The following is a 121,896-nucleotide window of genomic DNA, read 5'->3' as shown; positions in this document are numbered from 1 at the left end:
CGAGTCTGTTTTGCCTGTGATGGTAATTGCTGAGTGCTCTCCCTGTCCTTATCTTGACCCGTGAGCCTTTCGTTATATTTTCTCTCCCCTGTCCAGCTGAGGAGGGGAGTGATAGAGTGGCTTTGGTGGGCACCTGGTGTCCAGCCAGGGTCAACCCACCACAGGGGAATTCTTGAAAATGTGGGAAAAGCATTGAAGTCGTGTGACAGAGGTTGCATCTGGTTCTAGGGCAGAATTTTCCTTCTGTGAGGGGTCATTGCCATGGCGCTAATTCTGTTTTGCTGATCTTCCACGGCCAACCAAGATGAAGCTGAAATCTGGGTGTTTTCTGCAGCATCTGCGTTTAGATGGAATATACTGCTTGTTGTCAGTAAGCAATGCTGCGACACTGGCAGAGTATTTCCAGCTCCTGGATGTTCATCGGAAGAATTATGTGAACAGTAAGTACTTCTAAAAATGAAATTGGCATTAATGCTCTAAAATGACAGGCCCTGTGTAATGTTTTGAAAAGAGATACACAGAATGCTACATTGCTTAGGATTTAAAACCAGAGATCACTGACATTACAAATATTGCACTTCAGATGTTACAACAAATGCAGCACTTTGTTATACTAATTAACTAGCAGCGTGGTTAATACAAGTGCTTGGCAATACCCCAGAAAGCTTTCAGATACAGCATATATCACCATGTCCTCCCTGCTCTATCATGCCCTGGCTGCTCTGGAAGGTTACATGGCCTGGCTACTCCTGCATCAGCTTCTGAAATATGTACGGCTCAGGGGACCACGCAGAGCCACTGAGATGCATTTTCAGCTCTCATTGAAGATACTTCTTTCCCCTTCCCCCTTCCATTGCTTCCTTCCCTGTTTGTGAGACAGAAAAAGGTCCAAGAGCCTACAAAACCTGTTTGATTTTATGGTATTATTGTCCTCGGCATCCCAGCAGCATGTGAAGCCCCCAGGTCAGGCTGGCTAGTATTGTACAAACATGATAACCAGGTCCTGGCACAACGAGCAGATAATCGACATAGGAAAAACCCAGGCCAGCCATAAAGGAGATCTTTACAGCTGCGCAAGCGAGATGCCAGAACACAGGACAAGAAGGGATTTCTGGCTCACTGAAGCTAATTCCTTAGTACTGCAGCAACTTCATCATGTAATCCTTTCCATAAACTGATCGTGCTCCGTGTTAGAAAGCAGATGGGTTTCTTGCCAATACTGTCCTCCACATGAGGCTGTTTGCAACCCCCCATCCGCTGGTTCACAGCTTCCCCACCTCCCGCCTGCAGGTCTTGAGGCTATTGCCATGTCTTTGCAAACCCCCGTGGTGCTCCAGCTCGAATGACACCTCTTCCCATGGATTTACCCCACTGGCAGAGTTCTAAGGGTAGCGGAATCAGACCAGGCTGCAGATTTTTTTAGCGGGGCCCGTTTGTCCTCTGTGTTCACCCTTGGGGAAGTTTGAGGGAAATGCTGGATCTGGAGGTTTGGCTCTTCCTCTGCAGTGGAGAAGATTAAATAGGACTAAAAATAATTGCTAGTGGATCATGAGTTAAAAGTGACACCTCCAAAAGAAAAATGTTTTTTTTTCCCCATGTTTCTGGTTTGTTGGAAAAGTCCTTTTTTCCTCCAGGGGTGGGATGGAAGAGAAGACAGACAGAAAATTATGAGCAGTTTAACATTGCCTTCAGTGCAGAAATCACATATGCCTCTTTCATAAATCAGGCCATCTTATTTATACTGTCTATGAATTCTGAACGGTATCTCTTGTCTGCTACTATGTTTTAATTGCCTGTGCAACCTGTCTGGGAACAGTGGCATTTAAAATAAAATAAATCCTGCTAATTATTGCTCAGCTTTGTGCAGAGGATGCCTGAGAGCTCACTGTTTTCCAGATCTGTGCTTTTATTGCTTTCTCCGTTAGGTGACCGACCTGAATAAGGACCAGATCATGCTGCTGTTTGACTTGCTGGACCGACATGCGAGGGGGAGGATTTGCTTTAATGAGTTCCACATGGTGGCGTGCATCCTCCTGTCCCACAAGGTGTGTACCTTGCGGGTCCTAGAGTCAGTACAGGGACATCTGCACCGTCCAACACCCCCTGAAAGGGAATCAGCTCACTGGAGCTCGTCTTTACTCATGGCATACAAGGGATGGAGAGGGTCTTTAGGTCTATGCTGCTGCACAGAAGAGGAAAGCAGGGAAATGAGCAGTCCCCCTGTTAAAACCAACCTTGCTTCTCTGGGATAAATCCACCCCTGAACCTTTTGCAAGGTAGGAACCACCTAAACACTCTTCCTAGCTCAGGTTGTCCATCTTAGTTCTCCAAAAAACAAGCCCTCAGCTGTGTCTGCCTGTGGGGAAAAGAGCAGAGCATCCATTTTCACCCATCGGTTCTTGCTAGCTTGTAGGTGCAGCACGTGCTGATGCCCTTCTTCAGCCTCCCTGGCATCACCTACAGCCCAGGCTGGAGGGAGACCGGTGCCTTTTCAGGGAAAAGCAGTGAGGACAGCAGGCTGCGGTGAGGGAGAGGGGTGGTAAAGCCAGGGCTACCCCCAGAGCTCAACCTTGCTGTTGGAGATGTCCTGCAGCTCCACTCTGGACCAGACACGCGGCTGAAGGCCAGCGCTTGGGGCTGCTGCCTGCAGGACTCGGGGAGGAAGGAGAGGAGCCAGCCGCGGGACGTAGCCCTGCAGGTCATTCGGCACACGGGAGGGATGGGAAAGGACCTCACAAAGCAGCCTTGGAGCTGGGCTGGCTGTCGGTAGCTCTCCCCGGCACAGCCCGAACCCAGCCGGCAGCAGCCGCCTGCTCCCGCCTGGCTCCGCAGCAGGAAGCACCAGGATTTTGGTATTTCCTGCGGGTGCGACTAGCAGGAGGTCACCTTTATTCTCTGGATGCGAGCACCAGTTGGTATTCCACGTATTCTTTCCAAGCAGGAAATCAGTGCTTATCATCTGTTTCTAAACCTTTCTGCCCTGAAACAGAACCATCTTGAAAAGCAGTTCATCCACCGGCACGCGGGGCCTGCCTTTCAACTGCTGGATGTAGACGGGGATAATATGATTGATTTTAACAAGTTTGAAGCCAAAAGGTTTCTCTTCAGCATCCAGAAAGAAGAACTTAAGAAGATATTCAAGGACTTTGGTATTTCTGGAGATGAGGTAAAATTAGAGAAATTACAGTCAAAAGAGAGGCCATGAAAATGCCCCTAAATTCAAAATTAATCCTTGGGATTAATTTGGCACTGCAGCCCGCAGACGCTTCTCACTCAAGCCTGAGTTTTCTTCCTATTGACTTCAGGAGCAGGTCTTTGATGACTTACCGCACAGCCTGAATTGAAAATGTTTTAACAGTAAGATAGCTACAGGAAGAAATAATTGTTGGGGAGTAAACCGGGCATATCCTCTGTCTGAGGAGACTCTTAATGGGAGGAGGTGGGCAGAACTGGCAGAAGTGCCTTTATTTAAGCCATTTTCTTCTGAGTTCGCTTGTGGCTTCTCATTATTTTCCAAGCTTTCTGCAGTCCATTCTCAGAGCTGCTGGCCAGGGGGTACCTCGGTGGGGTACACTCGGACTTGAAACTCCTCCTAGAAACATTACGAGTGCCGTACCTTGGCTTATGCCTGTGCCATGGAGATGCCGATGCCAGGTAAGAGCCCCAGGGGAAGCTCTTTCTCTTCTCTGATGGATCACTCATTTTGACCTTAAACCAGATCCAGGTTCTAAGGAGAGGCTATAGAGATCTCGCCCATCCCTGCCCCATGGCAGGGAACAGCTCCCTGCAACCAGAAAGGGAACAAAGCTGGTAACAGCACCTCCCCTCCAGCTCTGCATTGACACAGTCCTCCTTACAGAGGTGCACACACACGTCCTTTGCCAATTTGATTTTGCCACCAGCTCACTGTCTGGTCACTGGTGCTCTTTCACATCCCTCCCTGGTCTGAATTACTCTCTGATTAATGACCACCTGCAGCTACACTGGTAGGGAGTCAGTCATTAATAGACTGTAGACATCTCTTATCTCCATCATAGCTTCACACCATCCTCATGACTTCAGAGTCTCAGCATGCTCCAGGAGCACATTTAGCAAGACAGCCATTAGTAACCGAGGGAGATCCCTTCTCTTTCTACTCCTTTCCGCTGCTAGGTTCCTGGGTTATTGTTTTTATTGATAATTCTCCTCCTCTATGTTCCACCACCAGTATCCTCTTCAATTATTTGTTACAGACAGTTGTTGCATCCCTCCTGTAAGCCCTGCAGGGCTTGCAGCCTGGTTCCTGTGTGTTTTAGCGGTGCAGCGAGGTATCAAAGCCTCCGTCCTGCTCGGGGCCTGCAGATAGTTCTCTGATGCCCTCGGAGTAGTTTCCCGGACTAAGCTGTTTCAGCCCCAAGTTGCACCGATCCTGTCCTTTCATCTCGAGGCTGCCTGATTAAAAGGCCGCTTTAAGCAGGAGCAGCAGGGCTGTGACACAGCTGCAAAGGCGCCCCGCTCCCCCCATCCACACCGTAACCCCAGCTGTTATGAATCTCTCCAACATCTGCAAGTCATTACAAATGGTAGAGAAACAGCCAAGTGCCAGGGAGGTGCCCTGCGAGCCTGTAACATGTTCGAGATGAGCTGGAGGCAATCAGTTGAAACCCATTTCTCCCGAGTCAGTTGGGAAACTGGAGCACGTTGGAGAAGGGGACAAGAGCCCGGACTCAGGGTCTTTCTCCGAAATAACTGTTTACATTGGGCAAGGCTGCCTTGCTAAGCTAGGGATCTATCTCCTCTCCAAAACTAGCAACTGAACTACAGGGAATTCAAGATGTTTGCAGTCTTCTGTGTTGACAAACAACAACAAAAAGAGGAAGGGGATGGTGAATGGCCTCCCAGCAGGACCAGCGAGCTCCTAACAGACTAACAAGAACCCTTGATCCAGCTGGGAATAACACAGCCTCGCTTCCCCGTCCCCCTGGGCTCAGCTTACAACCGCCACATAGACATACCAAACTTGTAGAAAGTGAATAAATCAAAGTGCTGCAGTAAAGCAATTGCCTGTTCTGTTTTCTCCATTGCACATCGCCACTGCTCTGCCAAGGTGAGCACCAGAGACTGGTGTCCGAGGAGGAGGAAGGACTGATGCAACTTGGACTTCAGCCTCGTGCCTCACAACTCTCTCCAGGACTAAGCTTGATGTTAGCATTATCTTCCCCCGCGTACTGCAATAGGTGTGTCTTGGTATTTTAGAGACAACCTCTTCCTGTCCCCTATGTTACACGCTGGTTTAGCGAGAGCCTTCCTCCCCAGCGCTGCCGTTTTGCCACGTTCAAATGCACACAAAGCAAGGCTGGTTTGAAATGGGGCAGACTGGTCTCTTGAGGCTGGAGCCACTCATGCTGGTGGCTTTCTGCTCTGCCTCTCCTGCCTGCGCACTCGGGGCTTGGGCAGCTGCCTGCATCTGTGCTGCCGCCCTCGTGAGGAACAGCCCAATGACAGGAAACGCTGTTTGCTTTGTTAATGAAACCACCTAATTAAGTCCATGTGGAGAGAAAGCAAGAGAGGCAGTTTAGTTTCTCTTGCTAAATATTGACTGTTTACCCTTTGGGCACAGCAAGCCAGTGAATTTATTTCCCCCCTCTCACCTTACACACAGGGCATCACACCACCTCCTCCAAACTCGCTGCCATTAGAGAGCTTCCCTAACGAAGCAGCATGGCTGCAGTGCAAGGGACTAATTAGAATAGAAAATTCCAGTCTCCAAGCACTGCCACTGAACTGCCATGAAACGAGGTTTCAGCATGCCTGTAAGGCAGCATCCCACCTCTCTGACCTTTGCAACTGCTCCGAGTCCAGAGAAAATAAACTGCGTGGCTGAAATCGCAGCTTTCCAGGATTATTCAGAGAGAGAACACAACAAACCACTCTCTGCAGAGCTGAGCTGAGAGCTCAGTGCCTTTTCCGTAAGTTACCTTGATATTTTTAGCCTAGATTCGGAAGGACCAGCCACCCCGAGCTTTCAGCCAGATGCTTCCTACAGCGTCCAGAGTGACTCTGGAGTTCTGCACTGACCGGGGCAGTTGTCCCAGCATAAGCAGCAGCAAAACCAGGTCACAGTTAAAGACTGTTTCCCTTAGTGCTGTCTCTGGAGCCCAGCGCCAGGTATTAACACAGCACTGGTCCGCAGGAACACAGACTGAGCGGGACGGGTGCGTTGCCCAAACTGGGACGCAGCTTTAGCCAGCAGAAAGCAGTTAGAGTTTGGCACGGGGCCAGGAGCAAGGGCGCAACATCCACCATGGGGCAGAAACCCCACGCTACTCGCGGCATGTTATGCAATGTCATATAGCGAGATATAGATCAATGAAATACGAATGTAGGTGCAATACAAACATTAAGTATGTATATGTTAACTAGGAATAGAAACATCATAATCTATATAACGTAGCTCTATAAATCATACAGTCTTCTCCCCTGAGCTCGTATGCTGTAGGGTGTGAAGCAGCACTTGATTTCACTGCTTGCAGCAGCGACTGAGAAAATTTCAACTCTTGTTCACTTTTGACCTAGAATCCACATCCTTTTGGGGTTTTGCTTCGATCAACAGTCAGCCCGGAGTTCCCCCGCCCACTGCATACACCAAAATGTGCTACAGCTGCACGCTAGGGACAGCGCGCTGTGGGGTGGGTATGCATGCACACATGCAACACCACGAGAGGGACATCCCTCTTACTACCTGCCAAGCGACCACTCTTTGCTCAGCTAGGAGATGGGTCAAGAAAGCTCACACGTAGTTTTATAATCCTGGTGTTTGAGGAGATCAGCTCCGAGAACTTCTCTGTCCATGCTGGTGGAGGTGCAAGCAGGGTTGTCTCATGGGTCAGAACAAATGGCTACAAACAAGCCTTTGCACCTGTCACTTTACACATGTATGTTAAAAAAAGGGAATATGTATATACAAAGGAGATTATATATACACACACACATATAAAAGACATTAAAAAAATATAACAAATATTTATATATAAAAGGGAAAAAGTTCCAGGAAAATCATGCTTGCTTGTTTGTAACTCACATCACAAATTCTACTGTGAAATTATCGTAAGATAAAAAAAAAATTGAAATGTTTAGCTGTGATAACATTAGACCAAAGTGGCCTACAAAAAATTATTCCTCTGATACCTCAGGTAGTTAATCAAGACTATAAAAGTGGTGACCTGAATTAAGACAACATGTCAGTTAATGTAATTATAGGACAATTACACAGATCCATTATTTTGCACTGTTCACCAAGGAGCCAGAGGCACATCTGCAGCCAGCAGGAGCCAGGCACGGAGGAGGTTCATGCTGGATGTCTGAGCACATCTCCAGGCCCTGCATTCTCCATGGACGGCACACCTTATTTGCAGATAAAACGTTGTCACACACCAAAATTATTACCAAAACCTGTCTCTAGGGTATCAGACAGGTAATGAAAAAGTTGTAGAGCTCCAGCTCAGAATTAAAAGCCCTACTGAAGAAATTTAAAAACAACACTGAGTTTATTTCTTAAGGCATGGCATTTCCAGGATTACTTTTATTCTTTAAATGCAGGGGGGGAAGAAAAAAAAAAAAAAATCTCATTTTAGATACAGGAAATTTTGTACAGCATTTCCGATAGAAGTTCATGATGGTTTGCTCTCAATGGTAAAAGATCTTCCCTACGTTAAAAAACAAAAAAATCCACATAATTTAACAGTCAAAAGACAACTTGCTTGTGCTCTGCAGTTGATTAAAAATATGTGCACACACTACTGCGATATGTCAACCAAGAAACAGAGGTACAACATAAAAATACATAAAGCATTTTAAAAGTTACCTGATGTTCACAGCATCTTTATATTGGCCTAGAATTCTTCATTGACTGAAGGAGCCGGGGAGGGGAGAAAAAGTTACAAAGCATGTTTTACATAACTAGTATATTTGATTCTAAAAGACTTTATAAAAGTTACAGGGGAAAAAAATGGTCACGTCACTGGAATTCCCTCGTCCTTGTTTCACTGCGTGTTGGAGCTGCGTATTTTCTGTGTCAGTAACAAATCTAGCACCGTATCCTATGTAATATGAATGTTTGTTACATGGCACACACAAACAAACTGCATACAAAAAGTTTTACCATAAAAATGAAGATATTTATTCAAGAAGTACAAATTTGATGGTACCAGCCATCTTTGAAAGCCATTACCATGAGGCAGAGAGGACACAAACCAAAGTCTCTTGCTCAGAGCATATGAAAGCAAGTGTCTTACAAATTGCCAACTAATGCAGTCATTTCAATCATTGCTCAAAAGCCACCTCTACTTTTTAAACATTCCCTGGACTTCAGAGAGGCACAAATAGGGTTTTTAATACAAGACCAGTTAGTTATTTTAATAAAGCCATCAGCTAAAATTTATTTTGTTTTAAATTTCCTTAAATTGTCTCCAGCCTTTGACTGGATTCAAATTTCCTAAAGAACAAAGGGACCTGGGAACGAGCAGGTGTACAATTTTTGGAGCTCAAGATGAACCAAAAGTTTTAAGGCAGGAGTCAGGATTTTAAGTTCTCTATTTGCCCCATGGCTCTGATTGAATGGTCTTCATCTGTAAAATATACAAATACAGAGTTCTACTGGATAAATACCCAACAAGTGGTCCTGCTCTAAGGGCAGGAACATACTTTTCCACGGAGAGTCCAGTGAACACATTTATTAAAAGGCTCAAAGTCCACGGTAAGAAGCCTGTTGGTTAAAACAACTCATCTTCCAACTATTTGACTTTTGTAGGCTCAGTGGCATGTATCTACCTTGGAAGGAGAGCTATAGCTCCATCTCCTATGAACAAGAGCAACACACATGCGGCTACGGAGTATCTAAGCGGATGAAATATGGAAGACGAGAGCCATTTGTAGAACAGAGCAATCAAAAACACTTTATGAAAAGCAGGCAGACTTGTATATACAGTCATTAACCAACAGAAGTGTTTGTAGCTGCAGATATAATAGCAGGACATTCATCTTCTTTGGGAGAAGACAGAAGCACGGTTGCTGGAAAGTTTAACTCCAAGGCTTCCTAGATCAGTTAACTTGCAAGGCAGGCCACCAACATCTAGTGGGTTTGAAGCAGGTTTTTTTCTTTTTTCCAGGAAAGTTGCAGAGCATACGAAGCTCAACCCAAAGCAAGTTTTCAAAAACGCCTTTCTCAAATACCTCTACATCCTATTCCAGGAGAGCACAAGCTGTCCAAGAGCTGCCAGCCATCATCCAGGAGGGAGTCAGAATTACAGGGGAAGTGGTGAAGGGCACAGGAAAAAAAGCCCCTTTTTCTAACAGAGACTGCTTTCATTTCAACATAACAGGATCTGAGCAGTGCAGTGAAAAAGCCAACAAAAATCTTTTTTTTTTTTTTTTAAATGTAAACATTCTCTGCATAAGGTGCAGGGTCCTGGATGTATGTACAGTGACATAGAAAAGAGTTTGTAAAATATAGACCAAGAGTCAGAAATGTAGCTACCACTTACGCTTCTGAAGAAGACAGAAATGGAGAAACGTACAGCATTCAATTCGTCAACACTTACACAGCAAAAATGCTTTCAAAACTCCATGGCTAAAAGCATCTCACCATTGTAACAAAGATTATTTTTTTTAATAGTTTTTAAAAAGTTTTTACATTATTTACTAACAACGGATATATATGCAGAAGCATGTCATACTATAGCAATATTTTATCAATGGGCCATTTGCTTTACCAAAGGTTATGCACATTGCCATGTGTTGCCTTGTTGCTCCAACGAACCCCTCTCTTTCCTCTCCTCCCCAAAGCAACTTAGGAACTTTCTGTGAAAGGCAAAGAGGAGCTGGCTTTTGTTTGGTTGCTCCTGGGGTGAGGTTTTTTGTTGTTACTACTACTTTTAGCATTAGGGTGTCTATTAAAAAAACCCACCTTATTACACTGCTGACTCGCATAATTTAGTTTTCCAAAATATTTCCCAGATCCAGAGAAGCAAAGGCTTTCAGAAAACTATAAAAAAGTTCTTGCAATGCAGCTATTCCAAGCTCTGTTTTCTGCAGAGGACACCAATAAACTGTCATGCACAAAGAGCCAAGGTAGTCAATGAAACTTTTGGGAGCTGGATGCTCTGAAGGAGCAGCTGTCATGTGGTTGTGGAAGACGACCCGGAGCATCCTTCTGCAGCGTACCTACAGCATCTGCGGCTTTTCTGGAGCTCCCTCGCCCCAGCAGACTACGTGTGTTCATGCCTCTCTGCCCTTCAAGCTGTTCAGGAGTGTGGACTTTCACTAGGCTATTACTTCTGGGGCAGACAGAAGCAACAATGAAGAGTATAAAAATCTGAATCACATCAAACAGACCTGTCGCTAACGCGGTAAAAAATGTTATCTACTGGCATCAGTTCATAGCCAGAGCTGATCAGGAATGACACAAAGGGCCGATGGGTCTAACGAATAAAAAAACAAAAACCAACCTATTACTCCTCACTTGTCTGTACTTGGCATTGCAGTTCATGGCTGTGTGTGTTAAAAAACCTGTTGCATTGCTTCAATTATACCCAAGACACCACACGGTTGCAGGGCAGCACACCAACTGACATGCCAAAACCCAGGCCAGGCCATGCTGCCAGCAGTGTTGAGCTGCAAGCTCAACACACACTCATGCTGCAAAATAAAGATGGACACACCAGCGTGCTTCTATCCATCCTCCCTGTAAGCAGCCACTGGTGTCCACCATGCAGACCTGCACCAGTCCTTCTCACTGGGGCTGCCAGCTAAACAGCAGTTTAGTACTTGGTTAGTCTCACTTCAGCCATGCCTACTCTGCTCGGCGATTCAACAAGCCTTCCCTCCCTCCCTCCCTCCTGCAGGCACGCGGGGAGCCCCGCTCTGCCCCAGGAACCCGCACGAGTCCCACGGGAGCCCCAGCCCGGGCCCCTGCGCTGGCATTTGCACTGAAGACCATCTCGTAGGACAAAGACAAGGCGTATCAGAGACAGAAATGACTGTTCTCTCAATGTATGTTGCAACCTCTAGTTACATACATGGGATATGTTAGTCAACATGCTGTATACCTGTATGCCTTCATTACTGATTTTTTTTTTATATATATGTATTTTGAAACTTGGAATTCTTTCCTAGTACAAATCTTGTAAAATTTATTTCCAGCAGGGTATGTGCTTAGTACATCTGTCATTTTAAACAGAAGAGGTTGAACAGTCTTCGCTTTCACCTATAAAAGCATTTTACCGTTGAATTTTTTCAGTTTTAGATATGCGCTTAAGGGACAGGAGAGGGGGAGAGGCTGTTAGAGAAAAGAGTATTTTCATGAACCAATTCTCTGTTCTACTCAAAGCCCACTCATGACATGGCCTTCAGATCATCACCTTGCTCCCCGACATAAAAGCAATTAATATAAAACATGGTCATCTATTACGGCATAATAAAACTGAACCTTTTCCAATTAAGAGGGGGGAGAGAGAAAGAAGGAGCTCTCCCAGACCCTACACGCTGTAATTTCAGAAACAGTACATGGTGACAATTGCCTGAATGAAAACAGAAAAAGAAAAAAAAAAAACCCCAAACCAACAAAATGTATCCCACAAAAAAAAAAAAGTAGTGTTTTAGTGTTCACAGTTACAGAACTGTCACCCTGGTTTGCTCCTCCTTAATCTATCACGATTTCCCCCCTTCCAGAAGGGACCACAAGGAAATGCCATCGTAAAGACCATTTATACAGAGATGTAACTTATGCCTTATGAGACAAGTAGTGTCTTCCTGGCATGAAACCATCCTTTGCCCAGCGAAATCCAGAAGATTTTTGAGTTGTTTATATACCAAATATTTTTTTTCCCCTCTGGAATGCAAAAGATTTGGCTTCAAAAACCCAGTACAGTAAATCATATTAATCTTAAAAAACCCTCCACAATAGAAAACTTTTGTTATAGATTAGTATTTATCCACTTGGATTTCATCTTTAAAAAGAAAAAAAGAAAGAAGAAAACCAAGTCACTTTGGTGTTTATGAGAAGAGGGAACTAATCTTCCTTTACACAGCTCTGCTACTGCACTTCAGTCACCCTGTACCAAATCAGGGCTAAGGGAGCTGTCAGAAAACCATAGGCTTAATACAACACAGGGACCAAAAAGAAAGCTATATTTATTTGGGGTAGGGTGGGAAATGCATATAAAATGTGGATCTGTTTTCCAACCACCAGTGTAAATTCTGCACCTGCTTCCACCTGCTGGGAAAGACTTGTGATATTGTACAAGCGACCTCTGCTCGTTCTGGCTCTATGCTGATGCTCACGGAGCAAGAACTCCCTTCGAGTCTGAGAAACTGAGTTCTATGGAAGTAATGAAAGAGCAAAAGTAACAAGTTTAAAATTGTCAATGTAACCCATCAGTTTCATTAGCAGACAAGAAAGAGCTGGGACAACTGTAGCTTTAGACCATTGATTCAGAGAGGGAAGACAGAAACCAATAAAAATATGCTATTCATACCTGAATAGCACATTCGACTTTGGAAGAAGTGAAGTCATTTCAGTGATGGCTGAAAAAACAAGCAAACTAGAAATCATATTTAAAAGGAACAGGGCATTTGATCTCAACCAAAGGCATTACCAGACAGGGGTGCGGAGCAGCCAAAGGAACACAGAGAGCATCTCTAACTGAGGGAACAAGCAATTAGATTCCTTCCCCCAAAATATGCTCTGATTCAGATTTTTGAGACTACAAAAGGATTTGTCATTTGCCAAAGGGGCTCCTCTTACATTCTGAAGAGAAAACACTGGCTGTGAAACGCCACTGTCACTCTCTGGGCTGCGGGTGCGTGTCAGTGAGGATACCTCCAGTTGTCCTGGCTGGAGAGCCACCAAAGCTAGAAGACTGGCTGCTGCTTCAAATGACACTCACACGAAAAGCTGAAAACCGTGTGCTGTCGTGTCCTCCTTACCATCTTCCATGCTTTGTGCCCTCTAGGAACTGAGCAGGGGAAGCTGCGATCCATTGCATCTGGGTGTAACTGCAGTTTAACCTGGACCTATTACACCAGTGCCATTTGACAAAGGTGATGCACCTAATGCTTAAGCACAGACCAGTGCATCACTCACCTTAGCTAGCCTGATCAAAGCTTGTTTTAATGATCTGAGTGATATACAGTAATTCAGCAGGCACGTACTCAGGTGCCGGTCAGCCAGTAAACTTCAAGCTAAGTCAGTCTTGTAGCAGATAAGTTTACAGTACAGTACGTGAGAGTATACATTGACTCAGTTATTGCCTAAGGCTCTGGCGGGCTGCGTTCCCAGCTCAGGAGCCAGCAACGGCACAGGACTGCGTTGCCATCTTGGAATGTACAATTGCTTGGTCTGAGCATCACCAGGAGCCGCCCGCATGGGACAGAGACCGAGCCCCCAGCCCAGCTCCGCTGCCCAGGGCCGGCTGTGCCTCGGCGAAGCACGCGAGTTAGGTCAAACCAGAAAGTATCCCCATGAACAGGCAGCACGGGACCTACCCAGAGCAGCTGCGGTTCTTGCATGAACTGTATGTGGTGCTGATATGAAATTTTATAAATTGTTTAGGTTTTAATTTTTATTTTTATTTTTTTTTAAATAAAAGTGCTCTCTGTTGCTCTGGCTCCATGGATCAGGACACCACCTACAGTTTTAAGAATCATTACATATTTGTATTGTTTAAGTGAATGACAAACTCTTCCCTCCCTCTTTGTACCTCCTCTCTTTTCCCTTCCCACTCCTTCCTTTGCCCTTGCCCTGTGCTGCTTGCTGTTGTGTTAAATATGAGATCAGGCAAACCCCAAAGGCCAGTTTACATTTTTATGTTTTGTTTTTGCAGATCTCCATCACAGATGGAATTTTTGCTGGTCATTTCTTGGAACCAATCCATTAGCAGGACAAACCGAAAGAAGAGAGGGCAGTGAAAACAAACCCCATGACAGAGACGGAGGAAAGAAGAATCAATAAACAAGCAGAAATCAGTTTTCCACCGGGGTGGGATTTGCTAAGGGCTGGCTCACGATGACTTGCACCACGTAGTCCTTTGGGATTTTCAGCTCCTCCAGTTTCATTTTGTCTGCCAGCGGCCTGCCCGAGAAGAACCAGCGCTGGCTGCCTGGCTCCACTCCCTCCACTGCGTGCAGCCGCCTCTTCATGTGGTACACCGTGTCCATGCTGCGGACCATGAGTTTGAGGTCTTTGCCTGTGGACAGGCGCAAACGAAGCTGGCATTCATGCCCTGAATTGGGTGGGGGATCAGGAATATCCAGAGTCTCCAGGTCACCCTTCTCCTCTATCATGTTGATAGGTGGGGCGAGGCAGTAGACGGGAAGCTGGTACCGGTTGCCCAGTTCATCGTAACACTCTGTAAGAGCACCTTTAGGAGATAAGAGGGGGAAAAAATGAGTATGAATGCATTTCACATTTAATATTGAAGTGGTCATGCTCAGAAGCATTTACCCTACCGTTAAACCATCTCAGCGATGAGGTCTGAATTCAGGCTTTAAAGAATTGATACAAAAATCTCAAGTTTTCATTAAAAATTGCTTCACTCTGTTTTCATATGGAAACTTGGGGTTGAGTTAAAAGCACCACCTAAAAGCCAAACTCACCACCCCCCACCCCCAATAAACTAGGATAAACTTCAAAAGCAGTGGGAAGGAAGAGACGAGGGAAGATGATGTTCTCCCTATGCGTCATTTAAAAGAGGAATATTTCTCCAGCAGCACGGCCCAAGGTTCAGGGCACACATGCACCCAGAAAATGCTACTTGGATGAATTACACGATCCTGAACCTGAGCTGTGAAAAGGCAAAATGGCAAAGACCAAAGGCAAAAGACCACTGTGAAAGAAAGATTTTGTAACTTCTCAAACATTCAAAAATTGCTGAAACTGTTTCATATAGGACTCATGTTTTAGTGAGCACTGCCAGAACAAACAAACACGACCACCCAAGTCAGACAACTCTGCGGCTCTGTACAGAGCACAGCGTCACCACCAGAGCACCCAGCACATACTTTATATTTGCACAGCATCTGTAACTCCTGTATTCAAAGCCCTGAAGCTTCAGGAGTGATTTTTATTTCCCCAGACTCCTGAGAGGTTCCTCGGGATAATCTGGGTGTTCATGTTAAAGACGACTGGGCAGCAGTGTGCTGCCTCGCATACGGCATTCCTTCTTACCAAAGTGGTACAACGTGCACAGAACAGCTCAAGAATTGTAACGCTTACTGAAGTAACAAATACAAGCTGATTTTTTCACAGTATGAGACACACTTTAATAATAAAGATATTTCAAGAACTACCCTGGAAAAATGGCAGCACATTTTTTGTAACGTTTTAAGAGCTAAAGTAAGAGAAGGCTGAAAGCAGAGCCCTGCTGCATACAGCGCACATCACCTCTTGCAGCGAGCCAGGGAACTGAGATGCTGAGGAAGCTGCATCCTAAATCACAGCAGAAATCCCTTCTCACTGTGGTTAAAAAACCCCAGATATTCACACTCCAAGCAAATGCTTCTCCCGTTTTGAATTTACCTGCTATAACAAATTTCCACATTTTTGCCCCTAGAGGGGGCACATTCACTTGCAAGATTACCCATCCTTTTGTAGTTGGAAATGTTTGAAGAGGAGCCAAGTCCTTGAGCTACAGAATATTTAAAAAACTCTTTGACTCGGCAGTTCTGCACACAACACCCAACTGCTCCTTGTTAGAAACTAAGGGTGGTTTTTTTAGTTGGAGGTTTTTTCATGCTGACAGTGAGTTGTCTTAAACTTTGCTGTTTGATCAGCAAAATTACCACAATATAAATTATAACTTGGGGATATACTGTGTCACTCAGCCCACTGTGACAGCAGCATCTTGTGCTGGAAATCTTCTTTCTTTTAGAGAGAAGCCCCTCTTTTTTAAGGATAATTTGTGTTGATGAAAACACACAGAGGAAATCTTTGGCTAAAAAGATTAATGTTTTAGGTGCAGCTGCTTTTGGAGGCTTTTCTGTTTGTACAGGTAGCACCAAGGCAGCTATGCCCTGAGATTTATTAAGAAAACAAAACTAAAAAAGGAAATCCAGAAAAACATAGTTATACCACTCATTACAGTCTTGTGTCATTTATGAATCTCAGAGCAAACCAGCTTTTATCAAAACTGTATTGTATCCATACCTTTCATGGTACTTTGTGATTTACAGACTAAAGCCTGAAGTTCCCATACTTCAGTTTTGTTTTACAATGTTCATTTCATTCTGTACACCCGATCTATTTAGTAAATGTCACAGTACCAAATTCTGGATCACAGTTCATAGAAACAAGTCGGTGTAGTTTGCTGCTAAAAAAAAAGAAAAATCCAAACTTTAGCAGCCTTTAAATTTAGCCAGAGCAGCTAAACTTGTACCTTTCTTTAAAAGCCATGTATCTTAAAAAGAATGCTCCTACTTTAGAATAGCATATCAAAGAGTTAATTTTAAATACCATGGGGTAAGCTTGATAAGGAATTTCTTCATTATTTATATCCTTGCCCAGCTGAACTAACATCAAGGTCAAAGCATATGCTATAACACTGGATTGCTTAATCATAATCAGATAAGCAATATTAAAAAAACCCTCTGAAACAGCAGCTAACTTGGAGGTCTGTCTTTAAAAAAAAAACAACTAAGAAAAAAAAAAAGACACAGTAGAGGAAACCTCTTGCCAATAAAAATCGCACAGTTCCATCCCAGACTGAGAAACCATTTACAACAAATTGTTAATGTAACAACAGGTTACCATAAACCTCACCAGTAATCCCATTCTCCCACTCATACTGGTAAAAACGTCCCTAAGACTCTCAAGTCCTATTACCTACCACTCAATGGCTTTCAAGACTGGATATATTGATTAAAGCACAGAAGACGACTATCGTGAGCAGAAGAGACTTTACGACGGCACCACCTCCTTACTGGCACACCATGCCTGCTGAAGGCCAAGCCGGAGCTCCAAGGAAGAGATGAGGAGGCATTGGTCCTGGCCTCCAAAGAGACGTGGAGCTGTGCACACACAGCCTGGTCCTCTTCAGCCAGCTAACTCCCACTGGACTGGGCTTTACGAGGCTTTTGGTTAAGCGATCTTTGGAGAGGGTCAGGCTCTGCTACAACCTTCAAGACGTTGTAAATGGCAACAAACTCAAAGGCAGAATGTGAAGGGGTGTCACATTGGTTGGAGTTCAAAAGCGAAATGGTGGCTGAATGTGTGAACCAGAAGGTGCGGTGAGTGTGGAGCTATTTTAAGCAATGCAGGCAAACGCAAGTTATCGGAGAGGAAGAGAGAAAAGTGGTTGAATTACCCGCAGCCACCATGGCAAGGCCTATCTCACCAGCCAGATGGCAGCTCTTCACCGAGGCATTCGCTGCAGCGTCCCTTACACAGCGCAAAGCACGCAGGAAATTAAACATCTGAACTACAAAACCCTTTGTAATTTTGCTGTTATAATCGAAAACGATGTTTCTGATCCTTCCTGCAAGATACATCAGCGTGGGCCACACAAGTTATTCAGCAGGAAGGAGCACTAAAAGAATGTCAAGCTTTTATGAGAAAATACAGAGGAAAAAAGAAAAAAAAAATTTTTTTTTTTCCAGGTTTCCCCGTTACCTAGGCAACCAGGGTCCTCACCAGCCAGTTACAGCATAGGAAGGATGCAGCCTCCCTTAAACCATAGAAGGAAAAAACACCGCAAACAGAGGTTTCTCAGTTCAGGCAGGCAGCCCTGCGCCCTCCCCTGCCAGCACCTTGCTCTGCTGGCGGGCAGGGTGCTCAGAGCCGCCTGAGGACAGCCGTCCCGCAGCCCCGCTTAGACAGGTTTCCCCTTCCTTCCCCAGACCCTGCAGCTGGACGATGCATCAGGCAACCAGACCAAGTTCAGATGCCAAAGCCTAGAGGGTGAGTCGGTACTTTGAATTTTCACTGCTGGATCATACAAAAAGAAACCACGTAAAAGGGCAGATTTCAGGAAGAAAGGAGCAGAGAGGATGGGTGGCAGGCACGCAGGTCTAGGTGGAGGATTCTGTACTGGACATGAAAGATCAAAATGTTATAAAAAGGTCTTACAACAATATTGAAGAGAGGACAAATTAAGCTTATCAATACTTCATATACTTGAGTATTCTTTGTGTGTTTAAATCCTCCTCTAGATGTTGACATGACTTTAATAAACTTGGACACAAAACATCCTGGTAGCAGCATGAGGAACTGCCTTTGAGGAAAGCCAATGACAGAATCAACCAACAAACCAACCCCCCCACCCAAACCCTAATCCTCTCCAACTTTCTATCATTCAGAATTAAGGTGCCATGGCACGTGATCTAAGGAGTGCTTTGAGAATCTCACTGACCGATTCATTATTCTGAAAATTTCCCAGTTAAAGACTTACACTGTCAAGCAAGCTCTAGAGTCATTCAGTATCAATGCTGCAACACAGTTATGGAGTTAATTCTATAGGCTTGATTCAAGTCAGACAGAACAGGAGATACAATGCTAGAACCACAGCAGATGGGATTATTTTAATATTTCAAAAGTAATATTGGCTTGGAGACTGAGGAATTCTTGAAGGAGCTGCGAGGCAGAGCTTCTTGTTGGTTGTTATCCAGGTAGGAGACAGCTTGAGAGTTTCGGGCGGAAAAATAAGCAGATGTGATCATCAAGCATACGGAACTGGAACATTTTGAAATTAATTGCCTTGCAGGCCATAAAAACTTTGTTTTACTAAGATTATTAGGATGGAGATATTTCTCAGGATTGGTAAGGGAAAACACTAAAAAAGGACTGGTTGAGATACTGCTTCCACCCCTAAGCCGTTCAGAGTTTGGACTTACTTGTCCTTCTGCACATGAAAGGACTAGCAATTTAAGAGACCTAAATGACAGGAAGGTAAACTTTTGCAAGAGTTATTGAAATCAGGCATATATGACCACACTCATCTAAAAACATAACAAGTTTTAATGCATTTTAATGGCATTTTGGCATTTCTTTAAAGGTGCATACCATTCTCTCTTCAGAAAAAGCACCAAATTTGTTTTCTGTTCATGATGTGCCCTCTATTTCTTTAAGATTTTGCGCAGTTTTGAGGATTGCTCAGAAACGCCCAAAACTTAAGAACTGAGCAGATTTCCATCTCTTCTTCCCTTCCCCCAGACAGACTTGCTGCAGGAAGAGAAATTAAGATGACACAAAACAAAATCTAGCATTGCAATGAGACTAGCTAATTTAAGGAGCTTAAGTGTCTGTGTATAACACATTTGCCCAAGGAACAGCTGGTTCATTTGTTTTTCTTACTGAAAAGCTCCATTCCAAACCCAAGCTGAGCCTGGATTGCTGAATAAATTGGCAATAGTAGAGCTTTCACCTGTAGACTATTGGTTTGAATCCAATATAGGTCACTAATGCCTGAAACTAATTATGAGCATCAGAAAACAAGTGGGTCTTCTTCTGGGTCCTACAGTACAGCAATTCCTAGAGAGCAATGACTGAGGCAGAAAAGCTGAACTCTCTCTTCATCTTTATTAGTCGCTGATTCCAGGTCACAGCTGGGAAACACAGGATCTTATAAGAAAAAAAAAGTGTACTGACGTCAACAGCATGTGAGAGTGGTGAAGGGTGACTTTGCTCAGTACGTGAACCGGATTGAGACAAACAAGTAAAAACACGCAGTGGTTTGTTCCAGCTCACCTACAACCATCACAAACAGGGAGGAGTTAGTAGGAAAAAAGCTCTTTCACATTAAACTCCGTATAACTTAATAATGACTGAAACGGCTTAATGCTGCAGTTAACAACTGTAGCTCTCCCGTTTTCTGGAGTGCAACGTGTGGGAGTACTCGTGCAAGCCTGTGCCTTGCACCACGTACAGAGAACTGTGCCTTGCACCACGTACAGAGAACAATAAAGTGGCTATAATCGTTAATGGTGTGGATGAAGCACTTGGTAATAAACCACATATATAAGCCCTCTCCCATGCTTCTTCCACACTAAACTTCCATGGGCTACGCAAATTTAAACTACCATAAAGCTACTGTACAAAGCCTTTATAAAGGTACAAGCTTGTCTCCTAAGCCACAGCACAACTGCTTACACAACACAGCTCTGCTCTCAACTTCAGCCTCCCTTTATAATAAAGAACTTACTCCAGCTTCTTAAAGAATGGGGTTTGTAGATAGTAAGTGTTAAGCATTTCATAATTCTCATTTCAAATTCACTGAAAAACAGCTCTTCCATTATGGGAACATTATCGGTCTGGCTCAATTCCACAAAGGAGAACAACTCCCAGAGCAAGCAGGCGATCCCAGTGCTTCAGGAGCTGCTTGGTGAGCGGGGACCAGCTCACTCCCGCTTGCGGCAATTGGCACAAGACAGACTGGAATTGCGCTTAGTGCATTACAACAAGGGAAAGGAGGAGTAAATTAAGATACTCTGCTATTGCCTTTGTAATCGTCTCACCCTGTTCTTTGGCAGGAGAACTACCTCGTAGCTGGTTCACTGAATCAGGTATTGCACTGCTCACACTCATCTCCACGCTTGGATGTTCTTTAGAAAACCTGGCTCACCCGGGCTCCAAGATCACTGGTAAAATAACATACATTCAGCTGTCTGAAAAGGCTCTGCAAGGCAATAATCTGAGACACGCTTGCAGCAGAGGGTTGGACTACACGGACTCTTGAGGTCTCTTCCAACCTGAATGATCCTAACTAGCTGCTTTTCCTGTAATAACACTTTAAAGAGCAAATCTCAGTCAGAGTATCTAGCCAAAGATCCCCCACGTGTATCTAAGTCATCCTGCTTCAAACTAAGCATACCTCGCCCTAGTGCGGGGCAGGTTAGCGAACCAAGCTGGCGATCTCATGAGTAAACCATTCTTAAAACCAGTTTTGCAACTCATGCCTGCACGCTGGCACAGAGCAGGAAAACCCAAACCGCTATCACTGAATCAGTGGCGCCCAGTACCTACAGAGTACAAGGGGCTTGTGTGGCTCCTTCTGCACTAATCTGCTGGCTAAGAGGGATGTTCCATCGTCACCCAGTCTGAGATGTGTCTCGTCCATGTGTTGTAACTGAAGGCCAATCTGCCCGCATGCCATTGCTACCTAATGTTTGTCAGAAACCTTTTGTTTTGGGTTGGATTTTGGGGAGGGGGAGCAGGGAAGGAGCTGGGGGTGTTTATTTTGGGAAAAGGCTGGCACAGATATACAAGGTGCATCACCGGGCATGCTGATCCGCTCCCTTTATCATTAATTCATTAGCACTAATTAACTAGGCTGAAGGTGAAAGATAATTAAGATTAACACAATCTTCTGAAAGACAGAAATTTCTGCACTAGATAAGCAAGCCATTTTTCTCCAAATTTTAGCTGCAGTTAGTAGGTGTGCATCCCTTACTGTCCTCCTCGCTGTGCTGGAGGGGTAGAGCAGGGCAGGGAGAGGAGAGGGATTAGCTGCCATGGGAGGAGGGACGGGTGGGGATGGAGAACGATTTGGGAAGGAGAATGCTTGTGGGAAAGGCAGGGTCAGGGCCATGAACCAACTCCCTCAAAATTCCTCTTAAAAATCTTCACTAATGCCAACAACAGCAGTGGCAAACCTGTCAGAAGAACTGGGATCCGCAGCCCCACTGTCTGCAGAGAAAGAGGGGACCTACGCCAGAAAGCTCAAAACTTGACAGCAGTGTAACTTACAGAACAGAGCTAATTCTTCCTTAATACAGTTTTACTACAGCACGAATACCTACAGTCTATGCAGTTCATCGGCTTTTCATCTGCTCTGGTTGTGCCAGGCAACTAAGACACCCATCGGGCTGGTACATACCTGTAGTCCACAATGTGGCTAAGGACTGCCAGTTACTAGACCAGGACTATGAATAACAACTATGAACTAAACAATGCAAGAAGATGGTGAATTTTAACCACAACCATAGGTTCAGAGGCTGGCTAACCAGTCACCCAGTCATGGCATCCTTTATGACAAGTTTCCCCATCCCTTTCCTTGCAGGCTTTTGCCACGATACAAACTCTAGAACAGACCGATTCATCAGTGAGTCGTTCTTTATCCAAATTAGATTTAATAGAGAAAGTCAATTATGTATTAATACTTGGTAGTTGTCGTGTTAGCAATACCATATGTACTGCCACTTCTGTATCACTCTGTAAAACTCGGATCTAATATTGCAAGAAGGTAACAGCTTCCAAGAAACATTACATCAGGGTTCAAAGATGACAAGTCTTTTTACTAATGAAGTATTCATGTACTATTCTGCTTTGCATGTCATTGAAATAGATGCCTGTCTAGACAGGCTTCTTAGATAAAAATTAAAAAAAAAAAATCTGGTTGGTAAAAGAGCTTCTCCGTATACCCTCTTCATTTACATTTGTTCTCCATTATCCATCTTCTTAAAGGGGGTGGGGGGATTCAGAGAAAAAAAGAAAGCATAGTATCACAATCATCTGAGCCTGCATCATATCCCTCCATGGACAGCTAACTTGGCAATGTTTAAAGTGACCAGGCTATCTGTTCAGCATGGGGATGCACAGAAGCTGAACTCAGATTTACAGAAGTTGTCACTGCCTTTGTTACCACTGAATTTTTAACTAGTCTGTTGTTCCCGTAAACCCAGAGTGAATACCTAGCACCCAGTATCCAAAATCCTATGACTAACACGGTTAAAATGGAAAACCACATGGGAGGTTAACAATAGCATTTTATACAACTGATAGAGATTTTCCTTTTTCTTTCCAACCACAGACTTAAGCAGTTTTTGCTTTCTTTGGAGGTCTACAAAGCTTCTCCTCTGCTCTCCTAGAACAGTCTTGTAAAAGTCTCCTTCTGATGCAGAAGTCATGGATGTTTGACTACGATGTTGCAGAAAGGCCACCAGAAAACATAGCATACTGGCTCTTGAGGTACAAACACTTTAATCTTTCACAGAACAGGAGAAGAGAAGATGCCATTTGGACTGCAGAAGTTCTGTTAATCCTAAACTAAACCCCTACATTTACGAAGACTCCATCATCCTATGAAAAGCAACACGCTTTGTGAGCACTGTTGTCAGAGAAGAAAAAAGTCCATTACAGTAGGACGTTTTGCATAACAACCATATACAAAATGTAACTATTCAGTCTCACTTTCCTAATATGACAAACTACTTTGCTATTTCCAAGTACTTCTGGAAGACAAAGTAACTGCTATGCTATTTGCATTTTACTTTAAGAGGATTTTCCTTTAGATAAGATCAGCAGGACACTAGTGGTCAACACCATGGACCACTACATCATGAAACAAATACGCCAGAGCCTGCTGCACTCCTTTCCAAATAAGACAAAAGGCAAAGATAACTTTACCTTTGCTTGAGACTCATCTCATGAAGTACAATCCACTTGTCCTTAACTGCTTGTTCTACCTTGGATCGACTCCTGTAGCCACCTCAAGAAAAAGCATGTCCTTTTGCTTCTCAGGTGGAGAAGGCACAGTCTGACCACACTAAGAGGTCCTACCCTAAACAGGGAAGTTCAGTTAGCAACTAGTGACTGCAGCAACTTGAGCTGCTCCATCTCCATTGCATGACCAGTGTCAGTGCACTTAACCTTCAAACAATCCCCTGCCCACCACAATGCCTGCTCCAGGCAGCAAAATGATGTTTTGAGACTTAGTTTAATCTGAGCTCAAAGTAGATATGGATGGAAATTTGGCTTGAGATAGCACTTATTACAGCTTCAGCTAACAGAGCAGTGGAGACAACCCCTTAGACCGAACACAAAAGCAAATGTTGGCTTTTATGGAGCACTGAGAAGTCCCAAATCAGTTTGCAATGAGAAAAGGATGTGGAAAACTACTTTCCAAGTCTAAACAACAACTCTCCCCATGACCTACCTATATGCAACAGGGGATAGAAAGAAAGCACAGAATGACCTAGACGAAAGTTTGCCCCGTGCCATTTTTCTTACTGCTCCCAAACTTGCCTATATCCCTGTGTTGACATTCAAAGACCTGTTAATGAGCATGGAAGTCATTCACTTGCATGCTCAGTCTCCAAGGATAACCAGCAAAAACATTAAAGGCTCCAGGGAGGTCAAGCAAACTGACACAATCCCACATTAGTACCTACATCCTAAAATAGAACTACAACACAAGGCTGTTTAAAAAGGCAGGGACAGAGGGGATTAAAGAAGGTTACAGGAAAGATCTGAAGCAACAGAAGGCTGCAGCATTGCTTTATCCCATCTAACAGACTCTTCACCTCCAAGATGCTATTCCTTCAGAGTTAACTTATTTACAACAAAAAAGAAAAAAAATGTATTGATTAAGCATAAACGTAGAAGATTGCCTGTTAGTCAGAGCTGCATCATGCCCTAAACATGCACCTAGCAGAGGCTCTGGGGATCTGCACAGTCAGTGAGAGCCCAGACAGGTTAAAAATTCAAGTCCTTGCTGCAGCTATGACCTTCTACAAAAAACTGGCTTGATCGCTACAGAACAAATAAAGGCAGCTCTGAGATGTCATTGTTTCTGTATAATGACTAATAGTCAAAATGTGGATGGAAACACACACATTATTTTGTTGTAAATTTTCTTTGCAATAACACTACAAAACAAACATTGCTTACTCTGTACTAGGCTCTGTGTTAGGCTCAGACGTGTATCAGCAAAAAAAGCAAAGCTCACTCCGCTTCTCAGTGATAACTGTCAGCAAAAAGCAACTACCAGCTCTAGGTCCAAACAAACTCTGCCTCTTTCAAGTTATGATTTAAAAGTCCCTTATTCTTTTGATCTTTTCAAGCTATACTATCACAGGGCACGTTAGCATTAAGGAAAAAACTAAATTTCTTAGAGATTAGTATTTTTCCCCTTACTGGCAAATCTGGATTTCACCAGATGAAGCCGGTGTCTATCACATGTTTTCATCAGGCTCCAATGCACCCTTATCAGCCTGCTAAGTGCTGAAGATATTCAGGAGTTTTCTCCTCCATTTCCAGAGGTGAATCTGTTCTGTAACACACTCACTGAATCCCAGTAATGACTTGAAGTTACCATCCCAAGGTATTTATTGAAAGAGGTTGTGGAAGATTTAAAAGTACTAAAATACCTCCTTTTGGCTCACTACCAGGCTAGCGAGTACTGCTCGGGCTCTCTGTAACACACTCCAGGTAGGACTTCGCTCAGCCATTACCTGGCCCTAAAAAGCTGCACTAGGGAGAAGCCTTCTCCTGTGACTCAGACGCTTCTGACCATAACTGTCTTGCCTTGGTCTTGGAGAAAAGTTACTGTCTCCCTATTATTTAAATACCTGAAGCCAAAACAGAGAAAGATGACAAGTGTCATGGCCGCTGTCAACTGGAGATCGTGGAGGCGGAGCAGGATGCATCCATGGGCAAGGAGCAAGCGAGACAGCCAAGGTCTGGCCGAGCCCCTCGTTTACCGAACTGAGGCACTTTGAAGGACACCAATTCCTTCAGGAACACCAATTTTAGGGCAAAATGCTCTGTGTCAATTACAGAAGCAAGCAATACCACCTCTGAAGATCACCTTTTCACACAGAAGGCAGCATCTAGGGGGCTCTCATTGGCTTCCACTGAAATTTTCAATGAGGAATACATTTTAAACACTTCATATTTCTTTTTCTCATTTTACTAGCAGACAGCAAGGCAGATGAAGCAGATACCCAGTTTCACTGCTGTATGTGGCCAATGATGGAGTAAACGTTCACTCCTGTGAAGTATCTAATAAACTAGACATCATGTCCTGACCACTATCAGGTACCAGAGGAATATTATTCACTTAAAACAGACATACTCCTGTCTGGAAGATCTGCAACATGCAGATCAACAAGCAGTCTGCAGCTTGTTAAATGAAGAATTTGAGACATTCTTTTGTCATGAGTCCAGGTTTATTTTGAGCATTTAATGGCCATCATATAGAGTCACTCTTGGTTTGTCTTTTTTGTTGTTGTTTGTTTGTTTGTTGTTGTTTTGTGGTTTTTTTTTTCTCTTAAAGGAGTTAGCTGTGCTTTCCTGGTCACACATTAATGGTTAAAAAAAAAGGCAGTTCTGGAAACAGTTTTGTACAGTCGTCCCCACTGCACCAGAAAAGGCAAATTGAAACCAAAGACAGGAAACAGACAGGCATATGCTACCAGGGGAAGAGACTTGAGAAGAGTCCAAGCAATTATGTTGACGAGGCTCCTCAAAATACTTTTCAAAAAACAAGAGCACAAGTTAAAAATATTTAAGGAAAACAACTGTAGGATGTAGCCATAAGTGGGTTTTTATTTGAAGGGTTGATAGTTTCTAACCTGCACTCAGATATATAAATATTTCAGCCAGCCACAACTGCTTTACATCCTGATGATTTGATTCAACACTCCATTTGAAGAAAACATGGAAATCCAGCATCCCTCAGAAAGGATGCTGTGCATCTATTTTAAAAATATTAATCACAGCAGAAATGACAGAAAGCGTCAATTTAATTGTAGCTCTGGACTGAAGAGGCTTTTGAGAAAATAGACTCTGTTTCAAGGTTAGGAGGAGTTCAGTGAAGCACAACAGCGTAACGTGTCCTTCACTAGCACCAACACTTCGCACCCGGGATGGCAGAGAGAGCTTGTACCATTCCTACGGAAAACACCTGACATGTGAGCCAGCAGCTGCAGAATCACAAACGTCCCAGTGCCACAAGCGCTAACGAAGGCTGTAAGGGGGTAAGGAAATTAAAGCAATTCCCAATACAGGTGGGTCTTCTCACCATTTTCCACAGTACCCATTTGCTTTAAAGCAGCACAAGGCATTTTACATTGTGAATACATGTACTTACTCCTCAGTGTCTGGATACCGGCCCAAGCATGTTAGCTTTAAGCGAATGGGAGGAAAGAGTAAGAGATCCCACAATGATCTGGAATTTTCTAGAGGACAGAAAACAAAATTAAAATAACAGAAAGGGGTGCACCATTAGAATAAAAGCACCTCCAGTAGTGATATGCTAACCCAATTCCAACAATTATCTTTAATTGCCTCATTGATTAGCTATTGTCATTTCCCCTCATTCTCTACTCACAAATCTCTGTGCTCAGCTTTCCACCACATGCTATGCACAGCGGTTGCAACGCAGAAAGAACACGAATATTGGCCAAACGTTAGCGTGGCTGTTGTTTGCTTCTTACAAAAGAATTTATTGGCATTTCTCTAATTTTCAGTCAGGGGATCTCTTGAACAGGTCACTTTTACAAGAAGCATTTCTCCAATGAAAAATACCATACAAAACACATGGTTTTAATTCAGCCACAAGCTGCATGGTGACAGCCTAGCAATGGATGATACTCCAAGCATCTCTACCTCTCACGTCTGACCACATCCCAGTGGAGCACAGTCCTCCCAGGACACAGGGGCTACACCCCAGTGCTCTCCAGAAACCTGGAGTCACACCCAGCCCAGGGGATGGAAATGAATAACCCATTTAACAGTGCTGTTTAGAATCACTTTATTACATGGTAGATGAGGGTTCCTCTGCAGTGCATTGCATTTTAAAATCACTGCTGGTTTACATCCTTCTCTTTCTAAAGTGCATGCAAGCCACTGGTTGTGAAAGTAAAGACCCTTCATAAATAGTCCGTTCCCACCACTTCTGAGGCTGTGGATGCACGGATGTTTTTCTGAGCAGCAAAACCATCCTAGCAGTTGCCTGACTCCCAGCTCCTGCTTGCTCCTGCTGTTGCGATACCCATCGAGTCACCCTGCTATAGGTGCTTGCAGCTGTCCTATAAACTGGGCGGGGGAACTGATGAATGTCAAAAGCAACCCAGCGTCGTGGCAAAGGACATTTTAAACCTAGAGATGTTCACTGACCCTGCTCAGCATCCTGCGGCTCCATGAAGAGAAGTGGAGGGGGAACAATGAGGTTGTGTAAAGGGAAGCAGGCAACCTACTCACCTTGCTCCGCTGCTTAAAGCAGTCACAGTCTACAGCCCTGGTCAGTATTGGGAAGCCAACTCCACTTTACCAAATTGAGAATACACATTCTGCTTTCTTCCATGTTGTGCCTCATACCTGAAAGAAACGCTGAACACACTCACACACTCCAAAGTCACTAGTTCTCAGTACGTCCCCTGCTAGGATGCACACTCTCCCCTCCAAAGTGCCAACAGCTCTAAAGAAGGGACTTGGCGAAGCAGGAGCCGATCCTGCTGTACAGCATTGCCTCTCTGCTCCCTTGCATCCCTCCTCTGACTCAAGCGAAAACAATCCAAGGAATTAGATCAAATGAAAGAAACCAGCAACAGCTAGCTTTGCTATGTAGGAAAGCTTTTACACTACTTCACATAAAACCAAGCGTTTCTCTTCCTCAGTTTATTTTGTGCTTTATAGGCACCTTCACAGTAACACTCTCCCTTCCATGGGTCCTGAGTAAAAGCTGGAGCAAAGATAGGACAAAACACAGCTGAAGAGCACAAACAACTGGCTGTGAGACTCCAGGTCAGTGCAGGATAGGGTTATTCGCATTAACTCCCTGCCTCTCTCCCCTAGAAGGTTGTCAAAGGGGAAATAGGGAAAGTACTCAAGAGTGTAAGCATTCACAACTCCACTTAAACATAAAAATCAAATCAAAGGTTTCTCCAAAACTTTCAACTCCTAGCTCTGAAGTGGTTACTATGAAAGAAGGTGTTTCTACTGCACTATAAGTCTATAAATTAATGCTGCAAATTTGCCCTTTTTCAGTGTGAAGGTAAACAAATGGATTGCTTTAAGCATCCAGGAACTGAAATAATGTGCTGTATTTTCAGCTGGGAAGAGCTGTTTTCTCACTCATATTTATAAACTGAATATCTCCTCCTTGAAGTTTCAGTTTAAAAAGAAAAATGCAGCTAAAGCTGCCAATTGTGCAACAGTCATGTGATGAGGCTTTATGGACTTGACAGCGCTGTTAAACCAAACAACAACAGAAAGTGGTAAAAGAGAATGAGAAATAAGGCTTTAGAAAAGGTTTAAACATTTTGCAGTTTGCATCCACATTTTGAATCCTCAGTTCCTTTTCCAAAGGACAGTAAAAGTTGAAGTAATTGGTGTAATAATTGACTTTTGTCTTTTTAAATTTCACATGGATCAAAAGCAAAAATGAAACAATTCTCTTCCTTTTACCAGACAACTTGCTAGACCTTCTAAGTATCTGGCCAGTCTTCAACTGCAACAACTACAGAGCAAAGCAATCTCTCTTGATTTGAGTGTAACATTTATAAGGACTTTGCTCATGCAGCAGGGCAGCAGGGCATCTGCCCTTCCCCAGCACCGCATGCACATGTCCCCCCTGGAAAAAGGCATTTCCCAAAAGCAATAAGCCATCCTTCCAGGTGTGCTGGCTCAACAATGGACAGAGAAAATGCCGAGAATCATGGAGGCAAGATACAGCAGAAGAGGAGGAGCTGCCACCCTGCCGGCTGCCTCCGAGCAGCCACCGGGAAGCGGGTTCGTGCAGGTTGAATTCAGCATCCAAGCAGGGAGCACACAGCCTGGAGGCCACTGGTTGAAGATCCCTAATTCAGATGAAGTCTTCTAACAAAAAAGCAATTACTGTGCCTGAGCAGAAGTGAAACAGCCAGAGTATTTCAGAGATTTATTTTAACTTAAATGTCTCTATGCAAACGCATGTAGCATGGGGAATAAACAAGAGGAGTCAGAGACGTGCACACACCTGCAGGACTATGACCTTACTGGCATCACGGAGACGTGGTGGGATGGTTCCTATGACTGGAGTGTTGGAATGGAAGGATACAGGCTCTTTAGGAAGGACAGGCAGGGGAGATGTGGAGGGGGTGCTGCCCTCTATGTCCACGACCAGCTGGAGTGCATGGAGCTCCGCCTGGGGATGGATGAGGAGCTGACCGAGAGCCTATGGGTCAGGATTAAAGGGAGGGCAGGGACAGGTGACATTATAGTGGGGGTCTGCTACAGGCCACCTGACCAGGAAGGCCGAGCGGATGAGGCCCTCTATAGACAGATAGGAGCAGCCTCATGTTCACAAGCCCTGGTCCTCATGGTGGACTTCAACCACCCCAATATCTGCTGGAGGGACAACACAGCAGGGCATAAGCAATCCAGGAGGTTCCCGGAATGCGTTGATAACTTCCTTTTCCAAGTGATAGAGGAGCCAACAAGGAGAGATGCTATGCTGGACCTTGTTCTCACCAACAAGGAGGGGCTGGTGGGGAATGTGAAGCTCAAGGGCAGCCTTGGCTGCCATGACCATGAAATGGTGGAGTTCAAGATCCTTAGGGCAGCAAGGAGGGAGCACAGCAAGCTCGCTACCTTGGACTTCAGGAGAGCAGACTTTGGCCTCTTCAGGGATCTGCTTGGTAGAGTAGCATGGGATAAAGCCCTGGAGGGAAGAGGAGCCCAAGAAAGCTGGTTAATATTCAAGGATCACCTCCTCCAAGCTCAGGAGCGATGCATCCCAACAAAGAGGAAGTCAGGCAAAAACACCAGGAGGCCTGTGTGGATGAACAAGGAGCTCCTGGACAAACTCAAACACAAAAAGGAAGCCTACAGAGGGTGGAAGCAAGGACAGGTAGCCTGGGAGGAACACAGAAAAATTATCCAAGCAGCCAGGGATCAGGTTAGGAAAGCCAAAGCCCTGATAGAATTAAATCTGGCCAGTGACGTCAAGGGCAACAAGAAAAGCTTCTATAGGTATGTTGGTGATAAAGGAAGACTAGGGAAAATGTGGGCCCTCTCCGGAAGGAAATGGGAGACCTAGTTACCTGGGACATGGAGAAGGCTGAGGTACTCAACGACTTTTTTGCCTCAGTCTTCACCGGTGAGTGCTCCAGCCACACCACCCAAGTTGCAGAAGGCAAAGGCAGGGACTGGGAGAATGAAGAACCGCCCACTGTCAGAGAAGATCAGGTTTGAGACCGTCTAATGAATCCGAAGGTGCACAAGTCCATAGGACCTGATGAGATGCATCCGCATGTCCTGAGGGAACTGGCGGATGAAGCAGCTAAGCCGCTATCCATCATATTTGAGAGTCGTGGCAGTCTAGAAAAGGGGAAACGCCAGTGCCATTTTTAAAAAGGGAAAAAAGGAAGACCCAGGGAACTACAGGCCAGTCAGTCTCACCTCTGTGCCAGGCAAGATCATGGAGCAGATCCTCCTGGAAACTATGCTAAGGCACATGGAAAATAAGGAGGTGACTGGTGACAGCAAACATGGCTTTACCAAGGGTAAATTGTGCCTAACAAATTTGGTGGCCTTTTACGATGGGGTTACAGCGTTGGCGGATAAGGAAAGAGCAACGGATGTCATCTACCTGGACTTGTGAAAAGCATTTGACACTGTCCCACACAACATCCTTGTCTCTAAATTGGAGAGACATGGATTTGATGGATGCACCACTTGGTGGATAAGGAATAGGCTGGATGGTCACACTCAAAGAGTCGTGGTCAATGCCTTGATGTCCAAGTGGAGAGCAGTGACAAGTGGCCTTCCTCAGTGGTTGGTGTTGGGACCAGCGCTGTCTGACATCTTTGTCGGTGACATGGACAGTGGGATCGAGTGCACCCTCAGCAAGTTTGCCGATGACACCAAGCTGCGTGGTGTGATCGACACGCTGGAGTGAAGGGATGTCATCCAGAGGGACCTTGGCAGGCTTGAGAGGTGGGCCCGTGCGAACCTCATGAAGTTCAACAAGGCCAAGTGCAAGGTCCTGCACATGGGTCGGAGCAATCCCAAGCACAAGTACAGGCTGGGCGATGAGTGGATTGAGAGCAGCCCTGAGGAGAAGGACTTGGGGGTGTTGGTTGACAAGAAGCTCAACACGACCCAGCAATGTGAGTTTGCAGCCCAGAAAGCCAACTGTATCCTGGGCTGCATCAAAAGAAGCGTGCCCAGCAGGTCAAGGGAGGTGATTCTCCCCCTCCACCCTGCTCTCGTGAGACCCCACCTGGAGTACTGTGTTCAGCTCCGGGACCCCCAACATAAGAAGGACATGGACCTGTTGGAGCAAGTCCAGAGGAGGGCCACGAAGATGATCAGAGGGCTGGAGCACCTCTCCTATGAAGACAGGCTGAGAGAGCTGGGGTTGTTCAGCCTGGAGAAGAGAAGGCTCTGGGGAGACCTTATAGCAGCCTTCCAGCACCTAAAGGGGGCCTACAGGAGAGCTGGAGAGGGACTTTTTACAAGGGCATGTAGTGATAGGACAAGGGGGAATGACTTTAAACTGAAAGAGGGTAGATTTAGATTAGATGTAAAGAAGAAGTTCTTCATTATGAGGGTGGTGAGGCACTGGAGCAGGTTGCCCAGAGAGGCTGTGGATGCCCCCTCCCTGGAAGTGTTCAAGGCCAGGTTGGATGGGGCTTTGAGCAACATGGTCTAGTGGAAGGTGTCCCTGCCCATGGCAGGGGGCTTGGAACTAGATGATCTTTAAGGTCCCTTCCAACCCAAACCATTCTATGATTCTATGGTTTCTCATCAGCAGGAGGTACTTTCTGAGGATAGAAGGAGCATGCACAAAGTTGCTCCATAAAATGGATTTTGAAGATGAGTTGGTCTCCCTTAATGCTTTGCAGGAGCCCAGAGCAGGTGTCCATTAGCAGTTGGATGGTAGCATTTCTCTTCACACTTGTCACATCCTTGCACCCTGTCTGTGCTTCAGAGTAACGCAATGACGAGACTGCAACAGCTACAGCGGTCAAAACTTGAGAGGCACCACCAAAACTGGGACCGCAGCTCTCACCTGGGCGGGCAACCCTTTTCCAGAGTATCTATCGGTGCTGTGCACACACGGAGGCAGGAAGATATGAAAACAGTCTGGGTGCAGTCTTGTAAAAGCTAGACTCAATGTATTCACTAACCATTTTAGCAAAGACAAACCTAAGGAGGGAACTTGACGTCAACAACTTTTAAAAATAGACACTGATGTGCAGAAGAAAAACCAAAATGCAAGCACGCTCCTAATGCACACTCATGTCCTCAGTGCTAACAGCAGCTAGTCTGGTTCCTTGCAAGACACCAGCAATTTTTGTTTTTAATCCCTTACTTTTGGTATTTTTTTAACTGAAGTAAAAACAAAACAGAAAAACCTCCCCTCAAACTTAAGAGCTGCTTTCTGCTGAGCAGAGTTTAGCACCAAAAAACCCAAAACCAACACAAACCCAAACAAAAACAAAAAGCAAAAAAAACTAGTAGCCTCAACTGTAAATTTTATGATATTCACTACAGAAAGATTTTAGTTTCCTTAACTTTTATGGCCTGCATGCTCATCTCAGTACTACTGCTGATCATATTGACAGATACACTTTGATAGTCAGACCTCCCAAAGCTTTCATTACTCTGCTGAAATCTAAAATTAGACAGCCACAGTCACCAAAATACCATTCACTATCCTTTTAAAGAGACATTAGAGAAACCTGACCAAGCATTCTGTATCCACATACAAAAACACATTGTTCAACAACGTTTCACACGTGTATACACAATGCAATACATTACAGAAAAAACATTTTGTCAATGACAATTAAAGAGTCTCTTCAGACAAACGAGCTCCTGAGAAAGCAATTCCTACAGCCTTAACTCCGTAGCAAAGGCTTAGCAATGGATACAGTAGCTTGCAGGGAAGGGTGGGAGAAAAAACACAAGGATCTTGTGGCTTAATGTGCAGCAGTTTACAGAAGCAGATTCAATTTAAACGCTAAAGATGCCATGGTGAAATTTACTGTACAGATTCTCTCAACCACAGATTCATCAATACAACAGTTAAGTCCAATATAGCCATCACACAAAAAGCACTGCAAAAATTACAGAGTTCCACTTCTGGAGCTACTTATTTTACGGGAGACATACATTAAATGGTCAGTGTTAAACATCTACTATGTAATTTTATTGTAGATATTTCCAAATTACTGTACAAATATAAAGACTAACTCCTGAGAGCCTGTCGGCTACCTTCCACTGCTTCCCTTCCCATCCACGTCTGGTAGTTCACTTTTAGCAATTACTACTTTGGAAGCCTGGAAAACCAGTATATGAGATGGATACACAGGGCCCGTTGCAGAAAGCTCATTTACAGTAGCATCCCACCATTGGCACTCACATGCAGCACTTCTTAGATGTCAATAAAGGTCAAGCACGTGACATGAGGAGCCTTAACATTCACAAAGGAGCACGGTTTGACAGATATTCCCATTTGATAGGTAAAAACACCACAGCAGATGTATGTTCTAAAAGGTGATGCACAAAGTCTGCAACAGAATAAAATCTCTAATCATTTGAATTAGAGACCATGCTTCAACCTGACTTAGAAAAAGTAAGCCTGATTTCACTCCTGGGTGGTATAAAGAACCCCTCTTCTGATACAGGATCTGGTTTTAATATAAACCAGTTTATATGCCTGTGATATATAATACCTTTTATTAAATTAATACGAAGTGGCACAGCCACTAATGGCTGCTACAGCCTTAAAAGGACTGCTGGCACTTGGGTGCTAACTTTCCCTCTCTGGGACAGAGAACTGTCTGGTTCCTTTTCAATAAAAGCATTGAATGCTATTTTCATCCTTAGTTACTGTTTCTACAAAAATAAGCTACTGTGATCACTCCTCCCTTCCCTCACTCCAAGTCATATGCAACCTCAGGTGGTTTTGTTGTGCAAAGCCGAGTCTGTACACCCTCCCCTCTCCTTATAAGCAAGGATGAAGCTGGTTGGGATGACTAACTTATATCGATGGCATATACTGCTCAGCTTTCCCATCATTATTGTGTTCCTCAGCCCTACAAGGGAGAAGAAAGTGGTATTTTGCTTATGGTTTGCCTCTACCACCAGTACAGACTGTGTTGACCATCCAGTCTCAAACACTGGGGACAACTGCTTTAGGCAAATCCTGTATTTCTTGCACCAGCATGATCTTGGTACATAAACTCTTCATAAAACTACTGCAGAAAAGAAGTTAGCACAAGGCAAAACCTGTCAGCCTGAAACTTCCCCAAACATTATCTCAGTAAGGATGGCAACAAGGTAACAGCATCCACTGAACAAAGTTAATAAAACACCATCCTAATAAAGGTAACATATGAACAGTCCATCAGTGCTAGGCAGCAATAAAGCACACTGATGCCCACCATCAATAACCCATGTGCCCGTCCAACACTTCTGAGAACAGGCACGGCTTTCGTTTCCAAAAAAGCTTCAATAATTCTTCTGATTTACTTCGAGACCAATGAGAGAAGGTGAAATACCAGCTGTAGCAGGGAGCAGAAGTTTTCCAATGCTCCCAGTGATTTACCTAAGCAGTATAAAAACCTTCTCGGGACTTCTCACCCAATGAATGCAATCAACGCTAAAAGCAACACTGACATCTTGCCAAACACACCCGTGCTATGGGCTGCTCTCCTGTTTACCCGAAATCATACCGTTCCATTAGCTTTAGCTATCACCCTTTCTCCCCTCCACCTTGCACTCCCCAAGGTCTTGAGCAACAGCATGAAATCATTCATTTACAAACAAAAATGGAGTTTTCAACATAGCAGAGGGTAACTTTCTTCATTGAGTACAACTAATCAGTGCTCACATAGTACTGGATAAGTACTAAAAAAACAAAAACAGAAACAAAAAAACCCCCACCAAACAAACCCAAACCTGATCAGTAAGGAGCACGTGCATCCTGATGGTCTACTGAACCACAGTGCTGTACTGAGACACAGCTGAGCACCAAAGGACGGCAGGCACATGAAGTAACATAACGTGTCCTCTCAGACAGCAACAGTCTCCGAAACCCCAGCGCACACAGAGGGGAGGCAGTGCACAGATGGATGCAGGACTGCAGGCACAGCCATTAAAAGCTGCTCTTTAGTGCAGGGAAGCATCAGGCCCAAAGGCAGCAAATATCACAGGATGATGCATAGTTACAGTTCTATAGGAAAAAAAAAAGAATTTTGCTGGAAATAGGAATTTGTGTTTGGACTGGGGTGGGGTAAACAGTGGAGGTGAAGCATGCTTTCCTCTATACCACTGCTGTTGGCTTTGCGGTATTTTTGGTTTGGGTTTTTTTTTTATGGTTTTCTGTTGAATATTTCCCCCAAAGGGGAAGAAAATGCTCTATTCACAGCAAGAACATTTCAGTAATTTCACCTACTTTTACCCAGCATTTAAGTTAAATACTCACATCCCCACTTTTCATGATCTCAAGCATTACACACAGTAAATGCAACAGTTCTGTGTGCACACAAAGAGCCAGCGCTGCAAGACTGTTCACTGAAAAAGCATGCTGCGAGCTACAGGAGCTGTATTTTAAGGCACAGAGAAGCTGACTACTCCCAAGCACAAAGCCACTGCTTAACAGAGAGGCCCTTTTATCGTTCAAACAGCATTAAAGGAGTTAAATCCAATATACTGGTAACTATGCTACAGCAGATTTAAGTGTCTATCCTGAAATTTAAAAGCTCCACTTAACAGATTCCAATTAATATTAACTACTTTCAGGACAACTTCAGCTCAACACTCACATTTGGTGCAGACCCTAATAAAATACTACACACTCCAACATTTCCTTTTTGATAGCTGAGAAGTATGTAAAACTGTTCTTCATTAAATTTAAATGGACTCATTAATAAAACATTGAGGATGTGCTACTTTAAGACATCAGAAAAAGAAAAGTATAAATTGGCGATAACGTTATTTCTATTTTTAAATACATCCCACAGAGGCACCCAAGATAGATGAGAAGTGCTAAGCCCATCCCACAAGCTTATTTATTTATTTAATACTTCTTATGTGCTATTTTTAACCGCAGAAGACAGCAAAAGGCATCCATTAGAAAAATTACATTGGTTAGAGTCTTCCTCACACAGGTTAGACAAGTAAGATATCTGGCTGAACGTAGTATTAAGAAGAGATGTGTTTTTTCTGCCCTTTCCTATAGGTTTCTGGAATAAAAAAGCAATTTTATTTTTGCAGCATCAGCTAGGCCAGAATCTGTATCTGCAAACTTCTGTCAGTCCTTACTCACTCCCCGGCCCCATCTTCCCACTCCCCCACTTCCCGCAAGGTTTGATTTTGTAAGTAATACATAGTTTGAATGCATACACAACATGCTTACCACACAGGGACAGTTAAAATGTACATGTATGGGTTTGGTTTGGTTTTTTTAAGCCTCAGTTGTGCACGTAGTAAATAAATGAGAGGAAATGCCACAGTCTCATAGTATTGCATCATTTTGCAGAAGACCTCTTCCTTTGGGAGAGGAAAAAATTAGTTTAAAATTTTCCATTTTTTCAATAGAGTTAAAGGATTTATCACAGAATCATAGCATGGTTTGGATTGGAAGGGACCTTAAAAATCATCTGGTTCCAACCCCCCTGCCACTAGACCAGGTTGCTCAAAGCTCCATCCAGCCTGGCCTTGAACACTTTCAGGGAGGGGGCATCCACAGCCTCTCTGGGCAACCTGCTCCAGTGCCTCACCACCCTCACAGTAAAGAACTTCTTCCTTACATCTAATATAAATCTACCCTCTTTCAGTTTAAAGCCATTACCCCTTGTCCTATCACTAGGATAGTTGGTTTTCTTAGGAATCAAGATTCTTTGGTGAGCTAAGAAATCAAAGGAAAAATGTCCCATCCTTGTCTGACCTATCACAAATACAAGTTTTCACTTACAAAAATGCCAGAGCTACACTGTCAAATTATTTACTTAGGAAAAAAAATCTTGGCTTGATCTTTACATGTCATCTTCCTAAATGGTTGCTTTCTTTGGGGAAATAGAGAGTGTTTTCATGCACAGCCTCAGCAGCAAATTTTCCCTTTTCCTCCCATTTGAAGAAACAAAGCCTAAACTCCAAGGAGGCACTCCCGAGCAGTTTCTACCAGGGTTTCTGGTGGAACAGAAGACAAAATTGAATGCAGGCATTTAGGTGTTATTTCAGGAGGCTCTGCAAGCATTTCGATTCTCATCCTAACTTTGCTACAAAAGACACAGCCTGAACTGGATGCGTATTTGCTGCCTGGCCAGGTAAACAGCTACAGACAAGAAAAAGGATACAAAAGATGAATTTGAGAGGTGACACAGGTCCCCTGCCATGCTGCAGGTCCCCGCGCAGGGCCAAGAGCAGGGTGGGAGGACAGACCAGCCCGCGCGGGGCACGGCAATGCTCAACAGTTACATGGGTAAATCTAGACAGTGGTGTAAGTCAGGTAAGCACAGGACTGGATCATTAATGCATATGCAGCAGCTTAACAGCTATTTTCCCTTCTTTTTAAATTTTCCACAAAGCGAGTTTTTTGTAAACAAAAACACGGAGGTTTTTGGTGTCACTCGGAACAAGGACAATTTGTTTGCTCTACCTGCCGGGAGATAAGCTCAGTTTGCTGAGAGCAGGCATTACTGAGCCCATAAATGGAAGGCTTTTATTCATAATCTATTCATACAGGGCACTAACAATGCTTGATGACTAAGAAATACTTGAATTTCTAAAAGAAGTAGCTTTTGCTGTAGTGGAAAGGTCACATTGCACAGAGAACTATGCAAGCAGCTGATGCACAAGACAAGTGTCACCAGTGGAAAGTTGAATAAAAAGCAAGTAACACAATTTTGTGGGTACAAAAATCACTACTAAACTCGCGATCCTGGATAAATATTCAAAATATTCTCTGTATTTGGAATCCAGCCTCAGGCCAGGCCTGGCTTGGGCAACAGAGCCTCTGATACAAGTTTGATTCCTGACTTATTTCTGAAATATTCTGAATATTCTGCATGTGGGCCTTAGAACGCAGACTACGGTCTGCCAGTAGTAGGCAGGACCCCAAGCAAATTGTCTGCTGAAAAGCCAAATTTAAGAGTTCACATACTTCTTCCCCCTTAAGTATTACATTCAATGACAGTAAAAGGCTAATTTCCAGGGCACGGCATCTATCCTACATTCCTCAGGCTGCCCAAGGAGAAGAAATGTGAGTTATGTGCCCAGTTTCAGATTTTTGCTTGCAACCAGAAACTGCTGGGACTTAAAGCCTGAAACACGCTTATAAAGTCTGAACTTAATAAGCAGTTATTCAAGAAACTAAGAAACACTATTCTCAAAATTTGGGAGTGTTGAAACTGTACATCACACAACCTCTCTTCTCTAAGCGAGGAAGACGGACACACAAACGACTCCATCTCAGAACCCAAAGACAAACTTAAACTTCCAGGCAGGCTTAAACTGCTTAAATTTCCCACTTGAATAAAATCCTCCTCCGCAACTACAAGTTGTTATGCCACTCTAACGAGAGGAAGCAGAGACCTAACATGTCAAACAGCTTCTTTGCATGACTTGATGCCATAAATTTAACGTTTCCCCTGGAAGTGCTGTTCATACGTACACTTGTGCAACATTTAAACTGAATACATAATCTAACGCCGTCAAAATAGCTCATTACCAGGGTCTCATCAAATTCCATAACCACATTATACAAATAATATCCCTCTCACTGCAAAAGCATGCTCGTGATTCAAATTTTCATTTACTAAAAGAGTTATGTTTCTATCAGTCTTCTGTGTATGGTCACAAGCAGACTCAGACCCTCAATGCGGAGAGTGAACATTCACACACTAAGAGACAATTCTTTAGGCTAAGCTAAAGTCTGACCTGGAGAGCAACTCACATAAGCAGTAAGAGACCATAGCAGAAGGTAATATATATTTTGTTAAACCTGCCCCATATATAACATTGAGTTTTCCTGACCTCTACTATTTTTATTTTAGCAACTAAGCAAAACAATGCAGCGACTACCTTAGGTCTGCAAATACACAATCTCCGAGATATTAATTATTTCCATTTATTTGAATGGTGACTTAAAATTATCAGTGACTTCAGTTATCCAATTCGCCAGACCCCTCTTACCTATACAATTCCCTCCAGCTCACAAGCTGCCTAAACACCCAGCTTCTTCTGGGACATTTCAGCAATGTAGATGTTTTGGAAGGACAAAAATCCAGCAACATTATCAATTTAGAAGGAGAATATTCTGTTGTTTTCTGGACACAGAATAAATATAATATGCTATTTAAAATACAGTATTGATATATAAAATCAAGAAGTCTGGTATGTAATTTAGGATTTCCAGATTCTGACCAGTTTTATGAACTAGTGCAAGGAAAGAAACACATTATGACAAACACAGGCAGAAAGAGGTCTTCTGATACCGGTTCCATGCTAGACAACTTGACTCCTTCCTCTCTCTTTTGAAAACCACATTAGCTTATAGCAGGGAAATTATTTTTCTCTCTCCAATGGATTGGGCCTAGAATGTATACAGACCTCCAACAGGTCTGTCAAAGAGGAGACCTGAGATCTCCTTGGCACTGGCAGGTTCTGAAAATAATTGACAAGTTCCTCTTTAAAACTACAGCTACTACAGAAACCATTTCCATATGTGTAATGCCCTTGACAAAAACTCCCTCATTATCAGTCAAACCAGCAAAACACAAACCTCCTTGAAAACAAACAACGATCTGGAGGACCACAATAGACTGCCCATGAATTATGGAAAAGCCAGGTTGTGTTGCAGCACTGGAAGTTTCCACCTCTCAGCGACACTTCAGAGATCCTGACTGCTCAACAGGAGTGGGGAAAACAACATGTTAAGCCACAACTACTAGTAATGTTTCACACTTTAGTATGGGAAAAGACAGATCCTCAAATCCACCCCTTCCAAACTAAATACATGATCAACTGTGACTTCTTAAGGAAATCGAGGTCCTAAACACCACCAATAAAAGAAAAAAAAAAAAAAAGGCAATATGAGTAGTCAATCTCATGAAGACTAGTTACCCTGGAAAGCAAGGTACATGATCTTCCAAATCATCCTTTTTCTCTTCCCAGGATACTCTAGTTAGAACATATATAACATCTTTTATACGTGTCAGGAACAAGTTCATTATTTGGTGCAAGCCTCTTCATGCCCCTTCTGGAAGAGAGGACACCAAGCAGAGCCTAACCAGAACACATGCCTGCTTCAGTTTACTGCGTTTTGTTATGGGTTGGTGGGTGATTTTTTTTTGTGTGTGTGTGGGTTGGTTTTTTTGTTTTGGGTTTTTTTGGGGTTTTTGTGTGTGTGTGTGTTTTTTGTTTGTTTGTTTTTAATTTCATCCTGATTGTTTCAGGTTACTGAAGCTACAAATCCATTCAATTATTATTTTTTTTTTTTAAATAGAGAACTTGAACTGTTTTTCTATTGGGAATAAAGGGAACTGATTAATTTCAGAAGGGTGGAGTGAGGGAGAACAGAGCTTGAAAAAAACAGAATTCAGAACAACAGAGCAAAGGGGAAAGCACCTGAAATAAGTGCTTACAGTTTATCTCATACAAGATCTTACAGCAGATTGCCAGCATCAAGTTTTTGGGAAAGCTTTTCATACTCTTCAGAAAAGAAACTTTAAAAAAGCCCAACAATTCAAGTGCCAAAGAAACCCATAAGATCGGGGGAAAAAAATCTACTCCCTTACAAAGGGGGGCTGGAAAAATATTAAGAAAATTATGCCTTCGAGCCTCCAGGTGTTTCAAGAGATGACAGAAAGTCAGAAGTGTTGCCTATAGACATCAGACACTTAAATTATGCATTACACCATGTACCAGATCATACATTCAAATTTAGGTAACTATGGAATGGTAGCTTTTCTTGGTCCCGCTACACATTAACATGATTTTGCTTCGAAACACCAAATAGGAAGATGTGCATACTGAAATACAGGTATTTTAAACTAGTGTATACGTCTCAATTGATTTTCAGGTTAAAAACACATTTGCCTTAACCTACTGTTACATTTCTTACAGGCCACATCCATCTTAGATGAACCTACCATGTGGTAGTGTTATGTTTGCACCATCAATGATTGCTTGTGCCAGTTCATGATCATTGCTCTCGAAAGCATGCGCAGCAGCCTTGAGGGCATCCCAAATCTCCTTGCGACCTTCGAAAGCTGGTGCCGTGTCCCAAAACTCGTCTCTCTTACTGCGCAACTGTCCGTCTGTCATGGGGTAATCACTTTTCCATTTCGGTTTCTCTTTTTTCAAGGGCTGATTACGACCGAGAGCAACTGTGGAGGAGAAAGACGAAGGGAAATTAAAAAAGGTAATAGCATAAAATTACTGAAGTGCCCTTTGGTTATTCTGTTTAGGATCTACGGAGCTAAAGTTTACTTTCGGGCAATCCTGATCCTTTTTTTGCATCTCCTCCGAGGCATCACCTCCCTTCCCCTGGGCTCCAAGTCAGTTTTACCTCTTAGAAAAATTGAGGGGCTACCTCCTGCTTGCTGATTTCACCTGCACCCCTGAGCACCCCACAACTTCTCCCCAAGCTCCCCCGTAACTCCACATCCCTCTGCCTGTGCCATGTGTGCCTGGCTGGGAGGCTCACACCCGACACAGACATCTTCCAAAGGCTGTAGCAGCGGTACAGCGAGATGCCTGTTATCCCAACACCCGGGTGTAGTGAGACCAGACTGCATCTGGATCTCTGCTCTACGCTGCTAGCAACGCTCTCTGCTCAACAAACGTAATACTGTGTTAATACAAGAGTCATAAGAGGCTAAAGATTTTTTTTTTTGCATCACCTCCTTTTAAACAGTTTTAATTCAGAGTAAGTATATGTCAAAGGCAAATAAGATGCACAAAGGCTAGAATTGTCAGAGACAGAAATCCCTGAAGAATAATCCAGGAATCCATCAAGCTTTAAAAAGTGGTTATGTCATTCACAATAAACATGAAAGCATTTGTTTCATTTTAACTACAGCTATTTTTGTGTAATAGCCAGTTAAGATAATCACATAGGTATAATGTTGGTGGATTAAAACTACCTGCTCACTTTAAATTACAGCACTGCTAAGACCGTGCTAAACCCTTCTATTCCATTTGTGTGAATAAGGGGTTATTTCAACTTCTGTTGAAAGGAAAAGGAAAAAGAAGGGAGCAAACTTCAGTGCACATTGGGAAGAACTTCTCCCTGTAAGAGTTAAAACCCCATTTCCTTCAGCCCCTTCCTGGCGGCGAGAAGCTTGCTGCAACAGCTTTGCTGCAACAACAGGACTCTGCGAGGACAGTACGGGGAAGAGAGCAGCAACAAACCACGAAAACAGTTCTCACCACGGCTCAATACTGCAAAACCTTGAATACATAGTTTAAACATCTCCAGAGTAAATGAAGTGTCCTTCAACAGTTAAATTTAAGTGTGTTTGCAGCTGAAAATAAGCAGCCCCTCCATGGGACAGGTCATAGAAACTGGTTGATGAGTACCGAATGCTCTTGAAAGACAGGTAAGCTACACAGGACTGAAGTCAATTAAGGATCCCACCACATATGATGCTGGAGAGCCATCCTCTCTTATGCTCTCCATGAAGACCCCTTGCTGTCCCAATAGAGCAGAGGAACCCCAGCTGCTGTCAGGCCAGGGAAGCGTGAAGAGACGCAGTCTGTCACCCCACGTCCATGTTACCAAGGCTGAAATACCTCTTACAAAAATGAGACACCACAGCTGCTGTGATATCAAAGCCTGCAGAGCAAACCTGCTGCTTATCAGGTGGTCCTGGCTAGTCTGCAAGGATGGGAGAGCACCAGGTCAAACACAAGGGTTTACATTTAGCATTCTGTATCCCATGTACATCCTTAGAGATAATAAGAGACATTTCCTTTCTCCAGACCCTCTTATTTTTCTGGCAGAAAGTTGACAATAGCTGACAAAAACCCCCTTGTATCTCTCCTCAGTCTTACTCCAGCATTCAGTTTTCAATGGAAGAATAGTATAATGTCTAAATATTCTTCATAGTTCTTAATCTAGACTTACGCTGTATCTCAGCAGTTAACTACAAACCATATTTATGGCAAAGAGTGCATGTGGGGGTGAGGGACATGACTGAGAAGACTAAGTGTCAATGTACCAGAAATACTTATTTCAGGTAAGCTGTAACATTTTGCAAAAATAGTATTTAATTCAAATATTCTCTCTCCTTCCTTGATTTTTTTTCTCCCACAGATGCACTCAGCTGTTTTCAGAACAGCACTCGACACCGAGCATTGGGTCTCAGGGTTGACCATCACTGCCTGGTGTTGCAACAGGCATTTCAACTTCACACAGGCTTTAAGGAGACCAAAACACATAAATGAGGTTACACCTCACACCCTTATACAATCTGACTTTACATGACCAAAGAACTACCTATTTCAATTCATAACTCAGAATGACATTCACACTTAAGAAGCTGAGACTTAAGTCATTGAAAAGAGGATATTTAAAAGAACTCCTGAGGGTAAAGTGACATTGCCAACTATGTGAAGGCATGAACCTTCTTCAGATTAAAAAAAACATAGTAGAGGATATATTTGCATGGAAACAAAGTCAGATCATAATTAAAAGTAGCAAATGACAATTGCATGGCACACAAACAATGACTCCAGCTGTTATTCTGTATCCCATGCAGAAACTAACAATAATAAACTTCTGAATCCTTTCAAGTGACCACAAACATTTATTGCTTTTTGTTTCCATGGGCTTGCTTCCATGAGATTACTTCCATTCGCTTTTCAAGAAGTGCTGACCATTTAACAGATTTCAGAACAGCAAACCCAAGTGTTTACAAAACACCAAGTTTCCTGGCAAAGCCCAGCCCTTACTAGTCCAAGTCTCAGCTGAGCACACGCAAGCTGGGAGCCGATGATGGTCCAGCCTACAACAATGGTGAAGCAAGCAGCCCAGACAAGATGGACTGCACACATTAAACAGTATATTATGAAATTGTAAAAACATATGTGGTAAAACACTTAAACAAGGAATTGTTTCCTTATTTCCTGACTGCTTAGCAGTCAGAACACGAACATTTCAGACAGACTGAACAGAACATTGTAAGAAATTTGGGTCAGTGGGCATCTTTTCTTCCATTCTACTTCAGCTAACATCTGTTTGTATGTACATTCAATGAACGCTAAATTCATCCCACAGGGCCCTCTCCTTCTCCCCAAACATTAATTATGAAAGCGGGTTAAAGGCACTTCCCGCAGTCCCCGAGTACGGTGGCGCTTCCTGCACACAGCCCTGCCTGCCTGTTATCCAGCACCACTGCAGGAACTGCAACAGGCCATTTCTCTCCCTTGCTTCCCCCTTTGCCCAAGACAGCATCCAAATATATTGCTCTTCACTAGACAAGAATAGCAGGCGAGAGACTAAAGAGACAGAGATCCTAACAGTCTCAAATAACTTCTCCCTGGAGATACAATCATTCCTACACAGACAGCAGTGATGATAAACCCAGCAATAATTTCTTTTTTTCAAGTTGGAAAGAAGGATGGTGGAAGAAAGTGACTCTACAAATGCACTCTAGCAAGCCATCCATCCCAGTAGTAAGCCTTTAAACACAACTTGGCTTCACAAGCCAGTACTTAAAAAGGTCTTTAGCGTGTTTACCATTTATTAGAAGTGCTTCAAGAATCCCCTAAAAGCTTTATGCTCCCCATGAAGAAATATTAATCCCTCTCTAGCTGTGTGGATAGATGAGGCAGAAGGGATACAAGAAACTTAAGACATGTAAAAAACTTAATATGTGGAAAGGCCCGAATCTTTCGCTTTCCACCTCATCTTTTAGTCACTAGAGAGAAACATCAATACATGAATTTCTACAGTCAAAGTTTTGGACCACATCAAAAGACTTTCCCTTTTCTGTAATAAGGCTGATAAAGACTAGTCAGAACAGGCAACGAAACAAACATCAGCAGTCTGAAACAATTTGTCAGTTTTATATTCCTCACTTTGGAAGTAAACTATAGCTCAAAAGAAAATGTTGACTTCATTTAAGACCATGCACATCAGAGGCACAACCAGCTTGCAAGATCTGGAAGAGAAAGTAACATCCACATTAATTTTTCATCTTACATCACTTCAACATAAGTAAGAAATTATTAATATCCTGCTTGAAAATCTGAATAGTTTTATAAATGCCAAAAAGACATGTTCTCTCTGAAGCAATACTGAAAGTTGCCCGTCTCAGTAGATGGCAATGGTTGATATTTTTGGCAAGAGATTTATTTAGAATGAAATCTGAAGACCATTAACAGTCTACTTTTCAAAAAGGAAAAGATCGGCACATTAGTGACACTTCAAAATAATTTAGGCTGTTCTTGCTCCAATAGCTCACAGATACTCAGGTGGTGCTGTGCATCGCAAAGAGGGGTAAGAAGTTGCTGACAACCTGCAGGACCTTGCTTAAGAGCAGCCTTTCTCAGGGAGGAGTAACTATACAGGCCACTGTGGCCTTACAAATGATTTTCCTAGGCTGGTCAGAGGGGTTACTGTGAAGAGATTACAGATGGTCTTTATCCTCCTGCATACCGGACCTGTTCTAGCCAGAGAGCTGCCTTAAAGATGCGTCCTGCACCGTTTCTGTTCCCCTCTGGTCTGAATTGCACCTACTACTTGCATGGGACGCAGAGCACAAACTCCAAACATCGTTTTTAGGACTTGCTAAGGTCCATTCAGGTTAACGGCAGCAGAAGCAACAACTAAGAAGTCCTGATAATTACTAGCTGCATTATGAACTTCCTAGGCCTCAGCATGCTTAAGAAACCCAAACCTATCTAGTTAGGCACTCCGGGATACAGCGCAAGGCCAGGGCAGGAGAGGGGATTGCAATGATGTGCAGCGGGCTGGAGAAGCAGGCGAGGAGAGAGGCAAGTCTCATCTGAACTCAGCATCCACCCATCCGGCACGTTTGCCACGCAGGTGTCCCTACACATGTGAAATCCAAGCACTGTTCAAGCCCCCTTCCCTGGTCAAGTGTCCCTTATTAGACTGTTTAATACCTCAAAGTGACCTAAAACCAGTGGCAGACAAGCAGCTGGCTGTTTCTGTCCCATCAGTACTATTTAGCAGTAGGGGAGTACCCTGGGATCCTCGAGGTAGCTACTACTGTCTGCCTCACTAACCTTAGCTCCTGGCAAAGTAAAGTCTTATTTTTCAGGAGGAAAGATGTATTTCTCCAGTCCTTGCAGACTGTTTTATAACCTGAATTATGAAGGTTTGTTTCCCTTCCCCACAGCTTCCCATCAAAGCAATGGAATCAGTAAGGTTATCTACACTTCTTTTGAGTGAGCTTATGCAGATAAATCCAGATACTTAAATGAGTTTCTTAACAGAATGTCAAAAAATGTCTATATAGAACTTTTTTTTTTTTAACAGCTGTTGTGTTTGTTGTGTCGCTGTCACTGTGGATCACAGTATTGCTGCCTCCTCCAAAGCGGACCAGATGAGTAGGAGCAGCTGGTAACGGAAGAGTCTCATACTAAAAGCCAATATCCAGCTAAAGCATTCATAATTCCTAGTTTATACACCCATGAACTGTAGCACTCGATAATCAAATTGGATAATATTTCTGCCCCAAAGGGCTTACGGTCAAATCAAATAATGATAATGCAACAGCTGAATGAGACATCAGACAGCTTATAGCCTCTGCAGAAGGACAGGTGGACCTCTGCTTCCATCATGTATTAGATTTTCCTCCTTCCCAGTTACTGACCATGCAGGTAACCCTGTAAGAGAGGCCACAGGATTTGGTCCCCTGTTACAGCCCAGAGTTATCTCCAGCAACTGAGCTAAAGCTTAAGCATTTGGGGAAATGTCCCCTTTGCTGTCAGTCAGCCTTACATGAGCTTTTCCCTCCCACCCCATTTCTTCAAGTGTCTTTCACCTATTTCTTAAAATAATGTTAGGAATAAAATTTGGCATGTTAAATTCATGCAAGTGCTCCACAGTGAATTTCTTCCTTTTCCTTTGGAACAGAAGCATATGTTGCTTGTAGCATTAGTCTTTTGCTGCTCTTGTAACAGGCAGGAGAAACTGTCCCAATTCGGCCAAAGCGTGTGTTGGAAAAGTCTCCATGCACACACAACCCACCCAGGGCATGGAGAGCCTGGCAGTGCAGTTCCCAGAAGGAGACATTTGGACTACACATGCTCCATTTTAGGACTGGAGGCCCAAAGCTGTTGATCTCCATGCATCCACCAGCAGCTGTGTGCCAGAGCTGCAAGAACAGGGCCTTTCTGTGCTTCTGCATCTCTGCAGACATGTATGAAGACGGACATGCAACAAGAAACAAGCACTGGGGAAGGCTGGCATGGAGGGACCCTCAACGTGTGGAGCACGAGTTAAGAGCAGATATAGGCAAGTGTTAGAAGATAACACCAAAGTGTTGAAATGACACTAGTATCAGGAGAATCTGGCAAGACCTGGTAATATTTTAATTGGGTTTTTTCTTTGTTTTGTTTAGGAAAATACCTAAAAGATTAAGACAACTGCTTAAGCATTGAGAGATGAAAAAGATTGAGTGAACTGTGAGGAAAGGAGCAGGAGTGCCCAACAGAAGTGCTGAAGGAAGGATAGAAAAATCACCAAAACAGTCTATCTGAATAGGAAAGATGAGACAGATGTTCAGAAATGGATCTTAGTGGAAAAGATGGAATTTGATGACTGTCAAGCTCCATGGGAGGAGGACAGAATGACAAGCTGTCAAGGAAACAACACAGACCAAGACTTGCAGAGGCTGAGGCCAGCCAGGAGAACGTGGCATGCAGTTACTGTTCAGTTTGCTTAAACAGTAGACATGCACAGCTTCAACATGGGAAGCTATCTGTATCCTCCCAGGGATACACAATTTGAGAAACAGCAATGGGTAATTATTTGAAGACAGCCAGGAGAAGCTAACTAAATATTATACAAATTGAACTAACGATCAAAAATATTTTCTTTACAAAATTGCTTCCCTGTTGAGGATCAGTTGCTAACAAAGTATTTTTCTAAGACAAGTGAAATGCAAAATAACAGTTTATTACCCATAAAGTTTCTTTTAGTAATAGTCCCAAGGGTCTCCCTCCCCACAATCAGTGAGCAGTATTCTACTTTACCAAATGAGCCTCATTTTAAATCTATTTTGCTCCAATTTCTTCATAAGGTATCTTGTAATTTGGTATCAATATCTAGATACAGTTCATCATAATAATTTTCTTTGCATCGTTCTCTAGTGTAATCCTTTCAGTAGTCGAATTACAATAGCGTTTGGAGGAAGAGTCAGTGCAAAGGAGAGGTGCAGAAAACCAGCAAAACCGGGGAGGGGGCAGGAGGAAGTGTATTGCATCTAAGAAATAGACAATTTGAACTACATTAAGTAGCACAGGCTTACACAATAATGGGAAAATGGCTGAATCTTATCTGTTTATTGCTAGTTTTCAGCATTTTTATTTCTTAAGAAGGTTACATTTTTGCGAGGCAAGAACAGTATTTTGGAAAGGAAGCGTCCCCGGACAGCAGTGAAAGACTTTCAGCCTTACAAATGAAATATTTCACTGAACAATTAAATTTTCCTAACAAGGAAGTGAAGGAGCACCAAGATTTCATATGAAAACTAAAGGAAATATCTATTAGTACAGTCCTGAGAGTATTCAGAGCAGTGTAACATTTCTGAGGACCCTGTGGGACTGAGAAAGACATGAGCTTTCCAAATGCTGTGTGTAGACAGACAGATAGACAGACAGATAGATATAAAGATAATGTTGAAACTAAGTTAAGTTTTAGGATTTTTCATGAAGGGAGACTGGGGAGGGTGAAACACTACAAGAAAAACTACACTTCCATAAAGTTATGTCTTTAAACAGATGTGTAATAAAACACCAGGCTACAAACTCAAATCCATGCTATAAAGGTGTAGGCAAACCAGTTAATTTTGAGCTAGACAAGAAGTAAACTTGTGGTGTGAAGCTTTTTAGAGCAGCAAACCTAGCAAAGACGAATCTGCGCACAAGAAGCAAACCCACCAACCAGCCCCAGAGGCTATTTCCTCTTTCTCCTCCCTGAAAGGGGATGAAGGAGGGAAGGAAAAAAGAAAAAAAATCAGATGGAGAAGGGGAAGAACCAGTGGGGGACAGCAGACTGATCACCATCACTCAATGCCAGGCTTGCACTCCTACGTGAGCCGCCTGCCAGACACAACATGTGCTGGGGCTAAATGATGTATGTGGTCCCTCTGGGAAAAGGGGGTGCCATCAATCACTCATGCCACCCCTACGCTCAAAGCCAACCAGGCAAACAGCACTGTGTCCCTCAGACACTGGTCACCTGTGCTGGCCCTAGGAATGTCGTGAAGCATGGCTCAAAGCAGGAGCAGGGAATGTGCCTTCCCTGTTTCTCCAGGTGTCTCCTCAACTCTTACCCAACACCTTCCTCCAAAAGGAGTTAATTGCACAGAAGAAACTGTAGTGAATAAAATGCAAGTTACAGGGGTAATTGCAGGCAGCTTTGGACAAGTCATATGCGCACAGTGATTGCCTGCCTCTCCACATACACAAGGCACTAAATCTTCGCCAAGTCAATCCAGAGGCTTCACAGCATGAGATATAAAACACATGAGAGGATGAGGGCGCATGAATGTGCTGGACAAAGAAAAAAATTGACTCTAATTACCAGCTATTACGCTGTATTTTCCATTTCTCCCATCATTTTCAACAGGAACTGCTGAAGAAATCAAGAGAGCTTGGTATTTCCAGGCAGCTCATCACCCCTCACATTTCAAAGAAGCCAGCAGTATTGCAGCAAGAAATAAAAGCTTCAAACTTTTGAGATCTGCTCCCTGATGGTATACCAGATCCAAACATCCCACCTCATCCCAACACACGCAGGATCTATCCAGATTACCAACAGCCTTAATGTGTGCTTTGCGCTGGGACACGCTGCAATAACGTAGGTCGCCTTTCACGGAAATTTAAACCGTATCAGTGTATTTTGTCTAATGTGAGGTGCAATTCACAGCCAAGGGCCAGCTGGCAAGAGGTGAACTTCAGCCTTCTGTCTGTTCGTGCAGGTTTTATGAGGACAATTCCTCTGCTCCCAGAGCTGCAAGAGCAGGATGGCAAACCCCGACAGTTACAAACGCTCTGCCTAAGTGGTGTCAAATAGAGCAATAATGCAAACAAAGCCACTGTGAAGTTCTCTACTGTTATTTGCCTCAACATTTCAAACAATATTTTTCAAAGGAAATTTTTCGCATTGGTCTCCCACCAAAAGCTCAGCACTACTTCCTAGCGTTAATTCTATGGCTTTATTATTAGTTTACAAAAGCTTTCTGGTTACTCCTGAGCCCTGCCTGCCCACCCAGCTTCCCACTGGAAGCACAAGCAGAATATTTCTTGATCATCTCGATTAAGCTCATGATGCAACACCTCTTCTCCTGACAGATAAAAACGTCCAAGGGAGCAAACACCTTTGTAGAGTCACCACCTCAAATCCTTAGTGCCTCAGTCAAGGGGTAACCACGGGTGAAGTAGGAACACTGCCAGGCAGGGCAAAGGCCAGATGATGCCCATCTGCCTCTATCGCACCCCATCAGAGGAATCTGGAGCCACAAATTCTGCTTCCGCAGCCCGTAGGAAGAACAGTGGCAGCTATACTGTCTGCTTAGTGTTAGCTTCAGCCTCGCAGTGAAGTTCTAGTAGCGCTGTGGTGGAACAGCTTCGAGGGACAGACATTATCAACACAATTACCTGTCAGCACTGTTTACACTAGAATTTAAACTGCTATCTCTGGTAGATGCACGTTTTCAGCTGGATGCAGAACAGGATAAAGATCTACCCGTTCCCAAATCATAGCGTGCAAGCACCAAGACCTTTAATCTGTATCATCTACAGTGCACAACTAGACTATCTTTTTGGAAACCTATGACAAGAACCATTAAGGAAGCTGTCAGCAACGTGAAAAATATTCTATTTGAGATAGGCTGCATAAAGTACATGCTTCTTTTGACTTCTGCAAAGCATAGCTAAAGTTAAAACTCAGTTGCAGCTGAGAGCTTGACATCAACACAGCCTCTTGCATGCAAAACAAAATAAGCGCAGTATGCAGCACAGCAGAGCTGGAAACAGTTGTGGGAATGCAGTGGGAAGCTGCACAGAGCTTACCTAAAAAAAAAACAACCCAGTGCTTTCTGTCTCCCATCGTGAGGAAGAGTGCAACTCAGCAGCTTCACTTTTAAAATACTAAAACCCTTTTGTATCTCCCCCTCAATCCAGTTAACAGGGAAGCTTTAGACACATCAGATAAAACTGCAAAGCGGCATGTTCCTCTGACTGGTCAACTCCATGCCAGCGTACTGCCATGACACGGGCACCTGCCTGCTGCTCCACACCAGCAGCATGGACCAGTCTCATCTGCTAGTGTGGATTTAATACAAGGAAAGATCTAGTATTCCCAGCTGCAAGTGAACATTGTCCTGGCTCAGAAGCCCCCTTCCTCCTTAATAACGTTCTCCCTCTGACCACTGCATAACAAGCATGTATATGAACTGCTAAGGAAAGATTTAAAGACGTTTACTGGAGGCTGACAACCCTCCTGTCAAAAAACTTACAACTGGAAGTGCTGGAAGTGCTTCTCTGCATGCTAACAGCCAAGTTCTATGCGCTTTGAGCAAGGCACAAATCAGAGTCTGGCTCACTGGTGTTTAAACTGAAGCTTTGCTCTTACATTGGCCTAAGCCACAGGAGCAGCGTGGCCTGTGCCAGCCTGTCATGCAGCCACAGACGGACCACACAAGGTCATCACAAATTCTCCAAGTTCAGTAAGTGACAGACAGGGACGTCTGCTGTACATCTGGTCTGCGTTTAATGCACCACAAGTACTTCCAACACTAGCACAATTTTCATTAAAAAAAAAAAAATCAAAGGCAGCCTTATCTTTCATCCTGCCAGAATTATAAAAAATATTAAGCTGATAATTTTCTTTAAACAATGCCGCTGGCTCCACCCTGATTACGTGCAACTGTGCTGAAAGCCAGCCGGCACAGCCACCTCAGCATACCGCGTACAGAGTGCGTATGCATGATGCTGCAACTTCTGCAGACTTTCTGGACGATGCCACCAGTGAGTTTACTTTATTACAACAAGTAAACCCAGACTTCTGCAGCTCTTGGCCCATTCACGGGGTCAGGAGGAAGGACAGCAAGCAAAGGGCTGGGGCACTTCAGTGCCCCAACAGAAACAAGCTCTGCCAGCACCACAGAGATTCAGAACTAGTTTCAAAATAATTTAAACCTTTTTAGGTCACCATTATGGCTCAGTGCTACGTAGGAAAATTTTAAAACCAACAGAGACCCTAGAAATCCATAGGGTTCCCCTAAAGTAAAATTGCTTAGGAGGAGCTGCAGAAGTCAACACAATTTTCAGATCCCATCTCATTACGGTGTTAATTTGCATCAGGAGATGTTGCATTAAACCCTTCCACCAAAATTTGAAATTTAACATGGCCTGTATAATATAAGGTATAATGCACAAGACAGATAGCCAATTTAATATTCCTAATGAATACTTAGGTGAACATGGCATTGCTTGCCATGTCACTTCTGCCATGCACAGCAGTCACAAATTCCAGAAGGGAGTGAACAAAAAAACCTCCAAGTTGGTAACTGTTTTTACAATGACCAATGATCAAATTAGCTTAGTTACAGGATCTAACACCATGTCTTGAATTTATTCCAGTGTCACAGTTATTGGCAGGGATAAAGTTTCACATTAGCCAATTAACTAAATGCACTATTACTGTATCTCAGCTACTTAAGCTCATCAGTTAATTAAGAGCTCAGTATAAGCTGAAAATAGCAATCTTACCTGACACACATACCAAACACACATTATCTTAATGATTTAATTTTACAGTTCCGTATTACGTTCCACAGGTGCCATTTGGAAAACTGAAAGGCAATTGCTCGGTTTAAGGAACAGGTGAAAGACACGTAAGCAAACATTTAAAGATTTAATCTAAGAAACTGTATTTCTTAGAATGATACTTGCTGCTTTACTAAGGTCTACTCTACAAGGTAGTTTTTCATGATAAAATTACCATTTCGCACTCATTACAAATTACTTCTGTATCAATTCTTAGATGCTTTCAACTTCATTCCCATTCAAGAAGTGTTTTATCTTAGTGTCTAACTAAAACCTACCACTCTTTTCCCAGGGACTATGCCCTGGTAATTTCTGAGAAGTGCGTCTGCCAGCGCAGGCTGAACAAGGCAGACCTGCGGGCACACAGCCATGCTAAGCACCTGCAGCTGCGGACAGATGTGTAACAGGGGGATAATGCATTCTCAATGCTCCTCAGATGTCAAGCTTCTCTCTGCAAAGTACTCTCTCAACCAGCTCTTAACAGTAGGTAGTAACGTCCTCTTTAATAGCTGTCAAGTCAGTCCTGCCATACACAACACCAGTGATTCAGGAGCAGAAAATCAAGTACCTCACTTCTTGATGTTTATCCTTTAAGGTCACACAGCACAAGTCATGATACCACGGCATCACTCAAGACCCCTCCAGAACATGGACCTGGTTTTCCATCTACCACCAAGCCCATCTTTTTGAAAGATTTGTCCTTCCTGGCAAGTTTACAGCCATAGGATAAAAAACAACCCCAAGGCCTTGCAAGGGTGAGACTTCATTTCTGCAGCAGGTTGATTAAAAACCGAAAAAACCCAAAATACCCCAACCTAACAAAAAACCCTTTATATTTCAGCTGCCCTTAGCACAAAAGGCTCTTCATCCACAGAGAAGGTTTCTACATGCTACAATATTTTAACTAGCAGGACTCCTCCTCCTCCTCTAGTGTCCCTTGTTTCCCATCAGTAAAAAGCAATTCATCACAACATTAACAAATCAGTATGACCACAGAAGCTAAATGATCACATCACTGAGCCTCCAGGTGCTCCCAAACAGCGAAGTACCAAAAGAACTAGGTCCATTTTAATGTTCATACATTTGACTGTGCACAGTGAACTTCTGCAGGGCAGAAGTCTGACAGACAGGTGGCTTAATGCCCCAGTGAAAACCAAAAACATTCATTTATTTCACTTCTATAGTCAATACTTTCTGGATCCACAATCCCGTTAATAAGCTTGAAAATTTATTCATAGAAGTACACATGCTCACAGCCTAAGCAAACTCCAGCCTTGAGTTCAACAGCATGTCATCTAAAACAAGTGGGGAAAAAACAGCTAAGGAAAAATGATGATGCAAGTTAGATTTTTAAATAAGCAATTTTTGAAACTAAAGTCCTATCTGTTCTGCTGGACAATCATTCTCCAAGAAACTCCAGCACCCAAGACTGGAGAAAGCTCAGCAGCTGGAAGGTCTACAAATGGGTGTAAAGGCCAAGCAGCATCAATGGCTCAAAGGTGCAACACTTGGGCTTCTCAGACAAGAGTGACATGGAGCGATGAGCAGTTGTCTTGGGATGCGGAGAAAGTCTGCTGCTCCCCACACCCCCACCAGAGGCTAGAACATATGGGAAAGAACAATTGAAGATAAATTTGGAGCTATCTGCTTGAAAATTAACTCCTGTCAAAAACTCTGGTGGGTCCAACCCTACATTTGATTTTCACCCCATGTGAAGGATAGGAATTTGCCTTAAAACAATGTGTAAGAGAGCCACAGAATCTAAAGTGGATACTGGAATCTGCTTAAGTGACTGCATTAAGTGATAAAATCAAAGCAGTTACTTACAGGAGCTATGGGGACCCAAGAGCAGGTTATAGCAATTGACTGTTCTCCAGTTGAAGATGCTGGAGATTACAAAACACAGGAGGAAAACAAAAACTAAACCCTGAAAGGAGAGCAGTTCAGAGAGAGAAGCTCTGTATTAGGATCACCTGAGAGCATGGAAACAGGATAAAGACTACCTTCTTCTGAGTAAAAGCAAAGTTGGATAATTTCCCCACCACCTATCCATGCATCCCACCCCATGTCTCACGGTGTATGCAGTTCTTCTCCCATGCCGTAAGATGCCACACCACTTCTGTAGATTGCTACTCTGCACTGACAGGGTGACATCCACCCTCTTGCCTCTGGTTTCCATGGACATTTTATTATACAGATCTTGGAAGAAAGGCTAAAACACGCCATGAGTTGAGTTTTCATAGTTAAAACTTGTTTTCAACTGCAATCTCCAAGGTAAAAGACTTTAGGGAGAAAACGAGCATCATGCAGAATCAGAGGGTTCATCACACAGGCTGAACAAAGCTCCTGTTTGTTTTCCAACACTTACAAAGGAAGGGAAACAAACCATACCCAAGAATTTAAAAAAAAAAATTTCCACTAACTATTCTTCTGTAATCAGACTAAGGACTTACTTTCTATAGTGTTTTGTCACATAATTTAATAAGTAACAATAGTTTAATGATAGTAATTACATCACTAATTAGCACAATTACCTTTGAATAATCCTTCTTTTGATGGTAAATGCAGAGAATTTCCTTTTTTGTGCAATCCTTGTGCATAATGAGAGATGGCAAGAACCAGTAGCATAAAAGGATGATGTGAACATGAACTCTGCATTCAAGGGTTTGGGGTGGTTTTTTGTTTGTTTATTTTTTTTAGCAGAGGACAAGTTGGGCATATTCTACAAGTTTAGTTACTTCTCAGTGTTGTTCAGATTAATACTGGTATAGTTTACAGGACAGGCTGGGTATTAAAAAGCCTTTAAAAAAATTCTTAATAGGTGATGCTTCAGTTTTATTAACTTTCATCTGCAAGCAGAATTTCTTTAAAATTGCACAAAGTGTATCTACAATATTTTATGTACTATTTACTAATAATGCCCAGGCAACTTCAGACGAGCAAGCTGCCTTTTTCAAAACACGTATGTCTGGCTATTTTATACATACCAACCTCTTAGCCATAAGGAACTCCTACCTTTCAAGTACATGTTTTGTTAAGAAAATCACATTTATCCCAGAGTTAGAGACAAGTAATAATACATAAGGACATTAATGCATTGCTTAGATAATTAGAAAGCTATCATTCATCTTCCTAACCTAAAATGAAAAATATGCAAGCCTTTGTTGCAACCTATATATATATATATATGTATGTCTCATACATCCAGGCAAAAATAAAACTCTACTGTTAAATGGGAGCACTTGAACAAAGTAGCCTTAAAACTACATCCTTTCAAGGCCATTTTAACCCCCTGTGGATGTACTCAGGGGAAAAAAATAGACCTATTATAGCCTATGGTCAAGGATTATTGATGCAATCCAAGTTTAAGCATTTAACCAAAGGTGCCTGAATTAGGAGCATAAACAAGGCAACCTCCTCTGAGCAATGCTGAGCATAGAAGTCAGCTTCTGCTGTGAACCTCCTTCTGCAGGAGTCTGCTACCCTCTGTGAGATGGAAGGACCTTGGAGTAGGCACGGGAAACTGCCCTCTTCATTTAAATTGCTCAGATGAAGATAGATTAAAGTAGCCAGAGCCCTTCCACCTTTAGCAAATTCATTTGATCTCTTTCAAAGGTCCCTGAGCACATAAGTCTTTAGCTCTATTAATGGATTGAGCGATGCTTGTTCTGTACTGAAGGGCAGAGTTTCCAATGGACACAACAGCACATTCCTTAAGTAACTTCTCTTCCTTTCAAATGAAGGGATCACTACGGAACATAATTTGATTGAAAACGCATTTAATTCTCAACAACTCAGAGCAAGCTAAAAACTGGCAGTGCAATGATTATGTTGGCAACGGTATCGGCTGTGATGTATCCAGTAATAGCTGAAGTAGGTCTTGACCATGGGCTACACTTGTCTTCTCTAAAAAGATACTCACCATAATGCTTGAAGGAGCTCATTTCTCCAGTGTCATCGTTACTCATAAGCAAAAGTAGTATTGTTTGTCAGGACAGATGCACTTTTCCTACTTTTTCACATAATTTAAGACATGAGTGCTGTAATAGCAGATTAAAATAAGTGTATGTTGATTCTGGACTTGAGAGTTAAGTTTCTGTAGGGAAAGTCCTTGGTTCTGAGTTAAGGCAGAGCTCTACAGTATTAGACAGACCCTTGCTCACCCCTTCTCCCCTTACTTGAAGGGAAAATAAGCCTAGTTTCAAATTTAAGGATGAGAACGTTGACTGGTAATGAGTGAGAACACATTAGCAAGAAGAGATTCTTATTTCAGCCATTCGAGAACAAGAGTCCAGATCTCCCATGGTTTTTCAGTGCAGGTATAACCATTTAGTTTAGGTGGAGGGACTTCTGAAAGCATTGAGGAAAAAACCCACCCAAAACCGCTGATTGCTGGCTATAGCAGTTAAAAGAATTCACAAAAATGGCTGGATGCAAGTACATTCCAGATTCACCCAGCTCGCTGTACTAATTACTGTGCTTTAATGAGCAAACCATGCTGCTTCTGCAGCTCTGATCGAGGGTGCCTCAAACCCCAGACCCAGGAGAACTGGGGCTGCATTTCAGACTCCATCACAGTAGCAATCAAATCGTAAACATGAAAGAAACCCATTCAGATCCCCCGGCAAATAGAATAAATACACAAAGAAAGTATTTAGGTTTCCTTGCTTTTAAAAGCCTGTATCAAAACTAGGAATGGAAAGCATATGGCTGGAACTTGAGCAGATTGAGCAGCTCTGTTCAGCTCAGGCCAGGCCCCAGGCAGTGATTTCTTCCAACAGTAGTTTCTCTCCTCCTTACTTTTTAAGCGGTAGCTTTGGTTCATAAAACTATGGCCAGTGTTCAGGATGCTCCCTATTGCAGCAATATTTAGGAACTACTAGCAACAGAGGCTATTAAAAATAATAATCAGAAAGGCAGTAAGAAACAAGAGACTCCTTTGCTGTGGGAAGAGTAATCTTTGCTGGGGTATGTCCAAGATGAATACCAACTACTCAGAGAGGGTTGGAAAAAATCAAGTAGGAAGAATAATCCTCTTTGCCTGTTCTCTTCATACTAAACCTGGAAGTTTGACCTCTAGTATTCTGAACAAACCCCTATTTTTATGACAGAGCTGTAATTTCCCCTCCCCGAAGCACAGCATTTTCCTCTTGGCTATCACAGAAGAGCTTGTGTCTTCCAATTTGTTAGATACCTACACCTGCAACAGCAGGAGCTGATCCAAACTGTCCCAAGCTCTTAATCCAAACTGCCACTCCAAGAAAGCCACTGAAATATGTATGTTTCCAGCAATCACACTGCTTGGAAAAGCTAGTCCTAGGAACATTTAAAGACTGGTCAATAAAGTACCCGCTACTCAGTTAATCAGCCTCAACTGTATTTCCACAGAAAGAGCAGGCTGTAGTATTAGCCGGGGGGGGGAAGAAGAAAAAAAAAAAGGCTGTGTAATCCAAAGGTTTTGACCTGTGTAAAAACTAAGGATGAGCATGAATGAGAAAAATGCACGAAAATGTTCACATCTGAGTAGCACTCACTCCAGCTCCCCCAGCTGAAGAGTTCATTCATAGGGGCTCATTATTTAGCATCAAAAATTGACTTTAACGCATAATAATCTGCACTGAAATATCTTGACAGAAAAATATTTTTGTGAGAAAAAGGGTTCCTTATTTATTAACCTTCAACATAAACAAGTGAAAGTTGGAAAGTTTAAAAATAAGAACAAGAAAAGAAATGGTGCAGATACCTAGATCTGAACCATAGGGCAAGAGTTCCTTCAGCTGGAAAAAATCCTCATATTAATTTATAATAACGAAATGAGACATGTGACAGAAGGAAGGGTGACTGCACTGAGCAGCTAGAAGTGCTCTTTATCAATAGAAGTCGCATTCAGCTTGGAAATTTGGCAGGCAGAGCAATCGGATAGCGACAGCATACTTGAGTAGGCAAACCTGGAAAGAGTTTTAAGACAAGATTAGATCAGTTGGTGGAACTTCTAAGACAGAATATTCTGTTTGACACAGCACTGAACTAGAAAATACAGAAGCCTTTGCTGGCACTGCCACCTTGGACTTTGCACAACCTTGTTTTAAGCTGAATCGTCACTACTTAATAAAACAGGTATTTTAACAGACTTGATTATCAGATAGCAGCGCTCTCAGCATCTCTCTGGATGTAACCTGCCAAGAGATGTTAACAAAGTAGGACACTGGCAGGAACTGAAATGCTTCCTCACCTACCTCCAAGTATCTATAATATTTTCCTAACTAACGTGGAGCTTAATGCAAATTATTAACTCTTGGTAATAAGTTTCCCACCACAATAAGATAAAATGCTAACGTCATTTCTTCCATAGTCCTGCGGCATACCATTTTCTCTGAATATAATAATCAGAAAACATAACTGGAGTAAGAAAAATTGCACTTGCATTCCTAAGATGAAACACCTGTCTCCTTTGGGATGGATAAAGCCAGAAAAAAGTGAATTCCATAAGTGAACGGCTATATAGAATGCAGAAGAAATACTTGTTTATTTTCCAACGCAGTATTTTGAGGAAGCTGTGGTAAGCACTGCTTTAAATATGTTTACTTATAAATTCTTGAGAAAAAGTTGCTCCCTGGGAACTGATCATGACTGATCGTGTCCTGGGACGGATGAAGGCTGGGAATGGGGAGTGTTAAAGAGCCCACCCATTCTGCATGCGTAATCGCTACTCCAAGGTGAAGCGGTTAGCTAGACCCCATCAACGGGATGGGTACAAAGGGAGTGTTTCATTTTGGGGTTCACCACCTAAAGCACCCCCAAATTTCTACTCCCACTTGGGTTTGGTAAGCAGCCTCCACATAACCGACTTGTGTCAAAAACACTTAGAAATCTCCACCAGCAGCACTAAGTGACGCCTGCTATGTTAAAGATAAACAAGGAACCCAAATTCCTCATTTCAAATGCGGTCACTGTGTTTTCCCCGCTGCTGGGCACTGACTCTCCAAAAACCAGTGGAGTATTTCACTTTTCAAGCTGCCTAAAAAGCTAGTGGTAATTTAATCACAAGCCATGACTTCTCCTCCTCCTCCTCCCCAACTTAAACCTAATTACTAGAAAAATAGTATTTAGGAGAACTAGGTGCACAACAGACCAGTTATTCTGCCCGAAAGGGCGTGAAACTTCCCAGGGAGACAAAGCACACACAAGCCTCCAGATTCACCTCTACTAACACCTTACTGCACTTTGGTGGGTGAAGGACTACAAAGCCAATCACTGCAGAAGTGAGATGGTACCTTATAAAACATGGGTACCTTGGAGCATTAATTACTGCTAAATAGGCAAGGTAAAAACAGCAGCAAGCAGGTAGGGTTAGGAGTCAAGAATTCGCTTCTGGTCAAGCTTACTTGACCAAAACAAATGGATAAGGACAGTTCAGAAAATGCAGAAGTTGCTTCCACGAAACCTGTAAGGGCCAGTTATCAGACTGTAAACTCTTCGGGGCCAATATTGGTCCTTTGGTTCAATTTATTCAGTATTCATGAGCTAGCCCAACAGAGACCCAGACTACGACTTGTATTCAGGAATAGCGCAATTCCAGCTGTAAGTGCATCTCCCCCAAAGAAATGTGATTTTAAGAAGAGACCAGCAGGACAGAATCCAGGCAAGATACAGAAGGTCACGAAACGCTGGAGTTGTCCTTTAACTCTAAAAAGCGTATTTTGGTAGTGTTTCTCTCTGTAAGAAACAAAAGGTAGAAAAGCTTTTTGAAACCTGTATCTGGACACACGGCATTATTTACATCACGATCTCTCCAAGGCAGTGGTGGCCCAGGCAGCTGCGTCACAGCTGACAAGAACCTGGTATGTTTTCTAAGGGTTCATGCCATTTAGAAGAAAAAAAAGATACCCCAAAAACAGTTAAACCGTTTCTAGAGGTTTACAGGAAAATAATCTTTCTGTATGTTGGATTGCTTTTGCTCATTTTGAGAGAAAGCACACTGGTTTAGAAAGTCTCTATCACGAGCCAGAGTTCAAGAAATAGAAGATTATTTACACCTAAAGGATTCTCATTCCGGTATTGCCTTGCAATACCAAACCACAATATCCATGCTCGCTTGTTCTGACAATACTGCTTCTCCTTTTTTCTCCCAGAGGAGAGACTAAAATTGTGTATTCCCCCTTGTTCCATTCCGAAGGAGTTTCAGTTAAAGCCAAAAACCGAGCCTGTAGTATTTTTGGAGCTATTTTTGTGCTGTAATATCGGTGCAGCAGCTGGAATGTCCTGGATACGTACAACGAATGCGCTTGTTTCAGCTGCATTAAGGCAGCGATGGGACACTGCATTAAGTAACATCAGCGTGAGGCTATACAATACGTGACTGATTTAAAGCATGTGACTAATCGAACAATGTGATTTCAATACTCATGGTTTTCTGTTGCAATTCAAGCTGTTTTGGCACCAGAACTAGTTTTAGATTTGGATAAAGATACAATGGAGATCTACAGATGTGAAAAACCAATACACAAATGAGTAAAAGAACTTATCTCGAATGAGCATTTAAACCTGTCTTAGAATAATATCCGATATTGATAAGCACTTTACAGAACATATTTTTATTCGATAATTGCTTGTATTTATAGCAACCATGTTCTTTTAATGTACTTCTGTAGGCACATAGCAAAAAAAAAAAATTTACAAAAAAAAATCTGTCTGTTATGTATTTTACTGAGCCAAGTCATCAACATGCAATTCACAAGTGAGTTCCAACTCTTAAAAAAAAAATTTTTAAATAGATATTTGACAGCTTTCCCCTTCTTCACCCCTCAAAGTGCTAACCCTGAGTTGGGACCTGTGATTTACCATCCGTTCAGCAGGTTTGCTCATTACATGCACTGGATGTACGTAATGCATAGGCAAAGGAAGAGATTCGCTCACCCTCAGCAAGCAGGGCATTCGCATCACGTCCCAAACAGGCAACCAGACCAAATCCGGGAACAGCGAAGGATGCTGCTACTTAGAGGTGTGAAGGACTGGCATGCTAAGCTTCATCTGAACGTATGTTTAACTACTGCTGCCACCAAATATAGCCTCCTTATGAATACATCCAGCAAGAGTTAGTGAAATTGTTAGTCCAACCTTCAGATAACGTTTATGGTTTCCAAACTATTTAACACATATGCTATGTTTTGCTTCCCATTAACACTTCCAAACTGCTTATTGCCCATGTCTTCTCACCCTCACTTCAGTCCGTGTGTTAACAAGCTTGGAGCAACCAGAGCCTGCGATTAGTAGAACCGGGACTTTTACCTGCAGTACAGTCCTGCACCAAAAAGCATCTAAAATGTGCTTCCATGTTCAGAGATGTTGAGTGGCCCCTCCCCACTTCCAGCACGGCCCCGCACATATGGCACGTCCTTCTTGTCCCCCACGGGTTACATATATGCAATGCAATGACTCACGCAAGAGAGGTTCAGAAGCGTTAGCCAGGTGAGAGCCCAACTGAAAGCTAAGCATCCTGCTTTAAAGACATTATTTTGCTGTACACAGCTTTTACTTGCACCAGAGATGAAGCAAATGCATCTGAAAACACTCCGAAGGCATTAAGAAGTCCAGCAGATATGACATATGCAACATTTCCCTATACCTTTGCCAAGAAATACTTTGTGCAGTACATACGAAGCGTGTGAATTAGCGATTTTTACTTAAACCATTTACCTTTTCACCAGCCAGCCATTATCTTGTGATTGCTGATGCTCTACGGTAGGCTCAGGCACTCAAGCAGCAGCATGCTGCCAAAAGAAAATTGGCAGGAGAAAATGGCATTCGCCAGCTGCAGGTACTATCTGCTATTTTGAAGGTACTTTTACAAAAAGACTGTATTTACCCATACAGACAAGAAATCACAGGAGATGATAGTTCTGTGGCGGAAAAGTAAAGTGATGAAGTAAATGCCACGACAGATCCTTCTCATGAATCCAGAGTGCCCTTGATCACAGCGTGAAAGCAGAAATTGAGCTCCATGACTGAATTTTAAAAATACAAAGGTAACAAGCTTCCAACCCCAAACTACTGTACTCTGCTCCCAATGCCATCTCAGGCCCTAAGAGCGTCCTCAAATTGGGAAAAGGTGAAAAATGCCTTCCTACATAATATGTTGTCTGAACTAAGAGAATTATTTATATTTGCTACATTTATTATAAATTATTATAAACTGTAAGTTGTTATGAACTATAAAATGTTTATAATTTCATTTTATGAAAAATATTTTAGAGAAAAGTGTCAATAATGGTAGATTGACTATATATATGTTTTAAGGGTAAACTTTCCCTATTAAACACCTGCAAAGATAACATTCAATCTACAGCATTGTATGATTTTCACGTTTTAGTCTCTAATCTTTTTCCCCTGGGCAGCACCTGTTCTCGCCGAAAATTACTGAAGTATTCTTCACTACCATTTGTAAAGTGCCTTTTCTTTCATGTTTGAGAACGTAGGAAAACCACACAATAGATCAGAAACTTCCCAAACCCCCCTCCCTTCTACCTAATCTTCAGCACAAGGATGTCTTTTTATATATATACATACATATATAAAATCCTTCAGCACATCTGAGTTTCTACAGAAGCGAAGAATCATTTCTTCAGAACTGTGCCCATCTCCTCCCACAAATGGCTTTCAAGCAGGGTTTTGAATTTTTCCTTTTACATCATGTTCACTAAGGAGGGGGGAAGATGGGAAGAGAAAAGGACATTGAGAAAAGGATGAAGGGAGAAGCTGTTAAAGTGATCCAATATGCAAGCAGAGCAGCAAGGACCCCCATCCCCACCAGTATTTCTACTTTATGAAGTACAATTTTCAAATGCTTTATATTAGGCCCTAATGGGTCAACTGGATGTAGAACAGCTCCTGCAAACTGGTAACATGTACTAATTGCTCGTGCACTTATTACCTGCAGCGCCCCTGCATCTCTCAGTACTGCAAAGTCTCAGAATGACAGGCTACTTATGTCATTTTAAATATTTAAGGCAGCCTAAGAAACTCCAGCCCCATTCAGCATTTAACACATAGTTTTTAATTTACTTCAAAGGTGGGAAACAGAACAAAAACCCTTTATGCAGTTTGCACCGCCCCATCTTTTGTCCATCTCTCATTTGCACAAACCTAATCTGAGTGTGCCAGGAGAGAAAGCTACTACCTGGCTAATAGCTGTGAGATCGGCCCAGGGTCAGCAGAAGGCAGCAAATGCAAAATTCAGGTTCCAGCTGAACCTTAAATAAACCACTTTAGACATCTTGCGTATTTAACTGCACACAGGTCAAGACAGTAAAATATCAAGTTACATACTATGCTATAGGTGTTTCCCATCGACTGTATAAGCAGTGCAATGAGCACTCATGCTGCTTTTGGATGCGTCAGTCTTCCGCTGATATTGGTAACTCAGTACGAAACACTGAATTAGATTCTGCGCTTTTCACACTGGAAACACAATCACAATGTGATGGAAAAGTTTTGGGGTTTTTCCTTAAAAAAACCCCCAAAACCTGCACTTCTTTCACCTCCCAAGTAGCGGAACATTTCTCTTTCTTCAAATCTTAGATTTCACCCAGACAACATACAGGCAGCAGGTTAAGCTGTAACTGAAAACCTCAGAGTGCAAGTAAAGCGTTTTATTCAACAGCCAGAAACCAGGTTACTGACTTCAGCTTTTTTATTCTTCCTTGTACTCCACCTGCTTCACAGAATGGGTCACTTCATAGCCTTTCCCTTCTGATTTTGGGTAATTGAGCCTTGTTGCTCTCACCACGCTCCCGTGCCGAGCAATGCCAGGCACCAGCCTCCCACCCGCGGGACCAGCAGCCGTGGCACAGGCGCTTCCCCAGCGAGTAGATCCGATGTGCCCCGCACGCTCGCTCCTGACATGCGGATTCACCAGCCCTGCCAAGTTGCAATACAAACGCCAAAGGCTTAGCATCACGGTGAGCAAACAGAGCCCGTAGGTTTTCAGTAAACAAAGCAAACAGATGCCTCTGAGAGCCCACCATACCCATGCAACACTGGCATCGCCCTGGCATCCACCCAAGGTCAGCACCTTTCCGCATGTGAAATTCAGCATCCCAAACTGGCAAGACATCCCTGAGGACCACCTCATCTGCCTGCTTACTCTATTTTTACTACAATTATGATGACTACAGCTGTCTAAATGGAGCAGCTTTTAAAACTAGAATTAGGAAGATTTAGAAAGGCTCAATTTCACAATGTGACTTCTGCAAAAGAAAGAAGAGTCCTACAGAGTTTCCAGCTGGAAGAAAAATAAAACCCACAAACTGCACCTGAAGCACCTGCATGTAGGAGAGATGAAGGTGAACTAATGGCTCCTGCCTTTAAGCTGCCGCTTAGGCACTACGTACCCAAGAGATTCCACACGCAGACTCCCCTGCTTCATCCTGGCTGCTGGGTGGCAGAACTCCCAGTGAAAAGCACTTTTACATCAAACCCTGTCAGTATCACAGTCCTTTTTTGCTTATAAAACAGCAAAGGAGCAGTTGTATTCATTTCTCAAACACGGTCATCTGGTCAGAAGTTTTTCAGATATTTTTCTTTCTTTTTTTCAGGAGCTGGGTAACCAGACCAGCTGTGGCCAACTTGATCCTTCTTTGTACCTGCAGGAAGACTTGCAGGAATTGGCAAGACTTAACTATACAGTAAATCTTTATTTCTGGCTTCAACTGTGTTACAATTTGTGACTCATGAATTATATTATTCAACATTCACATGAAAAATAATAGCTATCATATTAGCTGCTGCAATAGAGTGGATCGCTGCTTTTTAGAGTTTATTCAAACAGGCAACTAATAATATTTTCCATTTATTAAAAATCTACATAGCACAATGAATGTTCAATTTATTACATTTAATATTCAGTGAAGGAGGATGTTGTTGCTTTCAACACTGAAATCCCAAATAGAGAAATTAAAACAAATCACTTCATCTAGAAACCAAACAAACAATTACATGGAGGAACAACGCCAAAAAGGAGACCGAACAGCTGCGTTTGTCAGCCCTTATTAACAGTAAAAATAACACCTTATTTCATTTTCTAAGAGTTACTTGTTATCACCTGAAAAACAAAACAAAGTCTATTAGTTTACAAATGAAAAGTGTCATACCATCAAAGTGATATTCCAGTAGAAAAATACTTGGGACTGAATTATCAGGCGTTCTCAGCACAAGATCCACAGATCCTAATAATCTCAAGGAGGCTGTGGCTGCCCAGCCCTCAGGAAACTGAGTCATTAAAGGCTACTTTTATTCAAAGCCCTGATAAAAGCCACACGTACTCTTGTGGAAATCATGAGAGATTTAGAGCGAGTTGTAAGAGCCATGCTAAGCTTTTCTTATTATTCAATTTAAAAAAAAAAAAAAAGCCACAGTAAGACCTAATAGCTAATGCCAGCTCTGATTTAATATTACTTTTGCAAAAACATATCCAGCACCGTATTTCAGGGTTGCATTACAAAACAGCAGGAACTACCTGAAGTCTAGAGCTACCTCCTTTAGATGGCAATGAAACCCCAGGAAGGTGCTGTGTGCAGGCACGCACCGTCACAGCTTGCAACCAACAGCTAAAACACACTGCAAAATGCAACCTGGAAGTGGGAGATTCTTTGTATGCCCTGATACAAGGGGCAGGCACCAAACGCTATTAACTGCTCAGTCATGAGATGCTTGTTTAACCCCCCCGTGCAAGCCGTGCATAGCCCTACTGTATTAGTCCAATTGTGAGCAACAAATCTGACTACTTAATATGCAAATTCCCTTGGTCAGTCTTCCATAGAAGCACCATGAAAGCAGTTATTGTAACTTCAAATTAGACATGTGATATGCAGCACTGCACAGCACTCTAAAGAAAATATTTAAGAAACTGTTGTCCAGTTACCAAAAGCAGAGATTGAGCACAATATTAGGCTTTCTAGAAGTTAATGAAGCTCTAGCACTGCATCAAATACTGCAGGAGGAATTTATATTTTTAATAATCTCCTATTCTAGCATGCCAGTCAAATGTGCAGCCCTATTTCCACTTGTCCCTATTATCACTGCTGGGTGATAGGGGCAGCAGTAAAGAAGACAAATTTCAAACAGAATCAGCGTCTTTTGTAACAAAGAAGGGCGATAAGAACTCCAGCAGGCAGGTGAACATCATGTCAAGGAGAGCACAGCAGCAATCAGACAGCTGCAGCCAAAAGGCTTAATCTGTAATGGCTTGTCATGCCCGTACTTCTAGACACTGGATTTCCTGCCCTTTTGTTATTCCACACAAATAACTGTCTCGCTGAACTTTACTAAGACAAAGTAATATGCAACTTCTAAGAGGTATAAGAGTTTGCCAGAAGAAAATGAATGGGTTCATGTTTCTCCTTTTCCTTCCCGCTGCTCCCCTCCAAAGAAAGAAAAGAAATTTAAGAAGAGCCCTCCAGAAAGGACTCGCTGGTGGGGATGGCAAGTTGGCAATGCAAGTTCTCCTGTTTTTGCTAAACTGTATATACCTGATAAGCTATTAATCCTTACATAGAGGCACAAGCGCAGAGTTTTCCAGCAGTTAACTCCAAACCCAGTGCTCTTCCGAACACACAACTGAAGAAGTCACATAATCTGTAAGTGGGCAGAGAACAGCTATTTCTCCCCGTCTCACCGTCCTGCAGAAACTCAGTCACCTTTGACACAGCACAGCAAGAAGAGATGTGGTGCTCAGCTCCTGAAACTTGGAATATCGGATGGGAGACAGCTGAGCTAAAGGGGTGAGGGGGGGAAAACCTGTGTCTATAAACCAGCTAACGATCATGTTTTAGTCTTCTTTGTATCGCCTTTAACGAGTCATCAATAAATCCATCTCACCATCCATGGCACCCACCCACCACAATACAGCTTTGCTGGACTACAACGCACCAACCGTCGAGACAGGAAATTTTTCCCAAATACAACAAACAATATTCTGCTAAAATGAAAACTTGCTAAAAAGAGCAGTGATAATGAAACAGCTGGTACCAATCTGCAAAGACCATTTCATTTCCAGCAGGACGGGCAGAGTAGCATCTGTTTAATTCTTGTTAAGGAACAGACTCCTCCTGCTTCGGTCAATGCGAGCAGAACAGAAACGTGCAATAAGCTGGTACACACATGCAGGAGAGGTAGTATTTTTGATTAACTCAATCTTACACACAGAGACACACCTGAGTATATGAAACAGCTCTCCAGACACATGCAAGCATCTTGACCTTGAAAAATACCAATAGTAAAAGACAAAGGAATCGCAGCACGCGGTCAGGGCACGCTGTCAGCTTTGCCGAGCAACAGAGAAGTAATGGGAAATGTCAGTGATTGACAAAAGGACCGAGGAGAATACAGGGATGTGACAAATCCTCATCTCAACTCCAGTGATACAACTGGGCAAGATTTCACCAGCTTCCCACAGCACTGTAATAGATTGAGACCAGTATGAATTAGACTTGAGATCCAGCTCCCACTTTTATGCAGCATCAAGCACTGCTATTACTGTCTAATCAATCTCTTGACCACTCGCAACTCTCCAAGAAACTTTTCCATTCTGGGGAAGAGACAAAGCCTCCCCAAAACTAGTCCATCACTGGCAACGCTCTGGTTAGAATTGAGATGTTTCTGTTCCAAAATACCTTCCGGAGATTTATAAATGATCTGGCCCTGCTCATTGACAGCAATCTGAAGGCGAATACTCCAGACTAGGTCACAGCCCAGGAGCTGGAGGAAATGAGCCTTATATGGGAAACAGGAATAAGTCGCCTCTCTGCACAGGTCTAGTCTCCAAATCGTGTTCGCTTGTGCTTCAGCTGGTTTACTTGCTGATGCCTCAAGACATAAGCTCCCTCGAGAGAGCAAGTCAGATTTCATACTTGGCGTGGGCACGTTTGCAGAATTTGTAAAGCTAAGAATTAGCACAGGCTGGACTTCGACATCTCGGGAGTCAGATTTATAAAAGATATTCTGAGGTTCTTTCAGCTTAACTTACACCCCCTTTTTTTCTTGTTGAGAGGCAGGAACAGATACGTAACATTACAAAACAGGCTATTGCACACTGTAGCTGATTGTTTAAGACAGTCCTAAGAAGCCCATAACTCAACTGAAATTTCATCACTTCTCACTTCAGCGAGACAACCTTAAGGAACATTATCCTTAGAGCATGAATCAACACGAGCCAGCTGACATGCATTTCGCATCTCTTACATCTTGAAAAACCCAGCTGCTGTTCTAATGCACCAAGCACAATAGGTTATTTAACCCCAAAGCAGCAGTGTGTCATGCCGTGTAAACACCAAGCAGGAACATGCTCCCAGTAAGTCCATCCAGGACAGCAATCTGTAGACAACTTGGATGGAGACTGCCCACCTCAAGCACTGCTACTGGGCTGGTAATAAGACTATTTTACAATACCAGCCAAACTCTGATAATATTTTTCCCCTCCTATCTCATTCATTTGATATCACAGGCAATGTAAGAGTGAGGAAATTAAACCGAGGCTATTTCTGTGACATGATCTCACCTCCTATCACCTAGCTACTGAAGCAGGTTTCTGAACAAATGTCAACGTAGCTTTTAATGCTATTTTTCAGTCAAGATTTTTTGGGTATGTGATGATTCCTGCCATTCTTTTTCTTTGACTTTTAGTATCCTCTGGTCCTTTCCACACTGACACTCTTGCATTTTTTACTGGTTGGTAAGTCTGCTTAGTACAGATGCATTTTAGATAACTCACTTCTTCCCCTTTTTTTTTTTTCACTAGAGAAGAGTAAGGAAGACTCATACTAGACAAAGCTATAAAATTCCTTTTCATGACAATGATGTGATTAAATCCTACACAGTTCTTAGCAGCTGGACTTTCTGGCGTTTCTATGAACTATGTATCTGGCATTAATCAGCAGGTGCCTGCTTCAGATATAATTGCAAGTGCTGCATTTTTTCACATTATGGAATGACAGCAAAGTCACTGCTACGACAGAATACCCATCAGCTGGGGCATCTGAAATAAAACCAGACTGATAAATAACATTCCGTAAGGCACAGGCGAAAACGTAGACCTAGGTCAGCAATCTTCAACCTGAAATCTGTGGACCCTGCATGTGTGAGGACTATTTATAAGTCAAGTGTCCTGTTGGTGGGCTGACTTTAAAAGACTATAAAGCATATACAGCTCAGCTAGAGAACATCAGGGGTCCACAAACCTAAGAACGTTGAAAAAGCAATCATTCGGACATTTAGGTAGAGAAAAACATAAGGGTAAAGGCCGCTTACACTGCAGCAGCGTTTCCACAAAAGCTACGCTCGCTAAGTAGGTGTGCAGTTGCACACGAGTGGGAATACGCTGCTCCAGCATCTGAAGTCGCTGGAAATTGATTATTTAGCATGGGTGACTTAGGCTGGAGGAAAGCATCCATCTTTCTTGGAGAGAAGAAAAATAAAACCCAAACCTGCAGCAGCGCCAGGATCTAAGTTATCTGAAGAATTATTCTCCGCACACCACAAGGAGCTGAGCCCAAGGAAAACAAAGTTTGGGAGCCCCAGACAGGCCCTTTCCCCAGCCTGTCTTTATTTCATCAGCCGCCTGCCCCCGGGCCGCGCCGCGGAGCCCCCAGCCCCGGGACCGCGTCCGCGGGGCAGGGGGCTCTGCCCGCCGGGGGTGCGCCCACCCGCGCCCGCCCGGGCACCCCGCCGAGCTCCAGGGCGCTGTGAGCCGGCCGGGGGTGCCCAGCAGGCCCCCGCACACCCCCGCCGCCCCGGGAAAGTTGCGGCCCGGGCGGCCGCGCCGGGGCCGGGCGCGGAGGAGGGGGGGGAAAGCCGGGCGCGGCGCCCCGAGGCCAGCGAGGGCAGCGCGGCTCCCCCGCCCGGCGCCGGCCCCGTCTCTGCCGCAGGCCACGGCCCGCAGCGCCCGCCTCGGGGTCCCCCCCGCGGTGCCGGGGGCGGCCCCCCGCCCAGCCCCGGGACCCGGCGCTCACCTCCGGTGCCGTCCGAGTTCTCGTTGAGGCTGCCCGAGGAGTCGTGGTGGGAGCCCACACACCCGCCCATGGGGCCCGCCCGGCCCGCAGACCCGCCGCCGAGCCGCCCCCCCACCCCCCTCCCCCTGTAGCCGAGCTCCGCCGCCGGCCGGGCAGGCGCGATGGCTCCGGAGCCGCCTCCTCGGTCTGCAACACCGCCCCCGAGGCGCGGCCTCCTCCCACCGCCCGGCTCCGCCTCCGGCCCGCGGAGGCCCGCCCCGGCCCCGGCCCCGGGTTCGCCCCGGCCCCGGCCCCGGCCCCGGCCCGCGCCAGACGGGGTCGGCCCGCCGATTCGTCTGGCCTTGCGCCGTGGCGGCCCGCAGGCCCGGACGGGCCTGGCTGCGGCCCGGCGCCGCCGAGCCCGAGGCCGCCCCTCGCCCCCCAGGCGGCGGCGGCGGCGGCGGCGGCCCCGCGGGGCAGGGTGACGCCCCGGTGGAAGTTGGCGGGCGGCCCTGGGGCGCCGCGATCGGCCCCGCCGCAGGGGTGGGGTCGGGCCGGGGCGCGGGCCCGGGCGCAGCGGGGACGGGGGAGGTCGAGGGCCGCGGGCTTTGTCGGGGGGGTGCGGGGCCAACCCACCCCCCGGCTGCGGGCAGCGCTGCGGCGCGGCCCCGGGCGGCTTCCAGGCTCGGAGGGTGCAGGGGTCGGGCGAGCAGGGCCCGCCTGGCTGGGCTGGCTGGGTCGCCCGGGCCTTAGGTGGCGAGATGTATTTATTTTTTCTTACTGTGCAGTCTGGGGCTTTCCCGTGCTTTCCTATGTTATTTATGTCTGCACATGAAAGGAAGTACACGCGCACTCGGAGATAAATCTGTATCCCACTAACCATCCAACCACCTCTGCGTTAACAGACTGCCCCTTAAAAGAAAACCAAGCAAAATGAGTACTTCTTGGTCAATCAGCACCAGACTTCAATCCCGAGAAGAAAAGTTTGACTTTTGTGTGCTTAATGCCTAGAGGGGGTCATACTATTTCAGTAGCAATCTCACCGTGGGGTTGGGGCGTTACGGTTCATACGCTATCAGATGCACTGTAGCTCTTTGAAACAACCAGCAATAAGTCAGAACATTGAAAAATGGAAGCAGACAGTGCAAAAAATAAAGCATGGTAACAGACTCTGCTCTGGATTCCCCACACGCTCTGCTATACATGGCAGCTTAATGTTCTGATACACAAAATAGCAGAAAACAAAACTCAAGCTGAGCATATTTTACCTCCTTAAAGATGACATTGCAAATGTATTTTTTAGAATTAAAATAGCTGTTTGTAGAGCTCATAGTCACCACAGTGAAAGGAACAGATGGACAAATCCATTTTTCTACCATTAATTTTCCTACATAATCTTCATACCGAAAGACCAACCAGCCTTTGGAAGGCACTTGTGTTGATAATTAAAATTCCAAATGTATGAGATGAGTGCAAAACGCTGAGCACTTTATCATCTGAGAGCAAAAAGACATAGAGCTGGTCTGCTTTATGGGTCCAAATAGGAAGGTCAGGACTGGTAAGAAAACCTGAGGAAAAATTATTAGAGTCTAAACACATGCATACTACAAGAAAAGCAAAAATTCCTTGTCTGTGCAGAAGTTTAAACCAGATAAAGGAAACACATAGAGCACAGTTGTTCTAGTTTTCTTTTCAGGTTGTATGTGAGGGCCACGCGGGAGTTTGCCTGAACATACACAGGTATAATCGAAGGTATGCCGGGTATATTTTTTTTTATTTTGGATTGAACGTAATTTGTTCAAAATTGTAGGAATACAGAAGAAAGTTAAGGATGTTTGCAAATTTTCATGAGAGTAGGTGTTGATGTGGGTATATCATCATCAGAATATGGTAATTCTGCGGAGAAAGCATGGATTGCAGTGAGGCACTCGGGATGCGTACCGGTAGGGCTTCTACCTCTGGATATCATCCTGCCCAGTGAGATCCCCCAAAGTGCCTGTCAGTGAGGCTGAGGGGCGTTAAATACAATGTGAGCGTTCCATAACGGGGTGGCTGCAGGACTGCGAGCTGGGAAAGTATGTCCACACTCAGACAGCAATCTGCTTGCGGAGCTTTGCAATAACACATCGACGCTTGTTACTCTGAATATTTGGGACTAAACTCTTTCATTAGATACCTTGTTGTTCTCACACACAGAGTGTATGTAATACATATATGTGTATTTGTGTGTATATAAACACTCAGGATGGGCCAAGGTCAATATTTACTGCCTGACCCCATGTATCAGGATGTACTTGCAATGCACTAATAAAGTACAGAAGACAAACCAAGACTTTTTCTAAACGGATGATTTATTTTGAAGATTATGTTCCTCCTCAAAATAAATTCCATGAGAGGCAAGGACGGAGCTTTGCAATCAGAGTTTCTGCACTCTAATCTTGGCTCTGCCCTAGATACCCACTGTGGCCTTGGACAAGTCACATAACCTCGGTTGCTCTATTTCTATCGGTAGATTAATGTTTGTCTACGTATCTCTTGGGGGTATGGCTAGGATTAATTAATTCTTACTCTTTATTACTTGTTAACTGCCTGCAATGTGTGGGATGTAAAACACTTTGAAGATCAGAAGTGTCATTTCACAAATTAAATTGTGTAATTAATTGACTACTCTATATAGGTACAGCTACCCTATATGGTTGGAAACGATTCTTTGTGGGACATATACCCTACAGTGCTAACAGCTAAAGGGTTTTCTTTTGGCACAAGATGCTACTGGACCACATGTTGTACCAGGAGGGCCAGAGCGATGGGGATCATGGCCCAAGGAACACAGCACGTAGAAAAGCCCTAAGTGGATCTGCATTTGCATTGTCAAGATTAGTTCCTATATATTCCTATATATTAAAATATTTTGTGTATTTTACCAGTTTTTCTCTCCAGCTGGGATCTCACTGTTTGCTTGCAGTCAATGGTGGTGGTTTTTGCCATCACACAATGATACAGTATGATAAATCCCTGTTCTCTGATGATTCATCTTTGTGTGGGAACAAGTATGAGATGCTGACAAATTGCACCAGTGCTGAAACTTCTGTCTCAGGCATCAACATTTTGATTTTTATCAGTGTTACCCAGGACTGTAGTATCAAAGTCTTATCACTGTAAGTGAAAGTCTACCCAGATCTCTTTCATCCTCCTTCGACAGATGGGAAAGGGAGAAACGAGAGATGAGGTTATTTGCCAAAGGTCCCACAGGAAGCAGAAGCAGGAAAGAACCATGGAGTCCAACTGCCGTGTGATGCTGAGCCCGTCTTCCTCCTCAGAGAGTCTGAAGAAATTTAGCAAGTTGCTATTTTCAGATTTATTTCCACATGGCTCTCTTCCTGAAAGCTAATGAGGCTGTAGCCTCATTTTCACAGGTGACATGATGGAGGTTTCCCTGCCCCCATATGATGCACAGCACTTACATTTAGATGTGGTTTTGAGGAACGGCGGCTTCCATTCCAAAATTCCCACCAGCGATTTGTAGGCTGACTCCAAGCTAACACAATCCGTCCCTCAGAAAGCCATACCAAAGCGACTGGTATCAATCTCCACCACCTAGAGACCGCAAAGCTGTGTCAAAACGATGTTAAACCAGGCAGAGTTTGTTTTCCTGGAATGACCAAGGGAAAGAAATCTACTGCACAGAAGGGTCCCTGTGGTTGAGGAACCCCATCAGACATCACGACATCCAGAGCTGGCCGACTATAAACAGGCGGAGTGAATGTCTGCCTCCCCTGTGCCCTCTGGCAGCGCACGTCCTTCAGCACATCTCCAGGAGTGCACACACACCGCTCCCAATGCCTTGGCACACATCTCTGCTGCAGGAAATGCTGGCACGGGAAGTTTGAGCTTCTGAGGGAACTTCCATTGACTGGAGAGTATATTGCTGTGAAGAGCAGGTTACATTTCTCTCCTGACCTCTGCCAAGCCCAGCTCCTACTCCTATGGACTAGTCTTGAAGGCTAGTCTTCTCTGTTAATAACAGAAGGAATGGTGATGTTTCAGCTTTCTTTTATACATTTCTGCAAAGCTCTCTGGTTTCTATCCTCAATTGCTGTAGAAAAGGGGTCACTGGAAAGGCTAAAAATCGTTATTTAATGTGGAGCATCAGAGATGATTGTAGGAATCTCCAGGGGTGGTGGATTCTACTGCAGAAACCCACAAAATTCCCCCAAATATTCCTTGCTGGCAGTTTTGCTTTGCCCAGAATGCACCAGTGGCACTACCCTCTGCCCCCAGCCTGTCTGCTGAGGAAAGGCTCATTCATCATTGAGCATTTCAGTACCAATGTTATTTTACAAGGATCATGGAAATATTTTGCTTTTGAGCCTGAAAACCTTGAAAATGGATAAATGAATCAGCCCAGAGTTTAATCAGATATTTCTCTCTTCATTCATGTCTTTAAAACCAGAACTTTGTGAAGTTATGTTTGTCAAATACTTAATTTCTGCAGGAAAAGAGTTGCGCTAACTTCAGGCTATAGGTATATAAGCAATTCCACTACAAGTTCCATTTCTTGTCTGCACTGGAAATCAAGAACTTACAAATCAATTTTTTAACTGGGTAGAGGGACCATATATCTTAAAGTACTAGCTGTTGGCCGGCAGGTACCGTCGTGACAGGCACCCATGAAGGCAGCTGGCAAGTGAGCTGTCCACTTTCATTTTCTGTTTCATGACAGCTTTATTGCTGCTTCTCCCTGTAAATATGCTTCTCATTTTTAATAAATTCTGAATTCTGCAAGCTGTTCTGAAAGCAAGGGTTTTTTTAACCTGCTGTCCCAGCTAGCTCTTGTCAACTTAAATTCTCAGAATAAGAGATATTTATTGCTTTGTCACATCAGGGAGGTTTTTCGAATGGTCAAAATATACATTTTTTTAAAAAAATTAGCCTTGGCTACTAAAGAAACAAAAGTGAAACACTGCTTCCCTCCTGTGGTGACCTTCCTGATTGCACACCGAAACACTCTATTTGTACAGACAAAATGAATTGCATATTTTAAGTGATTTTTTTATTATTATTATTATTCTGATGACATTTGAAGAGTATCACTTTCTTGCTAATCTGCAGCCAAGCAGTCATTCACATCCCACTGTTATTGTTACAGCACTGGATTTAAGTTTGCTTTTCAAAGCTGAACGGTGCTGTTGAAGCACACGAAGTGCCAGCTCTTGCTAATCGGCTGCGATAGAAGCCGTGAGAACCTTATCTCATTACGACCTGCTGTTTGTGGACAAGTTCTCCTCTTTCAGCCGCATTTGAATTGATTCTCTGCCTGGGTGGGTGCAGGAGTGTTATGTATCGGTGTGCTAAATAATGAAGAGGATTAGTGGCAGCGGGACAAAGAGAGCAAGCATGGATGAGGGCCCCGAGCCTACCTGCAAACTGCTCTGATGCAGCAGGAGCTGTTTCACAGGCTGCTGGGTCACTGAGCCAGCACAAAAGGACAGGCCACACAACGGGTTATGTTATTACCATTTCTGCATTTGCTACTATTATCAATATTGTATTAGTATCTGGAGGGCTCACGCAGGATCCCATATCTCCACCCAAAAGGACACTGAAGTTTCAAAGGGAAGACATGGGGATGTAGGATGTGGTTTACTTTAGAAAAGGAACATAGCAGGGGGCATGATAAAAATATCTGTGGTCATGAATAAGTGAGAAGAAACAGGGCAAGAGATTTGAATTTCCTTTTTTTGTTTTTTGTTGGGCAAGAATGAAGGCATATACTAGCAATGGTAACAAGGTAAGTCAGGGCTGATTAAGGAACAATTTTTTTCCTGGAGCATTGTCGTGGTTTAACCCCAGCCAGCAACTCAGCACCACGCAGCCGCTTCCCTCGCCCCCCTTCCAGTGGGATGGGGAGGAGGATCGGGAAAAAAAGTAAAACTCGTGGGTTGAGATAAGAGCAGTTTAATAACGAAAGTAAAATAAAATATACTACTAACAATAAAATATAATAATAATAATAATAATAATAATAATAATAATAGTAATGAAAAGGAATATAACCAAAAAAAGAGAGAGAAATAAAACGCAAGAAAAGACAAGTGATGCACAATGCAATTGCTCACCACCCACTGACCGATGCCCCAGCAGCGATCCGCCCCTTCCAGCCAACTCCCCGCTGTTTATGTACTGGGCATGACGTTCTATGGTATGGAATACCCCTTTGGCTAGTTCGGGTCAGCTGCCCCGACTCTGCTCCCTCCCAGCTTCTTGCCCACCTGCTTGTTGGCAGAGCATGGGAAACTGAAAAGTCCTTGGCTTAAGATATGTGCTACTTAGCAACAACTAAAACATCAGTGTATTATCAACATTATTCCCACACTAGATCCTAAACACAGCACTGTACCAGCTACTAAGAAGAAAATTATCCCAGCTGAAACCAGGACAAGCATGTAATTGATCAGAGAGTGGAAGAAATGCATAACATCCAGGACCCATTGCTTCTCTCTTGGCTTTGTGCTAATGAACACCAAAACGTCCTTTGGGAAAGAAGTTTGGGAGTTCCCTTGTTCCTGGGTTTTAGCTCTGCTTCCCAAATGCAAAGCATTTGAAATTAAAGAGCTATTTCCTAGACAGAATACACAGACCACCTTCTCACACAGGACTGAAAATTGGGTTCATTTGAGGAGAAATCATAGAGGTTTTGGCGGGAGGAGAAGGAGGGGTGGAAAAGGAAAGATGCTACCTCCTGTCAAAATGCTTTTGATACAATTAAAGCTGAGCCAGATGGTAATGGTACAGGCTAATGTTACCATATGGCAGGATCAGTCATGCAAGAAATATGCTACTTTAAGGAATGTGTGAAACTGATAGATGTTAATATTCCAAATATTTGAGATTTGTATCTTGAGCATTCTCATGGGCTGTGGAGCTGGAAGAAGATGCATGTGCTTAGGAAGTGTTCGCTTGGACTGCAGTCATACTCCAGTGGGATATTCGTTCCTCCTCCGCTCTCCTCAGCGGTAGGAAACATCTGGCCGAGCTATCGTTTTGCTCTCCCCGCTCAGCGCCGGGAGCGCGTTACAGCAGTGTGTGTGTCTGGGCAGGTGCTTACCCAGAAGGGAAATGAAGGCATGGAAAGGGACAAGGGCTCACTGCACACGCGGGGCAGGTCAGGGACACCGGCACCGCCAGTCCCTCCCCATTCTGCAGGTTTGCAGGACGTCCGGAGGAGAGGCACTGTGGGCCGCAGCCACGGGGGTCAGGACCTTCCGCACTGTCTCTGCGGCAGCGGAGAGGAAAAGGGTGAGGGGTGAATGAGCGTAAGCCCCAGACCTGTTCATTTCTATAGGCAGAAAACCAGAAATCACGATGGTGACAATGGTAGCTATCACTGGCCAGATGCTACCAAGAAGGAGAGGAATGATACAACTTCTCCACTCCCAGATTCTTGCCAGCTCTTAGTTCCTAATAGTGACATGCAGTATTCAGAGGCGAAATATTTTGTTCTCTTTTATATGACTGAGCTTTGCACGGAAAGGGGAAAAAAAAAAACCTGAACAAGATCCCCAGCATGGCAGGATACATTCACACTGAATTGTTGGATGACTTTGCCTGGATCTATGTCAAAAGCTTGTCTCTTCTTATCACTATTGTCTCTGAGGAGAAGCTTATTTCATATATACTGTAACTCTATTGAGTTGGTGGAATTGTATCAGGGATGATAAACTTGGCTGAAAATCTGTTTTGAACTTTTGATGATGATATTAAAAAAAACAATAACGACAACGAGATCTTGGCTCATGACGACTGTTGTTTGTCCCCTATGCTGTATACTGCCTCAGGATTTAGAATAGGATCCTATTGTTATATTCCCAATAGACAAAGAGGCAGTTTCTCCTCTCGCCTTATTAGATAGTCTTTGTATGAATTGAGGAAAATAACACGTCTGCGTGAGACGGAGCACGGTGTAAGCGACCCTCCTTGGCCTGTCCTGGTGGAGACATGGCCTCCAGTGCACGTGAGGAACCCAGTGAGGGACATGCAGAGCTAAGTTTAAAAATCCGTGAATTCAGATAAATAAGTGTTGCTTTAATTTTCACTTCAGCACTCTTCTGCGAACCATTTCCAGCAATTTAAACTGAAGGGACACAGGGATTAGAGCGGCTCCGGCAGGGATGGAAACCTCAAAGGAAGCCAGTTCAGCAGAAGTGGTGCTAAGGAGTGACCTCCAGTATTTCTACCAGGAAACCTCCTCCGTTGTGTTATGGTTAACACCACAGCCTGGATTCATGTCACCTCACGTCACACCTGCAATCTGCTGACCAAAGATACTCATGACACGAAAAACCTGAAGAGATGGGAAAATGGTTTAAATATTGATATTAGTAAATGGCAGCATCATATTACTGGGTATGGAAACATGAAAGACCTCTTAAACTCGTGCTTCAGGACCCTTGCTGCCGGATCTAAAAAGAAACACCTTTTTGGGAATGGTAACTGATAAGTGACCATTTCTGAGGCTTCCTCTGTCTTTTGGCTTAACCAGCATGCAGCGCTAGGTACAGGGGCTGAACTGGATGAGTACGGTGAGCTCCGTCCTTCGGGGGTGGACAGTCCAGGGCTCGGAGGGCTCACGGGCACACGACGGCACACTGCACACAGTACTGCTGTCCCGAGAGTAAAACTCTGCCTTAAATGAGAAGGGGATCACTTCTATTGTGCAACATTAGCTTTTTTCTCCGCTTAAGCTCCCCTCCAAAAAGTTACTTTTTAATGAATAAACCTTGGAAAAAGAAATTTTCTTTGCCAAAAATAAAAAAGTGTGAACTTCCACCAGCTCTGTCATTGTCAACAGTATCTGTACACAGCAGTAAATTCTAGGTTAACCATTGTAATCAGAAAAGAAATACTCTGCACACAGACAGAAGTGATAAAGTAATTGGTGTCATCATAATTTCAGCGATGCTTTGTTAGTTGTTTCTCATTTTGTATTCGTACATTCAATTTTTCCTGCTTACGCACAGTATTTTGCATTTGTCCTCATTGAGTTTCAGCTTACAGATTTCGTCCCATTATCTAGATCAATTTGAATTCAGATCCTGTCCTCTGTATTGTTTGCAATGCCTCCCAGCTTATAAAACTGTATTATCTTCGGTATCATACAAATCAGTTATTAATGGACATGATGAACAAACCAGGCTCCTCTGTCCCCACTTGAAATGGCCTGGTTGGGAAGTGTTTTTTCCTCCTGCTTATGCACCCAAATTATGGTGATTTTGTTTATGTTCCTATTCTGCTCATATGCCCTTAATTTGCTCATGAGACTGTCATGTAATACTGAGTACACAGTCTTTTTACAGTCAGGATATATCACATCTGCTTCTCCCTTGTCCACCAGGCCTGTTATTCTGTCAGAGGAGGAAATTAGATTGATTTGATGTGATTTGTTCTTGAGAAATCCATGCTGGCTTTTTCTTGTCATTTTATTATCTTCTAGGTGTTTATATTGATTATTTAATAATTTGTTCCAGTATCTTTCCAAGAAATAGAGTTAGGCAGGCTGGTGGATAATTCCTGGGGCCTCTTCTTCTCCTTTTTAAAGCTAGGGCACTGTTCGTTTCTCCTGTCCCTTGGGGCCTGCCACCATCGCTTCTCAGAGATAATCACTAATGCTTTAGAAATTTCCTTGGCTGGTTCCCAAGTGCTCCGGGATGAATTCCATTAGCTCTGCTGACTTAAGGACATCCACACATTTCCACACGTGCTCTTCCCTTATTCTAGCCTGCATGTGCAGCTCCTTTCTAGCCCATGCACCAGGTGATGCTTTGTGTGAAGGAGGACATCATGACGGAGCAAAGCAGCATCTCTCCAAAACGGAGCCCAGATGCAGACAGGCAAGTGCCCAGGCAGGGAACTGGGAAGTCCTCGTCTCCACAGTACAGATATGGTCTGGCCGATCATAACAAACCTCTGAGCCGTTTTACCACACCTGCTTATTTCAATAAATAGTGCCTCTCACGCAGATCCGCAGAAAAAACAAGACTGGGTTTGCAGCAATTATCTCTAAAACTCATGCTACTGAACAGGGATTATTTCCTGATCATGTGTTTGCTCATCTGAGCTGCGGAACACTATTGTAAGGCTACTGAATTATAAGATGGATTGTGAAACTCTCTAAAATGTTGGTTATACACCCAAACTGGTCTGTGAGGACATCTATGACCCAGAGAAGGATGCAGGCGCATTCAAGGGTTTCTGGCAGTTTTGAACTTGCAACTGTAACTTTGAAAAGGAATTGGAGTATCAGAGCACAGACCATCTGCTGCACTGAGGACTTTGGTACTCTTCTCTTCGTGCTTCAGTCATGGTCCAGATGATAGCTCATGTCCTTGGGCTGTTGCTTTGCCATGTCATGACCTGCACGAAGGACCAGGCATTTTCTGCATCTTTATTTGGGTGCATTTTTGCCCAGGTCCGACCGAACCTAGCAAACTCACACTAGTGCAGCTTTACAAATGCAAGAGACCCCACTGGTGCCAAAGGCACAGGCGCAGTTGTGATGATATGAATGCATGAGACACTCCACATCTTTATTTGGGTAGTGCAGCTGGTTACACTGGACCACAGAGGCATCGGGGCATCTGACTTAAACATGAAAGTGTTAATTATCATTGGCCAGGAGAGCACGGTGTAAGGTTGAATTTTCCATGTAATTTATTTCATTTATTAATTATTAACTCTCAGACTGTTAGGAATACATTTACAAGGTCTGGGAAAAAGAGTGGGCAAGATTAGATCATGCTCATACCTTTCATAACAATTCAGCTTTTTATTAAATTTCCGTCCAGGAGGAGACTTTATGCTGATGAAATTATTTGAGGAACTATTAAAAAGAACCATAAAAATCCAAATTACATTCAGTGCAGCAGAAAGAGGAGGTTTTATGAGATTTGTTAAAAAGCATTTATCACCTGGAAACACACCATAGTTAGCAAAATCCAGTTTGCTTTTAATTTAACTGCTCAAAAGTGACTGGATGACTTTTTGTTAATACTTAAATCACCCAAAGCAATTACAGAGCATTACATACATCTCATTAAGCTTCAGACCACTAGGGTGAGCCAGACTATAGCCAATGCCAACTGTTGTGTAGCGTGAAATGGAAATGACATATCAGATCATGAGATTCAGAACAAATAAGTCAAAATATGTGATTAGAGCTCATGCCCATCATCTCAGGACTAAGGTACTTCACCTTTTCCCTTGTCCTACAGGCCAAGGGGCAGCAGTATAGCTCCCTTGAAAGTCTGGCTCCACCTGTGATGAATGGCTGAAACGGCTCCTGCAAGTGCTTTAGAAATTCTGCCCTCTTCGTGCATGAGGCACACTGGCTGCCCAGCATCACCCATTTCTTGTCCTGGAGCTCTCCAGGTGCTAAATTTTGTTGTGTGTGTAGGGAGCTCTCTAATCTCATCTGCAACTGTGCCAGAATAAAAATCTTTTAAAAGGTTTTAACACAGCTCTTTTAACTAAGCAAAGTTAATGTGCCTCACTTGTGCAAGGGCAAAAATTCTACCCACCAAAGTGTCCCCTTTGTCACCCCAGTCTGGGGTAGATACAAAGTGCTGTGCTAGAGGGGTTAACGTGAAGAGCAAATGAAGAACATTTCAGTTTAGATTTAGAGCCAACTGCCCCGTGTAAGGGCATGTTTTTGTGGCTGGTGGAAGGAGCCTGGTTTGCCCGTGATCTGAGCCACCCAGCTCCAAGCCAGCTCCAATTTGGGACTTGCATTATGGCACTGAGTTGACACTGAGCCAGAACTTATATAGCCTGTCTTTTGGCCAGTACGAGCACACGGCTGGCAGTGCCCTAATAAAGAATCAGCCTTGTCCACCGACAGGATAAACTGTGCTAAATCAAGTTCAGGAAAGAAATGGAGAAACTTGGTGGTACTAAAAAAGTCAAGGCATGAATGCTTAGTAGTAAAGTCTGTATAAGTAACATTGATGACCTAAGGGTATGAGTGAGACAAAGTTGGCAGAGAAAAATAATAGCTTTTATGAGATTGTATCATGGGGAAAGAAAGGCAGATGAATTCTTGAATGCGCAGTGGAAGTCTGGAAGAGAAAGAGCAAACTTAATGCTATACACAGGTTGAGACCAGTGGCTCTAGGTTTAACTTAATTAGCAGGACAAGTGGAGAGAAAGGGCGGGTGGTGCACCTCTACCTCTGCATTCCTGGCTGCTCTGCAGGGCCACAGCTCCTCCCTGGACCTTTCAGAGCTGCTGGAAAGAGCCTGGTGGGCTGCATGTGTGTATAAATGAGAGGTGTTCTCCCCCTTGGTCACCTCCTGGCCCCTACGTTGTGTGATGTGATACATACGTGCACGGTGTGAGCGTGTGCTCCCGGGGGGCTGTCCCCTGTTTTGTGACTCAGCACGGGTGCGTGACTTACTGTGGCAATGAGTGTTGAGGGCTTTGTGCTTTTGAAAGACAGGTACCTCTCCTTAGACACCTGCCTGCCTGATTTCATGGGAAAAGGTGGCAGCAACAAATATGAAGCAATAAAAATATATGAAGTAAAACAGTGCCCCTTCCTCCTCATTTTTCCATACTGGGTGGAAATCTAGGTGATTTGTAATCCTTCATTGGAGAAAATCTATGAATGCTTGCAATGGAGAACATTGCAAAGGACGGTGGGGCTCTCTTATTTAAGGAAAAACTTCTTGAAGTAGTTTGAAAAAAGCCTGCCAAGTACTTGTGTATAGCATCGCTGGATAAACAAACAGGGCTCCGCGGGCTAGCACAGTCAGCTGTGCATCATTTAGATTACACGGTCACATAATTCTCCCTCTTCATGTTCTTCCAACACCAGAAAACAAAGCTGCAGTTTGCTATTATTTATCCCCTGCATTCATTGATGTCAGTCACTGAATAGCCCTTCAGGGGGTTTTACTGCCCTGAACAAACTGCAAAAAATGTGTTCTATTATCTCAGAGCAGGTTGAGCCCATGGATACTGTGGGACAGTACTCCACCTCTTGAAGATCTCCCCTGGCAGTGGCATGTCCTTGTTAATGTTTTTTTTGTATAGACCCTGGGTGGCTGAACTGGTTTGGTGATTGCCTTTCTTTCCTGAAGCTTGACTCAAAAATCTCTGCTTTGCTGTAGTCAAACAGAGCTTGGAGACTCCTTTCCGTGCAGGCGCTGGCTCCTGTTATAGTGAGAAGTGATACTGGAAGTCTGTGGTTTAGGCAGGTAGTTGGTGGACTGTATGCTGCAGCACATTTTCTCTGCTTGACTCATCTCCTGCGCTGTAAGCATCCAATTCATAGCTGAATAGTAGAGCTCTTAGGTTTGCAAAATGAGAGAATTCAAGCAATTTTAGGAGTTGGGATTCCAAACCCTTTTCTGCTACTTTGTGACAGCTGGGATTGAAAGGACTGAGACCCTCTACCACATTGAAATAAATCTTAACGGAATCCTGCCTCCCAGCCACATTTTCCATCTGTGTTGCATGTGTCTTCGGAGCACACTGCAATCCAGGATGGAGATTAGCAAATTCATTCTAAAGAAATTTGCTTGTCCAAGAGGCTATGTAGCTACATTTATATGGCCAGAGTTAACTCATATATCCCATGACATCCTACTCAGAAGATATATCCTGCTCACGTATCTACGCGCAGCAAATGAGCTGTGGAGGGGAGATGTGCCCTAAGAGCAAACCAAGCTCTTCATGTTGGCTTTGTGTTTAAGCGGGCACTGCTGCTGTGGAAAGCAGTCACTGCCTCCCCACAGCCTGGCCATTCACTACAGCCGCCGTGCCACCCCCTTGGCTCTGTGTCTGTGAACGGGCCCAGGTAACCCAGCATGAAGGAAAGGTAAACAGCCAGCTGGATCGCTTGACTGGAAACCTCTGCTTAGGGAGACCTCATTGCGATTCTTTCCATGGGTACATGGATATTTGTGCCTGCAGAGTACAGGAGGCATCACTGGGGGGTGCCTGCAAGTGAGTGAATCTGGGATGAGGGATGCTGGACTTTGATGGCAGTGCCAATTTAAATGTATATCAAAGTATGGACTGATTTTGATTCCTCTGTTTATATTGCTTCTTATTCCCTTGCTTCCCATGTTAGAGGATGTTTGAAGTATTTTGACCATGTGTATGTACATCATCTTTGCACAGGGGGAACAGTCATCTTCTCTGTATCTTTCCAGTCTGCCTGCCTGGACTGACGCAGAACCCACCGGTGAGGCTGACGTCCTCTGAAATGTTTGCTCGGTTGGTTGCACTCACTCCCTCACTGTGTTTGTGCGCAATGCCCACTATGGCTTTCAGCGGCCCCTTCTGCTGGAGTGCTCTGGCACGTGCTTCTTAACTGTTTAATTATGTCGCTTCTTTTCAGAGGAAAATAGTGGGGGAAATGGACACTTTTTCCTCCATACCCAACTCCTCATGGATCCACCAACTACCAAATGAGATACAGTAAAAATGTGCACTAATCTTCTTGCATGGCCACCTCCAAGTCCAGCTTCAAAGATGTGGTGGTCCTGGAAGCTGCAAATGGATAAACCTCAGCAGAGGGCAGCTGGTACAACTTTATTCTTGTTACAGTTCTTGGCATTTTTCACAAGACCCAGAGTTCAGTTTAAACACCTCAAGTGTTTTAAACCTTCCCATCAGCATAATGGTACACAATTTTCTTGCTAACTTGATTTATGCAGAGAACTCACCCCAGGAAAAACACAGCAATAACGGCAGGCCCATACAAGTTTTTCACTTGCAAAAACAATATTTACTCATAAGAACTGGCTGACAACTCTGGGGAAGCGCGAACATAAACAACTTTTCTTCAGCAGAGCCATTTCATTCTGTTTTACGGCCCTGGCTTTGAACAGCTCCATCATTGTCAAGGAAGCGACACTTGGTGCAAGATGACAAACATGGGACATGTTAAATACCAGCACATGCCTGTAACAGTGAGCTTTTGGGGAGCCTGTTTTCAAGAGCAAGCCATCTGATTTGCTTCCTGAGGGAGGGAAACACACACCAGAAGAGCAAGACACCCATAAAATCATCCGTGTTTGGCGTTCTTGGACAACAAGAGGCCACAGGGCCATTCTGCAGGTCCTGGAGGATGAACTATGAATGGTGAAAGATACAAATTGCCCTCTGTAGTGCACTTCTCTCAGATTGCTGTTACACAGCAGTAAAGTCCATTTAAAAGGTCTTTCCTTCCCTCCATGCTCCCCACCTCCATTCCTCGGTCCTGTTTGCAGGAGGGTGCTCCCCACCCCAGACGCTTTCAGGGCTCTCAGAACAGCCTCCGTGTTGTGTCTGCAGCATTGACGTGACAGCAAAGTGGACCAAGGGGAGAGGTGGACAAGTACCTCCACAGCTGCCTTCGCTGCTGAAGGGAGTGGTTATGTCATGACATCCTTGATCTCCTTAGGTCTCTTTTTCCTATTTTTCTGTGTAAAAGTTTGTGTTTCCTTTCTTCAACAATTTCCAGTTCCCACCCCACAAACTCCTCTTGAATTTCTTATCTCCTTCCATTCATTATAAACATCAGCACAGAAATAATTTTGACAAAAACTGTTTCATTGGACTTTGGAGTGAATTCTTCAGGGAGTTTGAAAAAACAGACAATTTGTAATTTGGAGCCACTCTTTAAGGCTGGCCTGAGACTGAATGAAGGACTGAGGCTGTCCTGCTCTCTGCTGGAGTCGCTTCCATCTCCCAGTATCTCAGTCACATTGTGCAGAGATGGTTAAACTCCCGGGCTGATAAACAGACTGCTGAAGAATGTTTTTTCCACTTTGCCAGGCAGCAGAGAAAAGGCTCTCCTGACGTTCCTGGTGCCATGCAGTGCCATGCTGCACCACTCTGTCAATGCACTTAGTGGGCTTTTGGGAACAAAGCATAAATATTTCAGGAGGGTGCTTTAATAAGTGTTTGCTCAAAAGCGGTTGATTCCTTCTTTGGTAGTTGCTATGGTAAAACACGTTGGTTTAAACAGGAATAATGAACACAGACTGGAGAGATTCACTCCTCATGTCTGTATATATGTTAGCTCTTGAAACGTATCTCACCAGCGAAAGGGATGGCTCTGAGAAGGTGGCGATGCTGCTCTGGACGTGGCTTCAGCTAGGCAGTCGCTTCAGTGGGTCACCTCCAGCAAAATATTGCTTTAGCCCACAAAGTGCGTTCATCCCACTTTGAAAGTGAGGTTTGCTGAGTGGTCTGAAGAGTGGTGTTATCTCCCTCATGCCCCTGCCATCTCCACTGCTTTTCCTCTGCTGCTGGAGAAGGACCTCTCCAGCCATAGCAGCATGGCTGGGCATGAGCATGGCCTTGGGGATGCTCCTTGGAGATAATGAAGACAACCCCAGTGTTTAACACCATTAAAATCACCCACATACTCCTTTTTGGCCTAAAGAATAGGGCTGAAGTGGAAGGGGATTTTTTGGGGACAGTCTGGACAAAGGATTCTGCTACATTTGCCACAATATGAGCAATAAGCCACAACGAGTTTCCACTGTTTCCCTGCTGCAGAGTAGCAAAACAAGCACAAAGCACCATCAAAGTGTGACATGCTAGAACTTTGCCAAGGCCAACAGCATCCTTCCAGCCACACGCAGCGAATAAACAAGTGCAACTGAGTCAACAAGGCCAACACAGAGAAGGGAGAAAGCCACCATGGCTTCCTGCAGGCCTCTGACCCATCACCCTGCTGTGAGGGTGGGAAGGTGGATTTTGATCAGAGCGTGATTCTTCGTCCCCAGGTGCAGAGGGCAAGAAAGCCGTGAGCCAACCGTCGGCATTCCCAGGCGGCTCTTCGTGCAGCTCCCGGAGAAAGGCCACTGAAGAACTCTGCTCTGGCAAGCCCCATCCCCACTGGGAGAGGGCCCTGCAGATTTCATTTATTTTGCAATACTTCGCAAGTGGTGCTCAAGGCCAGAGCCGCCGGGCTGGGAGGAGGCTGGGCTCTCGTCTGATGGGGTGCTCCATGTCTTTCCTCGTGTGGGACCCAAACTCCACATGGATTTAGGTTTTCCAAGTTCAAATGAGTAATTAAACGCCTGCCTCCCCTCCTCACAGCCCGTGCGGTGGGGCTGGGCTGAGCTGTGCAGAGCTGGGATTTGAAGCTTGGTGTTACTGTGCACTCACCCTATGCTCACACCATGAAGTGATCTGAGAGGACACACGGTTGTCTCCGTCTCCAAGACTTTAAATATCACAGTTTTAAACCTCTGAAGTAAATCTGATCCTCCAACTCTTCTGGCTCAAGAGGCTCATCATTAAGAGCCCCAACTTTTAAGTACTGAGTCTCTGCTAGCACCTTCTTATTTACTATTCTCCCTGTTCACACTGTGGTATTCAAGACAGTGATACATGCTGGTGGGGCTCAGCTGTCATGCCCAGGTAAAAAGGAGGCATAAAATTTCATAAACCAGCCTTCTGCCTACCTGAATATAAATGGCCTCTGTATATTCAGAGCACCCCAGGAGGCTGAGAGACAGGCAGCGTTTTTCTGCATACTTTCCCCGTGATGTAGATGGTGTGCTATTTCAGCTCAGAATTAATACTACAATTAGACTGATTGGGGTTTTAATGGCATCGCTGGACTATGAACTTTTGAAGCACGCTGTGTGCACTAAGATATCAGGGTAACAAAACCAGCTATTATTGTTGTTGTTATTATTACATTGCCAAGAAGCCCTCGTGAGACTGGGACTCCTCCGGGAGGGCACTATGCCGATGCAAGGGATAGTGCTGGCGCTGCTGCCAGCCTAAGTGCGGCCAGCCAGAGCAGAGCACAACCGAGAGAGAAGTAGCAGATAATGGCAGAGACTGAATATATTTCCCTCCTCTCTGGCCCACACCTCTTCATATAATGGGCTTTTTTTGTTGCGGAAAGATCAGGAAGCTTTCCAGCAGCCTTGGATCCAGAAGAGCAGCATGGCTGTGGTTAGCGCAGAAAAGCTTCGCGGGGCACTTTGGAAAGCTCCTGTAAGGACAGACCCTGCCTACTTCTCTGAGGCACATTACGGTGCTGCCTGTCCCAGCCCTTGTGTCAGAGAAGAACTAAGGCATCAAAATTCCCCACTGTCTCCTCTTCTGCGGGTGAGTGTCCAGAGCACAGGACTTTAAATTTCATCCTCACAGCATGTTATTCCTGGATGTAAAGAAGATCCAAACTGCTCAGGCTGCAGCGGTGAGGGGTGTCATCTCTTGGTCTGTTAGAGCACCTTTAGGAAGGGAGCTGGAGTCAAAGCTGGAGAACTACTGCCAAAAAGTACAATACAAATAGAGAAAACATGCTACAGCAAAGAAACAAAAATAGAAAAGCTAACTTAATAAGGCCCTGACAGGAAGCTAGATGGACTGTGCCACTTCGGCTGTGCTTGTTTAAACCTGTCTTTCTGTATTTATTAAAAAGATTCCAGCATGTCTCACTTGGAATCTGCTTCAGAAGTGCTGGCTGATTTGTGTTCAGCAGGAGCACACAACCTCGTGTCTTCACCACCAACAACAGTGCTTAGCAAGGAAGTGTTAAGAAGTGTGACCTGGACAGGAGAGGAAGTGTCCTTTCTGATGCTTTTGGGTTGTTGACATGGGAACGGTAGCTCACCATACGGCATGTTCCTTCTTTTAAACCAGCAGGAAGCTTTAATTATTCAGACTGAGAAACAGGCTGAAGGAACTGCTCAAATTCCTTGTGCTGAGTCCAGTCTGTTCCCCTTGGTGATCAGATGTTTGGTGTCTCTCTTCCCCATTTGTATTCCTGCTCCATGCCAGAGAAGAATGGGGGCTGGCACATGCAGCCTCGGCAGGGTAGATGCTTGCTGAGATCTTCTGCTGAACCTCTGTGTATGCTACAGCAAACCCAGCCTGGTGCTCCTCCCCACTCCTCTGTGCTGCTCTGCGATGCTTGTACTCATGGGATCCATCCAGTGAGCTGCTGGCTAGCTTAGAGGTGACAAAAGGTCTTAAAACATATTGGGTCCAAAAACCCAGGAAGCAGGGTCCTGCAGTGTCTTGGGGATCCTGTGAAGCTGCAGAACCAGTCGGTGCTTACTGCAAGCGTGCACTGAAATAGCACACCCGCACTCACAGCCCGCCTTGCAAACATGGTCATGCTTCTTGAGAGATTATCATTTTTGACATTTCATCTTCAACATTTCATCTTCACAGCCAGTTCTCTCTCTGCTATGTGCTAAAGCCCTATTAACAATAATGTGACACCTACGAGATTCTAATAAAACCCCCAAAAGTTTAGATCAATAGTTAATTAGCTGGGGACCTCTGGCAGATGGTACAGTTGGATGGAGTTGTCAGAGCATAGCAGTCTCCTGTATTAAGTCTTGTCATCCCTGCATTACTGAAAATTTGAGAAGGAGATGGCATTGTGAGCTTGCTGTACATACAGGAATCCCATCCAGATATCTGTACATGGATACAAGGGACTATTAGGTGGTCTTAGAGGGAGTTGAGATAATACATTTGTTACATCTCTGCATCTCCTTAATTTTAGCTTTGCAAAATGGCATCTGTGTGCTTTAAAGAAAATTACAAAATTCATGCGGGTCTGCCTTGCAACTGCTAAGATTTGATCAAATTATATCGTCAGAAGTGAAAACAACCAAACCCAGTGAACAGCCCATAGAAAGATGCAATAATCTTTTTACTGAAACCCTTTTCATAATACATGCAATATAAAACATATGTTATATTTTCAGTGATTTCTTCCTCTCTTTATGTGGGTTGCAAATTAACTCAGAAATAAACACTGCAAAAATCAATAAATGCTTCATCCTTTGGCCTTTGGGCTTATTTATTCACCAATAATTTACACTGCATAGCCAAAGAAAAACAATTCTCCCTTCATTATTTTCTGGTTGAACAACTCTGAGTAGCAGAAGAGGACACACTCCGCTATTGTTTTCCTCTGCTGCAGTAGCCAAGATTGCCCCTGATCTGTTCGAGGCAGAGCTGGGCAAACAATTTGCAAGTGATGCCAGGAACATAACACAGTAAGATGTCCTCAGGGCTTTCAACTTGTACCCGCTATTAGTGGCTGAGACAACGGAGAATTTTCTGAAATTCTTCTTCAGAAATAGCTTTTTTTTGGCCAGAAAATGCCAATTTACTCAAATGGGAACTTTTTGTGGGAAAGGTTCTGAAGGGAATATTAGAAGCATTACTAAACCTCAGGTTTTGAGCTGGGAATGCTGAGAGAGAGGATCCTCTAAGGGATTTGCTGATTACATCCATCCCAGGTAGGCATTCACGGATTTTAGCCTTCCCCGGTGAGTGCCCTCCTGCCCACCAGCCTCCTCCTTTCCCACAGTGCCCTGACAGTGAGCAAAAAGGACCGCTGGGAAACCTGGAAGTGTTTTCCATAATGGAAAAAACTCCCTCCCACCTCTATTTCTGAGAACGGCCACCTGGCTTTAACCTGAAAACAACACAGAAAATAGAAGATAGGTCACCAAGAAGCCTCCCGGGCAGAGCAGGGATGGGAGGGGGCTTTGGGGGAGATCCTGGGGCTGGCTTCGAGGGCAGGAGCTTTGCTGAGGACTGGGTGCTTCCTCGGCACCTCTGCCGTTAGAGGCATTTGGCAATGCGGATAGGAGCTCAGTTTACCAGGAAATCTATTTTTGCGGTTTCCTCCCTGCAGCGGGAGGTCAGGCTCAGGTGGAATCTTGTTCGCTATTTCATACACTGAGATGGCCAGGGAGAGTCCCCACTTCCTTCAACAGAGTTTGGAACTGGTTTGGGAAATTAAATAAAGTATGAAAAAAACCCCCGGCCATACAACTTGTCCAGGAGCAGGGCTTGGCTGCTGACTTTGCAGGCACTATTTTTACACCTGAAGTGTTTTCAAGCTCCCAAGGGCTTAACAGAGCAGGTCCAGGGGAGACAGTCACTGGGGAAGGGCTCTGCTGACCAGAAGAGGTTTCTTCCTGTTTATTAGCTGGAGACATTCTGTTTAAAAGCAACAGGGAGTGACTTTGTCTCTCTGTCTGCTGCATGAGGAAGCCCTGGATGCAGAGCATTTCCCTTGCCTTGTTTACTGGCCAGTGAAAACAATTGTAAAAAACCCCCAAACTCCCCCAAAACCCCAAAACAGCAGATTCCTGCCCTTGGGGCCATACACTGGGCTTGGTTGGGGGGATGGGGAAAGATGTGCATTCAGATCCCAAGGTGGGCTCCATCACAGTCCTGTCTGAGGGCTCCTCTCTACTGGAGATGGTGTTCCTCATGACTTGTGTACACTGGCTGTGGTGAGCCCATCTCTCGAGGCAGCCCAACTTATGTGCCCCACTGAGTAAACTCCACCTATTGCTCACAGGAGCCCACTCCAGTCCAGGTGTCAGTCTGTGTTGCAAAATATCCATGTGGTCTGAATTGTCACAAGCAGTCACTTGGGCCACAGAAAGGCTATATTTCAAGTGATATGAGGACCATGACTGATACTTGGGCAGTTTTAATTCTAGCGGGCAGATTGCCACCAGTCCTCAAAAACCAGGTGGCAAGCCACCTACTGCTGGGTGTCCCGTGAGAAATATCCAAGCAATTCCAGCTGGAGCCGGCACGAGACAGCGCTGCACAGACAGCGGGGCTGGTGCTGCAGGCTGGCAGGCATTTGCCAAGGAGTTCTGGAGTGAAGTCAGTGTTGAGAAACCTCTGCAGCCTACCAGGGCTAGGTCTATCTACTAACGTGGGCTGAGGGAAAATGCATGAGATAATCGATAGGAAACAGGGTATGAGATGACACAGAGCCCTGTAGCTTGCACTTCGGAGAATTATGCTGGGAGCCCTGTATCCACAGCTGATCCCCATGTGCATACTTATTGATACAGCAAAGAGGTCATCCTGGAAAGGGAGTTGGCAATTCACTTTATAAATCACAGTCTAAGCAAATATGAAAAGGCTGCCAAGTGGGAATGTTTACAAACTTCATAGCTTCCATTGTAAGCTCTGAAATATCAAGAAGAGAGAAGCCCTCCTAATCCTGGTGGCTGGGCAGGCTGTTCCCACTCTGGGGCACTGCTTTTGTTTCCCATTAACTCTTTCAGGCAAAAATATTTTGTTGGCTATCATAGTGTTAAAGAACACATGCTTTAAACACATCATTAAAGACAGAAAAGGGAAGAACATTTTCAGGGCTTAATGAACCTGAGGCCTGGACTGGCCGCAATGGTATCCTATGGGATCCTCTTCATTGTCTCCCCTCTTTATTTGGGCCAAAAGCTCCTGTGGTGTATACAGAAACAATCAGGAAGAACCTGAAGATAAAGGGAGGGGGTGTCTGTGCATTTTTGCATGTGCATTTATATGGCTAGATTTGTCTGAGTGTGTATTTGTGAGCAGCACCATGACCACTGGGTACATGCAGCACGTACCTTCTCCCCGGTATAGCTGAAACTGCCCAAATACAAGCCATAACCCTGTGCAGCTAAGAGAGTTTTAACTCACATGTCTAAAGGCCAGTGATATACATAGGTATATTTTTATCTTTGTGTGTGCATCTGTGCACCCACTTGGGTATACATCTGTATATTGGAACAGCCTCGAGAAGCACCGACTGGTTTTGGTCTCGCAACCCAGAAACTGTCTTTATGAAAGCTTGCAGAAAGAGGTGGGATGTACCGGGGAGGGGAGAATCACTGTGCTGGCCTGATTACAGCTGTCAGCAAAGCCCTGCCGTGCTGCAGGAGGGGTGACTGCACTAACTTGCAGCGAAGGGCACTGCTGGGCTGCCCATGGGAAGGTGGGTTTGGAATGTTGACCTTATCCGCTGCTGCTTTTTGCCTCAGAAGAGAAAACACCACCAAAGTTGTCTTGGATCACAAGTATATCAGATGACTCTCATGGCAGCCCAAAGCTGATTGATGACAGTTATTCTGTTCACACCACAGGGTGAGGTATCACTCCATCCCTTCCCTTCAGAAAAGGGCCAGCGTTACTCAGTGAGAGCAGGCTGGGATGCAGGAGCAGCCTGATGTACACGCAAAGGGATGTGCTGGGGTGAAGGACAAGCCTGCAACAACAGGGAGCTGCAGGGGGGCACGGGAGAGACAAACGGGGAGAGGTGCAAAAGTCTCCACCGCCCTGGTGACCAGTGGGGATGAGCTGACAGGACAGCGCAGACCCCAACCACATGGCAAGAGCGATCGAGTGCAGTAGAGACTCCCCCACACAGCAATTTTCCTCTCCTTTTCTTCCCACAAAGCAGGTGGCCGTCATTCCCCCTCCCCAGCTGGGTGGGAACTGCAGCCTTACAGAGCAGAGTGGTAATTTGAAGCATTTAAAAATAATGCACTCTTTCTTTTCTCTGAACGCAGAAACATCTGAGGGTCAATCAGCTCATTCTGTTCCTTTCGCAGAAGCCACGGAGGAGTTTCTGAAGTGCTCCCAAACTCATTGCGATGATGCCTCCACAAAGTGCTCTATCTCTGTAATTGTTCAGGGCCTGGTACGAGCAGCCCAGAACGAGCAGAACAAAAACCTCCTCAGCGGAGGGCTACAGCCTTGCACTGCTTACGCTGCCACACATCACGCATCTGTTCACCCGGCGGGGGGTTGGCAGAAAAAGTTTTTTCTTTCACTAGCTGCAAAATAATAATTTCCCCCCAGTCCAAAGCCAGAAAAAGTAAAGGAGGAGATATATTTTTCTGGCTCCAAAATGCTCCGTGTTTCTGTTCACTCTAGTCCTTCCAGTGGAGAAAGACGGGGTGTGCGTGTCTGGCAGTCGCATCCTTCTTGCCTCTCTGACATGCTATGTTCCCTGCTTTCCAGCCAAAGCCGAGGCAGACACAGACAGGAGGTGATCGCAGGGATGTGCAGCTGCGTGGGTGCTCTCCTGGTACCCGCCGGCTGCCAGGTACTGCTGATGGGGAGCCCACAGCCTCCTCTGCTGAGCTCTTAAATCCGCACCTGGCCACCGCTCACTGAAATCGAGCAGTCTGGAGTTGTCACTGCTTTCCCGAAGCACCAGGCTCTGTGACGGACACGCAGGGTGGTGCTGTATAAACGCACATGCTATACCCGATAGCGCTGCACCACTGCATTCTTCGAGTACTAGCATGGGGAAAGTTTGGGTTTGCTTAGGATGATGTGCACAAGTGTCACAGGGCAGAGAGTGGGCTTTCTACTGCACCATCCACAGGCACTGCAGCTCAGAGGTCCTTCTGAGGGAGTGGGGAGAGGACTGCAGAGCACACCACATGTGCATTAGCTTTTCAGGTTTTGGACACTGCAAATGAGGAGGCAGTAACTCAGCTCAGCTCTCTGTCCAGCCTCTGGAGAGCTGTAGAATGACTTCAGCCCAGGCAGTCTGCTGGAGTCGAGCAGAGGGCCAGCAGCTCCTTCAAGACAAGGAAGCCAACCCGAACATGCAGAGGGGTGCTCTGCGTGTGTGCAGCAATGTGCAGCACCCTGAAGGCTGCAGGGCAAGGGTCCATCTTCTGTACGGGCTGGCTCACACGTTTGGTGTCCTTTCGCCGAGCTTGCAAAGGATCGTGGAGGTAGCGCTGGCCAAACCCCACCCAGGGATGGTCTGCGGTGAAGCGTGGCCAGGATTGCAGCCTGGGACCCCAGAGCCCAGGGCACCTCGGGACCACCACGAGTGCATCTGTGTGTGCACGTGTGTGCATGTTAGTGCCTGTGTGCACACGCAGACGTGTGCTGACCGAGTACCTTGGTAAAAGGCTGAAGGCTCGTTTGCTCACTCTCTCTCAGATTTCGGCGGGGTGCAGGAAATTAAATCTGAGGAGGAATGGTGCCTTCCCTCCCCGCTCTCAGGGGAGACCTTATCACTCTCTACAACTACCTGAAAGGAGGTTGTAGCGAGGTGGGTATCGGTCTCTTTTCCCAGGTGGCAAGTGATAGGATGAGGAAATGGCCTCAAGTTGCACCAGGGGAGGTTCAGATTGGATATTAGGAAATTTTTCTTCACTGAGAGGGTTGTCAAGCACTGGCACACACTGCCCAGGGAAGCAGTTGAGTCACCTTAAAAGACGTGCAGCTGTGGTGCTTAGAGACGTGGTTTAGTGGTGGACTTGGGAGTGTTAGGTTTACAGTTGGACTCGATGATCTTAAAGGTCTTTTCCATCCTAAATGATTCTATGATTCTCCCCCAGGCAAACTTTTCATCTGGGAAATAGCTCTGTTTTACCTTGCTATTTCCTGGTTTTCCTCAACAAACTCACAGTTTTCATTTATGAAAATTTAGGTAGGTAAAGCAATAGAGAAAAAGTAACACCCAAAAAGGGCTCCATGAAATTATCGGCATGGTGTCCTGTTATCAGACCTAAGTGCTTGCACTGCTTTGGCACTGGCATTGCTGGGCTGCAGTGGGAAGCTAAATAAATGGGAATTGGTTCTAGCCTTAAACTCTTCCTGCATTTTTCCTTGCATTCCTTTCCTTTGCTCATCTGGACTGATAAACTGCTAATCCAGACTGCCTTTTATGCTGCAAGGCTTTATTACTGCTTACAGAGCTGATAGGAAGTATAATTATGCTACAATAACTGAGTGCCAGAAGTCTGTAGAGCACAGGGAGGGACAAGCCTCAATTTGTGCAGTTTGCCACCTAAATAAGAAACAGACTTTGCAGGCACAGCTGGAAGATCTTGTGACAGTCCCGCCACCGTGTGAGGCCCTCCCGACCTTGTGAGGGATGGAGGATGCTGCTGGCATGCACCGAGGAACGAGGAATGGGTGCAGCCAGAAGTCCCGGTGGGGCTGGCCCTGCAGAGCGGGGCAGGATTGTGCATTGCTCTGCACTGCTCCGATGGCCAGGGCAGTGAGGAAGAGCCCTGTCTCAGTGACGGTCTCTGCACCAGGCTCAGGAATTTTCCCATCCCCTCTAGAGGAAGCCTTTCAAAACATCAGAGAGGAGACCAGGAAAAAAAATATCTCTTTTTCCTTCCAGGCAGCCAGGCAAAATTGGTAACACAGGATGCCACCTGTTTTGGGGGTGGGTCCTGTGAAAGGAACAACACCGGTACATCGAGGCCTGTCCAAAACCCACATGAGGAAGGGGAAGATGTCACGAAACGGTCAGATGTCTCCTGCACTGTTACGTGGCACTGGGCTGCTGGGAATGGAGCCGCACAGCAGCCCTGGGAACCTGCAGTGTAGCAAGGAGGCTAAGGAAGGGAAAAATCAGGGTGTGCCTAACACAGGAAGGCTGATAAATAAGATGAAAGGAAAACACAGGCAGTGATGGGCCAGAGCAGAGTAAACTCTAAATAAAGCAAAGAGATGAATCTCTGAGCGATGCTAGGTCACTGCAAGACAAGGCCCAGCTCCAGGCTTTGAGAGTGTGTTTATTAACAGATCAGGGGCACTGGTGCTTAAAGGAGAACTCCCCAGCCTGGGAAGGAGCTACCCGAGTGCAGGGATGGGACATTCCCTCCATTTGCCTCCCCAGCACCCTGGGTCCCTCCTTCCTGCTGCAGAGGAAGGATGAAACCTTGCTACTGTTTGCTCCCCATTTTTCCAGGGCTGAGGAGTTCCCCAGCCCATTTACCAGACACACCATGAAGGACGTCACCTGCCTGCCCAGGAAGAGGGACAAGATGTCCTGGTTCTTCTTTCTGGGGCTGCAGGGATCTATTACCACCAGGAATAACAGACATCCTATTTTCGTGGTACGGACGTGTCTGTCGTCCCTCCCGTGAAGCCCTGTGACTGCCTCCACCCTGGCATAGAAACCCAACCCGCCACCCCAAACAAGGTGTTCTTTCACCATGTGGTGAGAAAGCCGGGTGGCCTCACACGGTACATGACATGGGTGGCTGGCGGAGGGGTTGTCTTCTCGGGCAGAGACCTTCTTTGTAGAGACAGGCAATGAGCTGTAAGAATTAATATATAGGCAAACAAAGTGGAAACAATCAGGAGGGAACATGATATCTGGAGTGCGTCACAAGCAAATACGCTTTCCAATTAAATGACTAGAAAGAAATGGAGGGGACGACATGAGAGGAGGGGAGGGGGGAAGGGAGGGCTGCCTTCTTCATTGCTTTTTTCCCTGTGCGTCATCTTTTATACCCGTGGAAAATGACTGCAAGAAGCAAGGACATCAAAATGGTAAGCTTTCACTCTCGTTCCAAACAAGTGAGATGGTGACTCTGGGAGCAAGGAGCCTGGCTGGTTTCACCTTGGAGGCCACGTCTTCAGCCTAGTCCTGCTCCTTGGTCTTACCTCTTGCAGGAGAGAATATGGTATTAAACCTGTGGCACTGGAGGGCTAGCTGGTGCTTTGGACTGAGAGTTAAGTTTAAACTTGATTGCAGGATTATTTTGCAGACTAGAACCCTCTTCTGGTTAAATGTTTGCATTTGAGGTTGTTTTGGAAAATCCTGTTACTAAGAGCAGCAAGGATAAGAGTTTCGTAACAGTTCATGCCAATGGTTACTGGTGTCAGGGAAGACTGCTTCTTTAATGAGCTGACAGTGGGGGCCAAGTACTCTTCTGAGATACCGTCAGTGTAAAATATCCAGTGTTTCCAAGAGAAAAAGAGTGTCTGTGTCCTGCAGGATTCACTCTGTACTACACACTCCACCTTCTGCTCTCCAGATTTGCCACTTGGCTGAGTAACATGACTCAGCCCCTCATCCCCTCTGTGTTCGTACACCTCCTTCACTCCAGCTCACACTGCCATGTTTAAATTATTCCATGTCAGCATTGTATTTGGGGCATTTAAAACAAGTTTCATGCTACAGACAGAAAGACTTAAACCTGAAGGCTCCCATGGGAGCCAAGAGCTGAACTCTGTGTGCCTGCAGCATTGTCCCTGTGGGAACGGCTGCTTCATTTATCCATTTGTCCATTCATCTTCCCAGCAATGTGAAGAAGAAAATCCTCTGCAAGGAATAAGCCCATCACTATTTGTCATCTGGAAGGCTTTGTTTGTAATGCTTGCTGGCCTTTTCCAAGCTGGAGAATTATGGAGCTGAAAGTATCCCTAAAAGAAAGCATCCCTAAAATATATCCCCAAATCAGTACAGAAATGCCAATGAGTTAAAATGAACGCAGTGTAAGAGAGGGGAAAACAGCCCTATTTGCTGCTCGCCTCTGTACAGGGCAGGAGATCTCTGCATGCAGCATCCCTGTGTCCTCACCAGCATGTCTCAGCCCCGCTGTCCTGGTCCTTGCTTGCCCACACCGCGCTGTCAAAGCGCTTCTTTCTTGGCCCTTCTGCACCATCCCAGTTTCCTCTGGGAGGAATGTGCTAAACATGCCAAGTTATGGTTTGGTTAAGTGGAAAGATTATTCTTGGTATGACACGATGAAGCACAAATGAAAAGCTGGTTCTTGGGGCTGTACCCTCTCTGCTCTGCCTCCTGCCAAAAATGCTCTTAATTAGCACAGAGGAAAAAAGAAGGGGTTTTTTGATTGATATTTGAATAGAAAAAAATAATAAAAATGTTAGCCCACACTGAATCAAAACATTTTTATTTCCTTCTGAAATGAAAAAAAGAAGAAAAATATTATTCTGGCTCAACTCAAACCCTTTCATTTTGTTTCATTTTTTGGATAATTTAACACTTTCAAACCTCTGATTTTGCTTTACGTTTTTCAAAGAAGAGGTCAACTTTGAAAACAAAGGATACTTCAAAATTAAAATCTGACTGCTTTGTTTTTAGCCCCTAAACAGACCATCTGATTTTAAAAATGTTGAAACCATGTGTTTTGACTTTTGGCTTTTTTCTTCCGCCTCAACTTTTGTGTCTGGAAGGATTCAAAGAATTCAGCCTTTTTTGGGGGAGAAGGTTGTAAATCTGCTGTTCCCTGAGAAACAGTTCCCACAGCATTATCCTCAAATTTCTTCATCTTTAGCTAGTCTTAGCTGACTCACTCTCAAATGCTACTGTAATCACATGCTTTTCACACGATAATTGTTTACAGCCAACTTCTACCCATTTCCATCCGTGCTTTATCAGTAGCCACTGCTTAAACAGTATTTTCTGTCAATAGCTGTCATGAGTTCCCAGGATACTAATGTGTTTGGGCCATGCAGATGCTGAGAAGCTCACAAACCATTGGGAGAAAGATCAACCATCCAAAAGTTCCTTCCAAGGGGAAAAAAGGCCCCGAAAAGAAGATTCAAAGGTCAGAGGAGGGGAAGTGTCACCAAAGAAGTGGAGGCACTTCACACCATCAGAGAACCTGCTTCCCAGCCTTGAGGACCCTCTGCTGCCCGTGGTCCCTCCAGGGTGCAGGGGCGATGGGGCAGCTCTGCCAGGAGCAGATGGGGAGGAAGAAGAAGGAGTTAAGGTAATCCCAGCCGTCGTGGCCATATCCAGGTTAGGGTTAGCCTTACAGGCACCCTGGTCCTGGGAAGCAGTAGGGAGCACAGGGACCTGCTCCTATCCTGAATCCTGCGCTAGCTTGGCACAAAGATGGCAATCCCCCAACCTCCACTCGCTGCGTGACGTTGAACGAGTCGCTTCCCTTCCTTCTGAAACAGGGAGTCTGAGCCCAGCTCCCTGCGGGGCCGCGGATGAGAAGCGGGATGGCTGGGGAAAGCATCACAGTTCAGTTCAAACCCTTCCGAGGGCAGCCAGCTGCCTCTGAATCTGCTAACTCAATAACTGCGGTGCCCTGCAAATCCTCTTCAGGCAATGAATCCCCTTTTACTCAAGAGGTTTATTCAGTTACTCTCTGCTATTTTCAGTAGGGAAGGTGTTTTTATTGTGGCAATTCAATAAATAATTAGCAGGGATTGGTGTCAGTAACCTCCCTGCAACGTCAGAAATGCAAAGCTTCATGTGGCACCAATCCCATTATGGGCCTAATCCCATCTGCTGCTCTACTGATAACTGTGTGATAAGGGGTCAGATTTCCTTGGCTGCCTTTGCTAGTGTGCTAAGCTTATCCTCTCCTCATCCCCTCCAGGAGACAGGCTTTCACCTCCTAACCCCTTCCATAATTATTCACTCACTGTTAGCGGAGCATGGCAGGTCTGGCTCTTGAATTCTGCTTAATATGAAATTATTTATCTAGTCAATATTCTCCTCTCAGTGGGTTTCCACTGATGGCTTTTCTCTCTGCTGCTTTCCCTCCTCTCTCTCTGCGGTTCTTCCCACTGCACAGTTGGACCTTTTAAAGTATTTCAAAGGCCATAAAGATCCTCCTGAAGAAATGGGACTTACAAGGAAAGAGGACAAGAAAGGAACCCTCTTTGCCAGGTTGTGTTGATTCTAGTGACAGGAATGACTCCCTGCACAGCCCAGGCTGAGTTACTACGAGTTGCCTCCTTCTCTTCACGTTCCCCACCAGTGATAAATATTTGCTTTCTCTTCTTGAGGCTGCATCATGTCAGGTTTCATTTTCAGAAAGCTCTTTTATAAAAAAAAACCCTCTCTGTTCAGTAAGAAGACTTTCAACTTCTGCCGTTAGCTATATTTAGTTTATAGGGAATTTATGGGATGAATACACTTTTGTTAGCGCAGGGGTGGTTACAAATGGCATCAGCTGACAAAAATGGTAACTCTCCTGTCAGAGTGGTTTGCAGGACGGGGAGGGGAGGCATGCTTTGGCAGACTCCTATTAATCGTGATAAGAAAAGCTTTAGAAACACCCTTCCACAGAAGGGAGCTCAGCAGCAGATCCCAATTACATGGTGAACTACACAGGCTGTTTTGTGATAGATCATTCCTCACCGGCCTTGCTGCTGTCAGCTGCAAAGCACTGCTTTCTTCTGAGAGGTGCAGATTAACACTGTCACCATCACACATCCGCGAAGTAAATGTATCGATGGGCACCGCCTCTATGCAGAGTACAAGACTGCATTTTTCCTGCTCAGATCCTCTCCTTTCATCTGTGCACGTGTTAGTTTTCATCACAGTTCTCCTGATACAATTATTTTCATCACCTGAACTGATGGGAGAGAAAGTCAGGATGCTTAGTTTGGCCATCTGTATGCAGGATGTGTATGGATGGGAAAGCAACTGGCAGCAGAACGAGCGTGTCTAAAGGTCACTGCTGATGCTTCAGATGCCAAAGATCCTGCTCCAGTTGGGGTGATCTGAACACAACAGCGAAGCAGAGGGGCAGCTCCCAAAGCTCCTTCTCTCAAGGCTGAGCTCTGGGGCCTGTGTTGGTGAGCATTTCTCCTTTTCAGATGAATGCTTAAGCTAAAATACAGATGTGGCAGCTGTTCTAGCTCTCACGGCCCTGATCTGAAGGCATCAGGTAACAAAATGACGATGCTTGGGACATTTTACCATTTCTGAGAGCAGGGTTCCCTCCTCTCCCTGCTGAATCCCTGAGAGCCCGACCCTTCCTCTCCAAAGAGAGGAGCCTGGAGACAGAGCTGAGCTGCCCTCTGGGAGATGCCCCCGACCCTCCATTGGTGGTGGAGGGAACTTGATGCCTGAATTCCAGACAACTAACGCTAGCTGAGAGGAATCCCTCCCTTCACATCTTCATGTCTGCAGCACTTCACACTCCAAGACAGACTTGACATAGAGCTACTGCTGACTCCAATGCCCCTTATCTTCTCTTCTTCTAGCCTGGAGGTATCCAGCAGGTTTGCCTTTGGCTGCCTTTCCATCCTTATCCCAGAGGCAGCCAGTGCTCACTGCATACCCAGCTTGTACATTGAGCCTAGATACTGGTTAATCAGCTGAAGTTATGTTCTCTCATCTTGGGAGCTGTGTCCTTTCCTATGAATTGGGAAATGCACCAGGAATGAAACCCTCCATCCTTTGTCTTTATTGCTGCTCTCCTTGGCACAGAGGAGCTGACCAAGAGAGCAGAACAAAGGAACAGAGGACAAATTAATTTCTTAGGAGGCACCTCAAATCCACAGTGTGCTCTGAAATCACTGCTGGAGCTCTTCTAAGTCCATAAACAAGAATTAAAAATGGATCTCAAAATGGTCACAAATATTAACAAACAACTCCTTAGTGCTCCACACTGTTATTCTACTGTTACAGATGGGAAAATGGATAGAGAGCAGTCAGGAAACATGGCCAAGCCTGCATATTAGTGTCAAATTAATAATAGAGATAAGCTTAAAACTTAAGAGTCTTGACGTGCGGTGCCTGAATCTAACCACATCATAGCACAGTTTAATATTTTCCTATCTGCATCTACTTTTATAAAATTAAATTTTATTTCTCTACCTTTATTTAATTTTGGAGTCCAGCTATATTCTCAATGGGTATCAGAGGCAGAGGCAGTAAGAGGGAGAATGTCATCTCCATGGAGACTCTCATGGTGCCTTAAACATACCACGAACAGAGAGAGAGAGGGATCAAAGCAGTGCACCTCCTTAGCCCTTCACGTGCCTCTGAACATGACCCACCCTGCAGAACACGGGAGCAGGAGACTTTATTGGCAGCTGCCAAAGCTAGAAAATAAATGATCCCAAGAGCCCAATATTTAATTTTCACTCGGTGCAGAGGCTGGCTCCTGTGAAAATGAGAGACCTCTCACCCCAGCGACACCAAGGGATTTAGCAGGCTGGCTCCTTATCCTTCCACTCATTTTTTAATGAAGTGTGATGGCGTGTTGGGGGAACCTGGAGGCCGGATGGCATCTTCAGTCCTCAGTGACCCACAAACGGGGCTGTTTACGAAAGTGAGATGAAATGAAAGGAAAACAGCGCGGCCGTGCCAATAAATGAACGTTCCGTCCTGCAAACACTTCCTCCGGGACACGGGGAGGAGGAGGATTGCTAATCAACCAGCTGTTTCTCACCATATATTATTTGCGGTTGCAGGATTGCTCATTTAAAGCCACTGTGCATGCAGACGATTTGGACGTGAGTTTGGCCAAGGAGATCCTATATTACCAAGAGCTGTCTCTTTTAAAGCATTTGAAACAACAACAGATTGGAAGGGCTGCTCCTACCCAGTTAGTCTCAAAGGGACTTTGAGACTCCACGGTGTGTATTCCTCTGCTCTGGAGGCTACATGGACTGTGTAAAATAAATTCCTACGGTTTGAAAAAGGATCATTAAGCTCCTATCATTGCAGCTCACCAGGAGGGGAGGAGGGTGACTGTGTAAATTAACACTGCAGGGTTTTTTGTTCATTCTTTAAGCAATGCCAGATAATCTTTTTCTCCAACTACAAATTAAAAGCTGATTTTCCTATTTAGTCTTATCCCAGACTCAGCCTTGGGATGTGGAGCCTTATAGATCATTCCTGCCTCTTAATGACCACCCTAATGAGATGTGTCCCAGGGTCTAGGTTTAGCCGGTGGTGTTGCGGGGCAGGCTGGTCCTGCTCACTCTCCTGGGGCTTTGCTGGCTGTGCAGATGGAGGAGTCGGGGCACAAACATGCATTTGCGAAGCCATTGCATTAGTGCTGCGGACGTGGCTGCCTCCTGCTGCTCGCTGCTACCTTCCCACTGTGGGTGAGCCCTGCAGCAGAGGGACAGAGACCTTGCCTGGACCTGGGATGCTCCATTTCACAATCCAACACCTTTTGGTGGCTTTGGGTGGGATGCCAGGCTCGGGGCTGGGGGAGTTCCTGGCAAGGGGTCTGTTCTGCAGAGCGTGGGACACGGGTGGCAACCTCCCGTGATGCTGCAGGACAGGCAGCCTGGGGCTCTTGTGTCTGAAACACCATGTCAGAGCTCACCAGGATGCACCTGGTGTGGATCCCCTGGTCCAAATGTTCTTCAGCATTGCCCTGCAAACCCCTTTACACCCAACACCCCCCTTTCCAGCCAGGTACTGCCAAATCTGTTCAGCCCACTGGAGGCAGCAGCAGGAGGGTGGCTTGAGGGATGTCAGCAGGGGAAAGAAATCACCAGTTTTGCAGCTTTGGCTCCTGAGTCATTTCCCCAGTTGCAGCCTGTGCTGGTAGGGAGGCCAGAGCAGCAGGACAGGCAGTAATAGTAAAAAACCGTGGTGTGTGGGCAAACACAGGTGAGCAGGATTTACCATTACAGTTGTCCTTCTCCTCCTCTACATGAAACAGGACAGCTTAATCATTTTTTAAATGCTTTTCCAGCAAGCTGGGCCACTGGGATGTGCTGGATGGCTCTTTAGCAGGCTTAGGGACTGGGAGGTGTCTGCTTCAAGCCCCAGCCTGGGTCGCGATGCCTTGTGCTGCCCCAAGGCACTGCCTGGGAGAGAGCTGCAGGTCGGACACCAGCAGCGTCACAGCGGGTTGGAGTCCCTCCAGGTCCTGCCTGGCCGCGCTCCCCTCCCAGCATGGCAGCTGGGACTCCATCCAGTGTTTACTGGAATAAGTAGATAATGGATCTGACTTCAAAGTTTGTTAATTTAGAAGAAGCAGTGCAGGCTCTGGGTTGGACTGAGCATTTTGTCTCTTCAATCATGTTTGAAACATACATTGTGACATTAGATTTCATATCTAAGATGTGTTCTTCAGCACAGCATATAGGAAACAGAGACTTTCACTTTACCTATCAGTACCCTTTTACCACAGAGCAAAGGGCTGGTGATTGCACTTTGGCAAAGCAGTCTGTGAATGGGGAAAATAGCTTTTCCAGAGTTGAAGGAGAAAACAGCTTTTTCCCCTTAGAAGAGAAGCTACCACCCCAGGTGAGGGAGAGAGGTACAGTGTGGTGCCACTCCAAGCCTGAGTGTGCAGCTATGGTAAATGCAAATGCTGAGTGAAAAAGGTCCAACAATATCTTCCACAAGTTTTGGTACAGAGAAAAAAATGTGTCCTTTCGCCCAGCCTGTTCCACAGGGAATCGCTCCCAATCGCTTGCCTAAGCCGTTTATCACGGACCTCACAAGACGCTGCTTGCCCTGTAACGATGTTCTCCAGCCAGTCTTCCTGCTGCTGTATCCTCCTGTGTCAGGCATCTCAGAGAGCTTTATAACAATAATCTAAGCGTGGTGGAAAATAAAAATCGCTCTGTTCCCTCTGTGTGCTTGTGAATATAGTGCCAGCACCTCTTCATAAACTTTCCTCATTTTTCTAGCTCCTGAAATGTTTTACTGCCTTCAGGGAAGGCTATGCCCCGGGCAGGCAACACAAAGGGGCAGGATCAATTAGCAGTGATGCAGCAAGGCTTTCCCCATGCTCTCCCCCATCTATACACAAGCCAGCCCTGGGATTAGTATCCTATTTCCACATATCCTTTATTGCCCCACACCACTTTGCGCAAAGCTGTTGTAACCAAGGGACTGCAGCACTCAGCAGCTGAAAAATACGAAGCTCATGTTTGGTGAGACATTAAGCAGGCAGGCAGCTCCAAAGCAGAAAAGGCAAAGGCAGCATCCCAGCCTGTGCCCAGGCTATCTGTGCTGGAGTGCGTTGCCTGCAAGCAGATGGATTCCCTTTGCCCGGGGCTGGAGTTACATCCAGCCACACGCCGGCTGGAACAGCCAAGGTATGGGCAGGGCTGAGGTGTTTTAAGAGCTGTGCAATCAACTACTGTATTCTCCTGTCTTTCTGACACTGACAGCAGTGAGCAGAGGTATTAAAATAAATGCAGATTAAGAGCTAGGAAAGCCTGATTTATTGGTGCAATTCTGATAGCCAAGTATGGACCCTCAGGAAGTTGTTTGCTGCCTTCTTTTTTTGTCCATTAGCTCCATCAACAGTAACAGAGAAATGCTTGTGAAGTGCTTTCAACACAAGTATCTCTGGGGTAAATAAATCCTGTTAAGCAAGGTGCTGCAATACCTAGTTGTTTGCCATCTCCTTACTTTTTGGTGACCACACAGTGTTCTTGGATTGGACAAGAAGCCAAGAGCATCACAGGCACAGGAGCTTGGAAAGTTGGTGTTGGGGCCAAGCACGTTAACCGAGCACTGGGCATGGGACAGACAGACCCTGACTGTGGCTGTATTTTATCTTTCAGGGTTTTGAGCTGCATGCCAGATGCTGCAGTCAATGTAAGCAACAGGGTGAGGGCAAGCCAGGCTGGACCCATGGAAAACAGCATGGCATTTAATGTACTGCCATTATTAATTCATTACAGCACCTGAATGTGAAATGAGAGAGGGATTCAACTTGCGAGCGACCCAGAGCTGATCCCTGGGTCTAAGCAAGGGCCTTTTATTAGGGGAGGTTACTCCAGCTGCTATCTCGGTGATGGATGCTGGGGCAGAGCCTCTTGTGCCACAGTGATTATCCAACTATCACAACAAATCCTGCCTCCTGTGGGGCCAGGTCTTGCCAGGCAGCAGGTAGGCAGGGTTTCTCACTCTCATACCCCAAATACCCACGCCGAGCAGCCAGGGAACCAGGCTCCTGGTTGACTGTGTGGCTATTCACTCTCCCGCTTTCCACACAGGGCATTAAACAAACCACCCAGTGTACCAGGGCTGGACATTTGCCACCAGGATTGGGGACTGGAAAGCTCTTCTGTTCCACGTTGATCTTCCTGCTTTTCCATCCATCACAGGAAGGACTCCTTGTTTTGTTGCCAGGATTAGTGCTGGCGTCGGTCCTGCTTTGGTCTGAATGCCCTCTTCTGAGAGCGGTTCGCTCCTTTCCAGGACACACGTGGAGATAGTCAGACTTTTATTTTATGGCCAAGAGGAGAGAGTGTGTGGCCAGGTACATCTCACCGGTCAGGCGAGTGCCTGGAAAGGGCCTGGCATCACCTTCCTGGGTACCCAGGAGAGGGCTCAGGAGCCAGCTCTGAGGGGCCAGAGTGACACTCAGCATGGCCTCGGGCTATTCCTCATTGTCAGCTGAATGCAGCTGTAATAAATATACCCAGTAATTTCAGACTGGGGGATAAACAACACAGAAAGGGCTTTTTTGTCTGGTGTTTTAAGAGAACAAGGCTTACGTTGTTTTTTGCTATCTCTCCTCATCCCCCTAATAACTTTGAACTTGTTGGTTAAATTCCACCAAACTTAACAGAGGGACACAGGTACCAAAGAGAATGAAATTCCTAAAAATATTGTGAAAAATGATGTCTGAGCAGCAGAAACCAAATCTATCAATATCCTCTCTAAGGAAGACGTTGCAGCATCAGCACAACTTTCTGAGGTCTTGGAGGACTGGCATGGGCATGAGATGTAGGAAAGTCTCCAGCCGTGGAGTTCCTGGTAGGAGCTTGTGTCTTATTAGACATCAGCGGCTCCAGTCCTCCAGCAAGGCTGGTCTCCCAGGCATGCTCCATAGTGCCCCGTGCAGCGCCAGTGACACAAAGGCAGGGCGACCCAAGGTGCTTCTGGCTTTTTGCACCTTGGTCTTTGCTGACAGCCCCTTTCCGTGCCTGTCCTTCAGGCCAACAGCAGTCCCACTCCAGGAGACTCCTTCTTTGACCAACTACTTCATGCTTATCCATCCCTCCACTTCTTATCAGAGCCATCTGTCTTCCCGCACGCTGGAGGCTTTCTTGGAGTCAGTTGCCTGTGTGCACACCTCAGGGAGTGGGATGCGTGCTAGCAGGCACTTAGCTTATGAAGGCAGCGAGTCCCTGCTCTCTCTGGTGACCCTCGGCAGATTAACGTGCCGGCTTAATGGCAGTAAAACTCCATTAGTCATCAGCAACCTGACACATCTATCCCTGGGCTGAAAACGCTTCACTCTGAGTAGGTGAATAAGGACAAAGTTTGTCAGAGGATGCAAAGCTACAAACAGGCAGCTTGCGGACGCTGGCAGAGCTCTGAAAACCCTCTGGAAGTGACTGGGGACTTGGGAGAGTATGGGTCATTTTGGTCAAGATTTACCCGAGTTTGACTTTTAGGACTGCCTTTGGAGCAAACATGACCAGGGGATGTTCAAGTTCAGGCTTGGAGTCTGGGATACACTGCACACCCAATTTTGTGGTCCAGCTCCGGTTCAGTGTTTCCAGAGCTCCAGAAATCAAGCTGTAGAGTAAAATTTTAAGTAAGCAAAAGACTTTTACAGAACAGATGCGCTAAGACACATTTTAGACCTTGAGAACACCTTAAGGTGTCTGTTAGGATACAGGCTTTGTAACTCGCTGTCCATCACTGAGCAGGTTCCCCTCTCTGAATTCATCAAACAGATGGATACTAGCAAGTAAAACTAAAAGGTCTGATCCTTAACTCGTTGCACAAAGTGAACTGCTTGGGAAAACCTGTCGGTTCAGGGCCGTATTTATTCTGTGGACAAGCTGCCTTGAGCAGCCTCTGGAACCCAGAAACAAGTGTGCACAAGGTCCCTCCACCCGTGCTGCATGCAGAGGGCAGTGTGAGAGAGGCTACAGAGCTGCCAGCACTGAAGAGGCAGAGCAGACACGCTTCAGAAGCAAACAAGCCAGCCCAGAAACCAGGCACAACTGTAAAGGTCTGGGTTTATGTGGCCAGTGATGCCCAATGTACTGAAACTTATTTCCCCCGATGTCTGGCAACAGCACAGCTGAGTTTCTAACTCTGTTCCTCCCTTGCAGTGTTGTTAGATTTCATGGATGTATTTTACATCACTTAGCCTCAGCTCCACAGCGCTACAGATCTGCAATACCTTTTCATTGCCTTTAAAGCAGAATGATAACAAGAATGGTCCCCATATTTCTTTGTGCCTCCAGCGATCAACAGATACGTTTTTATCTGTGGCACCCAGGAGACTTGTGTGGGCAGGTCCTACCTTCTGGTTAGAACTGAAGGAGTTTTAAAGATCTTTCTCTGCATTGGTGTTGATGCTGTCTGGCTTTCAGGGCAACACTGCTGCTCCTTTGCTTTTATAGGGTTGCTCATACACCAAAACCGCGAGCATTGCCTGCCTGCTCTAAGGCAATCAAGATATCTGCACTTTGGCACCCAGACGCAGCAGTTACATGCCAGGCTCCCACGTCCCTGCATACATGTTATTTATTACTGCACCGCAGGGATTCTGGAAACCTTAGCCAAGATCGTTGCTTCTTTTGTAAGAGGTTTCGTGTTCCGAGTGAAACACTTTGTGATTATATAGACCATTAAGAATCACATGGTGTTTCCAAATCAAGAGGGGGTGAAAAATCATTGGATCATATTTCTTGCCTTTTTTCTCTGTCTTAGACCAGGTGTCCTCTGTCCCATCCTGCTGACCCAGCCGGCTTGGCTTGCTGTGCCCATAAAGCCGGGCAGTAAACAGAGATACACTGACAAGAGAGAGCTTTTGCTAGCTCAGCATCTGTGGTACGGACAACACCTCCTGCCGTTCAAGGGCTCTTCTTGTGCTGTTGTGAGGGAGGGTCTGCAGCACGGACTTGCTCAAGTGCAGATCCTGCGTGTCTCTGGCTCCTGTCCCCCCACTCTGACTTGCAGGAGGCTAAAAATATAACCTGGTTCATAGATGCTATTTTGGGGGCTCTATGTTTTTCCTTGCTTTAGCTCCCCAAGCATGCGCTGCTATTTTTTCCAGTAATGATCAGCATTACCCTATACATTTCTCTTTACAATATATAATTTTAGACCTGATTATGCAATTATTACCACTCTAAATCATTTGCTATGTGAATTGGTTTTCTTAATTGAAAACAATAACAAATTTGGCTTCATTTATAGCACTGCTAAGTGGTTAGCCCCAGGATTAGAGTGGGCTTCTCCAGGGACTGTATGTTTCCCAACACACATCACTCCTATCAATGTGTTTCAGCTCTGTGTTCCCTGCAGAAAATCACCAAACTGTGCCAGCTTTCATACTCTTGTACAAGGCGGAGAAATATTTATAGGAAAGGAGGACAAAAACGTTTATAACTGTAGGCACAATTACAACATTATTACCGATATCTGGGGGATTTGAAAACAGATCACCGGAAGCAAAGTAACTTCATTGTCTTAGTAAATTGTGATCTTGTAAAAGCACCATGGGACAAGTTTTTTCTATATCTGAAGGAATGAGAGTATCAATCAGAGATGCACTGGAAGCACTAAAACCCTCAGTATTAATAAAGGAAATGTTACAAGTTATTAATCTTTTTGTCCCAAGGCTGGCAGGTCCCAAATGCTTTGACCGACAAGGTCATTCTCAGAACTTCTCAGTGAGAAGCAAAATGAAGGCTAACGAACAAAAGAGCAAGACACCCTGCAAAGCCCATTTCCCCCTCTGAGGGCGGCAGCAAAGTCCACCAGGAGCTTCGGGTGAGGCCCTCTGCCATCCTCATGCCTCTATCCCCTCTGTACCTCCCCCTCTGAGGAGCAATCCTGGGCCAGCCTCATATCCAGCATTTTTAATTGTGCTTCTGTGCTCACAAGGGGGTGGCTTGGTTTGGATGCTGGTGCTCTGGGGAAAGGCTGTGAAGAGCTGGGAGGGGTGGCTGGGGAGCCTGGGCAGCAAGCATCCCTTGGGACTGTTTCCAGAAAAGCTGAACCTGCCTCAGAGCAGGGGGAATGCCTAGCTGGCCTCTTGCAGTCTCTTCCAGCTCTGTTTTTTATTTATTATTTTTTATATTTTTTATTTATATTTTATATTTAAATATATAAAAATATATTTAAAATATTTTTTTATTTATTTCTTGCAGATCTCTTTTTGTCCTCTTCCTCTGATTCCAGCCGTAATCTACAATTTGCTGCTATTAGTGTGAAAATGATTCTCATCTTCACCCCATGCTTGTGCAATCCACCCACCCTTAGCAAAGGCATAAATTGAGAATAGCACAAGTGAACAGTATGTGGCATCCTACAATGTTCAGGGAGCAAACCCTCCATCTGGGTTAACCTCTTCCTCTTCTTGCCAGTGTCAGGCAATACACTTGAGTAAATAAGTCTTTTTTACTAGCAGAGCTGCTGTTCTCTGCAAATCCTCTAAGCTACAGACAGTCTGGATCTGGAGAGCTCACAAGACATGTTTCTTTAATAGATAAAGTCTGTGAGACCTTTTTTGGTGCTATTTCTCTTTCTGCAGTTTTTAACATTCAGCCTTTTTCCGTGCAGAACAGGCTCCCCTCTGCCTCTGCTCTCATCAGCTCTGCAGTGAGCCCATCCGGGCAGCGCTGGCAGAAGAGGAGGACTGGCTGGGTCACTTCTGTCCCTTTACTATCACATGAGGTGTCACCTGTGGGGTGGGAGGCTGCAACCCTGCTTTTCCACAAAGCACCACCTATTTCTCTGGGTTCAGGGCAGAAGGGGTGCAAGACCGTGCAAGTGCTGCCATGAGCTGTGATGCTTTGATTTGTGCCAAGCTGGAGTTTGCTGCATCAGGATTGTGTGGCTACATGTATGCGGGGGTCATTCAGCTTTAAACTCGACTGGAGATGAGACACAAGGTAAAGGGAAACACCTCCTGGGAGCTCCGGTGCCTCGGGGACTCTGGGGACCCAGAGATAGGAGCAAGCTTTGGGTATAAAGGCCAGGAGCCCCATGCAGAACAATGTAGCCAATTTCTGTGCATGGTCAGTGTTTTTCTCAGTGCTGGAACCCAGATTAGTAGCTGTCCTCCTAAAAAAGGAGTAAAACATGGCCAGGGAGTGTGTGTGTGGCCCCGTCTACCAGCTGCCAGCTCCACGTTTCATTTCCCTTTAGATGCCCATTCAGCAGCGTGGGCTCTGTGGCCTGCAGCCATGCCTGCTTGCTGGGCTGCCCAGGGGCACCCTGACGCCCTGTGGGAAGCAGGGGCATCACAGCACGCTGCCCACGCTCCGCTTCGGCTCCAGCCCTTCTCCCAAATCAGGCTTTTAACCACTTTTCCCCACTTGGTTGCAGAGAATGATGGAAAATAAAAATCTCCTACTGCGAGTCCTATACTGTGGGAGCCGGCCAGAGGAGAACAATTTGTGGGTGTTTTGGAGATGCCTAAAAGAAAAAATGAGAAAGCTCCCAGGGTTATCTTCATTTCAGCTGATGCTTCTGGGATGCTTTCTGGGTCTCTGCCCCTCATGCTCTGCAGGACCAGAGCTCCCAGCAGCTGGCCATAGCACCAGTGCCTCTGCGGGCCAGGAGCTCAGCAGCTCACCGAGTGTGTGTCCAACCTAAGACACTACAGCCTCCTGTGGTTCAGCAGCTTGTCAGTTTGGCTTCTCCACTCTCCTCCAGCTGACAGGGTTTCCAAGCACTTCCCAAGTGTCCTTCCAACTCCAAATATACCAACATCAACAGCTGCTCTCTCATCCTGGCCCCAAGGAGGAATGAGCTTTGCAGGCCCCGTTGGATGGCATCATGTTTGCTGGTGTGAGAGGTGGCTGTGCTGAGCTTGCATACACATGCACACACGTTTATGTGAGGAACACGCCAAATGAAGGCTGACGTGAGGCAGGTGGGCCTTGCTGTCTCTTATGGGGCAGGGGGGTGCAGCTGCACCCCAGCTATGCTCTCTCCCATTTTGGTCGGGATCAGCAGCTTTGTGGTTCCAGTGGCGTGGTTGCTGCCACGCATTGAGGTGGACCCAGAGGGACAGAGTCTGCTTGGGCTTTTGGTGGGGGAAGAAGAGTCTCCAAGCCCTGTGTGGGTTTGGTCAGAGTGGCAGAAGCAGAGCCCCTTGGGACACTTTAGTTAGTACCTACAGCCCCTTGGAGACAGGTCCAGGGGAACTGCTGCTACTGGTACGGAATAGGGAGGGGATGTGAACTTTGGCATAGTCACCAGCTGGTGTACTGGATGTCTCTGAGGAGACTGAGCATGATCCAGGGTGGTGGCAGCTGGCATATGGTCCTGAACAGAGGTCTCTCCTCCTTCCTGAGGATCGGAGGATGAGGGGGAAAGCGAGGGCAGGAGGGTGCTTGTGTATCGGTATCACCCAGGATAGAAGCCAATGTGTGTCATTGACGTCAAATCTGACCCCCGTCAAAGCTGAGTGTCCTGTTACAGTCAAGTAGCATTTAGCTTTGGGAAAATGCCTCCGTGCTGAAGCTGTTACTAATGCGATAAATGCCGGAGCTCCCGGGAGACTGAATAATTACAAAGTCCTCAAAGGAAAACAGCACAGACCTCCTTTAAAGTAAAGACAAGATGAAACTTCAAAGCTGGGAGAAGGGAACTGGCTCTCAATACGTTGTAAACTCCGGAGTTAAATCTGCCTCCGCACCCTCCCTGGTCTCACATAACCACTGTGTTCAAGAGGCTCAGAAATTGGCGCTAAGAAATCCAGAGGGCTATTTATCCAGACCTGGAAGTGATGATACTACCCCATGAAAGACGTGTTTGTGCTTGGAGGTTTGTGGAACAAGGCCAGCAGCCGCAGCCCCGCTGTATCTGCTGCAGCACAGTGTGTTGCTTCTCGGCCATGGGCAGTTTGCTCTGGTACCTGGATGGAGCTGAGCCAACAGGGCAGGAGATGGTGCTCAAAGCCTGAGTAATCCAGCCAGCTCTTTACATCTCAATGCGTGGCTGTCTATACATCTTAAAGCTTGGTGTCAGGCCAGGGGGAAATACAGAAGTTTTCGTGTAGGGCTGGGATTGGGCTGTGATACTTGGGAGCAGGAGTGCTTGCGCAGGGACGCTCGCTAGACGAGCCGGTCCTCTTCCAGCCAGAACTGGAGGTGAGCAGCCAGGGCTGTGCTCTCCATCTGGACATGCCTGGTGCTGGGGAAGGGCTCTAAGGCAAAAGAAAAGAAAATACATTTCAGATTGTCCAAGCAATAGCATGCGGACGTCTGGGAAAGCTGCTTGGAGGTACCCCTAGCTCCCATGCACTTTCTTGGTGCCAATGGGTGTGACATCCACTGTAAGAAGGAAAGCACATTTGACCTGCATCAAACTGCACCTTCCTTTTTTCCTACTGTCTCTTGCCTTTGCACCAGAATGCACTTTCAGCCCTTTAAAGAGTCTTTTCTGGGAGAGGGGTGATGTGCAGGGAGGTGCTGGGTACTGTCCACTCCACCCTGGCTGCCAGCAAATTCAGCATGGTTATATATAGGCTCTGAGCTGAGGCCTTCGAAGCAGCACTTGGACCTGAGTTCCTTGAACATGGCTGGAAAATTCCACTTGGCATCAGGCAATTCACCATATGCTGCTGTTCCCTTCCGCTTTTATCCACAGTACCTCCAAGCTCTGTGCTGTGGAATAGCTGCTATTTTTGGGGGGAGCATTTGATATCTTTCCGTTCCCTAATCATTCTTGAAGGGGCTGTCTCCCCTCCTCCAGGCTGGGACACAAACAAACTTCCCAACTCGCTGCACCAGCCCAATGTCACTGGATTGCAGTGGTGCATGACCAACGGCTGGATTGTGGGGGCTCTGAGAGGGATGCAGGTCTCTCTCTGTCATGTGCCTACATGTTGGGAGGCTGAGGCGGGCAGGCACCAGAATATTCCCCATCTGCATTGGGTTTTCTCAGATACAACCTGTAAGGCCAGTAACTTTCATGCACAACTTTGACGTCTGAAGAGCAAGACTTCTGCTTTTCTATTTTGAACTGCTGGTTTTCTGTGAAGTTGTCTAGGAAGGAATTCTTGTACTTTCTATTTCCACCCAACGTCTATTGCTTTTTTTAAAATTTTTGCTCTCAGAAGGAGAAAGTGCTTTCAACATCTATTCTATTCACACACTAAATCACACACAAAGTCAACATACACTTAAATCACCAAAACATGTTTGTACCACCCAGTGAGTTTGGCCTGGGATTGCTAAGTGGAGAACATGGGTTTCATAGTAGGGCTGCTGCAAAGGTGATGTAGGTAACCTGCCACAAATCTTGGGGGGACCCTCTAGCTGGGTCTTCACTATAAACCTTTCCTTGCCCGTCACTGCCAGGCAGTTGCAAGGCAGGGTGAGCTCTGCTCAATGCAGGCATGCAGTGCAAAAGCCCTTAATTTAGAAGCAGTAGGACAACTCTGCTTGGCGAGTCTGGAATAAACCTCTCCAGACAAATATAGCTTTCTCGAAGAAGAGAATGGTGCCTCCCTGCAGAAGTGTGGGAGGTGCCTGAATGTTTCTTTTGGCGACCTGTACGCTACTCTGATCCCCAGTTTGACACACTCGCAAAGATCCTGATGCTTCTGTCTGAGCTGGCTCCCATCACGAGACTTGATGCTCATTGCTATTAACTCACGCTCCTATAATCATGAGTGAGAGTAAGGAGATGGAAATGACCTAGCAAACACCAGTTGACTTTTTTAGGAGATTTATATAACTGAGTTTGTGTGTTGTAAAGCTGTCAGGAGGGAGAAACATGCAGATCTGAGAAGCCAGGCATTGCTCCACCATACTAGCCAAGCTCCTGTGCCGTACTAGTGTCACTGGCAGTTTTGGAGGCAGGGCCTGGCCGGGGTCTCCCATGCTCTTCTATTCATTTGCCTGGATGCCTGACACTTCCCCAGCTGACCGTGCAGAAAAGGGCTGTCTGTTCCTCAAAAAGCTTCTGAACTCATCATTGCAGGGGCTACGTCTGGGAAGAAATTAACTTTATCCAGACTCTCCACCCCTCACTCCCCAAATGAGGACAAGCTAGTACACCTCTCATTCATGCCTGCATAGCATCCCTCTCCTCTTGCTTACATGGAAAATAGTATCGGGAGAGCATTTGTGTATTTTTAGCTACTTTTAACTGAAGTAGCAGCTGGAAACAAGGAAGAGAGCCAGCACCGCATTGCCAGCCAGCTCTTCACGGGCGTCCAGCAGCTGCCACGCAGCCCTGTGCCCGCAGTCACTTGGCGATTCAGGAGAGGTCCATGGGCACCTGGGGACATGTTTGGGGCAGCTCTGAGAAAAGACACAGAAGCCAGGAGCTGTAAATACTTCGTGTCCTCCCATACACAAACCTGAGCTAAAGGTAGTTCAGGTTATCGCCCCTGCAATCAGCAGCCTCAGCAGCGCAGCCAGCACTTGTCCCCCATGCTGCTGGAGGCTTCACAAGTTTACAGCAATGGGAGTTAATATTTACCACCTCTTGTGTTTGTTAGTGTTAAGAAAGCACCTCACTCAGAGATGCTTCCTTGACTAATCCATGTAAATGCTTCTCTCTTAATGAGGGAAAGTGATAAATAGGTGGCAGGGAGAAGGTGACAAAATAGCAACGGGTGTCACCCCTGGCAAGAAACAAGAAGAGAAACTCCACATTGCTGTCAAGAGATCAGGAAATACGGTGGGTTTGGAGAAGCAAAAGAAGAAAAGTCAGTGAGTGAGACATCCAATGACTCTGAGACCCTGGGAGAAGTTCAGCTGCCGAATTCTTAATGGACAACGTGTCATCCTCCTTCACTGGCAGTTTCAGCAAACACAGTCCATAATTCCTTGTGGATGAAATGCCACCTAATGTACATGCATTTGTATGCACACTATATGGACTGGAAACCAGTCAGGGCATCTCTCCCTGTTTGCAGCCCACCTGAGGAGGGCGAGCAGGGCAGGATGTGGAGGGCAGGGTCTGGGCTGCCCGCGGGTGCACTGTGCAGGGTCCTGCTGGCTGCTCGGGGGGCTCACAGCCTTCCCGGGGTGAGATGAGGTGGGAAATCAGGTCTGTGGGGATGGATTTCTGCTGCAGCCTGCTTCACTGATCTTTGCATTTCTGAAAGCAAGACATGCTTCTGTTCACATAGCAAAGCAACATGTGGACTCTACCATGTCTTCTTTGGCCCGATGTCAGGAATTTAGTCTAGAATCCACATTTTGATCATCTGATTTTTATGCAGAAAGGCAGCTAAGCTAAAGAAAACAGACCCTAAGGCACTTCCATGCCCCCAGTCACAAGGAATCTCCTACCACAATAAAAACTACACAACTTTCATTAAAGACATTAAAATCTACAACCTCTCTAAATAACAAAACAGGCCAATTTTCTTAGAAATCTTCCCTTTGCTTGAACTGCTTCCCCATACAGCTCTGTCTCCAGAGTAAGTAGGGCTGGAGCTGCAGCAGCAAGCCCGTACCCCTTCTGTGAGTGCTGCCAGGCCCTCAGGCTCTCTCTATCACAGCCCCTCAGCCCAGGGTGAATACCAGCCAAGACCATGAACTCTGCACTTGACACTGTGCTAAATTCATGCTTAACAGCCACTGCACAGAAAAGAGAAGCCCAGTTAACTTTCAGTACACCAATTAGAGGGCTGGCTCTCATCCCAACCCTCTTCATCTTCCCGTTTCAGTGTGAAAGGTCCACAAGAGAAACCTTTGCCACCGGGGATTTGTCAGCCTGCCATTTTTATTCCCATGTAAACACCTCCTACAACCATCGGATTTAGCAGCTGGCAGGAATAAATAATTTCTGAAAGGCAGGAACACAGAGCAGGCTGGTAATCAGGAAAATCCAACTCCAGCTGAGGAAACACGCTCTGCAGGCAAAACATTTGGCAGCACAGGAGGAGGCTGCACATCTGGCGAAGGCAGGCAGCAGGCTGGCCAGCATACAGCTTCAGGAAACATCTGGGCGAGTGCAGCCTGCGGATGGGATTTGGGCTCTATCTTTGAGTAAAGTAGATCCTAGCTAATCTGCACTCCTTAGCCTATGTGCACTAGAAAACCCACAAGGAAATTCATATACATTCATGCAGCTTTTCCCCCCCTTTGCAGAGGCTTTTCTCTCTCTGCATGGCTGATGTGATTTCCTGTGCTGCTGTGGATTGTTTGGAGACACCCACAGCAGCTGCAATGAGGGGACAGCTGACACTTTGTGATGCTTTCTTGCCATCAGAGGATACCAGGTTTGTTTTCTCCTTGCTCTGCCCAAGTCAGTCTTGAATGGGTCCTTGGGAATGGTCTACAAGTGCAGCAGCTCAGCATCGCCCCGTTCAGCCACTAGCAGGCAGGGCAGAGAGGAGACCTGAGAGGAGGTGGTGGGATGTCTGGTTGTCCTTGGAAGTGGGGTGGCCCTTGAATGCCAGATAAGCCAGACAGCAATGACAGCTCTGCCCGTTGCAGCTCTGATGTCCCTCCAAATCCCCAAGCAGGTGAGCATCCACTCTTTGCCCCGTGGAGCAACGCTGCAGAGCTGCTGTCCCCTTGATGGGAGGTGCCAGCAATGGGGCACCTGCTCCCTTTCACACCTGGAGGTCTGGCGGCAGCGCCAGTTCTCATTTGTGTTACCCATCTGAAAAAGGTCTGGCAAATTGTTCAGGAATTGGGTACACCTCCCCGAACATGTTCTTGGGACTAGGTACCCACCCCATCACCAAAGTCCTGGTGAGAACGTGTGATCATTCCTGACTGCTCTCTGAGTGATCACCTATTTCTTTGCTGGGCTCAGTGCCGTTCTCTCCTGTGACATTAAAGGTAGCAGAGCTTTTATTGCTGTTAGGGATGTGATGAGCATGAAGCATCCAGCTGGACTCCTTATGCTTGCAAAATCAGTAGGCTCAATCTGGAAACAATTTGGAAGAAAACAAATGGGAATCATTGCAATAGCTTGTATCCGATTTTACCTTGAAGGGGAAAATGCCCTTTCCCAGTTTTGCATGGTACAAGGGAAGTATTCCCAGACACACCTCTGAAACAGGGTGGTAAACGTGGTTAATCTAAGGACTAACAGCCACAATTAATCCTCTTCGCAATTTCTAGTAGCTGGAGAGGCTTTCATCTAGCAGGATATATCCATTTTGAGGCAATTTCCTTTATTATTCAAGCTTGCAAATTGTCTGTTCCTATTGGTCTCCAATGCAAGTCTTTCAAAGTTTAACACATCTGCAATTTTATAAAGTCATTAGTTTTAATTAATAGATAAAGCTCCTCCATTATTCTCAGAATTAACTCCAGCTGAGAAGAAGACACAGAGCCAATACGTGGTTGTGTGTATTCACTAGGAAATTCTTTTGAAACACTGTGATTAAAGGTAGAGAAAGGGATTTGGGCTTTATTTGGCAGATAAATGGAAATGCAGAGCAAAGTGTTCTCGCCAAATTCTATAGCGCTTAAACAATCTCAGATGTGGTATGATGTGCTCCTAAAATGTTTTGTGGTCTCCTCTTTATGCACGTCCAGAAAGAGTGGCCACTGGGTTACATCTGTGTGTCCGCAGGAGGTGGAGGGGACGCAGGCTGGGAGTCAGCACGGGCAGCCGAGCTTCCAGCGGCAGCCGGCGGCGAGGCACACGGTGCCATCCTGCCAGGCTCCCGATGGACGAAGTAGGTGAAACGTCAGATGTTTCCTCTGCAGGAAAGTGTCCTGGGAACGGCAGTGACCTTTCTCTTGGGAGCACTGGTAAGCTGTCTCTTTCCTGCTCCGTACCTCAGGACCCTTGCCACTAGGCTGAGTTTGATCTGGGTGCACAGCAGCTTTGCCTCTGAGGTCTGAAGATACATGCAAAGGCTTGGAAAGAAGGAGGAGGTGGAGTAAGGATGGATTTACTGAACATACAGCATCAGGTGGTCAAACACATCACCCTCAGCTCCAAAACCTGGAGCCGCTTTCCTCAATGCATGTATCTAAGCTGGGATGTGTGGGAGTGCTTCCATTTGGTGGTCCACTCTGGACTGGTTTGGCAGTATTTAACCCCAAGAAGCCAGACAGGTACAGCCGAGCAGCAACTAGTGTTCCCATCCTATAAAAGATCCTGAGCTTTCAAGAATTCAACCCTGCTATTAAAAGGGGACATATAAGACTGTTTATCACTGTGGAATGACAAACTGGGGCTTGCTTCATGTCTGTTGAACCTTTCTGTGAAAAGCTGTGCTTTTTAACAACAGCCGCATTTCACTACATGCAGAGCAGACTATCAGGAATCCTTCCTCCTCCCTGATCCCAGCCGGATCCGTTCTCTTCAAGCCTGAAGCCCAGTGTGCAGCACAAACTGATGCCCTGGAGGGCCACTCAGAGGAGATGCCTGCACGGAGCAGAATGAGCAATCCTGGCACTTCCCAGCACAGCCAGCAGCTGCCGCCGAGCAGGTCAGCTCAGCCAAAATCTGCCAATTTGCTCCTTTGTTCAGCGTAAGCCGGAGATACAAGAATGGCCTGAACATAATCGGATCAGCTGTTCCTCCAGTGGGACGAGGCTGGAAAACTCAAGTGGTGCAGGAAGGCCGGGGCAGACATAGAAGAGTGGGTGTGGAGCGAGGGGACCACCTGTAACTCCCGTACTGGTACAAGGTCCTGTGTGACATCCACATTCAGGAAACAGGCTGACCCTGCTGCCCTAGTGTATGAATTCATGGGCAAAGAATACAGGAAAACAAATAAATACCATGAAGCTTAAGTGGGAATTAATTCTGCAGAGCAAAAGGCAACACAGCGATGACAACTCAGCTGACAGGGCTGAAATGTGAGTGGCAGCGTCGTATTGCTTTGGGCTGAATGCGGCAGTTCCAGTTCAAAGCAGAAGTCAGTGGAGCTGTCAGCAGCTTTGGTGGGATAAAAAATGGTGCTCTGCAATTTTTATGCTCCATTAAATGAATACAAAGAAGCACCTGGGCTATGGTAAATCAAGATAAGAGTGGTGTAAGAAACAGGCCTCTGTGACACAGCAGGGAGAGGACGCAAGGAG

At 45.1% G+C, this 121,896-nt stretch overlaps 2 protein-coding genes across 2 annotated transcripts; one reads left to right on the top strand and one right to left on the bottom strand.

Moving 5' to 3' along the window:
- The first annotated feature begins 304 nt into the window (after window positions 1–304).
- EFCAB9 (EF-hand calcium binding domain 9) lies at window positions 305–4,909 on the top strand. Its single transcript, XM_050905605.1, is given in 4 exon segments — window positions 305–440; window positions 1,897–2,045; window positions 2,990–3,166; window positions 4,790–4,909. Coding segments are annotated over 4 exon segments (582 nt in total).
- Window positions 4,910–13,926: 9,017 nt separating this feature from the next.
- Window positions 13,927–71,788, bottom strand: UBTD2 (ubiquitin domain containing 2). The gene is made up of 3 exons (XM_050905276.1): window positions 71,719–71,788; window positions 41,836–42,072; window positions 13,927–14,396 (listed from the first exon to the last, which is right to left on the bottom strand). Exons 1-3 carry the CDS (start codon window positions 71,786–71,788, stop codon window positions 13,999–14,001), a joined length of 705 nt encoding a protein of 234 aa, XP_050761233.1. The 3' UTR covers window positions 13,927–13,998.
- Between the last annotated feature and the right edge of the window lie 50,108 nt (window positions 71,789–121,896).

This window comes from Gymnogyps californianus, chromosome 14, assembly GCF_018139145.2.
Source record: "Gymnogyps californianus isolate 813 chromosome 14, ASM1813914v2, whole genome shotgun sequence".
NCBI lineage: Eukaryota > Metazoa > Chordata > Aves > Accipitriformes > Cathartidae > Gymnogyps > Gymnogyps californianus.
Note: the sequence above shows the minus strand (reverse complement) of the source record. Positions and strands in the feature narration are given on the sequence as shown.

What these genes read in the sequence shown, in the direction of transcription:
- UBTD2 (XM_050905276.1), bottom strand. Translation starts at nt 71,788, where the DNA reads ATGGGCGGGTGTGTGGGCTCCCACCACGACTCCTCGGGCAGCCTCAAC. An exon ending in GAACTCGGACGGCACCGGAG is followed by an intron (nt 42,073 to 71,718) that starts GTGAGCGCCGGG and finishes TCTCCTCCACAG; the next exon opens with TTGCTCTCGGTCGTAATCAG. An exon ending in AAACATAACACTACCACATG is followed by an intron (nt 14,397 to 41,835) that starts GTAGGTTCATCT and finishes TATCTCCTAAAG; the next exon opens with GTGCTCTTACAGAGTGTTAC.